We start from the raw sequence: 139,611 nt of genomic DNA on the forward strand, positions 1-139,611 counted from the left end.
ATCCTTTATCTCACTTTGCATCTGTACCCTTTTGAAATTCTCCCAGTTGGAGAGAGGTACTATTATTTCCACAGATGAGGTTTGGAGAAGGAAGTCTTGCCCAAAGTTACACCATTTGGGCCAAATGCCTGAGCAAATAATTTCCCCTTCCTAAGCCTCAGTTTCCTCACCTGTAAAATGAAAATGATAACACCTGAGGTGTTATTCTCAGGTGGAAGGATTAAATAATACTATGCAAGTAAAAGGTTAAGCATGGATCCTGGAGATGCTCCCTAGAAGTCACTTGTTCACTGCTGCTATTGTTGCTATGAAGTTGGTATTAAGAGGAGTAGGAACCTAGAATAATCCGACCACTGACATCTGCCGCCAATGACATTGCCTCTTACAGAGACCCCGTGGGATGCAGTGATCATGGCCCATTTTGGCCACTTCTGCTCATCTGGGATGTATTTCATGACTGCACAGCCCAGTCTGCTCTTCCACCCTGCTCCTAGGCCCCAGAGCAGAGGCCCTTGTCTTCCTCTGCAGATTTCCTGGGACAGAGAAAGTGAACTGATCAGAACAGGCGAACCAGGACCCCTCAGGACAAAGGGAGTATCAGAGCCCAGTGGTTCACTCAGCAGAGAATATCTGCTGAAAGTGTAAGTCACTCGGTCATGTCCGACTCTTTGCAACCCCATGGACTGTCCATGGAATTCTCCAGGCCAGAATACTGGAGTAGGTAGCCTTTCCTTTCTCCAGGGGATTTTCCCAACCCAGTGGTCGAACCCAGGTCTCCCGCATTGAGGGCGGATTCTTTACCAGCTGAGCTCAGCATCTACTATGTATCCGGTCCAGCTCTGGGCACCCAGGACATTGGGGAACATGACTATACCCTAGTCAGAGGCTAAAGGAGGAGACAGAAGAGAATAGTGTGCTGAATATTTTGATAAGGACTGCAGAGAACTGCTCTATATAACAGAAAACCAGACGGGCATAGTTGTAAAAGAGGAGGCTTCCCAGGTGGCCAGAGTGATAAAGAACACGCGTGCCAATGCAGGAGACATAAAAGATGTGGGTTCGATTCCTGGGTTGGGAAAATCCCCTGGAAAAGGGCATGGCAACCCATTCCAGTATTCTTGCCTGGAGAATCCCATTTTCAGATGAGCCTGGCGGGGCTGCAGTACACTGGGTTGCAGAGTTGGACACTGAAGCGAGTTAGCAGTCAGGCCAAAAGGAAGGTGTCTCTGGAGACATGCCCTTTGGGCTGAGCCTTTAAGGCCTGGCAAGCGCTAGAGACTGCTAGGACCATCTGCCCATTTAACAGAAAAGAAGACTGAGCCCAGCGTCTGTCCACGGTGCCCTCCAGGCCTCATTTAACCGGACTAGGCCGAGCGCTGCGCTCCGAGTCCGCAGGTCGAGCGCCAGAGCCCTGCCAACTTGCCCGCCCAGCTCCCGGGGCGGGGCCTCGGCCCAGGTGCTCGGCGGAGGCGCTTCGCGGAGGCAGGAAGTGTGTCCCCAGCGGCGGCCCGTGCAGCGCTCCCGCGAGACGCTCACCTGCGCCCCAGGTGAGCAGCGAGGGGGGGCGGGGGGAGGGGCCGAGCTGGAGGCGGCTCACCTGGCGGGACAGGTAAGCCCAGCGCGGGCCCGAGGGGGCGCGAATCAGGGCGGCACCAGTGTGGGAAGACCCCCTCCCGAGGCTACGGCCGGGCGGGCGAGGGTCCCGGGGCCGGTTCCTCCGGGGCCACCCTCCCACTTCCGGGGTGCGCGGGCCGGGCCTGGCCAGGGAGCGGCCTGAGCGGGCGCCTAGCCTGGGCGGGCAGACTGGGGGGGTGAGGGGGCCGGGTTCGCCCTTAGGGTGGCGCTGGCTTGAGGTGGGAGCCGTGCTTGCTGGGGAGACGGGGGCGGGCGGGGAGCGGGGCCCATGCACACCCCAAGGGGCCGTGTCTACAGGCTGGATCCTCCCGCGGGCGGAGGGCCCCTGCAGCCGGAGAGGGTGGTGCTTGCCCCGAGGGCACCGCTGGTGTAGGGGCTGTGCTAGCCCGAGCGGCAGAGCCGGGATCTGGTTCTCCCTTGCCCCCAGGACTAGGTGCCCGAGGGGTCGGGAGTCGGGGGGCTGAGACTTTGGGGCCGGAGATCAAGGGTGCACGGATGCTCGGGCACGCGAGTCGATGGCTGTTTTGGTGAGCAGGGTTGGGGAGACCCTCTCGGCCGGTCGGGTGTGCCAGACGCAGCTGGGCTGGTGCGGCTGGGCCTCTCCTGGTCACCTTCGGAGGAAGGGGATGGAACAGAGAGAGACCTCCGATGTGTGTGTTCTCAGGGACTAAGGGGGAGTGGGAGAGCCCCAGTTAGAAGTTTGGGGAGGGCTGCCAGGGTCTGGGGGCTTCTGACCCTGAGGACGATCCCTGCAGTGCCTTGGGGTGCCCAGAGACCCAGCCCCTCCCAGGTGCCAGGCACAAGCTCTAAGGCCCCTGAACGCAATATCTCATTTAAACCTGAAGGTGGCCCCTGAAGGTACTCCTCTCTCCCCTTGTTAAAGATGAGAAAACTGAGGCCAGGAGCCTTACCCCAGGCACAGCAGGAGCTCCTGCTGAAGCAAGAGACTGGTGTTCCTAGGATTTTGGAGGTGGGGGCAAAAGCAGCAAGGGGGAGATAGAGCCAGGACGAAATGGCCTGAGATTGACTTCAGGAGGGTTCAGGGTCTAGAAAGAAGCGGGAAACTGAAGCCAGGCACTGTCCTTGCCCCAGGTCTTGTCCCCTTTGCTCCATCCCACCCTCCCTTCTAGATTTGTGGTGTAGAACAAACTACAGGGGCTCCAGAGTCTGGCAGACCACAGTACAAATCCAGCTCCATTCCCTCCCTGGTCTCTGGGCAAGTCACTTCACCTCTCTGAGCTTCAGAGTCCTGATCTGTAAAGTGGAGATATAATACTTACAGGGCAATTATGAGCACTTAAAGAAAGCAAAAATCCTCTTGAGCCGGAGCCTGTTTCTGGCCCATTTAGCACAGCCTTGGGCACATGGTAGGTGCTCAGTAAATATTTGTTGGATGAATTTGATGAATGGTGGTGGTGCTGTTCAGTCGCTCAGTCATGGCCAACTCTTTGCAACCCCATGGACTGCATCACGCCAGACTTCCCTGTCCTTCATGATCGCCTGGAGCTTGCTCAAACCCATGTCCATTGAGTTGGCGATGCCATCCAACCATCTCACCCTCTGTCGTCCCCTTCTCCTGCCCTCAATCTTTCCCAGCATCAGAGTGTTTTCCACTGAGTCGGCTCTTCAAATCAGATGGCCAAAGTATTGGAGCTTCAGTTTCAGCATCAGTCCTTCCAGTGAATATTCAAGGTTGATTTCCCTTAGGACTGATTGGTTTGATCTTGCTGTCCAAGGGATTTTCAAGAGTCTTCTCCAACACCATAACTCAAAAGCATCAATTGTTCAGCAATCAGCATTCTTTATGGTCCAACTCTCACATCCATCCATACATGACTAGTGGAAAAACCATAGCGTTGACTATACGGACCTTTGTTGTCAAAGTGATGTCTCTGCTTTTTAATATGCAGTCTAGGTTTGTTGTAGCTTTCCTTCCAAGGAGCAAGCGTCTTTTAATTTCATGGCTGTGGTCACTGTCCACAGAGATTTTGGAGGCCAAGAAAATAGAGTCTGTCACTGTTTCCATTTTTTCCCCCATCTATTTGCCATGAAGTGATAGGACCAAATGCCATGATCTTAGTTTTGTGAATGTTGAAGTTCTTTTTTGGTCTTTATTGAATTTGTTACAATATTGTTTATGTTTTATGGTTTGGTTTTTTGAGGCATGAGGAATCTTAGCTCCCTGACCAGGGATCGGACCCATACTCCCTGTACTGGAAGATGAAGTCTTAACTACTAGACTGCCAGGGAATTCCTGGGTCTGGAGAATGTTGACTCTTAAGCCAAATTTTTTACTCTCCTCTTTCACCTTCATCAAGAGGCTCTTTAGTTCCTCTGCTTTCTTCCATAACAGTGGTGCCATCTACATATCTGAGATTATTGACATTTCTCTTGGCAGTCTTGATTCCAGCTTGAACTGAATCCAGCCTAGTATTTCACATGATGTACTCTGCATCTAAGTTAAATAAGCAGGGTGACAATATACATCCTTGATGATCTCCTTTCCCAATTTGGAACCAGTTTGTTGTTCCATGTCCAGTTCTAACTGTTGTTTCTTGACCTGCATCCAGATTTCTCAGGAGACAGGTAAGGTGGTCTGGTATTCCCATCTCTTTAAGAATTTTCCACAGTTTGTTGTGATCCACACAGTCAAAGGCTTCACCATAGTCAATGAAGGAGAAGTAGAGGTTTTTCTGGAATTCCCTTGCTTTTTCTATGATCCAGTGCATGTTGGATCTCTTGTTCCTCTGCCTTTTCCAGCTTGTACATCTGGAAGTTCTCTGTTCATATATTGTTGAAGCCTAGCCTAAGGATTTTGAGCTTTACCTTGCTAGCATGTGAAATGAGTGCAATTGTGCGGTAGTTTGAACATTCTTTGGCATTGCCCTTCTTTGGGATTGGAATTAAAACTGACCTTTTCCAGTCCTATGGCCACTGTTGAGTTTTCCAAATTTGTTGCCATATCAAGTGCAGCACTTTCACAGCAGCATCTTTTAGGATTTGAAATAGCTCAGCTGGAATTCCATCACCTCCACTAGCTTTGACAACTCCTAAAACCTTGGAGGTAGAGGAGAAGACAGTAACTGAAACCATGAATAGTAACCTCTTGTTCTTACAAATCCTGGGTACCCCAGAGCTCAGTGTAGTTCAAACAGGGTAGATATGCCTACCCTCTTGATCCAAGGGCTAAGCCCAAGACTCAAGGCTCTCCCTATGCAAGCACTCCTTGGGCACAGGTTCATCCATGGAATTGGCAGCTGATCACTTTGACTGCCCCCTTCCTCTCAAATAATAGATGGGGTGGCATGTAAATCGAAGTGGGCCACTTGCGTTCAAACAGATGTGTGGCTTTGACAATTTATTTAACCTCTCTTTAGCCTCAGTATAACGACAACAATAATACCTACAAATAGGGTTCTGAGAATTAATTGGTTGAGTACATTTAAGCATTGAGAACAATGTAAGCTATCAATAATTAACTCTTTCACTAGAAGCAAACTCCTGAGGTTTAGAGGTTTTGTCTGTTTTACCACTTCATCCACAGAGTTTAGAAGTGTCTGCCATATAGTAGGCTCTCAGTAAATATTTATTAATTGAGTGAATGAATAAATCCATACCCACCCCAGCATGGCTGAAACCAAGGCAGAAGGTTTTTAACCACTTGCCTCTCTGGACTGTGAGGGACTTTCAAGCCACCTATTACAGTTTCAGTTTGGGAACCTTTGGAGGGGGAGTTCACCTTACTCTCACCAGACTGCTGTTTCCCCCACTCCAGTCAGCCTGGAGCCCAAGCCCTTTCTCTTTCTACCTAATGGTCCTGGTTCTACCCAGAGGTCATGCAGAATGTATCAGTCTCCTGAAGTACTTACTGTACCAACCCTGTTCTGGACACTGATGCAGAAAGGAGTCAGGCACAATCCCTGTCCCCTTGGGTCATATAGGCTTATCTTCAAACAATGGGTTCAAGGCCAATTCAGCTGACTCAGAGCCCAGCAGAATGCTGTGGGGGGAGGGGCTCCCATTTGACTTGAGGTTCTGGAGAGTCCTTGGAGAAGGAGCGCTGAGTGAAGCTGGGGGAATGGGTTGAAAAGTTGCAGGAATAAAGAACTCCTGTATCCTCCTCATCTGCATTCATCACACCTAACATTCCCTCCCTTTCTCTTTCTACGCATACCTTTCCTTTTGGGAGGAACCCTTTGAGATTAGGTTGCAGATACCATGCGTCTTTACCCCTAAATGCTTCAGTGTACACTGCCTAAGAATCAGAACATTGTCTTATTTCACAGTGAATTTAACATTGGTGATTTAACATTGACATAATGGTATTAAATAATATGCAGTCTAGTTTTAAATTTTACTGATTATCCAGATTGAATCCAAGATTCAATCCAGGATTGCACATTCCATTCACTTATCATGTCCCTTAATTTGGGCTTGTCTGATGTCTTTTCATGCTTGTGTTCAGGTTACACATTTTGGCAGGAATGCTCCATGAGCGACGCTGTGCCCTTCTCAGTGTGTAGCACCGGGAGACACGCCCTGTCGGTTTGCCCCATTATTAATAATGTTAACTTTGATAACTTGATTAAAGTTGTGTCTGCCTAGTTCCTCCAGATTCGTGATTGTTGTCATTGTTGCTGCTTTTTAAATTGTCACTGGCTGCAGTAAGTAGAAGGGAACAGAGGTGGCCAGAATGGGGGCCTTGATAGTATCTGGGTGAGAGATGATGGCGGCTGTGTGTAGGGAGGTAGCATTGATCTGCCCAAAGCACATCACCTGTTAAAGCCAGAATTGGGACTGGAATACAGATAGCCTGAGGTTCAGTCCCAGGTTCCCTTCACATCACCAGTTCTAAGACACTAGTAAAAGATTAATGTCTCAGAAAATCTAGGCCAAGGATAGTTACTGCCCAGCAAACCCTTCCATGTGATCAGAGAGAAAGAATGTGAAGTCACTCAGTCATGTCCAACTCTTTGCGATCCCGTGGACTGTAGCCTACCAGGCTCCTCCATCCATGGATTTTCCAGGCAAGAGTACTGGAGTAGGTTGCCATTTCTTTCTCCAGGAGATCTTCCTGACCCAGGGATTGAACCTGGGTCTCCCGCATTGTAGGTGGATGCTTTACCATCTGAGCCACCAGGGAAGTCCTCCATGTGATCAGTTCAGTTCAGTTCAGTCACTCAGTCGTGTCCGACTCTTTGCAACCCCATGAATCGCAGCATGCCAGGCCTCCCTGTCCATCGCCAACTCCCTGAGTTCACTCAAACTCATGTCCATCAAATTGGTGATGCCATCCAGCCACCTCATCCTCTGTCGTCCCCTCCTCCTCCTGCCCCCAATCCATCCCAGCATCAGAGTCTTTTCCAAAGAGTCAACTCTTCGCATAAGGTGGCCAAAGTATTGGAGTTTCAGCTTTAGCATCAGTCCTTCCAAAGAACACCCAGGACTGATCTCCTTTAGAATGGACTGGTTGGATCTCCTTGCAGTCCAAGGGACTCTCGAGAGTCTTCTCCAATACCACAGTTCTTTGGCGCTCAGCTTTCTTCACAGTCCAACTCTCACATCCATACATGACTACTGGAAAAACCATAGCCTTGCCTAGATGGACCTTTGTTGGCAAAGTAATGTCTCTGCTTTTCAATATGCTATCTAGATTGGTCATAACTTTCCTTCCAAGGAGTGTCTTTTCATTTCATGGCTGCAATCACCATCTGCACTGATTTTGGAGCCCAAAAAAATAAAGTCTGACACCGTTTCCACTGTTTCCCATCTAATTCCCATGAAGTGATGGGACCAGATGCCATGATCTTAGTTTTCTGAATGTTGAGCTTTAAGGCAACTTTTTCACTTTCCACTTTCACTTTCATCAAGAGGCTTTTTAGTTCCTCTTCACTTTCTGCCATAAGGGTGGTGTCATCTGCATATCTGAGGTTATTGATGTTTCTCCTGGCAATCTTGATTCCAGCCCAGCGTTTCTCATTATGTACTCTGCATATAAGTTATATAAGCAGGGTGACAATATACAGCCTTGAGGTACTCCTTTTCCTATTTGGAACCAGTCTGTTGTTCCATGTCCAGTTCTAACTGTTGCTTCCTGACCTGCATATAGGTTTCTCAAGAGGCAGGTCAGGTGGGCTGGTATTCCCATCTCTTTCAGAATTTTCCACAGTTTATTGTGATCCACACAGTCAAAGGCTTTGGCATAGTCAATAAAGCAGAAATAGATGTTTTTCTGGAACTCTCTTGCTTTTTCGATGATCCAGAGGATGTTGGCAATTTGATCTCTGGTCCCTCTGCCTTTTCTAAAACCAGCTGGAACATCTGGAAGTTCACGGTTCACGTACTGCTGAAGCCTGGCTTGGAGAATTTTGAGCATTACTTTACTAGTGTGTGAGATGAGTGCAATTGTGCGGTAGTTTGAGCATTCTTTGGCATTGCCTTTCTTTGAGATTGGAATGAAAACTGACCTTTTCCAGTCCTGTGGCCACTGCTGAGTTTTCCAAATTTGCTGGCATATTGAGTGCAGCACTTTCACAGTATCATCTTCCAGGATTTGAAATAGCTCAACTGGAATTCCATCACCTCCACTAGCTTTGTTAGTAGTGATGCTTTCTAAGGCCCACTTGGCTTCACATTCCAGGATGTCTGGCTCTAGGTGAATGATCACACCATCGTGATTATCTTGGTTGTGATAATCTTGGTGTGATCATTCACCTAGAGCCAGACATGTGATCAGGGACCTTCCCAAATACATCATGACATAATGTTCCCACAGACAGTTAGTTTCTCCCATAATGCTGCGTATATCCTACATGTTCCAGCTTTTAAGCATCTGTTTTCCCTACAAAACATGTGTGAATTACAGGAATAGCATCTATAGTTCATTCATTTTTGGTTCTACTGTGCCTAACACAGGGCCAGGTTCAGTGAAATTTGAGCTTGCTAGCAACCAAGTCAAAATGGGAAAGAAGATGCATTTTGAGGCTTGCTTTCTTGTCTAATCAAAGGCAGCAAAACAGTGCTTGATGTTAAATGTTGATAGGAGAGCCCGTCTGAGTCATACTGAAACATGGACAGGGGACCTGTTGATTCCCAAGTCTGATCTGAAGGAGGAGGGGAAGAAAGGGAAAGTAGTGAGGATCAGGTTCTGTAGCAAGTCAGATAGAAAGGCATTTGTTGAGCAGCGTCAGGCTCTGTGCTGGTGGGCTTACCAACAGTAGGAAGAAACTCAGGGAGACCGTTACCCCAAAAGTGAGATCCCAGGAGCTTTTTCTTTTTATGTGGTAAAATATATCTAACATAAAATATACCATTTTAATTTTTAAGTGGTGTTGATGTTACAGGCCTGAATGTGACATTAAATACATTCATATTGTTGTGTGACCATCACCACCGTCCATCTCCAGAACGTTTTCATTTTCCCAAACTGAAACTCTGCCCATTATTATATACTAACTTCCCACTCTCCCCCTGCATCCAGCAACTACCAGTATACTTTTTTACTGTTCTAGATATTTCATATAAGTGGGACCATAAAATGTTTGTCCGTTTGTGTCACGCTTATTTCACCTAGCATAATGTCTCAAGGCTCATCTACATTATTTGTTGGTTGGTTGCTAAGTCATGTCTGACTCTTTGTGACCCCATGGACTGCAGTACTCCAGGCTCCCCTGTCCTTCACTGTCTCCCAGAGTTTGCTCAGATTCATGTCCATTGAGTTGGTGATGCTATCTAACCATCTAACTTTCTGCAGCCCCTTTCTCCTTTTGCCTTCAGTCTTTCTCAGCATTAGGGTCTTTTCCAGTGAGTTGGTTCTTCACATCAGGTGGCCAAAATATTGGAGCTTCAGCATCAGTCCTTCCAATGAATATTCAGGACTGATATTCTTTAGGATTGACTGGTTTGATCTCCTTGCCGTCCAAGGGACTCTCAAGAGTCTTCTCCAGCACCACAATTCGAAGGCATCAGTTCTTTGGCCCTCAGCTTTCTTTATGGTCCAACTCTCACATCCATACATGACTATTGCAAAAACCATAACTTTGACTGTACAGACCCTTGTCTGCAAAGTGATGTCTCTGCTTTTTAATATGCTGTCTAGGTTTGTCACAGCTTTCCTTCCAAGGAGCAAGCAACTTTTAATTTCATGGCTGCAGTCACTGTCCACAGTGCTTTTGGAGTCCAAGAAAATGAAATCTGTCACTGCTTCCACTTTTTCCCCTTCTATTTGCCATGACGTGATGGCACTGGATGCTATGCTCTTAGTGTTTTGAGTGTTGAGTTTTAAGCCAGCTTTTTCATTCTCCTCTTTCACCTTCATCAAGAGGCTCTTCAGTCCTTTTTCACTTTCTGCCATTAGAATGGTATCATCTGCATATCTGAGCTTGTTGATATTTCTCCCAGCAGTCTTGATTTCAGCTTGTTATTCATCCAGCTCAGCATTTTGCATGATGTACTCTACTGGTGCAATGGTAAAGAATTAAAAGTAGCAGGTGGCTGCTAATGCAGGATATGCAGGAGACAGTTCAGTCCCTGGGTCGAGAATATCCCCTGGAGGAGGCAATGGCAACCCACTCCAGTACTCTTGCTGGAAAAATTCCATGGACAGAGGAGCCTGGCAGGCTACAGGGGTGGTAAAGAGTCAAACACGACTGAGTGATTGAGCACACACACTCTGCATATAAGTCAAATAAGCAGGGTGACAATATACAGCCTTGTCGTACTCTTTTCTCAATTTTGAAGCGGTTGTTTCTTGTTATAGCATGTATCAGAATTTCATTCCTTTTCAGGGCTGAATAATATTCCATTGTGTGTATACAGCTTCTTTTTTTTTTTTTTTTTATTCATTCATCCATCAATGGACACTGGGTTGTTTCCATCTCTGCCTATTGTGAGTAATGCTGCTAGAACATTGGTATACAAATATCTGTTTGAGTGCCTGTTTTTCCATCCTTTGGGGTGTAATCCAGCTGGATTATATGCTAATTTTATATTTAACTTTCCAAGGAAATATCACGCTGTTTTCCAGAGCAGCTGTGCCGCTCTGCATTCCCACCAGCAATGCACAAAGGTTCCACCCTCTCCATGTCTTCTCCAGGGCTTGTCATTTTCTGTTTTTAATAGTAGCCATCCCAATGGTTGTGAAATCCCAGGAGGTTTTGATATATAGGTTAGAGCCCAGAGAGAATTTCCTCTTAGGGGAAGCAAGGGGACAGGGTTCATGGGTATACTAGGGCCTATCCACATCACAGACCTCAGAAGCCAGAAGTGGGAAGCTCCTTAGGTCTCAGCGCAGGCACGTGCCCCAACCTCTGACCCTGTCTCCCTCCTGGCCTCTCCCTCACAGGCGTCTGGCTACAGCAGACCATGCAGTGAGCCATGCCCCGCCCCGGACACCCCCGCCCATCATCTGGGCCCCCACGCTTGGGACCCTGGGAGCGGCCAGCAGAACTATGCCTGGAGACCTACGATGAGCCAGCCCGGGCTCCACCAAGCCGCCGCACCCGCAGACCAGACCCCAAGGACCCCGGGCACCACGGGCCCGAGAGCCTTACCTTTATCTCCGGCTCTGCCGAGCAGACTCCCGAGCCCCCCGCCTGCTGCCTGCTCTGGCGACCCTGGGTATGGGACTGGTGCCGGGCGGCCTTCTGCTTCCGCCGCTGCCGGGACTGCCTGCAGCGCTGCGGGGCCTGTGCACGGGGCTGCAGCCCCTGCTTGTCCTCGGGGGACTCCCCTGAAGGGGCCGCCGAAGCCAACTGGGTCAAGGAGCACAACGGCGTGCCCCCCAGCCCTGACCGTGCGCCTCCCAGCCGGCGGGATGGCCAGCGGCTCAAGTCAGCCATGGGGAGCAGCTTCAGCTACCCCGACGTCAAGCTCAAAGGCATCCCCGTGTACCCCTACCGCAGCACCACCTCCCCCGCCCCTGACGCGGACTCCTGCTGCAAGGAGCCGCTGGCTGACCCCCCGCCCATGCGGCACAGCCTGCCCAGCACCCTCGCCAGCAGTCCCCGGGGCTCCGAGGAATACTACTCCTTCCACGAGTCGGACCTGGACCTGCCCGAGATAGGCAGTGGCTCCATGTCCAGCCGAGAGATCGACGTGCTCATCTTCAAGAAGCTGACAGAGCTGTTCAGCGTACACCAGATCGATGAGCTGGCCAAGTGCACCTCAGACACTGTGTTCTTGGAGAAGACCAGTAAGATCTCGGACCTTATCAGCAGCATCACCCAGGACTACCACCTGGATGAGCAGGACGCTGAGGGCCGCCTGGTGCGCGGCATCATTCGCATCAGTACCCGCAAGAGCCGCGCCCGCCCGCAGACAGCAGAGGGGCGCTCAAGCCGGGCGGCCGCCCCAGCTGCAGCTGCCCCAGACAGCGGCCACGAGACCATGGTGGGCTCAGGGCTCAGCCAGGATGGTAGGTGGGGTGCCACGGCCCGAGGGGCGGAGTGGAAGAGGCTTTGGCCAGGGAGGGTTACACTGGGCTCTTTGGCCGCTGTGGATCCACCCCTCAGCTGGTCCCAGATCTTTCTCCATCTGGCTCTCCAGCCCTCTACGTTCCCTCACAGGCTCCTTCTGTCCCCCGCTGCTACCTGCCAGAGGGGCTTCCAGGCCTAGCCAGCTAGTCTGGTTAATAGGACCCAGGTACCCATATAAATTTGGACCTCTAACCTGTGCTGGCCTAACTAAAGCCCCCATCCACCATTGTACAGACAGACAGACACACACACCCTCTGTGTCGCTTTTTAAACATCATTTCTCTACACACACACACACACACACACAATATTTCTCTAACCCAGCACGTATGCACACACACACACACAATATTTTTCTAACCCAGTGCACACGCACACACAAAACACACATTCCGTGTCATTTTTTAAACATCGTTTTTCTACACACTCACAGACACAGACACACACATGATGTTTCCCTAACCCAGCACGTGCGCACATGTGCACACACACGCACACAAAATGTTTCTCTAACCCAGCACGCGTGCACACACACACACACACACACATACTCTATGTTGCTTTTTAAACATCATTTCTCTACCTACACACACACACACACGACATACACACACCCTCCATGTCACTTTTTAAACATCATTTCTCTACACACACACATATGATGTTTCTCTAACCCAGCGCACATACACACACACACATGCACGCACACACACGATGTTTCTCTAATCCAGTGCATGTACACAAACACACACACACACTCCGTGTCGTTTTGTAAACTTCGTTTCTCTACACACACACACATGATGTTTCTCTAACCCAGTGCATGTACACACACACACACACACACACACACACACACACACACACGATGTTTCTCTAACCCAGCCCAGGGCTGAGAAGTGGGGAGTGAGATTGAAAGGATGTGATAACGACCACTGCCCCTGGTGTTCCCTCCCTAGAACTCACGGTGCAGATCTCCCAGGAGACGACTGCAGATGCCATTGCCAGGAAGCTGAGACCCTATGGAGCCCCAGGTTTGGTCCTGACGTGATGAGGAGTGCGGAGAGGAGAGGGGACAGCCCTCGCGGCCCCCAACCTGCCCCTCTCCCAGCTTCCTCCTGGGGTGGGTGAGGATGGGTCAGAAAGGGAGGAGAGGCCCAAGCAGCCTCTTACCCTATCCCCGTCCTGCAGGCTGGCTCAAAGATTCCGCTGGGAGAGATTCAGGGGGATGCCCCTGAGTCAGGAGGCGGGCAGGTGCCCAGAGCCTGAATCGAAACCCCAGTCACTGGAGAGGAAAATGGAGGGCGGGGGAGACGGGCACCCACTGGTGCTGAAAAGGCACCCTGTGTGATCTCTACTGCTATCTTCTTGGCTTTCACAAGCCCCTGGAAGCAGGGTCATTCCCCTTTACAGGGAGCAAGACTGGGGTTGAGAGAGGAGAAGAAGCTGAGTGGCTCACCCAGCCAGGACGAACCTGACCCAGGCTCAAGTCCCCCTGTGTTTCTTTTCAGCAGGTTGTTCCCTGCCCGAGTGCTTTGCATGAGCTCCTCCCCATCTCTGAGCCTCTGTTTCCTCCTTCCTTCCCCCCCAGGATACCCTGCCAGCCACGACTCATCCTTCCAGGGCACCGACACAGACTCTTCAGGGGCACCCCTGCTCCAGGTGTACTGCTAACCCTCGCCAGGCCCAGTACTGCCGCCCCGTCTGAGAGAAGTACCGTCTACAGCATGAAGAGAGGGGCCAGAGCCCCACTTTGTGGGAGGCAGGGCCATGAGCCCAGAAGCGTGCCCACTCTGGCTCCTCCCGCCTTGGCTGAATGGTTCCCGAGCCACATGCATTTCACTGGGCTGTGGTGCCCACATTCCCCTGGGGTCCCCCGCTGGCCTGGCCCCTGCCTGGGCCTGTTCCTTCCTGCCCAGTCTTCAGGAGGCCTGGGTCATGGAAAGCAAAAGCTGAGGAGGGGACTTCTGGGATTGAATCCCGACTCCACCCCAATAACATGCCCCCCCTGTAACATACAACCCATAATCTATCGTGCAGTCCTCCCCCTCCCCAGGATAGAGGGGATAACAGCTCAAAGAAGCTTGTCTTAAATGTATTGGGTTTGAGGGCAGGCAGGACCTCTGTCTGGAACTCTGTGGGCAGTGCCCACTCCATGTTATGTTCTGTTGAGCAGTTAGGTTCTTGGCTGGTGTTCTACATACTAACGTGACCATAGTACAAACTTAATAGATATCTGTCTGCTCATCTTGGCTGTCATGCTGTCCTTTCTGTCTCATTTGCCTGACTGCTGCCTGGAGCAGGAGACCACGCAGAGCATCCAGCCTGGCTTAGTGCCATGGGGTTGAGGTCAGAAGGCTGAACTGAGAGCGGTAAGGCCCATCTCTCAGACTCATCACGGTGAGTTCCAGGAGATCGAGACAAGTGCAGTGTCTGTACCTTAGAAGGATTTATCAAGTGGCTTCTGTCATGGTTGAGAGGTCTGTCTAAGCAGGCCTTTTGCCCCAGTTCACTGCCCACATGTGGCCGCTTCTGGCCATCCTTGCAGCTTCCCCAAACCCTAAGCGCGTGTCGGCCCCCGCTCACCCCGCCTCAGGCCTGAGGCTCCCTCCATCTCTCCCTGGAGTCGACAGCACCGAGGATCCCTGGTGTCTTCTTGGGGTGGGGTCATTCTTTTACAGGGGCTGGGGCTCAGGGGCGTTAAGGAGTTGAGAGGTCACATACGAGTAACTGTGGTTCTGCACCCAGAGCTGCCTCTTGGCACCTCTGCCCCCAAGCTGGCAAACGGACCTGCTTGGGGTAGAAGCCAGATCCCCTGTATGGACATCAGAGCCCAGCTGGGTTCAGAAAAGTAAAAGTGAAAGTCTCTCAGTCATGTCCGACTCTTTGGGACCCTTGCCAGGCCAGAATACTGGAGTGGGTAAGCTTTCCCTTCTCCAGGGGAATCTTCCCAGCCCAGGAATCAAACCAGGGTCTCCTGCATTGCAGGCGGATTCTTTACCAACGGAGCTCTGAGGGTTCAGAAGGCTCCTGCCACTCCTCACACACAGGGGTGTGTCTGTCCTCAGTGAGACCAGAGCAGGCCAGCTGGCCAAGTCCCCACAGATAAAGCTAGGTGTCCGGGGCCCCTTTCTGCCCCACTTCACCTGCAGCCGCCCCCACCGCCCTTTCTCCTGTCCTCAGGGGCATCCTTGGAAGCTGACTAGACAAACTGCTTGTCTATTCAGTTTCCTATTGGACACACTGGATGGTCCCTGTGGCCATGACCACAGGCTCAGTACCAGTGATAGAACTGGCCCCCCTCCTTAGGCTCTGCTGTTCCATCCGGGTCGTGGCCCTCGGTGATTGAAAGCAAGCACAGGCCAGGAATTCCCTGGCAGCCCAGTAGTTAGAACTCTGCACTTCCACTGCTTCCCTGGTGGCTGGACCTATCTGCAAAGCGGGAGACTGGGGTTCGATCCCTGAGTCAGGAAGATCCCCTGGAGAAGGGAAAGGCAATCCACTCCAGTATTCTTGCCTGGAGAATTCCATGGACAGAGGAGCCTGGCGGGCTAGTCCATGGGGTCACGAAGAGTCAGACACGACAGAGCAACTTTCACTTTCACAACGGGCACGGGCTAAATCCCTGATTGGGGAGCTAAGATTCCACATGCCACAGTGTGGCCACCAAAAAAATTTTTTTAAATGGTGAGGAAAAATGACCATGGGGCACTGGAGCCCAGGGATATCACTGGACAGAGCAGAGTCATGCGACAGCCCCTCCACCTTAGCCTTGGCCCTTGTCGTTCAGTCACTAAATCGTGTCCGACTGTTTGCAACCCCACAGACTGCAGCATGACAGGCCTCCCCGTCCCTCACCATTTGTTTGCCCAAGTTCATGTCCATTGAATCAGTGATGCCATCCATGTCGTCCCCTTGTCCTCCTGCCCTCAATCTTTCCCAGCATCAGGGTCTTTTCCAATGAGTCAGCTGTTTGCATCAGGTGGCCATAGTATAGGAGCTTCAGCATCAGTCCTTCCAGAGAATATTCAGGGTTGATTTCCCTTAAGATTGACTGTTTTGATCTCCTTGCTTTCCAAGGGACCTCGCAAGAGTTGTTTCCAGTACCAGTTTGGTTCTCTGCTTTTTATGGTCCCACTCTCACATCCCTACATGACTACTGGAAAGAACGTGGCCTTGACTATACGGACCTTTGTCAGCAAAGTGATGTCTCTGCTCCTTAATACACTGTCTAGGTTTGTCACAGCTTTCCTGCCAAGAAGCAATCTGAGCTTAGAAAATGGGCTTCTGGGGCCAAAGATTTTTTTGAGCCCCATTATCCAAGCTTAGCCTTGGGAACCAATACTGGCATTCCCAGAAAAAGGGGTTTGTAAGTTTGATAAACACACAAAGCCAAATACTGCATAGCTGGTCTTTAATAAGCTATTCTGAGATGCCAAAAGGACACACATGCTGTGTCCCAGAAATTCAGGGGTCACCCGTGGCTCACAGGGCACAGCACCCTGGGCGAGTGAACCATCCCTCTTGTTCCCGTAACCTCTGGCACTCTGCGCTGTGACCTGTACTTCCTGCCAAAGTGGGGCAAGGGTCAGCTCTGGTGGTTGGATTGGGGCAAAAGAGAACACCTCTCCAGCCCGAGCATGGCCTCAGTGGCTCACTCTGAGAAGCCCTAAAATCTGCAAGGGTCCAGGTCAAAGACACACAACAGGCTCCATTGGGCTTCCCCCTGCCTTCCCAGCCAGATCCCCACCACACACAAAGCCCATCTGAGGCCTAGGCGGTGCCCCTAGCCTTTGCTGCTTGCTCTCTGCCTCTGGGAAGTAGTGTGTAGTTTTAGAAACATTTGCTCCAGGACTAGAGAACAGACCCAGTGCAGTGGGAAATTGTCTCAGAGATGAAAACGGAAATCAACAGGCTGGTCTTAAATGCTGCAGAGCCATGGGCCCCTTGGAGAATCTGACATGGTTGATGCCTGTAACCAACCCCTTCTGTTCAAAATCATACACAGACTAAAAGCCTTGTCTGAATCCTCTAAGGAATGAGAAACTGAGCCCAGGGAGGGGCAAGGACTTGCCCTAGATCACGTGGCAGAGCCTGGGTGAGCCGTCAAGCCCCCAGGTTGCAGCAGCAGTCCTAAGAGGCCTGAACCCCAGAGAAAGGCCAGAGGGAACAGAAGACACGAGTGGAATTGGGTAAATGGTTTTAATGTGTAACAGCAGGCCAGCTGGGGTGGACAAGACCCCCCAAGGCCCCAGCCCTTCTCCCATGATGGCCTGAGACCTGTGTGTGCCGGCCAGCCCTGTGCCTGCCCTGGCCCTGCGGCCCACCAGTCCCAGGGAGTGTGGGAGAGGAAAGTGGGGAGCCGGGAGTTCAGCCTGGAGAGTTCAGGGGAGCAAACACAGGAGCTAGTTGAATCTGGCCTTGGAAAAGTCCATCTCTGGATGCTGATCCATGAACCTGCAGAGACAAAGCAGGAAGGTGAGACAGGCCATCCGTCTCCCCAGATTTGCCCCTTTCTCTCAGCCTCCAACATGAGGTCTCATCTGTTTACAACTCTCAGCAACCTGGAGCCATGCCAGGCAGGAGTGGGGCCCTCAAGGCCTCCCCAGGGCTGGCTGCTGAGGTGCCAGCACCGCCACTGCTTTTTCTGTTGGTGACTTGACCGCCTGTTACCCTTTCCTATCCTGTGGTGGCCTTGCCCTCAAGATGACCTCAGTAAGTGATTAGGGGAGGCAAGCCAAGGCTATAAAGCCATAAACTTGGCTGGCTCATTCTGGAAGGGGCGGGGCAGCTCCTGTGTTCTGCTCAGTAAACACTCGCCGCTGTCACCCAGGTCCCAGCCGTAGACACCTCCCCCAAACCCCCATCTCTGCATCGCTCACTTCTTCAGAATCTCCTGTTTCTTCTGCTCATCGGAGGTAGGCAGCCCCATGGACTTCTGTCTCTGGTCGTACATCATCTTCTCCACCATGCTACGGGTCTCACTGTCCAGGTCTGACAGCTAGGGGCAGACAGTGAGTGACAGGGTGGGTGAAGCCCTGGGGCCACCCAGGCCCCAAACCTCCCGACCGCAGCTCCTCCAACCAGCCTGGGCTCACCTTGGAGTTCTCAGGGTTGATCTTCTTAGTATTGATCTCAGGGTCACTGGATACCAAGCGGCTCCACCACTCCATCTTGTTGATCTGAGAGGAAGAGGAGGGCCACCCGGGGACGGGTGGTGGCTCACTCTGGACCCTGGTGACCAACCCCCCAGCTCTTCCAGAACCAAACTCTCTCCCAGCCACATCCTGCATCAGGGACTTGCGAGGCCTGAACTGGGACCTAGGGGCAGATGGGCAAGACCTCTGCCCTCCCCGGTGGCTGGGGGAGACAGACACGGAGACAGTCAGCATGATAAGGGAAAGAATAAAGTACAGAGGGAGATACTCACCCAAGTGGAGGGAGAGGTTAGGACGACACACATGGGCTGGGCCTTAAATGACTCGCATGAGCCACGTTAAAAAGCAGGGAAGGACATTCCAGGTGGGAGGAAACGCAAGGGCAAGGGCAGAGGGGTGAGTGAGAGGCAGCCAAGGGGGTCAGGTAGGCTGGGCCAGGCAGTACATGCCATGGGACACTTTCCTTGGACCCTGGCACTTCAGAGATCATGTTCATTTCCTGGGGTCTGTATCCCAGTTCTCTGAGAGGGGAGAACACGGGCTTCCCGAGGGGCACAGTTTTCTACATCTTGTTCACTGTTTTCCCTCCAGCACTTAGAACAGTCTCTGGCACGTAGCAGGTGTTCAAGTATTTGCTGAATTGAATGCTTGTATCCATAGAAACCTAATGGACGGACTTTCCTGGTAGGTCCAATGGTTAAGACTCTGAGCTCCCAAGACAGGGGGCCCAGGTTCGATGCCTGGTCAGGGAACTAGGTCCCATGTGCTGCAACTAAAGATCCCACACGCCACAAGGAAGATGCCGCACATGACAACTAAGACCCATAATAAAAATTCAGACCCAAAATAAAAACTAGGAAAAAACCTAATGGACCTGGAGAAGGAAATGGCAACCCACTCCCGTATTCTTGCCTGGAAAAGTCCATGGACAGAGGAACCTGGCAGGCTGCAATCCATGGGGTTACATGACTGAGCATGCGTGCGTGAGGGTGGAGGGAAATGGCTTGGTAGGAATAAACTGGTAGAACAACAACAAAAAGCTAATGGAAAGGAAAAGGCTTTGGTACTAAAGACAATCCTGATCCTTAACTCCACCCTCTCCTAGAGGCAGAAGTTGGGCAGATCTCTCGGGCTGCCCTTTTTCTGACTCTAAAATGTGACAGACCTACTATAGAAGTCTTATTGTAGGGATGAAATAAGATACGCCCATCAGGCCCCCAAAGTTCAGGAACAGCCAATCAGAACAGAGGGCAGGAGGCGGGGCCTTTCGCACCTTCTCCAGATGCACTGTCACCACTTTGCCGTCTTCGATGAGCCATGAGCTCTCCTCCACCTTCACCTCGTTGTAGAGCTCCCCGTCCACGATCGCTGGCTGTCCCTTGAGCCCCACCCGGAGATGCCGCCGCTGGATGTCCACCACCACGTCCTTCCCCTTCAGCCGGAAGTTCACGCGGAAGGGCACGGCCAGCTGCACGGGGCAGGAGCAGTCAGGCGGCGCCCCAGGCCAGCTGCCTCCCCACCACCCCAGCCCCCGCACTCACGTCCAGCTCCGACAGGGTCTGGGTCCAGCGGTAACTGGGCAGGTCCGCCCCGTTGCCGAGGTTGGGCTTCAGTTTCCCTTTGTCCTTCTCGTCCTCCTCCTCCTCGTCCTCCTCGGCCTCCTGCTCACAATTGGGGTGCTCGGCTACTTCCCTGACAGACCCAGACTGAACCCCACTGGCTGGCACGGCACATACAGCCACAGACAACACAGCAGACCTGGTCCCTGCCCAGTCCAGCCCACTGTGAGTCAGAGCTAAAACCTGTTTGGCGCTCTGCCGGTTCTGCCCGAGAGGAGCTCAGATGGGGAGACCGTGGGACAGCTGGGGGGTGGCGGCACTCACAGACCCAGGGGACCCAGCCAAGGGACTTGGGAAGGAAGCCCAGCCCAGAGCAGGTCAGGAGGTGGCTGCCAGCAGAGTTGTTCTAAAGGAAAACCAGCCTGCCCAACGGTCAGCTTCATTCTTCTCTGTCTGGAGGGTGGGGACCCAGCCCCAGACCAGAACCTCCAAAGAGCTGAAGGAGTACCCCAGGGATTATGTGGGAGCAGGAGGAGCCCTGAGGAGAACATGCCCTAGGAGTGTCAGAAAAACCCACCGCAGACCCGAGCCCACCCGCATGGTGCCCGTGCAGCACTGCCCATCTCTGTCTCTCTGGCTTTCCTGCCAAGGCTTAAATTAAGCCAGTGAGCTTTGGAGGTTTTTTTAACCCCCTTTGGTCCAATGTGGGGTCCTGGAGTATGAGGAGGATTCCCAAAGCTAAGGGAATGGTCGGGTGGGCCTTCCAGAGAAAGGGAGTGGGTGAAGAGCCCCAGAAGCTCCCAAACCCCTCCAGTCCATCTCACCTGCTTCCCTGGGGAGCCAAGGCTGCCATTCTTGAGCTGGGCCTCCTGCTTCTCGGCATCCTTTTTCTGTGGCAAAGGGAAAAACAGGTGGCAAGAGGGGCCCTACTTCTAGTGTCCATGGGGTCAGGGGGCAGGGGAGGGAAGCCCATTCCTACCTGGTCAATTTCCAGCTGTAGCCTCTCAGCCTCCTCATCAGTCAGTTCCTTGATCTGGGGCCCGGAGGCCTCTGACTTGGCCTCCTTGGCCAACCTGGCTGCCCGCTCTGCCTTCTCCCGCCGCTCAGTCTCCTGCCGAGCTCGCTTCTCCCGCCGGGCCTTCTGTGCCAGCTGGTTGTGGTGGTTGAAGGTCTGTGTGATAAGCTGAGGAAGGAAGAGAAGGCTAAGAAGCATTGGAGGAGAAGACACGTTCCAAGACATGAAGCCAGTCCCATCTCTGAGTGCCTGGGCAAGGCACTGCACTTAGAACCTCAGTTTCCACATCTTTAAAATGGGATTTAATACACATCTATCTCATTGAGTTGTAATGAGAGTATCTGCAAAGTATCTGCTTCAATAAATAGCAACCACTTAAAAAAAAAAAAAGGCAGTCCAGGAAATAAGACCCAACACTGAAGTTGGACAACCTGCATTCTAATCCAGGCTTTGTCACACACTAGCTATTTTGTTTTTGGCAAATTACTTAACCTATTAATGGTGTGAATGGGCTTCCCTGGTGGCTCAGTGGTTAAACAATCCACCTGCCAATGTAGGAGATGCAGGTTCGATCCCTGGGTCAGGAAGATCCCCGGGGAGCTTCAGAGTCCTTATCAGCAAGGATAAGTCCCTACCTCACAGGAATGTCGGGCAGACCAAATGATAAGTGCTTTGAAAATCCTTCACAGCAAAGTGAAGCTGTCAGGAGAACTCCAGCCTCAGCCCCTCTGAGAAGCTTTTCCTCAGCTCTCAGGCCAGAAAGAGCATTCTGGAGGGAAAAGGTCAGTGTCTTCCTCCCCTCCGCCTGTAAGCTATCCATTTCAAATCCACCCTCTCCCACGACGCCTTCCTAGGATGCTTCTAACCTGCTTCGTGCTAGCTGCCCCCCTCTGCGGCCCAAAAGCGACCCCAAAACTGTTACCACAGGGTCTGGCTCTGTGGCCTTGGACAAGGAAACAACTTTGACCTTTTTTAGCCTCAGTTTCATCAGCTGTCACGAAGATGCATATGACACTTGTCAAGAGACTGGCACAGTCCTAGCCACAAACCAACTGCCCATGAACTGCTGGCTTCCCAACACCCCCGCCTGGCTGAGGCTAACCCAGGGTCAACTGGTGGAGAAGCACCTTCTCTGCTATGAAGATAACAACAGGAGGAATGGTTACACCTCACGTTTTACATCAGGAGCTCCTGAAGTGTGGTTCCCTGATCCACAGAATATGTTGGCATCACCCAGAATTTGTTAGAAATGCTGACTCTCAGGCTCTACTCCAGGCCTACCGAATCAGAAGTCCCAGGGGTGTGGCCCAGCAATTTGTACTTTTAACAGGCCCTCCTGGCCAATTCTCATGCATACTTGAGTCACACCTGCATCTGAGATCCTGGCCTACTCCTTCTGCCTGTGTGACCCTGAGGTCATCTCTCTGCTTCTATCGTGTTATTTCTAAAAGCAGTCTTACATAGCTGTTCTTTGCCTACAATATCCTTGCCTCTACTTCCAGATCACCTCACAAACAGCTTCTTATCCTCCAGGACCAGCTCAAATGTCTGTTCAATTTCATCTCTTCTCCTTTGGCAGACTCAGGAATTTACCCAACTTAGGAAACCCATCTCTGTGTCAACCCACACACCTGGAGGAGCCCTCACAGGACACCCACCACATGATCAGTGGTCAACAAACCATCTTTCAAGAATCTCTGAGCCAGAGCTAGAGGGAAATGGATCTGCAAGAATTGAGAGGAACCACGTGGGGCTCAGGGTCACCAAAGTCAGCCATGGGCTCCTAGGCCTAGGGTTCTGCCAAATGCCCTGTGGCTTTTCATTCATTGGGTGTCAATTCTTCCTGTTACCCTCAAACCTCCAACTTCATGCCACATTACAGTAGCTCCACACTCTTCGAGGCTAAAGGGTACCAAAAGCACCCCGAAACCAAACGGGCTAACAAAATGAGGTGTATGTAAGAAAGAAATGAGCCACCTGAAGGCCACTGTGCTGTCAACAGAAGGGGCTGGTCATGGCCCAATTACGCCAGCAGAGGCTGTTCCACCCTAATCAGGGAGACCTTGAACTCAGGCCATCTGCTAACCAGTGGCCAAGGGGAGGCAGGAGCGGGGCCGTCCCCTCTCCCAGCTCCAGTGAATCACGTCCCATTCGTCCTGTTCCTTCCCAGCTCCTGGAGGGCAGATGAGGGCAGAGCTGAACCACCAGGCAGAGTCAGGGCCAGTCACAGCAGCCTCTGACCCCTCCTCCCAGTCTCCTCCCACCAGCTTTACCAGGGCCAAGGCCCAGGCCCAGGCAGAGACCCCAGCGAGACTGTAGCCTACTCAGGGTGCCAACTGGCAGGCTGTCAGAGTCAAGCTTCTGTCACTGGACATGTCTTTGGGAACCAGAGCCCAGCAGAGTGAGAAAGGGGTGAGGAGGGCTGGGAGGCCCCCAGAGTGTTCGGTGGGCATACCTGAACACAGCTTTCCTGATTTAGCCTGGGTGATAGGAGAGTAGAGAGTGGGTCCCATCAGACTGGCCAAGGAAGACTCCAGAGAGATATTTAAGCTAAACCCAAAGGCATGAGGTCCTGGACCTGACCATGGAGTGGGGGGACATGTCTGAGGGAGAAGACACACTCCTGTTCTAGAACTTCATATAAATGGACTAATTCAGTATGTGCTCTTGTCTGTCTTCCTTTAGAAGGCTGAATAATATGTATGTATGTGTGTGCTCAGTCGTGCCCGATTCTGCAACTCCATGGACTGTAGCCTGCCAGGCTCCTCTGTCCATGGAATTTTCCAGGCAAGAACACTGGAGTGGGTTGCCACTTCCTCCTCCAGATCTTCCTGACCCAGGGATTGAACCTGCATCTCCTGTGTCTCCTGCAGATTCTTTACCTGCTGAGCCATCGGGGAAGCCCGAATAATATTGTATTACATGGATATATGACATTTTGTTGATTCATCTATCAATGAATGCCTGGATTGCTTCCAGTTTTGGGAAGTTTTTGGCTCTTTTGAACAGTGCTGCTATGGGTGTGCAAATCTCTCTTCAAGATCCTGCTTCCAGGGCTTCCCTGGTGGCTCAGTGGTAAAGAACCCACCGGCCAATGCAGGAGACACACGTTTGATACCTGATCCAAGAAGATCCCATATGCCGCAGGGCAACTAAGCCCATGCACCACAGCCACTGAGCCTGGGCGCTAGAGCCTGGGAACCGCAATTACTGAGCCCACGTGCTGCAACTATGGAAGCCCACTCATCCTAGAGACCACGCTCCGCAACAAGAAAAGCCGCCACCACGAGTAGCCCCCACTCGCCGAAACCAGAGGAAAGTCCATGCGGTAGTTAAGATCCAGCACAGCCAAAAATTAAAAAAAAAAAAAAGATCCTGCTTCCAATTTCAGGGGGTAATGGGATTGCTGGATCATATGGTAGCTCTATTTTTCAATTTTCTGAGGCACTGCCATACCGTTTTGCACAGCAGCTGCACTATTCTAAGTTCCCACTGGTAGTGCACAAGGGTCCCAATTTCTCCACAACCTTATCCAACACTTAGGTTTCTGGGGGTTTCTGACAGAGTCCATCCTAGTGAGTGTGAGGTGACAACTCACTGTGGTTTCTATTTGCCTTTCTCTAATGACTAGTGATATTGAGCATCTTTTATAATAAAAAAGAACTATAATTCACTTTTACCAACAATGTCTGACGAGTACCCTTTTTTTTTCCACATCCCTGTAAGCAATTTAAAAAATATATTTTTGTCAGTTTGACCAGAAAAAAGGGCATCTCACTGTTTAGTTCATCTACATTTCCTTTATTACTACTGAATATAAGCATCTTTTCATATGCTCCTCATGGAATGGCCCATTTTTCCATTTATCTTTTTCTTGTCAACTTATAAGAGTTCCTGCATATTAAACTGGCTCCTAAATTTTATCTGTCCTCTGCATTGCACATTTTTCCCAGATCTATTGTTTTTCAAATGACTCTATGTCATTGCGTCTCTTCTGCCACATTTTCTATATCTGAAGAGACAAGCAGCTATCTTTTATTCTATAGCTTCCAGGTTTCTATCCTTGCTAGGTCTCTTCCACACAAGGTTATACAGTTTCCTAGCTTTCCTTACTAAGCTCTTCTTGATCTGCAATTTATTTTTAGATACGAGTACAACAGGCTTCCCAGGTGGCACTAGTTGGCAATACAGGAGACATAAGACACACAGGTTCTATCCCTGAGCCAGGAAGATCCCTTGGAGGAGGGCATGGCAACCCACTCCTGTATTGGTGCCTGGAGAATCCCATGGACAGAGGGGTCTGGCAGGCTACAGTCCACAGGGTCGCAAAGAGTCAGACACAACTGAAGTGACTTAGCAAGCACGCACATATGAATAAAACAGATGGTTTTACACTTTTGGTACTTTTACAAATAGCCAGTTGTAGCAGCACAACTTATTAAATCATCCTTTGCCTATGAACTGATTTACCTTACTGGACACATCTTAAAGTTAGACTTTTTCTGGGTTCTCTGTTTCACTAGTCTATTTATCTCTTCCTATGTCAATAAAATATTGATTTGATCATTATGGCCTTTATGCAAATCCATAATGCCTAGCTTCAAAAGCTATAAAAACTAAAGTGTTTTTGTGTTTCTCTTAAGTTTGAAGCATGAAGGTATTTACAGTCTTCATATCTTGGCATAAACATGGATATACACTTCTCTGCAGAAATACCAATGTTTCATTACATTATGCTGCTCCTGACCCCTGGACTGGAGTAAAGTATATTATATACAGTATATGCACTGTGAAAGTGTTAGTCGCTAAGTGGTGTCTGACTCTTTGCAACCCCATGGACTGTAACCCGCCAGGTTCCGCTGTCCATGGAATTCTACAGGCAAGAATATTGGAGGTAGTGGGTAGCGATTCCCTTCTCTGAGGGATCTTCCAGACCAGGGATCCAACCCAGGGTCTCCTGCATTGCAGGCAGATTCTTTACCGTCTGAGCCACCAGGGAAGCCCAAGAATTCAAGTTCACAGTCCCTTTTTTGAACCTATTGGGGCCAGATGTGTTTTGGGATTAGAATTCTTTTGGGGAAAAAAAAAAAAAAGAATTCTTTTGGATTTTAGGAGGCAATACAGGGCATATTTAACCCTAAAACCCAAGAACTCTAAATTCCAAAATACATCTGGCCCCAAGAGGTTCAAAAAAGGGACTGTGAACTTGTACTCTCATGTGCCAGCAACACTCTTTTTATCCTCACAACAGCCTTCTGAGAGAAAGATTATCCCCTCTTCTGGGGGCGGCAGAGGGGAATGAGGCTCCGAATGTGATTCATCCAAAGCAGTTGTCAAGCAGGGAGAGGGGCACACCAGGATTCAGCCACATCTGCCCAGCTCCAGAGAACATGCTCTCAACCAATACACTTGGAAAGGATTTATCTGGTAGCCCAGTGCACAGCAGGTCCTTAACACAAAGGCATTACTGGTGTTACAACTGGAGACCAGTTGGCAAGGCTGGACAGGATTCTGCCTGCTTGAGAGTCCAACCAACCTCCTGGCAAAGAGCTGACTAAGGGAACAAAGAGGCAAGGAGCATAACAGAGGAACCAGCAGACGTCCAATACAGAACAGCTACCATCATCCTTGTGATACGCCCGAGACACCACTTCTCAATATTGTTCATCTCTCTCCCTTCTGCCTGCTACCTCACTCAACCTTCATACCTCAGGCATCTCCCTCAGCGTCTTCCCTGAGGGCTCAACCTAGGTTAGTCACCATTTTATGCTCCTAGGACTTCTACCCAAACACCCACCACTTCCTCACAGTCTTATACATATTAATTAAATGAATGAATGCTGATATTTTATGGTGAAGTCTGTCCCACAGAAAAATAGGAGGTGCTAGTGCTAATACAGAAAGCATATTTGAGCCAGAAAGGGCCCTAAAGGTCAGTGAGTCCACCTTCTTCTGCTTGACAGGTGTGAAGATTAAAAGGACCAGAGAATTGGTGGGAAATTAACCAGGCCACACAACTAGACCAAGAACCCAGGACTCCTACTCCAGGACCATGTCCTTACCCCAGAGTAGCCTCAGATCAGGCATATTATCAAGCATTTCTGCTTGTTAGAACTCTGAGGCCGCAGAAAGCAGTTTGTAAAATGTCTCCTTTTGGTTATTATGTCTCCTGTTTAACTGAAAACAACTGTCAGTTTTCACAGTTCAGTGAAATGACATCTTCTTCATTATTTATGAATCTTCAAAAATATAGTTACAACCTAGGCAATCAGAAGACATTCAAACTCTCAGAACCTGTACCATAAAGCACAATTCTCAGGAATCACCTAACAGCAATCAGAATGGCTATCATCAAAAAGTCTAGAAATAATAAATGCTGGAGAGGATGTGGAGAAAAGGGAACCCTCCTACACTGTTGGTGCAAACGTAAATTGGCGCAGCCACTGTGGAGAACAGTCTGCTGCTGCTAAGTCGCTTCAGTCGTGTCCGACTCTGTGCGACCCCATAGACGGCAGCCCACAAGGCTCCCCAGTCCCTGAGATTCTCCAGGCAAGAACACTGGAGTGGGTTGCCATTTCCTTCTCCAATGCATGACAGTGAAAAGTGAAAGGGAAGTCGCTCAGTCGTGTCCGACTCTTAGCGACCCCGTGTACTGCAGCCTACCAGGCTCCTCCGTCCATGGGATTTTCCAGGCAAGAGTACTGGAGGGGGGTGCCATTGCCTTCTCCGGAGAACAGTATGGGCATTCCTTAAAAAACTAAAAATAGAGCTACCATATGATCCGGCCATCCCACTCCTAGGCGTATATCCAGAAAAGACAAAAATTCTAATTTGAAAAGACACGTGCACTCCAATGTTCACAACAGCACTATTTTTAATAGCTAAGACATGAAAGCAGTCTAAATGTCCAATGACAGATGGATGCACAAAGAAGATGTGGTGTACACACACACACACACACACACACACACACACACACACACACACACACACAGAGGAATATTACTCAGCCATTTAAAAAAAAATACCAGTTGCAACAATATGGATGGACCTGGAGATTATCATACCAAGTAAAGTAAATCAGAGAAAGACAAATATCGTATGATATGATTTATATGTGGAATCTAAAAAAAAAATGATACAAGTGAACTTATTTACAAAACAGAACCAGATTCACAAACATAGGAAATAAACTTATGGTTACCAAGGAGCGGGGGTAAATTGGGAATTTGGGATTAACAGATACACACTACTATATACAAAATACAAAAAAAAAAACCAAAAACAAAACCCCAAGGACCTACTGTATAGCACAGGGAACTATATTCAATTTCTTATAATAACCTATAATGGAAAAGAACCTAGAGAAGATACATATATATATAGGAGATAGACAATTAAAAAAATACACCACCACCACTATTCTCAAATCCCTGAACTTTGGGTCACAGCATCCATGAAGACTAGGATTGCTGGCTTTGAGTTTTCCTATACCTCTGTCTTCTAAGCTCAATTTCTAACATTTGCCTACTCTCATTTCTCAGTGAGGTAATTAGATAAAACCTGGGCTTCCCTGGTGGCTCACACAGTAAAGAATCTGCCTGCAGTGCAGGAGATTCGGGTTCGATCCCTGGGTTGGGAAGATCCCCTGAAGAAGGGAATGGCTACCCACTCCAGTATGCTCACCTGGAGAATTTCACGGACAGAGGAGCCTGGAGGGCTACAGTCCATGGGGTCACAAAGAGTCGGACACAACTGAGAGACTAATGCTTTCACTTTCCTCAATGGAGAAAAGGAACCAAGAAGCATTGTGTAAGGGGCAGAATGCAGTTTTACAAGAGACTCTGGTTCCAACCCTGGCTCTCCCATAACTTGGCTCAAGAATCTGGACAACCCTGGCTTTCCTATAACTCACACCAATTTCCTCATTTGTAAATGGGGACAGTAACACCTGCCCCTCAAACAGTTAAAGGACCGTGGGGAATAGGGTAGGTAATGCAGTTGGCGAGGTGAGGGGCTTTAATAAACTATGGCTTGCTTCCCTTCCCCGACTCTTTGCCCCTGGCCTTTTACTTCTGCTAACAGTTATTAGTACGCCAAAGAAGGCCAGGTCAGCTCTTCTGGAGAAACAGAGCTGCCCAAAGGCCACTGGCCCCCAACACTCACCTTTTCTGCCATGCCTTCTTCTCCTCCAACAAAGAAGTCTGTTTTGCGTCGAAGGAAGCTGAAGAAAGTGTTCACCAGCTAAAAGGAGACAAAGACAGAAGCTGGAAAGATGCCATACTGGGAGCCCTTCAACTGCACAGAAGCGAACTCTCTTAGCCTAGGAGGGAACCTGGGACTAGACTGTTTCACCCCCAGCCTCTCAACTGGGGACACATCCTCCCCACAGGCCCGGGCTTTGTCACTTCTGCCAGGAAGCCGAAACTAACTTTACCCGGATCACTTGAAAGGCAGATTTCTCATTTCTTTTTAATTTATTTTTGGCTGCACAGGGTCTTGGTTGTGACACACAGGCTTTCTCCTGGTTATGGTGAGCAGGGGCTGCTCTTCATTGTGGTACCCAGGCTTCTCACTGCAGTGGCTTCTCTTGGGCAGCATGGACTTAGGCATGGACTCAGTAGTTGTGGCACACAGGCTTAGCTGCTCCATGACATGTGGGGCCTTCCCAGACAAGGGATCAAACCCGTGTCCTCTGCATTGGCAGGCCGATTCTTAACCACTGGACCACCAGAAAGTCCCAGATGTCTCATTTTCTTGTGTGCACATGTATGTATATTTCACATTTTTTGTGGTGCTAGAGGCAGCCTGAGGATACGGGCATCTAGGGCTTGAACACTTGGGGCCCACCTTTCCTCTTCACATAGTAAAAAACCCATCCAGAATGGCACTGGCTGAGTTACTACGGCAGAGCTAGAACGAAGGGAACAAATGAAGCATTTGAAAGAAAGTTCAGACCAACTAATTCTGGCTGGGTAGCCAAGTGATTTAAGAACATCAGTCTGGGTATCAAGACTGATAGACATGAGCTCTGTGACCTTAGGAAAGCTTCTTAACTCCACAAAAGAGAAACAGCAGCAGGACCTATTTCCAGGGATATACGTGAGGATCCTTTGTGAGAACCAAAGGAAGTAAAGGAGGTGAGGTGCCTAGCAGTGTCTGGTCCAGAGCAAGAGACCCTCTGCGGGAGAGTGAAGTCCACACAAGCATGCACCATGAACACCCTCAGCGCCCTGCACCAGACCTGACTCAGAGTACATGCTCAATAAACAGTCTGATGAACAAAACGACCTAGTGGTGACCTAAGGTTAGCATCTATAACTAAGCCCTTTTATTTGTCCAAGAGAGTGGTTCTAAATCCGATGCTAGATTTTATCTCAATGGTTTCAATTCCTGCTTCTACACACTTTTTTCAGTTCACTCAAAAATGCTGCCAAGTCGCTTCAGTCGTGTCCGACTCTGTGCGACCCCATGGACTGCAGCCTACCAGGCTTCTCTGTCCATGGGATTCTCCAGGCAAGAACACTGGAGTGGGTTGCCATTTCCTTCTCCAATGCATGAAAGTGGAAAGTGAAAGTGAAGTCGCTCAGTCGTGTCTGACTCTTAGCGACCCCATGGACTGCAGCCCACCAGGCTCCTCCATCCATGGGATTTTCCAGGCAACAGTACTGGAGTGGGGTGCCATTGCCTTCTCCACTCAAAAATGAATACACTTCAAATCCAGTTGTGTCAACAATTTGGGGCGGGGAGGGGAGAGGGAGCCTTTCACATCTTCAAATTAATAGTACTCTTCGGACCTCAAAGGACTTAGGAGTCCTTGGTCACCACAGGTACCTACCTGAATGAGAATGGGAATGGAAAGCTCGAAACTTTTGTCCCGAGAGAGACACAGAACCTGAAATGGTCTGTGGACAGCACACACTGGCCTAAGGATGCTGGTCCCCTCCAGGTCAGGAGCCTGTTGGATGATCTTGGGCAAGTTCCTTCAGTGTCTTTAATAAGAAGACTGATCTTGACAGGCTTTTCAACCTTTTGAACTTTTCCATGGTTCAAAACACCAATTCCAGAGCCCCTTCTAAGTTGGTCCGTATCCTTCATCCACTCTGTTACTGGATCTGGTCACTACGCAGGAAATTATGTTCCTGCACACATCAATCACTCGAACAAATACGTGTTGACTGTCCAAGCCTGGTTACTGAGAATTCCTCACTGTTCCTCCCTTCAAGACACTACTCTCCTACAAATTCGGGAAATATAAGGATTCCTAGCGGTGTCTCAAATAAAGAAACTGAGGCTGGGAGACGTGGAAAGGTCACAAGTTGGTAGGTGCGGTGTAGAACAATCGTGAACATAGGCCTCCTGTTCCCCCATTCAAAGACCACGTGTTAATATCGCCTCCCACTCTCACATTCTTTCGCTCGCTCCAAGTCTCCGTACAGGCAAGTCGTAATGTTTAGAAAGATTCATCCCAAGGGATGCTCTTCGGGGGCTGCCACCAACGGAGAAACGGAGACTTAGGCATGGGGGGGGGGGGGGAGTAGGGGGAAAATGCCCAAACTCTGGGGCTTTTCCGGGGGCGGGTGCAGCGACGCCGGAGCTGCAAAGGCAGAAACTGCTGAGAGGTCTAGGGGCGGGGCGGGGGTGGGGTAGGGGGACGGACCAGGCCTGGTACGAGTGAAAGCCCTGATACGAGTAGGCCAGACCGGAAGCTCGAGTGCAGTAAGAATGTGGAGAGGAATCCCAGAGCCCGCGAGGCCCCGGGGTGTATCTCGGCTTCTCGAAGGCAGAGAAGAACGGAGAGAGCGTGGCTGGGGCCTCCCCCGGGTAGGCCGGGCCCAGCCAACTCCGCGCGGGCCGTTACCTCCTGCACGCCGCCCTCGTGCTGCTGCGCCATGGCCAGCAACATGCCGTCGAACCGATCCTCCTCCTGCTCCCCGCCCATCGTGCCAGCTGCTAGCCACGCTCCGAAACCCGAGCTCCGCACTCGCGTCCCGCGCTCCGCGACCCTTCGGATCGCGTCCGTCCAACGGCTCCAGTCCTCCGCCTTCCGCAGCGGAGCCGGAAACACGCAGGCGCCGTGCCGCCCAGGCCCACCCGCTCACTCTCACGTCCCGCCCCACTTCGAGCCTGCGGCCATTGACCGCGCGGCAGATAGCCCGCTTTTCCGGCCATTGGTCGACCTGCTGAGCCAATCAAAGAGCGCGTTCCTGAAGCGGTGGGCGGAACGGAAGGCCCTAGAGTTTGGTGTGAGTTGCTATGGTTACCAGACGCTTTTTGGAGGCTTCCAGAAACGTCTGGGCACAAATCCGGCATGGTTGGAATAGAAAAAAAAAGGTACAAACTTTGTTCTTACGCCTTGGGCGTGACTTCCCAGCTTGTAGAAGGGTGAAGTGGGAAATGTTCTTAGTTATCCCCTTTAACCCTCCCATGGGTCAATTGAGGCCCAAAAAGGAGAATGGACTCGCCCAGAGAGCAGTCTACCTCCATCATCATCACATGCTCTATATAAATTGTGCAGTCGCAGGCGCCCTGGACTTAGAAGGACTCTGTGCTTGGATTAATCCTTTTCTGCTAAAGTCTGAAATTTTTGAACAAGAGAGCCCACATTGTCGTTTTACACTGCTGCTGCTTGCTAAGTCGCTTCAGTCGTGTCCGACTCTGTGCGACCCCATAGACGGTAGCCCACCAGGCTCCCCCGTCCCTGGGATTCTCCAGGCAAAAACACTGGAGTGGGTTGCCATTTCCTTCTCCTATGCATGAAAGTGAAAAGTGAAAGGGAAGTCGCGTCCGACACTTAGCGACCCCATGGACTGTAGCCCACCAGCCTTCTCCATCCATGGGATTTCCAGGCAAGAGTACTGGAGTGGGGTGCCATTGCCTTCTCCTGGTCCCCGCAAATTATGTAATGAATGATGTATTCAACCTCACTTCTGTTAATGTGTGGGACAGGTCCCAGTCATCGAAGGCCAACCACTTTACTTTTTCATTGAATTTCATCTTCTCAGTCTCTTCAGGGACTCTACTCTTGTTATTATTCTTTTCTAAATCTGCATCACAATTTTCTTTCTTCTGGATTATCCCCTTCAACTTACATTTAACTCCACTTCTTTTGTATGATCCCACTTTCTCTTCCTGCTATCCCAATTTTCAATTCTCTTTCACACCAAAACTTGAAAAGATTGCTTTACGTGTTTCTCCACTTGATCGCTTTCCATGACTTCTTGATTTACTCTAGTCTTTTCTTTTTTATATATAATTGTGTTTAATTTTGGCTGTGCCAGATCTTCTTTGCTGAGTGGGCTTTTCTCTAGTTGTGGAGAGCAGGGGCTACTCTCTAGTGGCGGTGCATGAGCTTCTCCTTGCAGACCACAGACTCTAGGGCGTGTGGGCTTCAGTAGTTGTAGCCTGTGGGCTCAGTAGTTGTAGTTTCCCCACTCTAGAGTTGCAGTTGCCAGGTTCTAGCACACAGGCTCAATAGTCACGGTACCCAGACTTAGTTGCTCCATGGCATGTGGGATCTTCTGGGACCAAGGATGGAACCCGTGTCTTCTGCATTGGCAAGAGGATTCTTTACCCCTGAGCCACCAGGGAAGCCCTAATTAGTCTTTTCTTAATACTCTGAAATGGCAACCCACTCCAGTGTTCTTGCCTGGAGAATCCCAGGGAAGGGGGAGACTGGTGGGCTGCTGTCTATGGGGTTGCACAGAGTCGGACACGACTGAAGCGACTTAGAAGCAAGGTTACAATGACCTACTTATTGCCAAAGCCAGTAGACCACTATTATCTTACTCAGCTTCTCAGCTGCATTTGACACAGTTGACCCCTTCCACCTTCTGGAAGCAATTTTTTTACATAGGCTTCTCTTATGGACAGAATTTTATCCCCCCCCCCCCAAATTTTTATGTTGACACTCTAACTCCCAATGTGACTTTTTTAAAGATAGGGCTATTTAAAGAGGTAATTAAGGTTAAGGGAATTCATAAGGGTGGGGCCCTAATCCAATATGACTAGTGTCCTTAGTGGAAGAGGAAGACACCAAAGAGACTCCTAAGCAAGCTGAGGAAAGGCTGTATGAGACAGCTATCAGCAAGCCAAAGACAGAAGCTTCAGGAGAAAGCAAACCTGACAACACCTTGACCTTGGACTTCTACCCTTCGGAATTATAAGAAAATAAGTTTCTGTTGTTTAAGTCACTCAGTCTGTAATAGCTTATTATAGCAGATGTAAAAAACTAATAGGGCTTCCATGTATCACACATATCTGGTTTTTCTTCTCACCTTACTAACGCTCTTTCTAAGTGTCTTGACCTGCCCACATTTATAAATGTTGGGGGCTCTGTCCTTACCTTCTTTTCTTCTCTCTCTATACTTTCTCTGTAGGTGATCTCATGATGCCTCTGGCCCATATCAATCCTGAGCTCCTGGACAACCCCACTTGGGTTTTACAGTTTTTTCCCTTGTTGTTGTCCAGTTGCTAAATCGAGTCTGACTCTTGCAAACCCGTGGGCTGTAGACCGCTAGACTCCTCTGTCCATGGGATTTCCCAGGCAAGGATACTGGAGTGGGTTGCCATTTCCTTCTCCAGGTGATCTTCCTGACCCAGGGACTGAACCCAAGTCTCCTGCATTGCACTTGGGTTGACTAACAGATATCTCAAAACTCACATGGCTGGTGATGGATGCTGGTGATGGTTGCTTAACAATGTAAATGTACTTAATGCCACTGAACTGTACACTTAAAAATGGCTAAAATGGCAAATGTAATCTTATGTGTATTTTAACACAGTAAGAAATTTTATAACTTTATGAGACAATTTGAAATCTGAACTTTTAATAGATACTCTATTATTATTTTCAATAATTATTATTTTTAAAAACCAACATGGCCAATATTGATGCTCCCAAACACACACAAATTAATTCTTCCCAAAGTCTTCCCCATTAAACTAAATGGCCCCTTCAAGCACCGATTTGCAAAAGCCCAAACTTACTCATCCACCGATTTGGACCACTCAAAATCTGACCTTATCTAATCCATTAGTAAATCCTGTTAGCGCTCCCTCCAAAATACATCCTGATTCTCTTTCTCACCTTGCTGTTTGAAGCAAGATGCTATTACTCGTCTAAACCAGCATTCTCTCTTGCTTGACTTCTAATATATCCAACTTCTCACTGGTCTCCTTACTTCCTTTTTTGTCACTTTGTAGTCCATCCCAGTTTGGAACCAGTTTGGAACTATTTAAAATCCTAAAAGATGTTGCTGTTAAAGTGCTGCATTCAGTATGCCAACAAATTTGGAAAACTCAGCAGTGGCCACAGGACTGGAAAAGGTCAGTTTTTATTCCAATACCAAAGAAGGGAAAAGCCAAAGAATGTTCAAACTACTGCACAATTGCACTCGTCTTACACACTAGCAAGGTAATGCTCAAAATTCTCCAAGCCAGACTTCAACAGTACATGAACCAAGAACTTCCATATGTTCAAGCTGGATTTAGAAAAGCCAGAGGAACCAGAAATCAAATTGCCAACATCCGTTGGATCATTGAAAAAAAGAAAGAGAGTTCCAGAAAAACATCTATTTCTGCTTCATTAACTACACCAAAGCCTTCGACTGTGTGGATCACAACAAACTGGAAAATTCTTAAAGAGATGGGAATAACAGACCACCTTACCTGTCTCCTGAGAAATCTGCATGCAGGTCAAGAAGCAACAGTTAGAACCAGACATGGAACAACAGACTGGTTCTAAATCAGGAAAGGAGTACATCAAGGCTGTATACTGTCACCCTGCTTATTTAACTTATATGCAGAGTACATCATGTGAAATGCCAGGCTGGATGAAGCACAAGCTGGAATCAAGATTGCATGAGAAATATGAATAACCTGATACACAGATGACATTACCCTTATGGCAGAAAGCAAAGAAGAACTAAAGAGCCTCTTGATGAAAGTGAAAAATGAGAGTGAAAGAGTTGGCTTAAAATTCAACATTCAGAAAACTAAGATCTGGCATCCGGTCTCATCAATTCATGGCAAACAGATGGGGAAATGATGGAAACAGAGACTTTATTTTGGGGGGCTCCAAAATCACTGCAGATGGTGATTGCAGCCATGAAATTAAAAGACGCTTGCTCCTTGAAGGAAAGCTATGACCAACCTAGACAGTATATTAAGAAGCAGAGACATTACTTTGCTGACAAAGGTCCGTCTAATCAAAGCTATGGTTTTTCCACTCGTCATGTATGGATGTAGAGTTGGGCCATAAAGAAAGCTGAGAAAGCTGAGTGCTGAAGAATTGATGCTTTTGAACTGTGGTGTTGGAGGCTCTTGAGAGTCCCTTGGACTGCAAGGAGATCAAACCAGTCCATTCTAAAGGAAATCAGTCCTGAATATTCACCGGAAGAACTGATGCTGAACCTGAAACTCCAATACTTTGGCCACCTGATGTGAAGAACTGACTCATTTGAAAAGACCCGGATGCTGGGAAAGATTAAAGACAGGAGGAGAAGGGGAGGACAGAGGATAAGATGGTTAGATGGCATCACTGACTTGATGGACATGAGTTTGGGTGAACTCCGGGAGTTGGTGATGGATAGGGAAGCCTGGCGTGCTGCAGTCCATGGGGTCACAAAGAGTCGGACACGACTGAGGAACTGAACTGAGTTGAGCAGCCAAAGCAATTGCTCTTAAGGATAAGCCAGGTCTTGTTACTCCCTTGCTTTAAAGTAGCCCTTCATGGATCGCCACTGTGTTCAGGATAAATTCCAAGTTCCCAACCATGACCTTTGAGAAGCAGCAACATCAGGGCCCTGCCTATCTCATCAGCCTCATCTTGTCTCACACTCTCCTTCACACACCAGAATCTCTCTTCACTGGCTGCTTTCACTTCCTCAAATGCCCTGTCCTAATTCCAAGGCCTTTGCCAGCAACTCCTTTTTACCTATCAGGTCTCAACCCAAATGCCACTTCCTCTGTGAAACTTTGTGCTTAGTTGCTCAGTTGTGTCTGACTCTTTGAGACCCCATGGACTGTAGTCTGCCAGGCTCCTCTGTCCACTGGGGATACTCCAGGCAAGAATACTGGAGTGGGTTGCCATGCCCTTCTCCAGGGGATCTTCCCAACCCAGAAATCGAACCCAGGTCTCCTGCATTGCAGGCAGATTCTTTACCATCTGAGCTACCAGGAAAGTGACCCTGATAAACAGATTGTCTCCATCTCCATGATTTTCACTGATCCTCTGTAATTACTTGCCACAGTTGAAATACACAATTAAGAAATTTTGGTTCTATATCCATTCCCTCTCCCTGGAATATAAACTTCATGAAAGATAGAACCTGTCTGATTTATCTGAGCATTCAGCACAGAGCCTCAAACATGGTAGAACCTCAATAGATATTTGAGGCATGAATAAATGGTCTTTGCCTGATACTGTTGACTTTCATTATAAAACTTATCAATAAATATTGGTAGTTACTTTACAAATTTTAAAATTTATTGTTAAAATTTATTGAGCACCCAGGACTGTGCCAAATGCTTTATCAACATGATTTGATTTAACATAATGCTCTCTTTAGGGCATCCTTGATAGCTCAGTTGGTAAAGAATCCGCCTACAATGCAGGAGACCTGGGTTCAATCCCTGGATTGGGAAGATCCCATGGAGAAGAGAAAGGCTACCCACTCCAGTATTCTGGCCTGGAGAATTCCATGAACTGTATAGTCCATGAGGTCGCAAAGAGTTGGACATGACCGAGCGACTTTCACCTCACTTCAGTGCTCCATTTAGTGGAGAGAAAACAGGGACAGAGAAGTGAAGTCATGTGCCCAGGACCACACAGCTGAAAGGGAAGAGCCAAGACTCAAACCCATGCAGCCTGACTCCAGAGCTCTTAGTGTTCTACCTCCCTGAATTGGCATTCCGATTTTAGAATTCAGACCCAGGTTCTTATTTGATGTAACTACGCCCTGGGAGACCGAGCCTGATCTTGAATCCTGGTAATTCACGGAAATAATAAACATTGCCCAGGAAAGTCTCTTGGTGATAAGTCAACCTCCCCTATTGCTCTCTGACCCCATCTACATTTGAACACCACCAGCGGCAGGTGAGTGGGTGATGTAAAGTGGGTGATGTAAGGTGATGTAAGTGCTCCATTAGGACTAGATGACCCTGGGGAACTAAGGGAGGAAGCAATTTATTCTTCCAAAGAGGCAGAGAGGGAAAACCCGTGAAGCCTGTGCTAGACCATAAAGGGTGACCCAGGAGCTTACCAAGGAGACAGGGTAATGGAAACACACCCCAGACACAGGGAACAGGTTGGAGGCACAAAGTTGCATGACGCATTCAGAGCATGCAAAGGCACCTAGTCCTCACTCTCTACTTCACAGTTCCAGCCCTTAACCCAGGCCCTCTGCTGCCCCGGGTCACCCAGCTGTACCATCAAGCAGTCTGAGGCCTCTGTACAGAACAAGAGCAAACATGTGCACCCTGGTCATAGGATTGCAAAATGTGTGGTCTCACAGGGTACTCCTTAATTTGCAAATGATGCCCAGCCCAGTGCCTGAACTGGGCAGTGGGTGCTCAGTGTCACTGGTAACAATGATGATGATTGTTGTCCCTGCTTGGATAGTAACATCTTCGTCCTGTTGTCACATGAGGATTAACTGAGATAACTGCTGTAAACCAGACATTGCTGTACAGATGGGAGAGTGCTCTCATGGACTTTTCCTCCCGAAAGCCTTCCAGATTTAAGCTCTTCAGCCCCACTGCTCCACGGTAGCGCTCCCACCCACCCGCCACCTATGCAGGCATCCTAGCTCCCCTCTTAGAGCTACTGGGAGTGGGGCTGTCTCTCTCTCCTCACCATAGGGGCTCCTGGGACTTCCCTGGTGGTCCAGTGGTTAAGACTCCATGCCTCTACTGTAGGGGGCCTGGGTTTGATCCCTGATGAGGGAACTAATATCCCAAATGCCACGCAGCACAATCCAAAAAGGAATGGGGGCTCGTCTAGGCTGGCCTGTGTCTCCCCGTTACACTGAAGGCTCCCCAAACCTAGGCTGATCTCCTCTATCAGACTACATCTCTGAGGCTTGGACTGTGTCACCCCCAATTAGATCTGGGGTTCCTAATGGTGCAGCTGTGTCTCCCTCTTGGGACTAGGGACTCCTGAGGGTTGACTTGTGTCTCTCCCTTCAGATAGAGAGCAGCTGAGAGGACATTCTGGCCCAAGAGACCTCCTATCCCTCCGAGTAAATGATTCCAGTCAGGCTCTGGGCTCTGGAAATCCCAGCTGAGGTCTCACCTCACCTCCAGAGCCTCCAGGGCTGACACCCTGGCCTTCAGGCCAAACACAGGGCTCAGAAAACACAGCTCCTCACAGTGCAAAAAAGTGCAAGACTTAAAACTCAGGGAGCCAGCCTCCAGCTCAGTTTTACCATGATCTCTAGTGAGGGGTCTCCTCCCTCCTCTGGGTCTCCCCCTCCTGAACCTCCTCCTCCAGGCAATGAAGATGAGAACACCACCAATGACTATGACAACCGCCCTCCTTTACAGAGCACTTACTGTGCCAGGCACTTCATGTCCTCATAACACCTAGAAAAGGCATTCTTAGGGGCAGATTTGCTGTGAAACTAACGAGGCTCAAATTCCAGGGCCTTGCATTTGCACGGGCCCTTCCAAGGCAGCACCAGGAGAGGCCCCAGTGTCTTCTTAGGGTCAAATACATAGATTTTTTTTTCCTTTTTAGCTTTTGAAAAATAAAAATTTTAAACAGCACTGTTTCTTCTCACTCTACAGCTCTTCCTAATATGAATTATTCCCAAGACATCTGGAAGTAGGTGGGTGGTGGAAAAACAAGGATTTGTGTGGGGCAAGAAGGAAATCTGTGCACAATTCTTTTACTCATCACTAAATTGTCATTTCATCTTTGACACTAACTCAAAAAGGAAGCTTCCTCCTATAAGGAATAGGCTGCTACTGCTAAGTCGCTTCAGTCGTGTCCGACTCTGTGTGACCCCATAGACGGCAGCCCACCAGGCTCCCCCGTCCCTGGGATTCTCCAGGCAAGAACACTGGAGTGGGTTGCTATTTTCTTCTCCAATGCATGAAAGTGAAAAGTGAAAGTGAAGTCGCTCAGTCCTGTCCACCTTTTCATGACTCCATGGACTGCAGCCCACCAGGCTCCTCTGTCCATGGGATTTTCCAGGCAAGTGTACTGGAGTGGGGTGTCATCACCTTCTCCGAAGGAATAGGCAACATATGCAATTATAAATGCTTTTGTTTTTCAATATGAATTACACAAAGTAGAATTTATCATAATTCTGACTACAAACCTACAAGCAGTACTACAGGTCGCGAATACATCTATGTGTGAAGGGGCATGTTTTATATCTCATTACTATCAAGAACAAAACTTAAAAAAAATTAACCTGAAACTTACATTACCATATGTAAAATAGATAATGAACGGGAATTTGGTGTATGGCTCAGGAAACTCAAACAAGGGCTCTGTATCAACCTAGAGGGGTGGGATGGGGAGGGAAATGGGAGGGAGGTTCAAAAGGGAGGGGATGTATGTATACCTATGGCTGATTTATGTTGAGGTTTGACAGAAAACAGCAAAATTCTGTAAAGATTACCCTTCAATAAAAAATAAATTAATTAAAAAAAATTAACCTTGCAGACTTCCCCAGTGGTCCAGTGATTGAGTCCACCTGGCAATGCAGGGGGAAATGGGTTTAATCCTTGTTCCAGGAAGATTCCACATACCCTGAAACAACTAAGCCCGTGCAAGGAAACTACTTAACTCCACGCCGAGAGCAGGTGCTCCACAACAAGAGAAGCCACTGCAATGAGGAACCCGCTTATCACAAGGAAGAGAAGCCCCCACCTGCCACAACTAGAGAAAGCCCATGCACAGCAACGAAGACCCAGCACATTCAAAAATAAAATAGAATTAAAAAAAAAAATTAACCTTGCAAGAGGAAAGACAGAATCATCTCTCTATTCTCACTGTAGAAAATTTATTTCCAAAAATCACTGACAGCTCTACCTCCTTCTCTTCCTTTCTCTTCCTGAAAATGTCCATCCTAAAACTACTGGGTGGAAGGGGACAAGGTAAAAGCAGGCACCAGAAGAGGAAGAGCACCACACTGGCCTCAACAGGGACAGGAGGGTGTCCGCACAGAGCAGCAACCTGGCTCAGAGGGACAGGTCCAGCGGGGTGAAGGTGACCCTGAACGGGTGGAGGCAACCTGACCCAAGGTATCAGTGCCCAGGTGGGAAGAGGAAGGCATCTCACAGCAGAGATGGTGCTGGCAGAGAAGGGAGATCAGTTACAAACAGAGGCTTGATTCAATGAGTAAATTAAGAATAATGGAAACCAGATTTCTCAATGTCAGAGAAAGTGTGAGTCACTCAGTCGTGTCGGAGTCTTCGTGATTCCCATGGACTATAGCCCACCAGGTTCCTCTGTCCATGGAATTCTCCAGGCAAGAATACTGGAGTGTGTAGCCATTCCCTTCTCCAGGGGATCTTCCTGTCTCAGGGATGAAACCTGGGTTTCCCGCAGGTGGATTCTTTACCATCTGAGCCACCAGGGAAGCCCCTGTGTCAAGAAGGGAGGTATAATATATTTAATAGAAAGGGAGAAAAGTAGATTGAATCCCATTATAGTGGATTAAAATTACAGGTAATAGTATGCACTCATGAGCTCAGTTGGTAAAGAATCCATCTGTAATGCAGGAGACCCCAGTTCAATTCCTGGGTTGGGAAGATCCTCTGGAGAAGGGATAGGCTACCTGCTCCAGTATTCTTGGGCTTTCCTTGTGGCTCAACTGGTAAAGAATCCGCTTGCAATGTGGGAGACCTGGGTTCAATCCCTGGGTTGGGAAGATCCACTGGAGAAGGGAAAGGCTACCCACTCCAGTATTCTGGCCTGGAGAATTCCATGGATTATACAGTCCATGGGGTCGCAAAGAGTTGGACACAACTGAGCAACTTTCACATGTTTTTCAGTATGTATAAGTAAATATAAATATAACTGTGTGTGTGTGGACGCATGCACACTCAAATATTCCCTAGCTCTAGGAGGGCCTGAGAGCAGCAGTGCAGTGAAGTCCCTCGGTCGTGTCCGACTCTTTGCGACCCTGTGGACTGTAGCCTGCCAGGCTCCTCTGTCCATGGGATTCTCCAGGCAAGAATGCTGGAGTGGGCTACCATTTCCTTCTCCAGGGGATCTTCCCAACCCAGGGATCGAACACGGGTCTCTTGCATTGCAGGCAGACGCTTTAGCCTCTGAGCCACCAGGGAAGCTCTAGGAGGGACTAAGAGCAGTGGCACCCTAATAGCAATTAGCAGATCTTGGTTTCTAAATTATTAATTGTTTTATGTAATTAATTTTTTGGCTGTGCTGGGTCTTAGTTGTGGCACTCGTGATCTTTGATCTTCATTGCAGATGTGGGATCCTAGGGCTATGGAATGTGGGATCTAGTTCCCTGACCAGGGATTGAACACAGGCCCCCTGCATAGAGAGTGCAGCAGCCTAGCCACTGAACCACCAGGGAAGTCTCCAGATCTTGGTTTCCAAATATGATTCTGGCACCCAGATCATGGTTTTTAAATACTGCTGCTGCTGCTGCTGCTAAGTCGCATCAGTCGTGTCTGACTCTATGTGACCCCATAGACGGCAGCCCACCAGGCTCCCCCGTCCCTGGGATTCTCCAGGCAAGAACACTGGAGTGGGTTGCCATTTCCTTCTCCAATGCGTGAAAGTGAAGTCGTTCAGTCGTGTCCAACTTAGCAACCCCATGGACTGCAGCCCAACCAGGCTCCTTCCTCCAAGGGATTTTCCAGGCAAGAGTGCTGGAGTGGGGTGCCATTGCCTTCTATTCCCCACTAAAACAGTAAATCAGAGCTTCTTTAGTACTGGTTGACTCCAGGGGCTGGAAAAGTGATATCTTCATATACCAGAAAACAAAAGATGTTTATAGAGTGATGGTGGTTGGTAGTGGTTTAGTTGCTAAGTTGTCTCTGACTCTTGTGACCCCATGGACTGTAGCCCGCAAGGCTCTGCTGTCCATGGGATTCTTCAGGCAAGAGTACTGGAGTGGGTTGTCATTTCCTTCTCCAGGAGATCTTCCCAACCCAGGGATAGAACCCAGGTCTCCTGCATTTCAGGCAAATTCTTTACCAACTGAGCTACAAGGGAAGTCCCAGGCATGCCAAAAAGGCATAGATCCCAGCTGGATGGGATGCCCATTGACAAGTCTGTGACAATCTGAGCATCAGAATAAATAATGAAAGTAACAGATTACAAGCCATTGAATAAAACAGAAGACCATAAATTCTTATTTAAATATACACAAACACACATATTCAATGTATGAGGAGGAATGTTTACATAGTTTCAAAGTTCAGTTCAGTTCAGTTGCTCAGTCCTGTCTGACTCTGCGACCCCATGAACTGCAGCACACCAGGCCTCCCTGTCCATCACCAACTCGCAGAGCCCACCCAAACCCATGTCCATTGAGTCGGTGATGCCATCCAACCATTTCATCCTCTGTCGTACCCTTCTCCTCCTGCCCTCAATCTTTCCCAGCATCAGGGTCGTTTACAATGAGTCAACTCTTCGCATCAGGTGGCCAAAGTATTGGAATTTCAGCTTCAGCATCAGTCCTTCCAATGAACACCCAGGACTTATCTCTCTTAGGATGGACTGGTTGGATCTCCTTGCAGTCTAAGGGACTCTCAAGAGTCTTCTCCAACACCACAGTTCAAAAGCATCAATTCTTCTGCTTTCAGCTTTCTTTATAGCCCAACTCTCACATCCATACATGACCACTGGAAAAACCATAGCCTTGACTAGACGGACCTTTGTTGGCAAAGTAATGTCTCTGCTTTTTAATATGCTTTTTTTAAAAAAAGATCTTCATGACCCAGATAATCACGATGGTGTGATCAGTCACCTAGAGCCAGACATCCTGGAATGTAAAGTCAAGTGGGCCTTAGGAAGCATCACTACAAACAAAGCTAATGGAGGTGATGGAATTCCAGTTGAGCTATTTCAAATCCTGAAAGATGATGCTGTGAAAGTGCTGCACTCAATATGCCAGCAAATTTGGAAAACTCAGCACTGGCCACAGGACTGGACAAGGTCAGTTTTCATTCCAATACCAAAGAAAGGCAATGCCAAAGACTGCTCAAACTACCGCACAATTGCACTCATCTCACACACTAGTAAAGTAATGCTCAAAATTCTCCAAGCCAGGCTTCAGCAATACGTGAACCATAAACTTCCAGATGTTCAAGCTGGTTTTAGAAAAGGCAGAGGAACCAGAGATCAAATTGCCAACATCCACTGGATCATCGAAAAAGCAAGAGAGTTCCAGGAAAAAAAACATCTATTTCTGCTTTATTGACTATACCAAAGCCTTTGACTGTGTGGATCACAATAAACTGTGGAAAATTCTGAAAGAGATGGGAATACCAGCCCACCTGACCTGCCTCTTGAGAAATCTGTATGCAGGTCAGGAAGCAACAGTTAGAACTGGACATGGAACAACAGACTGGTTCCAAATAGGAAAAGGAGTACATCAAGGCTGTATATTGTCACCTTACTTATTTAACTTACATGCAGAGTACATCATGAGAAACGCTGGGCTGGAAGAAGCACAAGCTGGAATCAAGATTGCCGGGAGAAATATCAATAACCTCAGATATGCAGATGACACCACCCTTATCGGAGAAAGTGAAGAAGTACTAAAGAGCCTCTTGATGAAAGTGAAAGAGGAGAGTGAAAAAGTTGGCTTAAAGCTCAACATTCAGAAAACTAAGATCATGGCATCTGGTCCCATCACTTCATGGCAAGTAGATGGGGAAACAGTGGCAACAGTGGCTGACTTTATTTTTCTGGGCTCCAAAATCAGTGTAGATGGTGACTGCAGCCATGAATTTAAAAGACACTTACTCCTTGGAAGGAAAGTTGTGACCAACCTAGTTTCAAAGTACTTCCCCAAGAGATACTGATTCATTACAAAGAGGAAAAGAGTAACTGGTATATGGCAAAGTCTAGCAGAAATCGCCTTAATCAAGTAATCAAAGTGAACCCTGGACAAATGGAAATGGGTCCTCCCTGATATATCAGGGTGTATCAAGAACACAGCATCACTTTCCAGGGACAGTCCTAGTAGGATACTAACCTGAGTCTAATCACAAAAAAGCCACAGACAAAACCTAATTGAAAGCCATGCTACAAAATAACAACTCTTCAAAAGTGTCAAGACTGTGAAAGGGGAGGACAGACAGAGGATAAGTTTTCCTGACCAATAGAGGCTGAAGTGGGGCTTCCTTGGTGGCTCAGCGGTAAAGAATCCACCTGCAATGCAGAAGATGCAGTTTCGATCCCTGGGTAGGGAAGATCCCCTGGAGAAGGGCATGGCAACCCACTCCAGTATTCTTGCCTGGAAATCTAATGGACAGAGGAGCCTGGCAGGCTACAGTCCATGGAGTTGCAAAGAATCAGACAGAACTGAGCAGCTAAACAACAAGAGGCTGAAGTGTCGTGAAGAATCGCAACGTGCGATTCTGGACTGAGTCCTTTTACTACGGTGATTTCACTGGAGCATTTGATGAAACTTAAAAGGTAAAAACTAGAGATTAGGTATTAATTTCCTGATGTTATTCAATGAAATTAGATGTTAATTTCCTGGCTTTATTCAATGTCTGTTTCCTTACGTTGATTGTTACGTAGTATAGGAAAATGCCCTTGTTTGTAGGAATTGCACACTAAAGTATTTGGGGGTGCTGGGGCTCAGGTTGGCAACTTACTTTCAAATTATTCAAGGTAAGAAAAGTTCCCTGTACTATACTTGTAGCCTTTTTGTGTCAGGCAGGATCTTAGTTCCTTGGCAGGAATCAAACTCACGCCCCCTGCGGTGGAAGCAGAGTCTTAACCATTGGACCGACCACCAGGGAAGTCCCAACAACTTTTCTGTGTTTGCATTAGCTTCAAAATAAATATCACTAACATGTGAAGAGATGAGTAAAGAGTGTGCACGTAAAATATGTTGGCTATTATTTCCAGGCAGTTCATCAGTAAAAGTACTTTGGTGTTCTCCTGGGTTTGTGATGTTTGTATTTTTGGTCAGCTTATTTTAGTTTATAAATTGTACTAACTTGTTTTTTCATTTATTAAATGTTCACTTTCACAACTGATTTTTCTACTCTTAAAGAAGGCCCTACAAAATTGTATGAGTTTCAGTCCCCATAAAACCAATATTCACGAGTGGCTTTTCTTTTAAAGGTAAGGAAGCTGAGGCACAGAAGCATCAAGTGATGTGCCCAGGTCGCTCAGCCAAGTGCTGAAGCAGGGTTTAGACCTAGCCCATCTAACTCTAGATTCTCCTTCCAGGGAATGCTGTGAAGACATAGGAAGATATAAGGGCATTAAATGAAGTTTATAAGTGCAAGAATTAAGATTATTATGCGATTTCCAAAAAGGTCCACTTTCACAAATTTTATACAATTGTATGATCATGTGAACACATTGCTAGGGCTTCGCCCAGCATCTTAGAGTGGCTTTTTGAATATGTGTGTGTGGCCATAAAATTGATGTCCTTAGTTTGACATTAAACCTAGGTGATCAACGGCCGGGGTCCAGCCCCGGTGGATCCAGGGAATTCGAAGCGGGGATGGCGTCGGCGAGGATCAGGAAACAAGTGCTTAATTAAACGTTAATTAAGGATATAAAGAGTAATAGAATAAGAATAGCTCAGTGAGGAAATTCAGTGGAGAAAAGAGGCTGAATAATTCAGCCAGAAGGTGAGAGAAAGAACGACATGGGGAGACCAAGTTTCGGTGAACAAGGCCCGCACTTTATTTTCCAAAGTAGTTTTTATACCTTAAGTTATGCATAGAGGATAATGGGGGAAGGGGTGGAGTCATGCAAGGACAGCAGTTCCTGGTTCTAATCGAAGCCAGGCTTTCAAACTTATCATATGCAAAAGTTCAGGTGATTTACATCATCTTCTGGCCAGGAGGCCTGTTAACATTTTAAGAAACTTATTTTTCTCTAAAGGTGATTATTCCAAAGTCAGGCACCAGCCTCCAAAAAAGCACTGGACAAAGCTGCATTCCTATAGGGCAAAGGTGAGGTGGGCTCAATCAAGAAAAGAATTAACTCAAGGGTCCAAGCTTACAAACATTGAGGCTACTACTTACATTTCTATACACCCATTATATCAATCAATACACTGCCAAGGACACAGTAGGTAAGGAGTATGGAGACTTAGCAGCAAACATTGGCCCAATAAGTGAAAAACCCTTCACCAATACAAGTTCTAATCAATCTTTTAACTACTCAAAGGAATCTGTGTTTAGACAGTTTAGAACATCTCCTGCCTCTCACAGTTGGGAGGCTCTGAACAATCACATGTGGCCAGAAAAACCTATTCAGGCAGGCTAGAGGATTTCCAAAGGAGTTTGTAGGTTGAAACACTGTCACACCCAGGAATTATTAACTGGAGCTGTAAGCTAACTCTTTTTTCAGAGAGAGGTAGTGGGGGACAGCCCCCCTGTGAAGTCAGAGGTGTTGGTGAGAGCACAAAGCAGAAAGTAGGCAGACTCTGGTTTGGGGGTAGATGCTCGAGAATTTCCAGGGGGACTCCTGAGGCTCGATGCCGCCTTTGCGTATGCCGAGCCTCCTTCCTCATGACCTTTGCCATGGGCGGAGCTCCTGCTCCCGGCAGTGATAGAATTCTAGTTGAGCTATTCCAGATCCTGAAAGATGATGCTGTGGAAAGTGCTGCACTCAATATGCAATATGCACTCAATATGCAATATGCCGGCTCCCGGCAATCAACCTAATTATAATTTATCAAAATCTACTTGTGCTTTTTTTAAAAAGATTATTATGCGATTTTAATTGCGTGAAAGATGCGTGCCTGTCCGTGGGGCCTGTTTGCCTCAGTTCCTCAGTCAGGAGAAGTGGGGAGCAAAGTCCTCCTCCAGTATGCCAGAAACTGCTTGGAATTTGACACCTAGGGCCTCACTTGGTCCTCACAGCATAGCCTTGCAAGCAGGCACTGTCCTGAGCCACGCTCTGAGGCCCACAGAGATTGGGGGTTCGGCCCACAGTCACACAACTGGGAAGAGAGAGAGCCAGGAGAGGACGTCGGGGGTGGCGATGGTTGCCCAACAGTGTGTCAGCAAAAAGCTTGCCAGGCTGGGCTTGCCAAGGTCCACAGACCTGACACAGCCAAGGACCTTGCCACCAGCATTCACCACCCAGGCCCCAGCATCCGAGACAGCTGCCTGGGGACAGAGGAGCCATGCAGCTGGCTGCAGAGCAATGTTTCTGCCCAGATCATAAGTGGGCAACATCTGCAGCAGTGAGGTGGGGGCCCAGGTCGTCACCAGCTCTAGCTGCACAACTGGGCCAGTGGGTCCAGGGGAACAAGTAAGGATTTTGGAGTCAGACTGATCTGGACTCTGTCTCTTTTTAGTGATGTGAACTTGGGCAAGTCACTTTACCTCTTTGAGTCTCAAAAAGTAAGAATCTTGCCTCAGAAGGAAGCTCTGAAAATTAGAGTGGAAAGTGCCTGGCGCGTAGTAGGTGCTCAGTAAACAGTAGTATTTCATCATCATTCTGCCAGGGCTTCTCAGCAGACAAGGGCCCTTCAAGAGGTCCAGGAATCCAGGCTGGGGAGAAAGCGTTCTTAAGGACCTTATTTTTGCAGGCCTCCCCACCACCCAGAACTTGGGGTCAGAGGAAGGGGGCCTCCTTCTAGACTGCACAGCCAGGCAAAGTCTTCCCAGCGCCCCCAGGATCCTGGCTCCCTTCCCTGCAGCCTGTTCCTTACTGACAACAGGAGCAGGGCCTCAAGGTTAGGCAAACAAGCAAGTGATAAGGCGCTTCCAGGTTGGGCCTTGCGTTCAAGGCTCGTCCGGCTCTGGGGCTGGCTCCCCTGCTGAGCGCAAGTCCTGCAGGCACCAATAGGGACACCTGCCATGGCCACCTGCTGATTGTGCACCTGAGGCCTTGGTGCCCTGGTACAGCCTGGGTTAATGACCCTGTTTATCCACTTGAATCATCTGATAAAGGGCAGCGGGGCCAGCAGGCAGGCGGCCCTGTGCCCTGCACCCGCTGCTTCATTGACTGAAGTGATATCGGGGCCACGTGGAGCTCCCAAGGCTCCCTCCCCCACCACTTCCCCCTGGGTCCTGCCAGGGTCAGCGTGAGTTTCTTTTTTTTTTTTTTTTCAATGAACATGACTTTTGGAGTCAAGGTTGTTGGGCGGTTCCCCCCTCCCTCCCCCATTTGGGGATATAAATAGCACCCACGGCACCAAGCCGAGGGTGGGAGAGCCAGCAGGAAGGGGAAGCAGATCCTCGACCATGAGCTCCAGCCAGCCAGGGCCCTGCCCGTGCCAGGGTGCTGCAGGCCACCCGACCATTCTGTATACACTTCTGAGCCCCAGAGTCAGGGACCGGGCCTCCGTGGCCCCAGCCCGCGGCCGCTGCCTGTGCAGGCAGCACCGGCCTGTCCAGCTGTGTACGCCCCATCGCACCTGCCGGGAGGCCTTGGATGTTCTGGCCAAGACGCTGGCCTTCCTCAGGAACCTGCCGTCTTTCTGCCAGCTGCCCCACCATGATCGGCGGCAGCTGCTGCGGGGCTGCTGGGGGCCCCTCTTCCTGCTGGGGTTGGCCCAAGACACTGTGACCTTCCAGGTGGCCGAGGTCCCGATGCCTAGCATACTCAAGAAGATCCTGCTGGAGAAGCCCAGCAACGGGGCAGGCAGCAGCCAGCGGCCCGATCGGCCCCAGCCCTCGCTAGCTGAGGTGCAGTGGCTACAGTGCTGCCTGGAGTCCTTCTGGAGTCTGGAGCTGGGCCCCAAGGAATATGCCTACCTGAAAGGGACCATCCTCTTCAACCCTGGTGAGATCCCAGACACTCCTGGATGGGGGCCAAGGCTGGAGGGGGGCAGGGCTCAGGCAGGGAAAGACACATTCTAAGGACTTAACAACTGAAATCCCTTTGGGTCCTGATTATCTCCAAATAGCCATTTTGCAAAACAAGCTCAGAGAGGCTCAGTGACTTGCGAAGTCACACAGCCAGGTAGGGGAAGAGAAAGAATGGGGACTCAGGTCTATTGATGTCAGAGTCTAGTCCTTACTGCTCTGCTAAGAAATTTCCCTGACCCTTAGGGCAGAAGAAGGAGAGGGGAGGGTGGGCAGACCTAGCTATGCCTTGGGCACGCCTTCATAAGCAGACTGCATGGAGAAGTTCTGAAGATGAAACTGCAGTTTCAGAAAGACCACGTAGAGAAGAGGAATGAAAATGGAGGTCCGGTGGGGGCGGGCGGGGGAGAGGGGAGGAGTCTTTGTAAATTTCAGCCAGGACAACAAATAGAGGAAGCCTGCTTTGTGATCTGAAAGGCGCCTAGATGAGAATTCCTCATCAAAATGCCCCCAAGGAATGCATGATCAGAGTAATTCATTATAATAATAGCAAACACTTGCATTACATTTACTGTTTGTTAGGTCGAGTTCTAAAGGTTTTATATACACTAGCTTATTTAAACCTCATAACAAGCCTAGGAGATAGGTACTATTATTTGTCCCAATTTTACCAATGAGGAACCCGAGGCACAGAGATTGAGTAAATTTCCCCAAGGGCACACAGCTAATAAGCGACAGTGTGGGATTCAAAGCCAGGCCAGCCAGGGTCTTACCCATGGTTCTATCCTGCCTCTCCGTGAAGGATGGATAAATGGAGTGAAAAATAAATAAATGAAGGAGGTAGTGATGGGGCCTCAAAGGCGCCAAGCTGGTGGCTTCGGGTCTTGGGCCAGTCTTGCCCTGTGGTATTGGAGTAGGCCATTCACCAGCCATCTTTGCCTTCTGTGCCCGCAGACGTGCCAGGTCTCTACGCCTCCTCCCACATTGGGCACCTGCAGCAGGAGGCGCACCAGGCGCTGTGGGAGGTCCTGGAGCCCTGGTGCCCAGCAGGCCAAAGCCGCCTGGCGCGTGTCCTCCTCATGGCTTCCACCCTCAAGTCCATTCCACCCAGCCTGCTTGGAGATCTCTTCCTTCGCCCTGTCATTGGAGACGTTGACATCGCGGACCTCCTTGAAGACATGCTCCTGCTGAGCTGATCTGCTCCAGCCCAAGCAGGGCCTGGGTGGAGGCTGGCAGCACTGATTCGGCCTGGCTGTCCCCTGGGTGACCCAGTGCTCCCAGAGGCTTCCCCAGAGCAGCTGGCCCCAGCCCAGCCAGGTGGGCCCTCACTCAGCCACACCCCACCTTGACCCTCCTCAGTTTGGACACAGTGCTCCAGCTGTCTGGCCAGCCCTTGTTGGTTCCAGAACCTCTGGGCCAAGCCTCCTGTCCCCTCCTGGGGCAGGGTATATGTTTCCGCTGCTCGTTGGGCCAGGAGTTCTACTGACTTTGCACAGAACTGACTTAAGTTATTGGTTTTTGTAATAAAAGGTGTGACACCCCTGGAACCTGACAGTGTAGTTTGTACATGTGGAAGGGACTGGTTCATCTCCAGAGTGGCCCAGCCCATCAGAGGGGCCCAAGAGGAAGGAACTCCAGTGACACAGAAGCCAGAACTCAGGAAACTGGAGTTTTGACTTTTCAGGGTGGGACGGTGATTTCATTTCTGCCGGTGAGATTTATTTTACATGGATCTGATCCAGGAGTTAGTATCAGTTCAGGACCCCACACATCCTTGCCTTTATATCAAGGGGTAGGAGTATCCCTCCCTGTTCCTCAAATCCCCTGCTGATCCCTCCCTCTGCTCCTGCCCCGGCCTCCGTCTCACCTCACTCAGAATCACCAATAAGGAAAATGAAGCAGCCCATTTCCAAATTGAAACAGTTTACAGGAATCTCTGCCATTTGGGATCATTCACTTCCCCTATGGCATCACTAACTCAATGGACATGAGTTTGAATAAACTCTGGGAGTTGATGATTGTCAGGGAGGCCTGGCGTGCTGCAGTCCATGGGGTCACAAAGAGTTGGACACAACTGAGTGACTGAACTGAACTGAACTTCCCCTATTCTTGCAGCAGACAGAGGGGAGTGGTCCCCTGTTCTCCTGATGGGAGGGGGCAAGGCAGTTAGGGCTGACCTGGGGGCTGCTTGGAAGCCACGGCAGACTGAGGTTTAGCTACCACACCAGCTGTTAAAGTCTGAAACGCATCCCCATGGCAGCTGGCTCACAGCCACTGCCTGGAGGCCCCCTGCATTCTCTCCCACTGCCCCTCAGTGCTCGCCCTTCTCCTGGTACCCATCCTCCTGTCCAGCACCTAGAGAGGCAATGCTTGGCACAGCCATGGCTTCCAGGGCTGCTCCATTCAGTGCATGGCTTGTGTCTATTCTGATTGGTCAATGTCTGTGCCTCACTGTTCATTAAATATTTTGAACATCACCCAGTTCAGGGTCAATGACCTGCAGGATGGGCAGGAGGGGATGATAACAACACACACGCCTATAGGACCCCCCTTTCTGGCCTCTCTCTTTCTCCAGCAATGAGGCCTGACCTGACCAGGCCCCACCCCCCTCACCACCACAGTCTGGATTCTTCTCACGGGGGGCCAAGTTAATGATTACTCCACAAGAGGTCATTCACTCAGGGACAACAGTCTAGGAGTCATCACTCAGACCTCTCCCTAAGGCCCCAGGGAAAGAGACCACAACTGAATAGGCCATAGACCCATTATGGGCACCCCGTGCTAGCAGCGAGGGTGCCCCTGTCCCTTACCCAATCACCCACTCACCACTCAGACACCGGAATGAGGCCGAAACTCACAGCTCAGACCCCACAGTGAAGACAGATGTGAAACTTGGACCTACACACACACTAAGTTGAACAACTCAGACATTGCCTACATTGACCCGCAAAACAGACCTTGCATCAGCACACGCACATCACATAAATGCACGGCCCAGATACACTTACCCAGTGACACACGGCAAACACGTTCAGGGAAAGGAGAGACGCTCCCAAGCCAGATGTGCACACCTACGCCAACTCTGCAAATGAATGGGGCATACCAGGGCATGCTCACCATCTTCTGTGTGCCACAGTAAAAAGATCGGTGGCCCCCAGCATAGGGAGACCTGTGCCTGCACACCTCCAGGGTCTACCCAGAGGCTACAAGTCCAGGCCAAACTGCTCTGACCAGCATTAGGGCCTCAGTCACTCCCTTTTCCCATGGTGACCCCAACATCCACTGTCAGAAAGGCCATGTCCTGCTCAACAACCACCCCCAGCCAGGACTAATCATAATCCTTAAATAGAGATATCCTCTAGAGACCAGGAGCAAGCCCTACATCTCTCCACCCTCCTCCCCTCCACCAGAACCCCAGACCCAGACCTCAGCCCCAGGCACCCCTCCCAGCCCTGCCCCCCTGCCACCCCTTGGGCTCATCTCACCTGGAAGATGGATGAGGCAACCCTTTCAAGAGCATATACCTTGGGGGACTTCCCTGGTTTCCCAGTGGTTAAGATTCTGTGCTTTACTGCAGGGGGCATGGATTCGCTCCCAGGTTGGGAAACCAAGAGTTCACGTGCCCCAGCTAAGGCTCCTGCATGCCACAGCTAATGAATAGAGAGGAGAGGCTCGTCTCCCCATGGGAGCCAGTTCCAGCAGTCCAGAGGTCCGGGGCCATTCTATCGTTTACGTCCCTTCACTAAGCGCCCCCAGTAGTTTACTGTGGCACCTCTCTGAACTCTCAGGCTGAGTTCTTCCTGCCTCCCACCAGCCACCGCCCCCCCACCTCCAATGCTGAGCAGCCATTAGACAGCGCTCTTCTCTTCTATCCACCCCAGCCATTTCCCTCAATTTACCTAATGTTTCCATCATCCAAATAGCTTTCCTTTACTAGCCTACCTCATTCCTTTGCAAATTTCTTTCCTACCCCTCCACATGATTGGGGAGCCACACTTCTGTCTATTTCTTGTCTGTGTCTCTTGAGTCACTCCCTGTACCCTAATCAAGCCTCCTACATGAACATAAAGACAAACTGAGCAAAACTAAAGAAGTAAATTATATTACAGTTTGATAAAGGCAGTAATGCTTTCTCCATGAGACTGCAGGGTTTCCGAAGGTGGGGCACTGTGCCTTCATTATCAGTATCTTAAGAGCAGGAATAGTGCCGCATCACTCAGAGAGAGTAGAGAAAGAAACAGGCTTAGACAGGGTCTACAACTCACTCAGGGTCTGCAGTGCTCACCCTCTGTGCTGGGATTTGAACTGTGTGACTGTGGAGGCCAGGCTCCAACCACCAGCACATGTTGGAGTGAGTCATGGCCAAGATCAGACAGTCTAGAGCCAGCTCAGCCACCGTTTACTGTCTCTCAGTCTGATTCCTGTCCTCAGGCCCAGCCAGGGATGACTCAACTAGGAAGCAGGAGAATGGTATGGCTCTGGGTCAGCCTCAGGTGATTTGATTATCATCATTATTTCTACTTTCATTAGCCAAATCATTGACTGCTTATTAAGCAGTCGGGTTGCTGACATGTCCTGTGCCCTGTGCCGGCACTCCCTGGCCTTGAAACAGTCACATAGCCTAGAACCTATGATGCCAGCAAAAAGCCAGTGCCCACTATCCATTCATCCATTCCTGCCATTTTCAACATCTTTCTCTATGTCCACTTGTACCAGACCCAGTGCTAGATGCTGAGGAGCACAGAATAAATAAGATACAGTCCCTGCCTTCACGGAATATCCTATCTACAGCAGAGAAAGACACACGAGTAATTGCAACACAGAGTGATCTGAACTGTGATAGAGGGACATCCAACAGGCAGCAGGGGCTTAGAAATGTGCAGGTAAGTGCTCAGCCACTCAGTCATGTCCAACTCTTTACAACTCCATGGACTGCCAGGATTCTCTGTCCATGGAATATTCCAGGCAAGAATACTGGATCAGGTTGTCATTTCCTACTCCAGGGGATCTTCCTGACCCAAGGATCGAACCCAAGTCTCTTGCATCTTCTGCTCTGGAAGGTGGATTCACTGCGCCAACCTGTCTGGATTTGGGAAAAATTCTTCAGCCAGGTGGTGACCACTATGACCTAAAGAGATTGAATAGGGAGTTGCCAGGCAAGCCAAGGGGTTGGGCATTCTAGACAGATGGAACACAGCTGCAAAGGCACAGAGGTATCAGAGCCTGAGTGTTGCACTCACTGCCAGTGGTGTAGGGCAACCGGATCCCAGGAGACCCAAGAGCACCAGAGGATCCTGGAGAGGTGAAAAGCGAGCATGTCACAGAACAAGGCAGCAGAGAAAAGCTGTCCCAGTGAAACTGGTGGAGGCAATAAGGTTAAGGTGTCAGGAAATCAGAGTTAACAAAGGGAACCCCCCACTCCTGGCAAGTCATTCTGGGGAGCTATTAAACAGTTATGGAGAGCGATGCTGTACACATGTTACATCGATTATGTTATTTAATTCTTACAACTCAATGCTGGAAGTACTATCATTATCTCCATTACATAGATGGAGAAACCGAAGCACCGAGAAGTTAGATAACTTACTCAAGGTTACACAGTTAATAGTAGTAGGGTCAGGATTTGAACTCAGATGGTTATGATTTAGGTCCTGTGCTCCTTTCTTTTTAATTGATTACTTATTTCTGGTTGTGCTGGGTCTTCGTTGCTGTGTGTGGGCTTTCTCTAGTTGTGGAGTGTGGGGGCTACCCTCTAGCTGTGATGCCCCCCGGGCTTCTCATTGCAGTGGCTTCCCTTGTTGCAGAGCACAGCCTCTAGGGTGTGCAGGCTTCAGTAGCTGTGGCACTCAGGCTCAGTGGTTGTGGTACATGGGCTTAGTGGCCCCAAGGCACATGGGATCTTACCGGACCAGGGATCAAACCGGTGTTCCCTGCACTGAAAGGTGGATTCCTAACCACTGGGCCACCAGGGAAACCCAAATTTTATATAAATGGAATTGTACAGCATGTACTCCTTTGTGTTTGTCTTCTTTTACTTGATATTGTATCTGAAAGCCATTCTATGCTCTATGTAGCAGTAATCTATTCATTTTCATTGTTGTAAAGTATTCCATTACACTACAATTTATTTATCCATTATACTACTGAAGAACATTTTGGCCATCAAATAATATTGCTAGCATTATTCTTGCACACGTGTTTTGATACACAGATGTTTGCAGAACTGGTGCTATATAATAAGAATCAGAATTATGGAGTCACAGAATGAGTGCTCAACTTGAGTAGATCATGCTAGTTTTCTAAGAAAGTGAAAGTTGTTCAGTCGTGTCTGACTCTTTGCAACCCCATGGACTATGCAGTCCAAGGAATTCTCCAGGTCAGAATACTGGACTGGGTAGCCCATTCCCTTCTCCAGGTCTCCTGCCTTGCAGGTGGATTCTTTACCAGCTGAGCCACCAGGGAAGCCTAAGAATACTGGGGTGGGTAGCCTATCCCTTCTCCAGTGGATTTTCCCAACCCAGGAATCAAACTGGGGTATCCTGCATTGCAGGCTGATTCTTTACCAGCTGAGCTGCCAGGGAATCCCAGCAATACTGGAGTGGGTTGCCATACCCTCCTTCAGGGGATCTTCCCAACCCAAGGATCAAACCCAGGTATCCCACATTGCAGGATCCCTGGGAGCGATCATTTCTTGATCCCTTCCAAAGGCAGCAAGTCCTCCAACAACCAACCAGCTTTCCCTAAGCATCTACTATGTGAAAGGCGTACAAAGATGAATACTGAAAATAAGAACAGAAAGCCCTCTCATATCAGCAGCTCCCCATTATCATGAAAACAACAGGGAACTTTTAAGGAGGGCTTACTGTATCTAATATTCTTGTCTGGGAACTCCCATGGATAGAGGAGCCTGGTGGGCTACAGTCCATGCTGCTGCCAGAGTAGGACACGATTTAGTGACTAAACCACCACCGCCACTGTATGCTAGGCATTTACTGAGTACTCGTATATGCATGATGACATTACATTCTTATCACAATCCTCCAAGGGGAGGCAGTAACTTTCCTATCCAGTAGATGAGGAAATGTAGGTTCAGAGAAGTTAAATAACTTGCCCAAAGCCACACAGCTAGCTAAGGATTGCATTTTTGGCCATACCATGTGGCCTGCAGCATCTCAGATGGAACTCGGGCCCTGGCAGTGAAAGCCCAGAATCCTAACCTACCAGGCCACCAGGAAACTCCCTTTTCTTCATGATCTTAAAGTATACTTACATGTGTGTCCTTAAAAAATGTTTTTGATTTGTACTTTTTGAACTTTATATAAGTGGAATATTCTGTGCTTTCTGACTTATTTTCATTCAATATCATACACCTGAAATTATTAGTACTAAATGCCAGTTTTTGCTCTTACAAATACTGCAGCTATGAATTCATATATACTGTCAAATAAAAAGAAACCTGGACTAAGGAAGGAGAGATTTTATTTGTAACAGTTATTGCAAGGAAGGAAAAGAACTACTGTAATAGACACAGGGAAGCTATTGCAAAGAGAAGCTCTAACCATAAGATCCACACGTGCCTCAAGGGTCAGGCAAAGAGTTTTTCTTTCATAGGGAGGAGTAAATAAGGCTAGAAAGAACTTAGTGTGATGAAGTGGGATGACCGGGAATGACATATGGGATAGTAGGTCAGAAAATGCTTTACTCTGAACCCAGACTATTCTTCGGGGGCAAGGGAGCTGTTAAGGAGGAGTTGCACGCAGCTCAAGCTGGGGGAGAGGAACACAGGGCAAAGTTCATGGACCTGGAGGAAGGAGAGAAGCTAAACTAAACGTTAGTTAACAAGCATTTTGTTTTTATTGATCTGTGGGGAAAAGCAGTTCATCTAAGCATTTATGAGGCAAAGAATTGAAATTTGGAGTCTGTATCCAGCCTCGCCACAGGTAAACAAGAAGGCACTCATGAGTTTTATCTAAGTCATAAAAGGAAGGTTGTCTCTTTGCAGTAAGTTGGTTCCAGAACACAAAAGGGTGGAGGGGGTTTCTTAACTTTCACTGTTTTCCAGGATCACAGGGCTTGAGCAAGGTTCAACACTGTCAGTACATGTCCTGATAAACACATGCAAGAATTTCTTTAAAATGTATAACTAGAGGACTTCCCTGGTGGTACAGCGGATATGAATCTGCCTGCCAAAGCAGGGGACACAGGTTTAATTCCTGGCCTGGGAAGATTCCACATGCTTCAGCCCAGGCAACTCAACTACTGAAGCCCGTGCACCCAGAGCCTGCGCTCCACAAGAGAAGCCACTGTGATGAGAAGCCCGCACACCACAGCTAGAGAAAGACTGCACACGGCAATGATGACCCAGGGCAACCAAACAAATAATTAAAAACAAACAAACAAACATATTACTAGAAGTGGAATTTCTGGGTCAAAAGATATGTGGAGTTCCATTTTTACAGGGTAATGCCAAACTGTTTTCCAAAGCAGTGGTACCTTTTCTAACAACGTAAGGGAGCTCCAGTTGCTCTACATCTTCAGGATTTAAGAGGATTTGAGGATTTAAAGATGTTTGCCAATCTGCTGGCTATGAAGTGGGTCTCATTATATTTCTTTGATGAAACGAGATTGAGTATCTTTCATTATTAATTAGATGTGTTTCTCTCCTGTGAAAGGTCTTCCGCCCACTTTTCAATTGGATTGCCTTTAGTTGCTTCAGTTGTGTCTGACTCTGTACGACCCTATGGACTGCAGCCCGCCAGGCTTCTCTGGAGATGGGATGGATTCTCTAGGCAAGAGTACTGGAGTGGATTGCCATGCCCTCCTCCAGGTGATCTTCCCGACCCAGGGATTGAACCCAGGTCTCCCGCGTTGCAGGATCCCTGGGAGGGATCATTTCTTGATCCTTTCCAATGGCAGCAAGGCCTCCAACAACCAACCAGCTTTCCCTAAGCATCTACTATGTGAAAGACGTACAAAGATGAATAATGAAAATAAGAACAGAAAGCCCTCTAATATTGCAGCTCCCCGTTATTATGAAAATATCAGGGAACGGAGCCACCAGGGAAGCCCCGGATTCTCTTCTTCTAAATGATTTGTGGGAGTTCACCAATACGTTTTGGAAGAATGAATGGCTTAACGACTGAAAACGCTCTAAACTGATAATTACAATTAGGTTTGGGAAATCGTAAACACTGTCCCTCCCTCCGACTTCTGATTTCATCCTCACTAGTGTAAAAGAGGAGACGGCAATGGCACCCCACTCCAGTGCTCTTGCCTAGAAAATCCCATGGGCAGAGGAGCCTGGTAGGCTGCAGTCCATGGAGTCGCTGAGGGTCGGACATGACTGAGCGACTTCACTTTCACTTTTCACTTTCATGCGTTGGAGAAGGAAATAGCAACCCACTCCAGTGTTCTTGCCTGGAGAATCCTAGGGACGGGGGAGCCTGGTGGGCTGCCGTCTATGGGGTAGCAGAGAGTCGGACACGACTGAAGCGACTTAGCAGCAGCAGTGTAAAAGAACGCTGTAACACCACTTCTCAGGTGACTTTTTTCCATCACCACTTGCCTGTCTGTGGGAAAGGGACAGAACGACTTCATTCGAACCTTCCCACCTCTCGGTTCCATAGCCACAATCCCAGCTGACTCATCACTGAATACGCAATATCGCTACGCCTCAGCGCCAGCTCGCGATGTTCTCGCGAGAGTTGGTTCCAGCCGATCATGTGACAGCTAAGATGGCGGTGTCCAGCGAGGCAGAAGAGGAGGCGGTAGTTTATTTAGTCGTGAGCGGTATCCCCTCGGAGTTGCGGTCAGCACAGCTTCGGAGCTACTTTAGCCAGTTCCGGGAACAACGCGATTGTGGCTTCCTCTGTTTCCATTACCGGCATCGGCCTGAGCGGGTCCCTCCCCAGGCTGCTCCCGACTTTACCCCAACTCCTATCCGCCAGGGTCTTGCCCAGACTTCACTCAACGATGCCAGTGCTCTCTCCACTCAGGACTCTAACCCCACCCAGACCCGCACCTGCTGCTGTGTTGTCTCTGTACGGGGGGCCGCTCAAGCCCAGAGGTTTCTCCGCATGTACTCGGGCCGCCGGTGGCTGGATTCTCAGGGGACTTGGTTACCTGGTCGTTGTTTCATCCGCAGACTTCGGTTACCTACTGAGGCATCAGGTACCCGTGGGAAAGAGACTAGACTTGGCCTACAGGCACTGGAACAGAGGCACCTTTCCTGAAGAGTGATGAGGATAAGTTAGGTCCCTCGTTAGGGCTCTTCAAGAGTTTAGATAATTTGTGGACAAAGTTTCAGGCCTAGTTTGCACGGTAGAAAACTTGGGGAGAGAGGGGAAACAGAGGCCTATTCAGATGATCTTTCCAATTTGTTAAGTCTATTCCCAGATCCTTTCGATTTTGCACTGACATAGAGGGGTGAAAAGGAAGTCAAGTATTGTTTTTGTTGCCCCTTCTTTGTTGTCCCCTGCCCAGTCCTCTCTTGGCAAGATGCAGTTGTTGCTCAGTCTCCAATTCTTTGCAGTCCCATGGATTGCAGCATGCCAGGCTCCTCTGGCAAGATACAAATGAAGAGACAAGGTTTTTTATTTGGACTGTTCGCATTTTCTTGGGAAATCACTTTGATATGGAAACAGGGACCACAGTGCAGGGCTCTCTAATGTATTCATTCAACAAATCTTGCCTGTATTGATAGACTGAGTGTGACTCTAGCTGATATGTAGAAAACAGTCGGACACAGTCTGTGCTTCGACTTCAAAAAGGAACACAGATTTATAAAAAGATAATTGTTACAGAGATGCCATTCTAATTGTTAACATTTATGGAAAGCTTCCTTATTAGGCACTGTTCTAAGCCTTTCATTTTCTTATTTACGCCTGACAACAATCCTATAAGGCAGGAGCTATTGTCACCCGTTTTGTAAGTGAGGAAACTGAATGATGCAGAAGTTATGTTACAAGATGACAGTCACGATATTAATCAGGCATTTTGCTCTGGAGCCTGTGCCCTTTATCTCCCATTGCTGTGAGATGGCAGAGGAGAAACCGATTTCCTAGAAGGATTAGGAGATGTGGCTTTCCATCTGGATCTTGAAATATAAACAGGAGTTTGTGGGAAAGAATGGTATTCAAAGTAAATGGTATTTACAAAGATACAGAGATGGGAAGTCCAAAAACTTTCAGGGCATGTTAAATTGTTTGATGTGATTGGAACACATGATATGAGGGTGTGCGAGGGATGAGGGTTAGTGGCAGTTGAGAATCAAAAGGTCATCAGGAACCAGATCTGAAAGAAACCTGTGAACTTACCGAGGTGATGAGAAATGGCATAAAATTACTAGGTGGTTCTGGTCAGGAAACAGAGTAAAGGACTCTGGAAATGTTTGAAAGGGAGAAACAGTATTAGTGAAAGGATTTAAACCTTGTCCAGTTTCTGGCTTACGTGTGGCTGGAGACTTTCAGGTTTCAAGTGCCATTCTTCTCCCTGCTTTCCAAGGTTTGGGCTCCTTTCCCTTCAAGACCCGGAAGGAACTGCAGAGTCGCCAGGCTAAGAGTGAAACCTTCACACTGGCTGACCTGAGGCAGCTGCCAGAGCTGAATCCACCGGTGCTGATGCCCAATGGGAACGTTGGCACTCCCCTGCGGGTCTTTTTAGAATTGATCCGGGCCTGCCGCCTACCCCCTCGGATCATCACCCAGCTTCAGCTCCAGTTCCCCAAGACAGGTTCCTCTCGGCGCTATGGCAATGTGCCCTTCACTTATGAGGACTCAGAGACTGTGGAGCAAGAAGAGTTTGTGTACACAGCCGAGGGTGAGGAAATACCCCAGGGAAGCTGCTTTGCAGACATACCATCCAACTCCCGTGAAGAGCCAGAGGAAGAAGAGGAAGAGGAAGAAGAGTCACACTCAGATGACGTGAGTATGGAGAGCCATCTTGTCCTTGCTGGCAGCTTAGAGAGGCAAACGCGTTGCTGCTGCCACTCTTCAATTGTGTATTCCAAGAGCTCTAAACCTGGGGTCCTCAGGAGGCTTCTAAAGACTTTGAACTCCTTGACATTGAATATAAAACTGCATTTGCTTGTGCAGGTGTATGTTTCTTTGGGAAAAGGGACCAGAGCTTTTATCCAAAGATTCTCAAAGGCATCTTCTTTTCATTGCTTCAGAAGACATGTGAGGAGGGTCTCTTTCATTGATGAAATCTACTGACTAAGAGATACGATCACCTAAGGAAGTAGAGGCAGAGCTAGGATGTGAACCCAGTCCCCTTCGCTCCTTGTCTGACCTCTGTGTGTTTTCATCATGTTGAGAACTCACCTCTGTTTTCTGACTTTGAATCTGTGGATTGAACGCTAGCCTCCAGTCTAACCTCATCAGTGAAAGACATTTCTTCTACCTCTTTCCCCAAACTTCGTTGTTCACCGATTGAATCAGATTTTGTTATTTATTAGGAAACTTTTTTTAAATGCGTGCCTTGTGTAAAAAGCAATTGATCTATGTCTTCAAAGCTCCCCACTCGGAGTTACTAACACATCTGGACCACATCCTTAGTGTGGTACTGTTATGCCTTTTCTCCAGCACCTTCTCTGCAGCATTGATTCCTGAGGCCTCCTGGAGTTTAAATGGGGCAGGGGGCCCCCAGGATTTTAAGCCAGGAGTCATTCTATCATTCCACAAGTCCAGTCAAGCAGCTGTAAACACAGGGGCTAGCACAGGATTCCAGAGACCCTCTAAGGCTCATTTCCTTCCCTCAAAGAGCCTTCAGTCTCCCTGAAGAGGAAGAACCAGTATCTGAAAAGGGTACATGGTACAGAATGGGTTTGCAGGCTGGTGCTGCCCCTCTCTTGGTGTACCATCTTGGGCAAATCACTTTGCTTCACTAAATCGAAGTTTCCTTATCTGTAGAATGGGAATAATGGTACTTATTCACAGAGTTGTTGGGGTGATTAAAGGAGCTAAGGTATGTGAAGGGCCTGACACAGTAGACGGTAGGTATTAGTTCTTGTCCCTTCTTTCTTTGTGACATAATGTAGAAAAGCATAAACAGTATATATTGATTAACACAGAAGTTCACAGACCAGTGAGAGTGCTGTGGGCCTCAGCGTGGGGGACTTCATGTGCACTAAAGCACTTGAGGATTAAGGAGGTGGTGGTGGAAGAGCAGGGCAGAGAAGCTGGGAGAGCGACGTGACCAAAAGTGCAACGATAAGAGTGAGTCAGGCTTGGGACTTCCTGGAGGTCCAGTGGTTAAGACTGGACGCCAGGGAAGTGCTTCCAGTGCAGAGGACACAGGTTCAGTCCCTGGTCAGGGAACTAAGATCCCTATCGGCTCTGTGGTGCAGCTTTAAAAAAAAAAAAAAAATGACTAGTAGGGGAAGTGGCCAAGTATGTTGAGAAACACTCAGGGCATGGAGAGATGTCAGGTCAGGCCTCAGGGGCCAAAAACGTGCTGCTTCTCTGAGAAATTGGGAGGAATAGAGCTGGGGTCCCATCCCTAGGACCTCCTGTGCAGCGAGCTGCCTACCTGTGGGCCTCAGGTCAGGAAGCTGGACAGGCAGGTCTCCTCTCTCCACCTTCTCCCAGGATGATGACCAAGGTGAGGAGTGGGAGCGGCACGAGGCACTGCATGAGGACGTGACGGGGCAGGAGCGGACCTCTGAACGGCTCTTTGAGGAGGAGATCGAGCTCAAGTGGGAGAAGGGCGGCTCCGGCCTGGTGTTCTACACCGACGCCCAGTTCTGGCAGGAGGAGGAAGGAGGTAATGCTAGCACCGGGCAAGGGCAGGGGTGGTCCCTGCTGCATTCACGCAGGGCACTCTGCTCCATGAGGTGGGTTCCCTGGCAGTGAGCCTGACCAGAGGGCTAGGAAGGAGGCTTACATTGTTGTATTTGAGAGACCAGCCATCCTTTCTAGGGGTTGGGGGTCAGGGGAATGGGGAGAAAATGCCCTCCTCCCAATTCTGAGTGACCCTCCCAGAGGAGAGATTTGAATATACACTCCAAGTTCTAGAATGTCTAGATTTAACTCTTGATAGAACTGAGAGTCCTTGGTTTAGTCTGCTTGATGCTTTTCTCTCTGCAGACTTTGATGAACAGACAGCTGATGACTGGGATGTGGACATGAGCGTGTACTACGACACAGGTACTGGGCCCAGGCTTGCAGTACTTGGAGATGGAATGGTGCCCTGGCCGTGCAGTGACACTTTACCAGACCTGCTTAGCAGAGTCTGAGACAGGGCACCAGTCTCTTAAAAGATCACTAGTTGAGTGCATTAAGTACTGGTTGTGGGCAGCGTTTTTTTTTTTTCTTTCTGTGTGGAGGAAGGACATGTGGGCACAGCCCTCAGGGAGGTCTGGTTCTGATGGGCAGGCCCTAGTAGAGTGGGAGGATCAGGAGTTCAGGCTCTGGTTAAGAATTTAGATTCTGGAGTCAAGAATCACCTAGGGTTGAGACTTCGCAGGTGGTCAAGTGGTTAAGATTCCCAAGTTTCCAGTGCAGAGGGCTTGGGTTCGATACCTGGTTGAAGAACTAAGATCCCACATGCAGTGCAATGTGGCCAAAAAAAAAAATGACCTAGGGATTTACAGAGTGGGAGGTGAAGACCTGGGTCCTAATTCCAGCTCTCATTTTTTGGCTCCGACTTTGCACCAGTTTTTCCTCATCTGTAAGATGGAACACCATGGTTCTTACTCTTGGCGAGCTCCCAGTCTAATGAGAGAAATCCAGTAATGACACACTATAAAGATGAATATGTAAATCTTGTGAGGAGGGCCTAGAAACCTGATTTTCCCTACTTCTGCTGAGAGAAACCCTTCCACAAACTGGGCTCTGCTTCCTCAGATGGTGGAGACAAAGACGCCCGAGACTCTGTCCAAATGCGTCTGGAACGGAGGCTCCGTGATGGCCAGGAGGCCGGCTCTGTGATCAGACACCAGGTGGGCACCTTCGAGCGCCATACCAAGGTGAGCACTGTGCCCAGCCCACTGACCCCTTTCTTTTCCTTCTTTACCCCCATTCCCTCCCCTGCCCCCACAGGAGCCGCATGTCTTGAGTCTTCTCTCTTTCCTCTGCAGGGCATTGGGCGGAAGGTGCTGGAACGGCAGGGCTGGGCTGAGGGCCAGGGCCTGGGCAGCCAGTGCTCAGGCGTTCCCGACGCCCTGGATAATGACGGCCAGCACCCCAGATGCAAGCGTGGATTGGGGTGAGTACAGCTGAGGGACTTCGCTGGGAGCCCAAGTGAGCCTTTCAGCTGTACCCTGGTTCCCCATTTCCCTCTGGTTCTGGGTTGGGCGCTAGAGACCCCCCAGGGACTGAACTTTAAAGCAGAATTAGAAGGAAGAAGTTGATCTGGCACTAGTCTTTTCAAGATTGAGTCCTCAAGCTTGATTAAGGATGATTAATCTCCTGGGGGAGTCATTCCCTCAAGTCTGAGGAATTTGGACTTGATGATTGCTCTTAGGGAGTGACTGTAAGTCACAAAGTGTAACAGTTGTTCTGAATTTTGTGTACTATTTAAAATGAAAGCAGTATGTGAGGCCCCTGGTTGCTGGCACCATCAACATATAAGATGAGGGGGCAGGAGATTTCAATGCTCTGTCTTTGGGACAAACCAGATATGTTGGTGATGGACAGGGAGGCCTGGCATGCTTCAGTCCATGGGGTCACAAAGAGTCGGAAAACAACTGAGTGACTGAACTGAAGATACATAGTAGCTATTACCCTGTTCTTTCCCAACCCTTTTACTGGGGTAGGAGAGCAACCCTCTCACTGAGAGCCCTTTTTTTTGTTTCAGGTACCATGGAGAGAAGCTCCAGCCATTTGGGCAACCGAAGAGGCCCCGTGGAACTGGTTTGGGGCTCATCTCCACCATCTACGATGAGCCCCTACCCCAGGACCAAGGAGAGTCGCTGCTCCGCCGCCAGCCACCCACCAGCATGAAGTTTCGCACAGAGGCTTTTGTGAGGAGTTCCAGCTGTGCCTTGAACAGCCTCTCAGAGCCTGAGTGAAAGGTTCAAGGACTCCCCCTTAATCAGGATCACTCATAACTGCACAGTGGCAGTCCTGTGCCCAGCCTTATCTTCCACTGAAGGCAGAAAGAACTCTAGGAGCAGCAGTCTGCCCAGTTGTTCAGGATGCTTTGTTCAGAACTTGCCTTCTGGTTGTCCACCTCAGGGACATTTTTACAAAAAGCCCCCGTTATATACTTCCCTTTAATGAAAGGAATTAATGACTCCTCCTCCTTGGTCTCCTAACCCTAGTCCCTAATTTTTTGGGCTTGCTTCTGTTGCCTCCCCCAGCCCCTTGAAAAGCTGGACTGGCTGAGGTTATCAGCAAAACCTTACTGGGAGGAGGTTACCATGAAGCCCAGAAAGAGGGGCGTTAAGGACACGGAAGAGGAGAGGGCTCATGTTCCTAAGAGACGGTCTTGGGGCGGGCTCCAGTGCTGGGCCGGGGCAGCGGACAACCCGCCGCAGATGTGACGGGTCTGCGACCTAACGGGAGAATAAAAAGGTTAACTACCGAATTTCTCTTTCTCTTCGGATTTGGGCCAGGAGTACGGTGGGGAAACCCCCGGAGAGGTCCCTGCAGGGCCCCCAAGTCGGCCCCACGCCCCAGCGTCACCACTTGGGGCTCATCTCCACAGCTCTCGGCGCCAAGCTGTGTCGTCACCGTGAGGGCGGGACTTCCTCTCCGGGCCGGGCTTTCCCGACGTCATCCGGAAGTCGGGTGCAGGTCCCGTCGGTACCTGGCCTTCTGATCCCCTCACAGCGCGTGGGTTCCCTCCTCTTCCTCAGGCGAGCCCCCGGCATCGCGGCCAGCCCGGGGCGAAGCGCACGTTGGGGGATCCCGTCGTTGCCCTCAGAGTTCGTCTCTGGTGTGGCTCCCGCCTCCCTCCCCTGCCGCGCTCAGCTGCTCCGCACGGAGCCGTGTGCCGGCCGCCCATGGCGGGAGCCGCTCCGACCACGGCGTTTGGGCAGGCGGTGATCGGCCCGCCGGGCTCGGGGAAGACCACGTATTGTCTGGGCATGAGCGAGTTCCTGCGCGCGCTGGGCCGGCGCGTGGCGGTGGTGAACCTGGACCCAGCCAACGAGGGGCTGCCATACGAGTGCGCCGTGGACGTGGGCGAGCTGGTGGGGCTGGGCGACGTGATGGACGCGCTGCAGCTGGGCCCCAACGGCGGCCTGCTCTACTGCATGGAGTACCTAGAGGCCAACCTGGACTGGCTGCGTGCCAAGCTCGACCCCCTGCGCGGCCACTACTTTCTCTTCGACTGCCCTGGCCAAGTGGAACTCTGCACGCACCACGGAGCCTTGCGCAGCATCTTCTCCCAGATGACGCAGTGGGACCTCAGGGTGCGTCTGGGGTCTGGCGGGCCTATTTTGCAGATGGAAGAACTGAGAAAGGGAGGAGGACAGATGCCACGCCCCCATGTCCCTCAGTGAGGTAGGGGCCCAGACGCTTTGAAGTAAAACAGGTGTGAGTTCGAATTCTGGCTTTGCCACTGACTCCACACCATGTGGTCCTGGACAAGTCACTTTAATCCCTCTGAACCTGTTTTCTCATCTGTAGAATGGATGTGTCACTACCCAGTTTGGGATTATTGGGAGTATAGAAGGGGTTAAGTGGAAAGTGGCATGATGATTGTTGTTGTGACTTGGTAGGCAAAAGAAAGTGAAACAGTGGAGTCAGATGCAGCGCCCACTGGGAGGCTCAGTGCAAGGCATCTTGTAGGAAAAAGTGTTCCACCTCTCCTGGGATAAGGGTTAGCAATGGCTGTTAGAATGAAACAGAAGGAGGAGGAGACTAATGGGAAGACTTGCCATTTGCCCTCATAAGTCCCCAGTCTGATGGGAGGGACAGAGGCCCTAATGTTCCCTGCCTCCCTAGGCCACTCTCACGCCTTTCGCTTCCTCCCTTCCCAGCTGACTGCTGTTCACCTGGTGGATTCTCACTATTGCACAGACCCTGCCAAGTTCATTTCGGTACTGTGTACTTCCTTGGCCACCATGCTGCATGTGGAGCTGCCCCACGTCAACCTTCTCTCCAAGATGGACCTCATTGAACACTATGGGAAGCTGGGTAAGAGATCCTGTTCTGGCAGCCCAGGGCAGCCGGTGGGCTGGAGTGATGCAGAGATCTCTGCTGAAGGAAGCCGCTTCCAGGGACTGTGTATGGCCTGGTGATAGTAGCCATAGGCAGATCTGACCCCTGCTCATTTATTTTGTGCCCCTCCGTGCCAGATACTATTCTGGGTTTTGGAGACAAGAGAGCTACAGATGGTGATATGTATTATGAAGGAATTAGAAGAAAATGATGCATAGTGAGTGAATGAGAAGGAGGGTATGAACTGTACCATTTGAGCTGAGTAGTAAAAAAAAAAAAAAAAAAAAGCCAGTCAAGGCAGAAGTGCCCTAGACCGGGGATCCAGTGGACAGATTAAAGTGGGAACAACAAAGGGAGAAGCAGGCTGGCACGAGGCAGGGGTGTTGCCTAGAGTTCTAACAACCAGCGTTTTTCTCCTGCAAAATTAGTGCTCTGCTGACTGGAGCATCAGTTCTCTAAATACCATCTTCAGCCACAAAGAATGGAGAGAACAGCTGAAAGGAGGTTGTGGGGAGAGTGAAGTGTCGGGGCCTTGTCCAGGGAGGGTGACTGGGTGCCCGTCGGGACACGGAAGGATGTCAGCACCTTGGAGGGGCCGCCTCAGCCCAGAGTCTTGGTCCATCTCTTGGCAAGCCCAGACACCCCATTTTATCTGTGTACAGATTTATGTCCTTCCAAGCCTCTCTCCCCCTTCACAGCCTCCATTCCAATGGCCATGTTTGTCCTCTGCATTTCTAGCTCTGACTCTTGCCAGTCATCCTCACAAGAGATGGAGGCACACACCAGATCAGGCAGTTGAGACCCAGAGAAGTTACATGAATAGCCCAAGCTAGCATGTTAGCTGAGAGGAAATCTAAGTGCCAGTGTACCTGGCTGCAGTTTCTCCATTCTCAGTGAGAAACATACCTGTCAGGCAATCCAAGAAGTTTGTTGGAATGCCCACATTTTCTTCCTTGCAGACACAGGGGTGTCAGTTTCTAATCAAGGCTGGTAAGAATACAGAAAGCAGAGCTCAGGGTGTGAGTCAGTTGGTCCTGACAGCCAGATTCCCTCAACTGACTTTGGGACAGACCTGCTGAGTTCCCAGCTGCCTGAGTCTTCCAGGCAGAAATGGATAATACGGGAAGGCCCACTTTCCTTCTCTTAAGAGGAAGTTTGTATTCATAAAACTGAATTCAGGGACCTCTGAGTCATCTATTCTGATCTTCTCATTTTATGCTAAGAAGGAACTGGCCCAGAAAGGGAAAGTCATTTTCCCAAGAGGCCAGCTTGCTAGATCAATGACTTAGAGTGTGTGTGCCTGGTCCTGGGGGCACTGCCTGCCTGTGAGCCTCGTGAGGCAGGGGCCAAGCAGTGTTATTGGTACATGTTCAGTCTTATTACCGTTGATCAGGCACTTCTCTGAACCAGACACTGAGGTTTATGGCAGTTAATCCTCACAGTAGCCTCATGAGGTGGGTAACTGCCCATGGAGCTAGTAAATGGCAGAACCAACAAGTGAAATCAGTTGTTTTCTTCTTAGTAAGTTAATTTCACTGCCTCAACAAATATTTGTTAATGAATGAATGAGTGAGTGAATGAAGGTAAAGGAAGAAAGAAAAAAATACGTTCCCTGTTCTCAGGTCTTTGCCTGATGCCAACTGCTCCTAATACCAGTTTCTCTTCTCTTTCTTCTTTTTTAATTGAAATATAATGGACTTACAATGTTAATAAAGTGATTCAGTTATATATATATATATATATATATATATATATATTCTTTTTCGTATTCTTTTCCATTGTGGTTTATCTTTATCACAGGATATTGAATAGAGTTCCCTGTGCTAACCAGTTTCTCTTTTTAGCCTTCAACCTGGACTACTACACAGAGGTCCTGGACCTCTCCTACCTGCTGGACCATCTTGCTTCGGATCCTTTCTTCCGCCACTACCGGCAGCTCAACGAGAAACTGGTGCAGCTCATTGAAGACTACAGCCTAGTCTCCTTCATCCCTCTCAATATTCAGGTACAAGCATACTTCTTTTTTTTTCTTTCTCTCTCTCTTTTTTTTGGACATGCTGCGCAACTTGTGGAATCCCCAACCAGGGACTGAACCTGGGCCTTGGACAGTGAAAGCTCAGAGTGCTAACTGCTCAGAGTGCTAACTGCTGGACTGGCAGAGAAGTCCCAAAGGACATCTCAGTTTTTTTGCACTTCACTTTACTGTACTTCACAGCTACTGCCTTTTTTTTTTTTTTTTTTTTAATGAATTGCAGGTTTGTGGCAACCCTGCATTCAACAAGTGTATGTTCCAACAGCATTTGCTCACTTTATGTCTCCATGTCACACTTTGATGATTCTCACAATATTTTAAGCTTTTTCATTATTATTATTATATTTGTTATGATGATATGTGATCAGTGATCTTTAATGTTACTTTCTACAGTAGTTTGGGGCACCATCAACTACACCCATATAAGACAGTGAACTTAATCCACAGATGGCGTGTGGATTTTGACACGTATTTTGACAGCTTCGCTGACTGGCTGTTCCCGCATCTCGCTCCCTCTCCTTGGGCCACCTTATTCCCTAAAATACAGCAATGTGGAAATTAGGCCAGTTAATAACCCTACACTGGTCTCTGTGTTCAAGTGAAAGGAAGAGCTTCACGTCTCTCACTTTAAAAGGTAGAAATACTTAAAATCAGTGAGGAAGCCATGTTGAAAAGCTAAGAAAGGCCGAAAGCTAGGCCTCTGGTGCCAAACTGTTTGCCACGTTGTAAATATAAAGGAAAAATTCATGAAGGAAATCAGAAGTGCTGCTCAGTGAACACAGGAGCAGTAAGAAAGCACAACAGAAGTCTTTCAGCATATCAGAAAGCTGATACGAAGAAGCATATCAGAAAGCTGATATGAAGAAAGTTTTAGAGGTCTGAATAGATCAAACCAGCCATAGCATTTCCTTAAGCCAAAGCCCAATCCAGAGCAAAGCCCTACCTAGCTCCTTCCTGTTCTTTGAAGGCTGAGAGGTGAGGAAGCTACAGAAGAAAAGTTTGAAACTTGCAGAGGTTGGTTCCTGAGGTTTAAGGAAGGAAGCTATCCCAGTAACATGAAAGTGTAGGTAAAGCAGCAAGTGCTAAGGAGAAGCTGCAGCAAATGATCCAGAAGATCTCGCTGAGATAATTAATGAAGGTGACGTCACTAAACAGATTCTCAGTGTAGACAAAACAGCCTTACACTGGAAGGTGTTATCTAGGACTTTGTAGCTAGAGAGGAGTCAGTGCCTGGCTTCAAAGGACAGGCTGACTCTCGTTAGGGACTAATGCATCTCGTGACTTTTAAGTTGAAGCCAGAGCTCATTTACCATTCTGAAAATCCTAGGCCCTTAGGAATTCTGTTAAATCTGCTTTATCTGTGCTTTATAAATGGAACAACAAAGCCTGGATGACAGCGCATCTGTATACATGTTTTACTAAATATTTTAAGCCCACTATTGAGACCTATTACTCAGAGAAAAAGATGCTTTTCATAATATTACTGCTCATTGACAAGACACCTGTTTACCCAGGGGTTGTGATGGAGAAGTTTTCATGCCTGCCAACACAACATCCATTCTGCAGCCCATGGATCAAGGAGTCGTTTTGACTTTCAAGTCTTAGTATTTAAAAAATACATTTCTGAAGGGTATAGCGGCCATAGATGGTGATTCCGCTCATGGTTCTGGGCAAAGTAAATTGAAAATCTTCTGGAAAGGATCCCCATTCTAGATGTCATTAAGAACATCTGTGATTCATGGGAACAGGTCAAAATATCAACATTAAAAGGAGTTTGGAAAACGTTGATTCCAGCCCTTGTGGGTGACTCTGAGGGGTTCAAAACTTCTGTGGAGGAAGTAAGTGCAGATTGGTAGAAATGGCAAGAGAATTAGAAGAGTCTGAAGCTGTGACTGAATTGCTGCAATCTCATGAAAAAAGTTGAATGGATGAGTTCCTTCTCAGGGATGAGCAAAGCAAGTGGTTTCTTGAGATGGGACCTACTGGTGAAGATACTGCGAAGAATGAAATGGCAACAAAGGATTTAGAATATCACATGAGCTCAGTTGATATGGTAGCAGTAGGGTTTCAGAGGACTGACTCCAATTTTGAAAGAAGTTCTACTGTCATGCTATTAAATGCTGTCAAACAGCTTTGCATGCTACAGGGAGATGGTTCATAAAAAGAAGAGTCAATTGCTGCTGCACACTTCACTATTGTCTTATTTTAAGAAATTGCCACAACCATCTCAGCCTTCAGCCACCACCACCCTGATCAGTTAGCAGCCTTCAACTTGGAGGCAAGACCCTCAACCAGCAAAAAGATTATGACGTACTGAAGGCTCAGATGATAGTTAGCATTTTTTAGCAATAAAGTACTTTTTGATTAAGGTTTTTTTTTTTTAGACATAATTGAACACTTAGTAGACTACAGTAGAGCATAAACACGACTTTTATATGCACTGGGAAACCGAAATATTCATGTGACTCACTTGATCATGGGATTTGCTTTATTGAAATACTCTAGAACCCAACCCACAGTATCTTCGAGGTGTGCTTGTACTAGGCACTGGAACGACTCCTCCCTTGGGTATCGGCTCTGACGTGCCTGGGACTGCACTTCCAGACCAAGGATATAGGAAGCGTAGAGGCCTCGAACAGTAGTCTTTGTCCTGGTCTCAGCTCTCATTCAGTCTCATTGGTTTCGAGACCAGTGGGAGGCAGGATTCCAGTAAAGAGGGTGGACCAGACTTTGGCCCTATCTGTTCTGTTTTGCTGGGTTCTCTCCACATATGTTACCTCCTCTGTGTGAAAATGGATGAGTTCAGAAAGTCCCCAGCAAGGGACTTGACCAAGGCTAGAGACAAGTCTTTCAGGCTCTTTCCAGATGGGCAACTGACTGTTGACTTTGCAAAGTAGTACCCAACCCTTGTGCCTCTCACCTTGTACCCTGCAAAGGGAACCTGGGAGAAAAAGGTGCGTGTTAGATTCCTTTCTGCTGTGGTGGACTTAAAGAACTTGTCTCTTCTGTTTAATGCCACACTTTTCTCCTCTACAGTGAGGAGGTGAACCCTATAATATTAATCGTACAATTTACAGCTTGTTGAAGGCTCTGTGTATTAGACATTGTGTGTGTGTGCTGAGGACTGTTACATGTACTGTTTTGATCTCTTTCCCATCATGTGATGTAGGGACCATCCTTACCACTTTTATATGGAGGAACAAATAAGTTACATGCATATTTACTGGGTGCCTGCTGTTAGCTAAATGCTGTGCCAGGCACTGGGGATGCCTGGGCAAACAAGTTCCTGACCTCCAGGGGTGCACAGTCCAGTGGGGGAGTTACTAACTTGTTAATAGTAAGATGGTAGGCTCATAGCCACAGTGGGGATCAACCCAGGGGATGGTGAGTGTGCATGGAGGAGCTTATCTGTTCTAATTTGGATGAGTTGGCAGTCAGGAAAGAAGGGGTGTAGTTGGGCCTCTGGCGACACTGTAGATATATTCCAGGCCAAGGAAGCTGCATGGACTAGAGGCTTCTCGAGGCAAGATGGAGGGGGCATATTTGGAGAATGCAGTTGGTTTGGTACAATCTCAGTTCCACATACCTCTGTTTCTCTCCTCCCTGCTCAGGACAAGGAGAGTATCCAGCAGGTGCTGCAGGCTGTGGATAAAGCCAATGGCTACTGCTTTGGGGTCCAGGAACAGCGGAGCCTGGAGGCCATGATGTCTGCCGCCATGGGAGCTGACTTCCACTTCTCCTCGTATCCTTCCTCACCAGCCTCCACCATGGCCAAGAGCAGAAGGCCAGAGGCTGAGGAATGGCCACGTCTGCCCTTACAGATGACTGGTTTCCTGTTGGCCAGTGGGCTCCCTGGTGGCTGGTCCCTTGGAAGGCTTCAGGGTTGTTTGTACCTGAGGATAAAGTAGGACTCTGATCAGAAGGAGCAACAAATACAGAGGCCCAGCCATGAAGGGGCACTGGTTACTTGGGAGAGACACGAGGGCTTCAGTTTGCCTGGTGTCTTGAACCTGAAGGAGAAGGGGAGATGCAGTGGTCAAGGGAGGTGGGCAGTGGAGGAGTGTGGACTTCGGTCTGTGGGTGGCTGGTGGGAACCAGCATCCTCCCGATGAGCTGAGCGTGATGCGGTCAGATGTTCATTTTTGAAAAGCACCTCCAAGTACAGAAAGTGCACTTAAGGGATGTGATTGGGAGCAGGAGCGTTTTTAGTCTCCAGGTGAGAACGGATGAAATGTTAGTATGAGAATAGAAAAAAGGGTGTGGCCTGGGAAATACTAAGGAGATAGACAACCAGAGCTGGTGACCAGGTGGTTATAGGATAGAAGGAGGTGGAGCAGAAGTTAGACTCCCAGGTGGTTGGGGTGGTTGTAGGGCTTCCCTGGTGGCTTGGATGGTAAAGGATGTGCCTGCAACGCAGGTTTGATCCCTGGATGGGGAAAACCTCTGACTCCTGGAGGGGCATGGCTACCCACTCCAGTATCCTTGCCTGGAGAATTCCATGGACACAGAAGCCTGATGGTCTGTGGTCCATGGGTTCGCAGTCAGACACGACTAAGCAACTAACACTTTGACTTTTCGGGGTGGTTGTGCTCACTGAGGCCAAAAAAGGAAGAGGAGAGGGCAGGTTTGTCAGGTGGGTAGCAGGGATGGGAGCTGAAGGCTGTGCCATGTTTGAGGGGCATGGCTCCAGAGCATGTGCCACAACTCAGAGCTGGAAGGTTGGCATGCTCCAGTTCTCTGCTGCTCAGCATTGTGGGGAAAAGGCACAAAGAGGAGCGTGTGGGTCTGGATGCTTCAAGGGACTTCTCAGACCAGTTGGTCCCCATGGCCTGAAGCTATAATTATGAGGAAGGGAACAGCCAGACACAGTTGGGAGGCAGGCATCACAGAGATCAGATCCTGCCCAGACCAGTTCCCCATCCTTGCCTGTGCTGTCAGCCTTGACAAGCCCCCCATTAGCACCCTGGGCCTCCAGGAGAAGTACCTGGCGCCCTCAGAGCAGTCGGTGGAGCAGGAGGCCATGCAGCTGTAGCAGCAAGCTGGGCTCCGGAGGACGAGACACACGACCCAGCACTGGGGGGAGTGGCGGCTCCCAGTGACCAGCTGGACAGCTCAGCGGCAGCAGATCCAAGAGCAGCCCTCCGGGCCAGAGCTGGGAGACAGGCATGGGGATACTCAGGCCTGCAGAGGACTTCTGGCCTGAAACCAGACGTGTCGCCAAGCAGAGCACCAGTCACACCCTTGTGAGCTCTGGACGCTGCCACCGGGCATTCAACACTGACCCACTTGGGCTGTAATGGGATGTGCTGCAATACAAGAGCTTATTTTCTACTTCTTGTGGCTTCCAAACTTTCTTCCCGCTACCCTGGCCAAGGGAGGTGGGAACGTGGGAAGGCCACCTTTCCCCAGAAGAGGCCTGTTTCTTGGTATTCCAGGGCAGGCTCGCCCCCAAGCCCAGGATCATGCTGGGGGGATGACTCAGTCTCCAGTGGTGCTCCTTTGTTCATCTTCAGCACTAACAGTGAACTCAAGCCTGAGCTTTCACAAGCACCATTTCCTAGCAGATCTTGCAATGTTTTATTTTCATTGTATTTATTTCACAGTTTTATTCTTTTGAGGGGCAAGTGTTAATTAGTTTTCCATTTATAGTAATGATTAAAGTTTATTTTAAAATGAAGTTATTTATACAAAATATGTTGTTGAAAGAAAAATATTAGTATATAATATGGTATCATGAAGGCTGTGGCAAAAATTACGATGACTTGAGGTTGAAAGTTCTGGTACTTGCTTCTGGTTGGGTGTTGCAGCTAGCTGGGTATGATTTGTATTTTTAACCAGTAGGTGGCGCCCCAGGCTTTCTTTCTTTTTTCTTTTTTTTTTAATTTTAATTTTCTTTCAGTTGTAGCCTGGAGGCAGAAGGGGACAGATGGCAGTTGTGCCAGTATTCTTATTTGCAGACACTCAGGCCTGTTAACACATGGGATGGGCTTCACATTTCACAAAGAGCTTCCACACAGACAGTCCTCATATGACTCTCACAGGAACGCCTAGGGCTACAGATGAGGTGGGGAATAGTGCTAAACCCCACTTTACATGAGGAAACAAAACTGAGGAGTTTGAACCTCGGTCAGCCTGGCTCTCTCACACTCGCTTTGCTGACTTCTTAAATGGTGAATCCTTAGTGGTGAAAAGTCACGGCCCCTTCTCCCACGGGATTTGTAGCCAATCATGAGAAAGAATTTAGACACCTGTAGAGTATTCCTGGGAGAAGGCAATGGCACCGCACTCCAGTACTCTTGCCTGGAAAATCCCATGGACAGAGGAGCCTGGTAGGCTGCAGTCCATGGGGTCGCTAAGAGTCGGACACGACTAAGCGACTTCACTTTCACTTTTCACTTTCATGCATTGGAGAATGAAATGGCAACCCACTCCAGTGTTCTTGCCTGGAGAATCCCAGGGACGAGGGAGCCTGCTGGGCTGCCCTCTATGGGGTCGCACAGAGTTGGACACGACTGAAGCGACTTAGCAGCAGCAGCAGAGTATTGCTGAGTCGTAAATCAGGGAGAACTGTTCTGAAGTGGCCTTGAGATGGTGACTGAACTCTGCTTTCTTAGTTTTGGCTATCAGAGCACAAGGCAGAGAGGAAGGGGCCATAAGGAGGCTCTTCGGACTGGAACAGTGTGAAAGCAGTCGACCTGGACTCCCACGCCTGGCAGGATACAGGATAATAACTGGGTGCTACTTCCCCCACCTCTTTCATCTGAGGAGTTCAAAGCACCTCACCCCTTTTAACACTGTACACAGTAGGTGGGGAGTATCAACAGGGCAAGCCAGGGAAACTGAGGCCAGGAGGCACTGCCTGGGGCTGTCTGTGAGTCACCTGTGAGGCTTGGAGCCCGGGATCATGACGCCCAGGCTCTTGGACAAATCCCTCATCAGTTAAAGCGTGAGGGTGGGTGCTGTGTGTTTGAAGCTGGTACCAATAGTTGTAGTCAGGGGTTTTGATGCTTACCCCGAACTAGAGGCCCCAGCCACCACCAAAGCACACCAGATGGAAGAAAGGCGTCATGTAGAACTTTATGGCCTCATATGCAAGCACCCTCAGCATCAGCGAGTGGGGAAGGATGGAAACACTCCAGGCTTTATTTTCAGGCCTTGGTGTGACAACAAGGGTGTGTCTCCTCCAGTGGATGGAGCTCTGACCACGTCCCACTGATAGCAACATGATTTTCTGTTCCCCTGTTAGGACGGGGTAGACAGCACAATGCAGAAAAGCAGAGGCATCTGGGTTCCAGGTGAGGTCTGCTCAGCGTGATATAGGCAGGGTCAGAGAAAGACTGGGCTTTCCTTGTGGTAAATCTGTCTGCAATGCGGGAGACCTGGGTTCGATCCCTGGGTTGGGAAGATCCCCTGGAGAAGGGCAAGACTACCCACTCCAGTATTCTGGCCTAGAGAATTCATGGACTGTATAGTCCGTGGGGTCGCAAAGAGTCGGACACGACTGAATGACTTTCACTTTAGGGCTTCTCTTGTAGCTCAGTTGGTAAAGAATCTGCCTGTAATACAGGAGACCTGGGTTCGATTCCTGGGTTGGGAAGATTCCCTGGAGAAGGAAATGGCAACCCACTCCAGTATTCTTGCCTGGAGAATCCCATGGACAGAGGAGCCTGGCAGGCTACAGTTCATGGGGTTACAAGAGTCAGACACAACTTAAAAGACTAAACCACCAGAGAAAGACTACCCTCGATTTGGCAGCAAGTGACAACTGTCCTTAAGATTTCTTTTTTTTTCCCCCTGATAGAAAAAGAAAACACTTGGAAAATGAAAATAATAAATTTTCTATTCAAATGTATAAATATATATTTTTTTCTTTCAGTCTATTTTTCTGTACATTCAGAGGGATAGCTATAGCATTTATATATGTGGGATATATTGTTATTGCTTTATAACCTTTTTTCAGTTAATATTTTTTCAGGTAATTAGAACTAGAAAAATCTTAGAATTTTTTTTAACTTTTATATTAGAATATAACTGATTAACAATGTTGTGATAGTTTCAGGTGGACAGCAAAGGGATTCAGCCACACACATGTATCTATTTTCCCCCAAACTCCCCTCCTGTCCAGGCCTGCCACATGGTGTTGAGCAGAGCTCCCTGTGTGTACAGAAGGTCCTTGTTGAAAACTAGAAAAACCTTTTTTAATGTCTACATGATAATATTCTATAGTATGGTTAAAACAGTGTTTATCCAGACTCCCATGGTTAGCCTTTAAGTTGTTGCCAGTTTTTTGCTATTATAAATAATGTTGTGATTAACATCTTTGTCTGAGTCTCTGACTTTTAACTTATGATACATAAGTCCTAGAAATAAAATTACCAACATTTTCTAGGTTCTGTGTTCATGTTCCCAAAATGCCTCCCAGAAAAGCGCCACCTTACATCTCACAGGCCCTGTCTGGAAGTGCTCTTCTCAGCCCCGACCTCACCTGGCAGTCGTGACTTCTGAAGGGAGGAAACCATCCCTTAGTGTCTTCCAAGGGACCTTCTTGGTCATCTCTGCTAACCACTGACATTCAGCTATCCTGTGCATTTCCTGGCTCTGAATTGGGAACCTCCAACAATCGGAAGATAGCATTTGGAACCTATTGGAGACCACAGCTCACTGGAAAGCCTTCCAGCCCGGACAAAGAGGCTGAGGAGTGAGGATGACACCCTAAAGCCCACAGAGCTGAAGCACAACCAGTATGCCCTCTGCTGTTGCTGAAGTAGCAAAACGCTCACCCACACACAGTTGGCTGAGAATAGGAAGCCTGACCCCATTAGGGTCTGTGGGAAGATGAGGCTCCCATCAGTGTCTGAGAGATTCTCAAGGCTTCTGACAGAGATGGGAGTGACTTCCCAGCACCACTCAGGCCCACCCTGTTTTTGAAAGAAGCGGGGAGGCCTACCCACCTCAGAATCCTGGTGGGAAATTCCCTATCAAGCTGAGTAGCTCTCCTCTCCTTTTTCTTCTCTTGCCCCTGATTGTTGAACCTTTTACTCAGTCAGGTCTGGGCTGCTCACCTCTTCTTCCAGTCCCCTTTGAGTCCCAGATGACACAGACGTCAGTGGCATCAGGCTTGATGAGGGTAGGAGAGAGCCATGTACCTCACTTCCAACCCACTGTGTCCATGTCTGGCAAGCTGCACACAGTCCCAGAAGCCCAAGTTCCAAGTGACCTAAGACTGAGGGACTGTGAGGGATAGGCTGGGGGTTTGGAACCCAAATGAGGTGAAAAATACGAGTACTGGTAAAATGCTCTGGACTAGAACACAGCAAAGTCGAAATTTTTTTCTCCCCATCCCAAACCCTGAAGCAGTTACAGAGGAGGGAGATGAGAGGGCCCTTCAAAGTCATCCCAAATAAGCAAATCTAAAGTGGTGTGCTCACTGTCCAAATACGGCTTCAAGAAATGTTCCCTAGCGCTCCCTTCACTCTGGATTGTCACTTCTGCCTGTACGTTAATCCTGGAGCCTCCACAGTGCTCTGTGGGGTCACAGAAACAGCAAAGGAGGCATATTGGGACAGCTCGTAAGTCACACCCGTGGTCACATCATCGATTCTGAGCTAAAAACCAGTCCCTTTACAGTCAGACAAGGAAATTTCAGGTTAACTTTAGTCTGAGGAAGAAAAATGGGGAAATGTATCTTCCTCTTGCCTTCTCTTTTAGCAAATATTTATTGAATACCATAATCTGATGTATTTTTAAACACTGTGCCTAGCCACAGATTGAAGACTCTGTGTTCTCAGAGTCTGGGGTTTCTTCTATCCCTAGACAAAAATCTCTATATTTCTCGGGAATTCCTGGGTAATCCAGTGGTTAGGACTCAGAGCTTTCACTGCCAGCAGACCCAGGTTCAATCCCCAGTGGAGGAAAACTAAGATCTTGCAAGCTGTGGCCAAAAAAAGGAATTAAAAATTTTCAGAGAGCGGTAAGGGGAAGATTGGGTGGAGATGAGAGATGAATTAGCCCTCTGACAACCCCAGGGCGATATACCTGTCTGCTGCCCCACAGACATTCCTGGATCCTGACTCAGTGGGTAGGTGGGGCTAGGGGGGGTTGTGAGAGGAGGGGGACTTAGCCCTGCAGAATCCTGCCTTCCTCAACCCCTCTCCTCCAACACACAGCAGGGCTGGGGGTGAAGACCCTAGGAACAGGGTGAAGAATTGAAAAGAAACAGAAGGTGTAACCAGGTTAAGGAAACCTTAACTTGAGAACAAGCCAGGAAATTGGTCAACTACACATTTTTTTCTCATTTAACACAACTCCTTTCTGCTGGGCCCTGGGGTGGCTTTAGATTAAGTAGAGGAAGAAGCCTCTCTTGATTCTTAGAAAGTCCAAGATAGGAGCAGGACAGCATAGCATAAGATGTTTCTTTTCAAATTTATTTTTAACTCATGAAACTCCCAATATACAAAAAAGGCATATGTGTGGCTATTTTAGCCAAAGTGTGGGGAAACTGGGGAACCCCTGACCACTGAGCCCGTGCCCTGTGGCAGCTGCTAGGGAAACCTCTGAGCAAAGTTTGAAAACAGCCATTGTGGTTTAAAAATGATGAGCCTTGGAGCTGGACCTGTTCTACTCCCCGAGCACATAAGTCATGTGTAACCTTGATTATTAGGTTATTTAGCTGCTCTGAGCTTCAGTCTCTTCATAAGCAAAACCAAGGAGATAATATGTGAGGATTAAGGTATGAAACCGCCTGGCATATAGCAGTCACACTGTGTGCTCTTACAACTGTGTTCTGTTCTCTAGGAAGAAGCAAGACTAGGGACTTTTGGTCAGAAGAGCAATCTTGGTGCAAGCATCTGAAATTAAGTTCTTCCAAAAAGGCACTGGACACTTGGGCAGTATATAAGTTTGTGTGTGAGTCTCTTGCCTTTCTGCCTTTTTGGAAGAAACCACAGTAGCTTGCCTGACCCCAATGCCTTGTCCTTCCTAGGGTGCCTATTTAGTCCTGATAAAGTACCTTAACCCCTTCACCTTGCTTCCCATCACCTACTCCTGTGGATTGACAGAGCCAATTTGAACTTTGCTCTCTGAAGTAACTACATGTAAGAGAGAGAAGAGTAGATACCTTCTCGAGAAATCTTAGGTTGTAAATTTTCCCCATACAAGGCAAATTCTTGGAAGAGGAAGATCTTTGTAAGCCCTGGGTCTCTGTTTCCTGGGGGATTATCCAGCAATGCAGAAAGGATAGGACTCTGTTTACTTGACTCTTGGTGAGCCCAATCTCTGTCTAGACAGCCTTGCTTTATCCCAGAACTAGTCATATTTCCATTTCCACAGTAGAGGACCTGGTACTAACCTGGTTTCCAGGCATTTGGAAGGATGATTTTAAAACTAAGTTTTGAGCTCCTTCCGGTACATGAAACCTTGCTGGAGACTCGGAAGAAAGAAGTAATGGGACAACGTTACCATTTTAAGGGAGCTCTCTGGGGAGTTAAAAAAATAAACCCAGGACATAATTGCAAAGCTAGAGGTAGAACCAAATAGATATGAAACCATGGCTGAATAAATATACCTAAGAGGTGAAAAGAGTTGATAGACTAGGCAGCATATCCAAAGCTCAGTATGTGTTAAAGGGAAAGGAATGGTAGCTAGTCATTTTTGACCTGAAGATGGCTTTGAAATTTGGAAAAGTTTAGAAGAAAGTGATCAAGTGGAGAGGATGATGAGAAAAGAAGAGTGGCCATCATGAAATTTCCATCGGTACTTTGCATTCTTACCGACTTTGCCCTCTGGGGCTTATTTTTTTTTAATTGAGCATAATTCACAGATCATAAAATTCACTATAAAGTTCACAGTTCAGTGTTTTTTTTTCCCCCCATATATTCACAAAATTGTGTGACCATCATGTTGCATGCTCAGTCGCTCAGTCTTTTCTGACTCCTTGCTACCCCATGGACTGCAGCCCGCCAAACTCCTCTGTCCATAGAATTTCCCAGGCAAGAATAGTGGAATGTGTTGCCATTTCCTACTCCATCATCACTATTTAAATCCAAGAAGATTTTATCACCCTAAGAGAAATTTCATACCCAATAGCAGCAGGACTGAAAAAAAATATTTTTTATTTTATTGAAGTACAGTTGATATACAGTGTTGGGTTGTATAGAACTGAAAATTTTTAAATGTCAAATTTAGGCCAGGAAAAGATGACCAGAAATGCTCACTGAGGGCCCACCCTGGGTAACCTTAAGAAAGCTTTAGATAGAAAGGTCTGGGACTCAATTCGGAAGCTGGTGCCTAAGGCAGCTCACAGCTAGCTGTCTGGTAATATTCCAAACCATAGCATCTGCTTTTAAAATCTGTCAACACCAACACGCTACCTTAGAGTAGCTTGTTTCTTTCCCCATAGAGGGCAACCATGGGTGGTATAAAGGGAGTAGGCAAAAGTCAAATGCAGAGAGAAAAGAAAAGAATTTGCTTTCCCAGGACCTACCTCATTAAGAGAAAGTCACCAGACCTGTCTGGTAAGAGAAACCAGGTCACTTCCAAAGCTAAGGGGAAGTCACCTGCTCTTTCTCAGAGTCTTTGACCGGTTTGAAAGCTTAACACTTAATACCCTTCTGAAAAGAGGAGACAAAGGACCCAGACAGCATCTGAGTGGTCCTGCCAGCTTCCCCTGAAGAATTAGAAATTCTATTAAGAGCCTTTTAGTCCATGAGTGTGACCAAACTTGGACTCTGGGGAACCTGATGAGGCTGGACTCAGTTCCCCCAATATTATCAGGTGAAGGACTGACCACTTGTGTCAGGCCAGTATTCTCAGGTGATCCAGTGATCAGGCAGGTTGGCCTTGGCAGTAAAGCTGTTCCTCAGGACTGGGCCTGATTATTCTGCTTTTGGCACAGAAATGCTAGATAAATCCTGGACTACCGATGCTGGAAGGATTAATAATAGGTAACATGTATAAATATGTATTATGGGCTACTTTACATACATTTATTTTTCTCAAATTTCACAGCAACTTTTAAGAGGAAGGTACTATTTTTTAATCCTCACTTCACAAATAAGGACAAAAGGTAAGCATGGTTAAGAACCTTGGCCAAAGCAGGCTTGGAGTCAAACTAAAAAGCCATTAGTTCAAGCCCCTTATGATACAGAAGAGGAAACTGAGGCCCAGGGGGGTTAATGACTTTTCCAAGGTTGGTGGCTCAGTCGGTAAAGAATCCGCCTGCAAATGCGGGAGACCTGGGTTACATCCCCGGGTTGGGAAAATCCTCTGGAGGAGGGCATGGCCAGAGGAGCCTGGCAGGCTGCAGCCCATGGGGTCGCAAAGAGTCGGGCACAACTGAGAGACTAAGCACAAAGCTGCTGCTGCTGCTGCTAAGTCACTTCAGTCGTGTCCGACTCTGTGTGACCCCATAGACGGCAGCCCACCAGGCTCCCCCGTCCCTGGGATTCTCCAGGCAAGAACACTGGAGTGGGTTGCCATTTCCTTCTCCAATGCATGAAAGTGAAAAGCGAAAGTGAAGTCACTCAGTCATGTCTGACTCTTAGCGACCCCATGGACTGCAGCCTACCAGGCTCCTCCATCCATGGGATTTTCCAGGCAAGAGTACTGGAGTGGGGTGCCATCGCCTTCTCCGAAGCACAAAGCACAGGGCTGCAAAGCCAATGAGAGTCACATCCAAGCCTCCTGGGTCAGGTCAGGGCTGCTTGGGCTCTAGAGTGCGATGGAGACACCTTGGTGGCCTTTTTCCAGCCCATATTGCCAGCCAGGCCAGGCCCAGGCACCGCCGGTTGAGCGGATGACTCAGAGGGCGGGGACTGCTTTTCCGCACGACCCCGCCCCGTCCCGCTGCACTGAGGATGTAGAGCTCTCGGGTCGGGCGGGTGGCAACTCGTCCGAGTGAAACCAGGAAAGCTCCGCCCCTGGCACTCGGCGGGTGGCGGGGGCCTCTTCTCCCGGCTGCGCGTCCCAGCGCCTGCAGGGCCCGGCGGGCGATGGGAACACGCTCCCAGCGAGTTCCGCCTCTCCTTCTCCTATTGGTCAGTCTGGTCCCGGGGGCGGTACCCTGAGCAGCTCCTTCCCGCGATTGGATGACATCAGCCTCGGGCCCGCCTCTGGCCTCAGGCTGTGAAGGTGGGGTTTCACTAGGCGGCCGCAGGCCAAGGAGCGTTGCTGCTGGGAGCTGAGGTGCGGAGGCGGTGGGCTTGGCCCGCCACGGCCGAACCCGCTCTCGGTGGCCCTTCGCACTCAAGTTGCGCCTCTTCGTCAACGGCCCGTTTTATTTTGTCCCCATCTCCGAACGTTGGAAGGCGGTCTTCTCCTCAGACCTGTGCTTTTAATGGCGGCGTCATACCCGGCCCCTGGTGATAACTTCCCTCCGCTCAGATCTGATGGGACTGTTCCCCGCTTTCAGGTCTGAGGTGCTCAGTGCTGCTCACTGCAGCGTCCCCTCCGACCTCACCCCGGAGACTGTCCCCTCACACCTGAGCGCTTCAGCCTCCCACCCCGCGTTCCTGGCAGAGGAGTCTTCAAGCCGCCTTTGCGCTGCTCACCCGACCCTCCAGGGATAGGACCAGTTTGAGGGGACGTGACCAGACCCTGATGGAGAGAGCTGGATCCCCAGCCTCTCTCCTGGCTCCAGAGTCTTGCCTGCGGGTCACTGAGCCAGCCCCAAAGAGGTCAGGGTCTCTATAACTTACACACCAATCCCTGTCCCACCCTTCCGCAATAACTGAAAAAGACAGGAGGAGTGTCACAGGGCAATTTTATTGAGAGGAAACATGGTCACACCCAGCAGACATGCTTTCCCTCTCATCCTGGGTCTTGGTTGCTGCACACACACACACACACACACACACACTTTCATCACCAACCTCTGCCACACAGTTCGGTTTTCAGCTCCAAGGATGGGACACTCCTCAATTCCTAAGAACCATAGGTAACAGGGGCGGGAGGGGGTTGGAGTGGGGAGGAAGTGGTCAGGTTCGGGGTGGGGGCGGGGTCTGGAGTGGGGGTCGGGGGTGGAGACAGAGAGCAGGGCTGGATGATGACCAGTGGCCAGGAGCGCCTGACAGCTGGAAGCGTGGAATCCTCTGGCTCCAGGGGGGCCTCGGCTCTGCTGGTTCCTCTCTATGGAGCCTTTCTGAGCTGGGCCAGAGCATTTGGGGAGAAGGGTCGGGCCTCCCACCCCATACAAGTCCTCTCTGCCGGGAGTGGGGGACTGGAGCGGGCAGGGCAGGGCAGGGCGTGCAGCGGGTGCGGCTCAGCTCTGGGGCTCCTCGGGAGCCTCGCCCCCTTCTTCCCCGGCGTTGTCGGCCGTCCACAGCGTCAGGTTGTCTCGCAACAGCTGCATGATGAGGGTGCTGTCTTTGTAGGAGTCCTCGCTGAGGGTGTGCAGGTCGGCCATGGCCTCGTCGAAGGTGGTCTTGGCCAGAGAAATGGCTTCCTCGGGGCTGTTGGCGATCTCATAGTGGAAGACGGAAAAGTTCAGGGCCAGGCCCAGGCGGATGGGGTTGGTGGGCGGCATCTCCTTCTTGCTGATGTCCATGGCCTCCTGGTAGGCCGACCGGGCTGAGTCGATGATGCGCTTCTTGTCGTCACCAGTGGCCACTTCGGCCAGGTAGCGGTAGTAGTCGCCCTTCATTTTCAGGTAGAAGACCCGACTTTCGGCGTCACCGGCCTCCTTGATGAGGTGGGTGTCCAGCAAGCCCAGCACCGTGTCACACACGCCCCGGAGCTCCGTCTCCACCTTCTGCCGGTACTCTTGCACCTCCGGGCCCTTCTCTTCCGAGCTTTCTTCATTGCTCTTTTGCTCGATACTGGACAGGACCCTCCACGCCGCCCGCTGGCCACCCACCACGTTCTTGTAGGCCACTGAGAGCAGGTTGCGCTCTTCGCAGGATAGCTCTTCACCTTTTTCCACGGCGCTCTTCATGAAAGCTGCCATGTCTTCATAGCGTTCGGCCTGCTCGGCCAACTTGGCCTTCTGGATCAGACTGGCTCTCTCCATGGCTCTGGGGTCAGGCAGACAGGCAAGCGGCGGGCTAACTGGCTGCCTCGGAACCAAGGCCGGGTTCTGTGCCTCTCCCGCTCTCTGCCCGCCTTTTGGCTGGAAGGCCAGGCCCAGAGAAGGGTGGGAGGGGTGGAGGGCGGGGCTAGGGCCCTGGACCTGCCTCCCTCTCCTCTTCGCCCCCACACCCTTTCCGGCTCTTCCTTAAAGGCAAAAGGGCTGGGATGGGGGGTAGGGAGGCGGGGGCCGGGGGTGAGTCATCCGGACTGTCAGCGGGAGAGATCTGGGCGTTGGCCTCACCTGCACCGACACCTTTCCAGGCCCCAGGCTGCCCCCTCTGGTTCAGGGCTTCTATTACATGCCTACCGTAGGTAGCTGTCCCAGTTTCTCAAATCAGATCCTCCTTCACCGTGTTCTTTCAGGGGTTGAGGATGGCTTCAGCTACCTGGCCTCTATGGGCCTAGGCAGAGCCCATAAGCCAGGTGCAAGAGGCTGGGGTTCCCAGTCCTGCCAGGTATGTTTCCCCCATTGGTTCAGGAGAGATAACTCTTTGTTTAGGTGGGGCGGTAGCTTCCCAAGCGCCTTCATACCCATGATCTAACTTAATCTAACGTGCTATGTCTGTGTGAAATGGGCAGGTCTATGACACTACTCCCACTGTAGAGATGGGAACACCAAGGCTCAGAGAAAGATGAGAGTTGCTCAGAGTCACACAGCTACTAAATTTGGCTTTGCTCCCATCAAGTCTTTTGACTTGTGAGCTCCAGACTATTTAAAAGTGACATGCAGGCTTCTTCCGGAGTCTACCTGAACTGGTTCTACCCTGCACCCCTCACTCCTCCTCAGGGTCCTGTCCCCTCTGAGCTGCCAGAATGCACAAGTGGCAGCTTTCAGAGTGCCTCTTAATGAGGTGTTTAACAAGCGGCCTCTGACGCTCTGGCCCAGCCTTTGTAATTAGTCACCCAGTAGGTTTTTTGGATACCTTACCCATCACAGCACAATTTTCCCTTTCAAGTTGGTGGCCTGTTGCCACTTGTCTGAGGACTTACCCTCTGGCTGTCCACACCAGGTCACCTGCCCCCTCTGTCTGCCATCATGTGTCAGGGGGCGCACAGAGGGTGGGGACCCAGCTCACTGGCTTCCACTTTCCTGCCTAATTCAGCTCTGCCCTCTGTCAGAGGCAGGGATGCAGGCCACCTGGGTACCCTGCCCAGCTGGGTACCAGGAGGTGGGGGGAAGGCTAGCAACTGGGGAGAAAAGACAGGACCGAGGAGATGGAGGTGGCTGTGACGCATGTCATTTCATTTTATGGGGCAGCAGTCCCAGCTGAGTGCTGCCTTCCCCTCCCCCTTTCAGCTGAGTGAGCCTGCATCTCAGAAGTTTCCCTGCCCCTTCCCTCTGACCACGGCCCCACTGCTGATTCCTGGCAGAAGCCTCAGAGATGGAGACTTCTCTGTTGCCAATCTTTTGTCCCTGTTCACTGAGACCCTGTCTCCGTGTCAGTTGAAATTTTCACCCAAAGGTGTTGGCATTGCACCTAGGAGGGTGGGTTCCTGCTTGTCTGCTCTACCTCTAGCCAAAGCTCAGATGGGGCTCAGGGCGGGGCTCCTCTCTCTGGGAGCCAGCCAGTTTAATGCTTGAACCAGAACTATTTCACAAGCCTGTCCCTCTCCAGTTCCTCTTGGTGTCTGAACACCCACTCTCTCCTCCTGGAGGGAGGCTTAGGCCAAAACTCTGAGGCCCAGAGGTGAGATCTGCCTCTTTGAAGGAAAAGTAGGGACATGTCTGAGCTGATGCCTGTTTTCCAAGGAAGCAAGCAGAAGGGATTTTAGGCTTGCCATCCTGAAGGCTTTGCCTAAATCAGATCACTGACACAGAAAACAATGAAACATACTGGAATACCAATTTACAGTGTATGTCTAGGTAATAGGATTCTAAGTGGGTTTTTCTTTTTCCTTTGACTTTCCTAGTATCTTCAGGTTATCAATGGTGAATGTATATTATTTTTCTATGACAGAACAGCCTACAATCTTGGAAATAAACTGCCTGGGTTCAGTTCTTACAAGCTACTGTGGCTTTGGGTAAGTGACTTGGCCTCTATGAGCCTCAGTTTTCCTGAATAAAAATGGGGCTTGTTGTGAGCATTAAATGAGTTGATGGAAAGCATAGCAGAGTGGAGGGTAACTATTAATATCATGTGAGAAGAAAACCGAGCCTTATTATTATAAACATACACACTTAAAGCACTAGTATGGAGCTGATTTCTATGCAATAAGGAAGGGCCCCAAACCAAGTCTCAACCAAAGGCCAGACCCTGCCCAACTGGAGAGACGATGAACGAATGGTCAGAGGCACTCACTCAGCACTACCTCCGCCCTCTCCAGCTCACACATTCCTCTGGCCTCCACAGGCCTTGGGCCCTTGAGGACCTTCCTTGGTACTAGTCATCCAGCCTGGGCTCTCCCAGGTCCTGGGGAAAGCTGGAGATTCCAGAACATTAGAAACCTGGAGGGCAGGGCCTGGGAGACCTAGGGATTTTGCAGATGTTTCTGTCTCAAGGCAGGAAGACTTCTCTTCCTGCCACTCTCGCCAGAGACCTGGTGGCGGCTCACACCACGAGCTCCAGGCCCTCAGTACAGTGTTGGGCAGGGAAAAGGGAGTCTCCTCACTCCTTCCCCTCCCCTGCTGAAGCTCAGGGGTGAATTTGGGAGCCAGGCTACCTAACACCTCCTGCCCGCTCTGGCCTGTCAGTCCTGACTCAGTTCCTGTCTCAGGCACCTCCCTTTGCCTCCAGGCCTCCCTTTCCCAAGTCCAGGAGCCCAGGCAGGCAGGAAGCAGCAGGCCCTGACAGGGCATGGGGTTCCACTGTCAGCCGCCTGAGTCAGCAGGGCAGGAGTGGGGTCTGCAGCACAAAGGGGCTTTCCTCATCCCACCTGCTACCTCCCCACCCTCCCATAGAGCATCCTTCCTACCCGCAGGATCAAAGCCTCTCGTCCCACAGACAACCACTCCTTCTTAACTGGTAATAACAGGCTTTGAAGGGTTGTGGCATAGAGAAGGCACCAACCAGTTGCTATCTACCTCCACTGAGAACAAGGACAGGACTCTGATTGCAGCAGGAGAGATGCTGGTTAGACTTCAGAATGAACTTCCTTGGAAATTTTTTTCAGTCTTGGAATGATCAAATTAATCAGGTAACTAGAGGAAACTAAAGTCAAAGAAAGTGAAAGTGAAGTTGCTCGGTCGTGTCCGACTCTTTGCGACCCCATGGACTGTAGCCCACCAGGCTCCTCCATCCTTGGGATTTTCCAGCCAAGAATACTGGAGTGGGTTGCCATTTTCTTCTCCAGGGGATCTTCCCGACCCAGGGATTGAACCCGGGTCTCATGCACTATAGGCAGACACTTTAGAGGAAACTAAGGGCTTCCCTCATAGCTCAGTCAGTAAAGAATCTGCTTGCAGTGCAGGAGACCTGGGTTCAATTCCTGGGTCAGGAAGATCCCCTGGAGAAGGAAATGGCAACCCAGTCAAGTATTCTTGCCTGGAGAATCCCATGGACAGAGGAGCCTGACAGGCTACAGTACATTGGGTCTCAGGTCGGACACAACTTTTCGACTAGAGAGAGGTGGGGGGAAACTATGGTGCCTTCTCCCATGGTTAGTTGTGAACAAGAGTTCAGTTATTCAGCTAAGAGCTCACTCCACTAGTTGGCTGTCTTTGGGAGAGATATTAGATCACTTTTAAATGACTCAGCTATCTGAGTCTTTTTTCCTCAAGGCACTGCTGTTTAGAGTACCCTACGTCTCCTTGGCCATTCCAGGACACACTGTGGAATTACTGGAAAGAGAATGGAATGAGGTCTGGGTGTGGAACTGCATCCCAGCTTCATCATAAGGCCTTGAGCAGGTCCATTCCTGTCTTTTGGCCTCAGTTTCCCCATCAGTTCAAGGAGGCCAACACAGATCATCACTCAGCCCCTGCTAGCTCTGAATGACATTCTCTGATATTAAGATTTCTTCTCTAAGATCCCCTCCTTCCACAGCAGCCAGCTTCATTCCTTAGGTGGTGCAGAAAAGTCAGAGATTGGGAGAGACATGGGGCAGGTGCAGATTGTGGATTTATCAGCTGCGAGACCCTGGGCAATTCCTAAAAAGGCTGTCATCACCTTCTTCATAGGTTTAGGTAAGAGAATGGGCCTGTACGTGTATTCTGATGTGGGGTGTCAGCTGGGCAAAGGCAAGATTCCATTATTACCCTGAGCTGGGCTCAGTTCAGGGTGTGACAGCCCCAGACTGGAGTTAAACCCGCTGCCCCGGCCTGGATTGGGACCTCTCCAAGTTCAGAGGTCAGCTAAGACTAAGGGGCAGAGTGACGACAACCCTAGCCACTCTGCCTCTCCCCTCTGGCTTCATTGTGCCTCTTTTTAAAAATCTCTAGAATGGCTCTGACCAGCTGACTAGGCCGGCATTGAGGATAAGCCAGATGTTCTCCTGCAGATTCATCATAGGCCCCAGCCCTGGACCCCAAATAAAGGTGGTACTAGACACTCAAAGGTATGGCAAGAAGAGGGAGATCTTTATTTTGGTTAAAAAAAGGTACAGGACAGTAGACAAGCAGCCCCCCACCCCCATCCCGCCATGGGCTCAGCAGATTCCCTAGGCCCGCCTGGTTGCCTTCAGTTCCTCTGAAGAGCTCGGGGATGTCAGCGCTAGCCCAACCCTCGGTGCCTGAAGCAAAGAGGGACAGCGTCCTCCTTGCGTCCTACCTGCTGGGTGGGGGGCGGGGGGGGGGGTGCCGTGGGAACAGTGTCAAACCAGCTATGCTCAGAACAGTCACCAAACTTGTTCAACAGCGTCATCAACACCCCAGAAGGCTCCTGAAGAAACCTGCTCAGCTAGACTAGAGCTCTGCCTGATCCTGGGGGTGGGCAAGCTGTAAGGCAAGATTCCTAGAGTCTTGACTCTGGACGGATCTGGGGAAGGGGAAGGAAGGTGGAGGAGGGGAGGGCGAGTTTCAGCAGAGTCTGACATCATTGTGCTGACAGGTGCTTTCTGGCCTTCTACACTCTGGCCGTGCGCGTGGAGTAGGAGCAGGGGCAGAGAGGCCAACCCCTGCCTCCTCTGGGGGGCCCTAGAGAGAATACGTGTGGGGCAGGCTTGGGGGCAGACCCTGTAGGCACAGACGGTGGCAGACGGGCCACGGGTTAGGCAGGTGGAGGTGCCGAGGGCCTGGCGCCCCCCAGGCCGCTCCTGGACAGGCAGAGAGCAGTGGTCCTCAGGAGGTCCTTAAGCCCCCGCACACACTGGAGATCCAGGGCAGGACAGCAAAGGAGGAGAAGAGAGAGGGTTAGCGCGACGGGGAGGAGAGAGGAGGCCGGCGGGGAGAGGGGGTGGCCACAGCACCTGCGTCTTCCCCACAGAAGGGCCGAGGCTCGGGCAGCAGGCAACCAAGCAGGAGAGAAAACGAGCAGGTGAGAGAAAAAGCTCAGCAGGACAGAAAGCCAGGACACAAGTTAGTGACCGAGGGCCCCTGCGCACCAGGACCTGCCAGAGCAGGCTCTAGCGCCCCAGGGCAGGTGTGCCATCCTCTCCCGACCTCGCCCTTCACCTCCTGCTCCAGCTGGAGAGCTGCTCTGTGTGAAGCCACTTCCTCCGTCCAGGGTGGGGCGGCTCCTAGCCCTGAGCCCACGCCCCGGCCCTTCCGCTGATGGGGGGGTAGTCCTGAGGGCCCTACCACCGCCAGCACACACACTGCACCACACACCAGACAGATGAATGGGCCCCGTGGGGGCGGCGAGGCATGCGATGAAGATGGTATGGTGTGTGAGGGGAGCGGGCAGTGCTGCTGGCCGACGGGGGAGATACAGTCTTACCAGCTAACCCTCTGCAAAGAGGCCTGTTAGCTCCCCTCAGGCTGTGCAGGAGATGGCAAAATCCTGACAGGTGTCCTCCTGGGGGAGATACCAGAGAGGTGGGCCAGGGTTACGAGCTGTCTGGTGGGGCCTTGCTGCCCAGGCGGGGGTGGGGGCCAGGGAGGCTCTGGCTCTCAAACTGCAATCTACTTCTTTACAAACATTTTCTTAGCTAAGCAGTCACTGGAGGTCAGAGTGGAAAGACAGAAAAGAAAGAAGAACTTAGGGGTTGCAAGCCCCCAGGGCCAGAGAAAGTAGAGGGGATGGAGAGAGGACCAGATGGCCTTTTCTGCCCTGCCTGCGGGGGCCTAGCTACAGCCCTCTGTGCTCGGCCTCCAGCAAACAGACTCCAGCCAGGAGAGAGCTTCAGCTGGAGCACTGGGCTGCCTGCCCTCTTTCTGTCTACCCAGGCATCACCGACTCGATGTACAAGAGTCTGAGCAGGCTCCAGGAGTTGGTGATGGACAGGGAAGCCTGGCATGCTGCAGTCCCTGGGGTCGCAAAGAGTCGGACACGACTGAGCGACTGAACTGAACTGAAGAGGAAAGACCAAGTTTGGCTAAAAGAACAGAGGGCTGCCAGTTGGGGCCTCAGCAAAGAAAGAGCAAACAAAAACCAAACCAAAGCAAATCAATTCTTAAAAACAAAAATTTTATTACAAGCAGGAACAAAGAATACTGGCTTAAATAAGAGGCAGGTCGGAGTCCCCTCCTCTAGCCAGCTTCCTCCCCACCCCTCACTCCCACTGCAGCAGGGCCCAGGGCCCTGAGGCTGGGGCGAAGTGGTTTCTCCCAGAGGGGACTCCTGGTGGCTGTGACTCCTCAGCTGCCTGTGACCCACCAGCCTCTGGAGCAAGGAAGGACAAGGTGCGGGGACTTCCTATGTCCTTTTCCAAGGGCTTTGACCCTCTTAGAGGGCCAAGGAGGGGGACAGAGGGACAATTTCCTATTGTGACAAGAAACTGGCGCTCCCAGGAAAGGAGGGCCATCGTCTAAGTTTCTGGCCCAGATTTAGGCCAACCTTCACTCGTTTCAGCCCACCCTGGTCCTTCCTGGAGGGAGGCCCTCAGTTGGCCATGCTCTAGCCACTGGTGCTGGGTCCCATACTCAGATCCTGGAGGAGGGGCTGTGGCAAGGCAGCCACTCCCCACAGCCATTACCCCATCCAGCTGACCAGGCCCCAGCCTGTCTGGGCAGGTCCCAGCTGGAAGCCTGACCTGGGGGCTGGGTGGCCGAGTCCAGGCCACTGTTTGAGGTCCTTGGAGGGGGGCAAGGAGGATGGGCCGGACTGCAGCAGGAGCCCAGGGGTCTCCTGTGACCAATGCACGCACTCCCCGTCCCCATGGCTCAGGCTGCTCCTGCTGCTGCCACCATCGGCTGGCACCCAAGGGCGATGGCAGAGAGTGAGGCAACCCAGGGGGTGTGGGAGCCAGCCACATTCGTACAAGAGCACACACACGTGCACACACACACACTTGCTCACTCACAGCCAGAAGGCCTCTTGTAATAAACTTATTAAAACCAAGGTGCCTTCTGATAACCCTTCACCTGGCACTACAAAGATAGCAATGTGGCTGACTTTTTCTTTTTTCTTCCATTAAAAAAAATGCTATGTAGAAAAAAGGTCTATAAAATTGTGCAAAATACCCAGCGTTAATAAACCCGTTTCAAGTATTGCCAGCATGAGTAAAACCTGCCCATCCCCAGACCTGACCTGGGAGGGAGGTGGAGGGGGGGTGCAGGTTGGGCCCTTGGAGAACCCTCCATGGGCAGAGGGGGGCGAGCCTCCCCCTTCCTAGTGTGCTGCTCAGGAATCATGCAGGAGCTGAGGTCTCGGGTGTCTGGCTGGCTGATTTGGCTTCCTCTGATGCAGGCTGCTCCCCCAACCCACCCCCAACTCCGCCCTCTCTACCTGGAGCCCCAGCTCTAGTCTACTGGCCGACTCCATACAAAAACAAAAACAGAACGAAGAACGACGGCTCTCCCAGAAGGAAGGAAGGGCCCAGACGCCCAAGCAGCCCCCAGAGGCATCCTCTCCGACAGCCTGCTGTCCGGAGCCGATTTCTCCTCAGTCCGGCTTCACCCCCTCGGACCCCGGCTCAGCAGGGCCCAGCAGCTCCCCCACCCAGGAGGCGGCACACTCAGTCCGCAGCCTCACTCACACAGGGCACGGCTGGGCAGAGGCTTGGCGTGGTCCGCTGGGCAGCTTCAGGGGCCCTGGCCTCTCTCTCCTGGCACTCCTGCCACTGACCAGCTGGGGGAACTTAGGGCCCCCGGCCGTGCGAGCCTGGTCTGGGGAGCAGAGGGTACAGCCATGGCACAGTGTGGGGAAAGCCACGCAGGGTGGGAAATAAATACGAAAAGACTCAAGCAGTCTTGGGCGGCTCTGCTTCCCTTTGGGTGGAATGGGGAGGAGGTCCTGGCAGGTGTGGAGGGTGGCAGGTGAGTGCGGAGGGGCAGACAGGCCAGCAGGTGGCAAGTACTGAGCCCAGTTCATGGGTGGCTTCCTACCATGCTGGCATCGGGCTTGGCTCCGCAGGCTGGCTCGTCGCTTCTGACGGGCGAGGGTAACACGGTGTCGGACTGCACAAATCCCCTCCGGTCAATCAGGCTTTCAAAAGACAAGAGGGGGACACATGAGGGCCCTGCCTGACACCACAGCTCCAGGCCGGGGCCTGAACAGCTAGGTCCATCTCCCAGACGAGGCAAGACCCAGCCCTAGAAAGGCTGCTCTAGTTGGTGGCTCAAGACCCTTCCTTTCTGGAAGGGCCCTCTCTGTACTCTGGACACCTGGCTTTGGGCCACAGAATTTATCCACTATTAATTCAAACTGCCTGGCTTTCTGTAGGGCTCCCAAGCTGCAGGCGAGAAGAGCAAGGACAAAAGGGCATTGGGAGATCCTGCAGTTCGTACTGTCCTTTCCCCAGGGGCGGGATGGGTGACAGGCATATGGGATATTGGGCGGGAGGAGGGGGGGAAGGTGTGAGGAAATCTTACCCCACCCCCAACCCGCCCCCACGGCTTCCAATTGAACTCCCGATCTGGACATCTGGCGCCCCCTAGTGTCCGGATAGATGGGGCGTTTCCCCGCAGAGCTGAGCCACCAGGAGGGAGATGAGGCTCCACCCAGTCCAGCCATCAGCACCGGACAGCAGAGTGCCTTAAGGTAGACAGAGCATTCATTGTGGTGACCCTGGGGAGTAAGATTACATGTGATATCTAATACTCTTTGTGATATTTTGTACTTAATTTTTTCTACAATGAGCACACAGGATTACAAATTACAACTCTACTGAATTCCTTTCTGGGACAAGTGCCACACAGCAGGGGATGATGGACGGAGGGCATCTTTGGTGTGGAGAGGTCAGTGATTCCAGAACCTCTTTGAGAGGAGACTCACAGAGCTACCCCACCCCACTCCACACGCACACACTAGCCAGGCCAGGCCCTGTGACCTCCCACACACACCCCCTGGCTTACCTGGGAGGTAGGGGGCCACAGAGCACAGCACAGCAGTTGGTGATAACACTTTTATGGCTGTAGGGGTTGACAGAAGCCTCGCCGCCCCTCTTGTTGGACCACGAGCCTTTGATCTGCAAACAGGAAGGAGCTCTGAGTCAGGTACCTCCCTTCATTTCCCCTGTTCTAGAGGCTGGGGAAGACCAGCAAATTCTGAAACCAATTCTGGCTAGCCTATTGGAGAGAATGTGCCTTTACCCTTTAGTCGTTCTGTGAGAATGTGGGGGTCTGCTGGGTGTCGGGGAGGCACCCAGAAGAGGAGGCTCTGACCAAGACAGAAGTCAGAGCAGAGCCAAAGAGATGCCTCCAGAGGAAGCTTTCGGGGTGCATCCTTCCTTCTCTTGCCAGCCACCCAGGAAGGAGGCTAGTGCAAGGGCCCAGGGCTCAGGCTGACCTGGCTGTGAACTCTGGTTCTTCCAGACTTGCTCATGACCCTGGACAGAGCACCGTTTCTGAGTCTCAGTTCTCATTTGAAAACCAGGGAACTCTAGCAACAATGTCGGAGCATGAGATGAAACCCTGCCCCTCTCTAGCTCCACGGAGCTGGCTGTCAAAGGCACTGAGGAGACCAGCAGTGAAGGAGACCGGTTTGACTGCACCGTGGAGTCTTCCAAATGTATCTGGCCATGACGCCCTTTTTTGCTTAACCCCTAGTGATATCCTGCAGAAACAGCCCCCAGGAAATCACCTTGGGAGAAGCTGGCTGATGTCATTTCTGCTCTGTACCAATCACCCAGCATGTGATACCCTGTCATGCCTGTTAAGTTCCTTTCTCCAAATGACAGGCTGAGGTCAAGGAACATATTTTCCGTTGGTCCATGGGCCTCTGAGCAATATTAGATGCCAGCCCTGGGACAGATGCTCTCATTTATTGTTGCTTGGAAGGATGGGAGGGGAGGGGTCAGGTCTGGCCCAGGGCTCAGCACATAGTGGGTGCTCCAACAGACAAGGTTTGTTGGTAGAGATCTACAAGGCAGCAGGGGGCGTGGGGAGGCTGATAGAGCTTCAGGCTTCTCTCTTGACCGCCCCCCCTCACTAAGGATGCCTCAGAGAGCCCCAGGACTCCCTGAGAACAGTGGAATCGCTGCTGTCTACGAGGACAGCGTGATGGGCCTGAGCTTCCGAGTGCAACCCTGGCTCTGTCCCTTTCCAGCTGGTGACCTGGGGCAAGTCACTCAGCTCGGAGGCAAAAGGACCCAAAGAGATGATGGAAACTGCAAGAACTCTGGAAATGGTAATGAGCCGGCCAAGTGTACAGCAATGGGGTCAGTGCTGCTCTGGTGGGTTAGGGAGAAAGCAACCTCGGGGCCTGCCCAGGGTCTCCCAGAGCCCAGCCCTGAGCCCTGGAAGGAGATGCTGGGCTACCTCGCCTCTCTGCCCGCATTTGCCCAGAAGTTTGGGGGTCAGGGCTGCACTGTGGCTGCCCAGGCTCCTTCAGCCCTGCCCCCATCCCAGGATCTGGCCCAGGGATGAGCTGCTGCTCGAGCCTTTACTCACGTCTTCATTAGTTGTCAGGTTGGAGGCGACGAGGTAAGTGTGAAACCCTGAGAGGCCCAGGATGGACCAGATGGAGAAGAAGCAGATCACCAACTCCAGCACGGTGAGCGGCGCAGTCAAGGACCCACACGGGGACCGGGGCTGGGAGCCTCCCTCACCAGCCTCTCTCACCCATCCCTCTGTGCAGCTACTCCTCCGGAAGGGAGGTAAGTTTGTAACCGTCTATAATCTCAGCAGATCCTCTCCTGGGCCACAAGGAGGGTTCAAGAGCCCCCAGAGGGCAGGACAAGCCCAGGGTCATGGACAGAAGAGGGAACTGAGGGTTTCAAATACCAGAGCCACAGACAGGGCACAGTCCAGAGAGCTAGGTATCTCAGGGGGCTGTGCTCCTGGGAGTTCTTGTCAATTCTGGCCCCACAACAGCCCATTCAGAATGGGCTCTAGCCTGGGGGTGAACAGGAGCAGCTGGCACGCTGGATTCCAGAGAACAAACATCAGCTCTATCCCATTGCCCTCTGTTTACAGGATGTGGTGTGGGGACCCGCCTCAGGGAAGGGGCCTCGGGTCCCACCAGAGCTCCCCCTTGCCGACAAAGGATATCTCGCTGGTGTCTCCTTCAGAGTGGAGAGGAAGTTGCTTCCCTGAGAGCCTGGGGAGGAAGAGACAGGAGAGGGCACAGCTCAAGGGACAGTGACCACGGTCCCTTGAGCTGGCTGAGCTTGCCCCCGGCCCTCCCGCTTAGCCCTGACCCACCCCCCTCCGTCACCCCTAACTCACGCAGCGTCAGGTGGGTGACCACACAGGCGAAGATGAAGGCCGTCAGGAATGAGAGGGAGAGAATGAATGCATAGAAGAAGCGGTAGTTCCGTTTCCCCACACAGTTGCCCACCCAGGGGCAGTGATGGTCAAACCGTTCTGGAAGGGCCAGGGAGGCAGGTCAGCGCCGGGGGTTTAAGGCCTCCCGCCACAGCTGGGTGACCCTACCCCCTCACCCTGTCCACATGCAACTCTCAGTTCCTCGACACTCCTGGCCTCTGGTCCTTCACCCGCCGGTTCCTCTGTGTCTTGGCTGCAAGGCCACATCCTTGAGAAAGTTCTCCTTCAACCTCAGAGGAGAGTGAGGCCCCTGTTATTTGCCCCACTGCCCTGGCACTTGTCCTTTGCAGCACTTTGCCTACATGGGTTTATATGTTTATTTACAATTAGCAGGTTGGCTTGTAACCCCTTCCCAAGTGCTGTAGTGGTAAAGAATCGCCTGCCAATGCAAGAGATGCAGGTTCGATCTCTGGGTCAGGAAGATCCCCTGGAGTAGGAACTGGCAACCCACAGTATTCTTGCCTGGAAAATTCCATGGACAGAGGAGCCTGGTGGGCTACAGTGTGTGGGGTCGCAAGGAGTCGGACGTGACTGAACACAATAAGCACAACTGTAACCCCTGCTCCACTGTGAGCTCCATGAGAGGGCCTGGGCTGAACCCCAGGGCCTGGCAGAATCTGGCATGAAGAAGACCCACAGAAAGGACTTGCTGCCTACGATCCTGGCCCCTTGGCAACAACCAATGACCCCTGCTCCCTAGCTCTAGAACAGAGGACTGGGGAGGGGCGGGCCCGCTATAACTTGTGGAGAAGCGGCATTGGAGGCCTAGTCAGAGGGCTGAGCTCACACCAGCACTGTGTCCCAGAGGTGGGGTCACGCCCAGGCAAGTGAAGAAAGTCCCCTGTGGGAATGTGGGTCACAAGCCTGACGCAGGCCTACACCGGGCCAGCGCCCTTCACAGAGGGTGGGTGGGGCAGATTCTCAGGGAGGAACGACACCCACTGAGTCACCCACTTCGTGGCCTGCTGTCCGGGTGCTCCCCCGGCTCCCCTGCTCAGGGAGTGCTGAGCTAGCGTCATGAGCTCACCGCCCTGGGGACTGTGCACAGTCACCATGGCTCAGCTCGCCTGGGTCCTCTCGCAGAGCCTCTCCCTTACAACACCCTCCCAGAGGCACACTCTGGGTCCCTGTCTGAGCTGCTGGGCCTCCAGAGAGTGGCGAGAGGGGACGAGACAGTCTCTGGCTCCCCAACAACCACGGCAGTCGTGGGTCAGGAGCTTAGCTTCCAATCCCAGCTCCACCCTCTCCACCTCACTGGCATGAACTCCTTGGTTCCCAGATTCTTGTCAGTCCAAAACCCAGGACTTTCAGCAGAGCTGGCCCTGGGCCACATGTCTAGAATGTCATGCTCCAGACTCTGGATCCTGGACCTGCTGAGGACCAAACCAAGGCGTCTCTATGTCCATTTCAGAGCTGGGGGAGGAATCCAACCATCCCGGGCCGAAGCCGCGATACCACTGGTCACATTCAGGGCCCCTCCCTGCAGCCCCTCCTCAGTCAGAGCAAATCTGAGGGAACCAGACTTCCTGCCCAGACGCCCCCGCCCCCCCACAAGCGACTCCCGGTCTCCAGGGCTCCATCCCTCTCAGGACTGCCCGTGCTCCCCTCTGCTGCATCCCACTTACCCACACAGTTGTCGCAGACGCTGCAGTGTGAGGTCCGGGGCGGCCGAAACATCTTACAGGTGAAGCAGTACTTCAGCTTCACCACCTGCCCGTTGATCATCACCTCCCGGGTCCGAGGGGGTGGCCGGTACGTGGAACTGCCTGTGTTGTCTGAGAAGGGGAGGAGAGACAGATGGGGAATGGCCAAGCCCTGTCCGGGGGAGGGGGGAGCCAGTACTGCCCGGCCAGGACGAGAGAAGCTTCAGGGAAGCTGCTTTGGGGGGACAAACATTAGGGCAAGATGGCTGCCGAGGGCATGGAGAGCTGTGACCACCCACCAAGACTTGCTGTCAAGCGCTGTGGAGAAGCTTCACACACCTGCTCACGTGCCACTTCAGGAAGGGTTTTCAGGGAGGGAGACCTGGGAAGGCTTAGTGAGCCTTATCTGCATCTAAACATCCCAGCGAGCTTTATTTGCATCCTTATAGTCTGACCCACCAGGGACTGTAAAGAATCCACCTGCAATGCAGGAGACCCGGGTTCGATCCCTGGGTCAGGAAGATGCCCTGGAGAAGGGAATGGCAACCCGCTCCAGTATTCTTGCCTGGAGAATCCCATGGACAGAGGAGCCGGCAGGCTACAGTCCACGGGGTCGCAAAGAGTCGGACACGACTGAGCAACTAACACTTTCACTTTCTTTCAAACAAGCCTAGATCTAAGTTCTGGTTTCCAGGAGGGACAGAGGACACAGTGAGAGCAAGCTATGAGGAAGCAATCAGATGCAGGATGTGTGGCGTCTCCAAGCCACTGCCCTGCTCTCTGACGAACGCCAGTATCACACTGTATTTCAACTCTGCTTCAGTTAAAAAAGAATTTTTTAAAAGTCAGTGTCACTTACAAAAGGAGAAGGGAGATGCTTCTAAATTTAAAGATTTAAGAGATAGAAACCAGTGCAATGCTTGATCCTAGAACAGATCCTGTTTTCAAAAACAAAACAAAACAGGGGGCTTCCCTTGGTGGCTCAGTGGTAAAGAATCCGCCTGCCAGTGCCGGAGACGCAAGCTCGACCCCGATCCAGGGAGATCCCACATGCCTCGGAGCAACGAAGCCCGTGAGCCACGACTACTGAGCCTGTGCTCCAGGGCCTGGGAGCCGTAACCACTGAAGCCCGTGGGCCCGAGAGCCTGTGCTCAGCAACGAGGGAAACCACTGCAATGGGACGCACCCCAACTAGAGAGCAGCCCCTGCTCTCTGGAACTGGAGGAAAGCCCGCGCAGCAATGAAGACCCAGCATAGCCAAAACATAAATAAATAAAATTATTAAAAAACAAGACAAAACACAGCAACAGAAGAAATTTGGGGAGCAAGGGGGAACAAGTGACTATAGATTAAAAATCTAGGAACCATGAATTCTCCTAGACGGGATAATGGAATTGTCATTATGGAGCAGGGTATCCTTAAACCTTGGAGATACATGTTGACGTATTTATGGGGTAAGTATATATTTTACTATGCGTATAATTTACTATGAAATGGTTTAACATGACATATATGTTTGTGTGACACATATGACACACTAGTAACAACTATTTAATCTAGATGGTGAATTTACACAAATGTGTTACACTAATTCTTCCCACTTTTCTGAACGTTTGAAATTTTTCATAAAAAAAATTTTAAGAGAAAAAGAAATGCAAAGATACATGATATTCATGGATTGGCAGATTCAGTATTAGAAAACAATTTATTCTCTCCAAATTAATTTTTAGATTCAATATAATCCCAGTTGGGGTTTTTGTGTGTGTGTGTGGAAATCAACAAACTCATTCTAAAATTCATATAGAAATCAAAGGGCCAGGAATAGCCAAGCACTCTTGAAGAACAAAGCCAGGTCTTATACAGCAAGACATTAACACTTATGATAAAGCCTTAGTACTTAAGACAGCTGGGTCTGGGTAAAAGGGGAGAAATGCTGACCAGTGGAACAGAACAGACTCCAGAAACAGGCCTAACATGTATATGATCACATGATTCAGGACAAAGGCAACATCACAGGGCCAAGGAGGAAGATGGTCTCTTCCTGATAAAACAGTGCTGGATCCACTGGATACACAAATGGGGGGGAAATGTGACTGTCACAAGGGCTTCCCAGTAGGTGCAGTGGTAAAGAATCTGCCTGCAATGTGGGAGACGCAGGTTTGATCCCTGGATCAGGAAGATCCCCTGAAGAAGGGAATGGCTACCCACTCCGGTATTCTTGCCTGGAAGATTCCACAGGCAGAGGAGCCTAGCAGGCTACAGTCCATGGTCACAAAGAGTTGGACGTGACTGAGCACACATATTACTGTAAGCCTGCCTCCCACTTAATACAAACTCAATTCCAGATGGACTACGGTGCCAATACAAAACGTTTTGGATTAAAACAAAGAAAAAGAAAAACAGAACAGCTTCATGACTCTGGAATAGACAAAGACTTCTTAAATTAGACACGAAGGAACTGATAATAAAAGAACAATTTGATAAACAGCATTTTATCACAATTAATAACTCCTGTCCATCTAAAGAGATTATTGAGAATGAAAATATGACCTTCAGAGTAGTAGAAGATATGTGCAGTATGTTTATCTGACAAAGGACAAAGGATGTGTATCCAGAGTCTATAAAGAAGTCCTATGAGTCAGTAAGAAAAAAATCAGACAGCTCAATCTGAACACGGACAAAAGATTCAAACAGGCATTTCATAAAAGAAGCTGTTCAAATGGCTAATAGACACATGAAAAAGTGCTCATACTCATTAGTCATCAGAGAAATGCAAATTAAAACCACAATATGCTACCAGTACATATGCACCAGAATGGCAAACATGAAAAAAAAAAAAAAAAATATATATATATATATCTCAAGTGTTGGCAAAAATGTACAGCAACTCAAAATCTCATCTGACCACTTTAGACAACAGTTCTGCACTAACTACCAAAGCTCAGCATGTGCAGCCCAGCAGTCCCACTCAGAGGTGTTTTCCCAGCAGAAATGCACATGAGTTGACATGCACCAAAGCCAAGTGCAAGACTGTTCTTAGCAACAATTCTCAAAATAGCCAAAATCTGGAACGACCTGAACTCCCATCAGTAGTAGAATGGAGAAAAAAACTGTAGTATATTCACACAACAGCATTCTATACAGCAGTGAGAACGAATGATCCTTAATTATACACAACAATATGAATGAATCTCACAAATGCGTAAGTGCACAAAATGTTCACAAACAGGTAAACGTAATCTATGGTGTTAAAAGCCAGGATCATGGATATCCTTGCGTGGCGGGGTGAGGGGGGGGGGTGACAGAGATTGGAAAGGGGAACAAGGGGGGCTCCACCACTGCTTCTTGGTCTAGGTGTGCTAATTACATGTGTATGTTCCGACTGTGAACCCTCAACAAACAGAGCACTTATGAGTTGTACACTTTTGGCAAGCCCGTTATACTTCAGTAAAAGCCTAAGAAAAAGGAAAAAGAAAACAGAAAGTAACTTGTCCAAAGTCACATGTTGGGTCTGCTGGCAGAACAGAGTGCTGAACCTAGATCAAAACCCATAGAGCTACCCAGGGAGCCTCTTGGTGCCCCAGGCCAAGAGGACCAGTGCTCCCCAGAGCAGCGGCTCCTCCCCAGATGGAATTCTGAGTCCCAGGGGCGCCTGGGATCCCCAGCCCTTGGCTATGTTTCCAGCTATCAGTTCCACAGGATTGACTCCCCGATAATATCTCTACTTTGGCCACTTGCTCCAGTGACTCCTTACTGAGTGCCTACCATGTGCCAGGCACTATTCTAGGCGCTTGGCATGTATCAATGAACCAGATTCGTCTCACATTCTTAGCTACCAGAGACTTTTGCTAGGCTGTCTCTCCACCACCTCAACTGTGGCATGTTTAAAGTGGAGCTAAGCGTCTAAGCATCTCTTCCTTAGTAACGGCAGTATGGTCAAAGCAGGGGGTTTGAGGCGAACAAACATACTCTGAAACTCAGTTTTGCCACAGGCTGTGTGTGAGGCTGCAGTCAAATGAATTTTTCTCAGTTTTCTCATCTGTAAAATGGGAATAACAGGGAGGATGAGACATGAATTCTAGCTGCACCTCTTACTAGCTGGGTTTCTTCTGATGATGCCATTTGCGAGATGTGTGACAAGGCAGATCATTTAACCTCTCTGCCTCTGTTTCCTTGATCACTGAATGGGAGTAAGGGTACTTACCCCATAGGGCTACTGTGAGGATTAAATGAGTTAATGCACGTGAAGCAGCACAAAGCAAATGCTTAAGAAGTGTACCCTGGGGGACATTCTTGGTGGTCCAGTGGTTAAGAATCCACCCTGCAATGCAGGGGACACAGGTGCATCCCTGGTCGGGGAACTGGATCCCACATGCCACAGAGCAACTGAGCCTGCGCGCCACAACTGCTGAGCCTGCGCGCCACAGACGAGAGAGTCCGTGCACCACAATGAAAGATCTCACACGACAGAACAATCCCACATACTGCAACTAAGACCCCATCCAGCCAAATAAAAATGAATTAAAAAAAAAGTGTGCACTGTTATTATCAGCTCACAGAACTACGGAGAGAAAGAAGGGAATGAGAACAGGTCACTGAGTGCTACTGTGCGCTAAGCGCTTTGCATATATTCTCCTCTTCAACATCTCAGGAGGGGAAGTTACCATCTTAATCTCCGGGCTACCGTTTAGGAGCCTTTCCAGTGAGGCGAGTGACTTGCCTAAGGCCACACAGTGGCAGAATCACGATGTGAATCCAAGTTCCCGAAGCTTGGGCTTGAGGTCTTTTTGTAAATTTGCAATTGCCACAATGAGTGTTATTCTTCCCTGCCCGGTTCCTTATTTCTCCTGATGGCACAATCCAAGGGCCGCGAGGTACCTCAAAGAGCACGTAACACGGTCCCTGGTCCCCAGCAGATACCCGATGCCGCTGCTCTCACTCTTTCAGTTCACAGATGAGGAAAGAGGCCCAGGGAGGTTACGGGATTTGTCCGAGGTCCCACAGCCAGTAAGTGACTGAGCCAGGGGAACCCAGTCTGGAGTTCCCCGGGCAGACCCTTCCTTCTCCTTCATCCGGGCCTGGCCAGTCACTAGGTCTGGTCAAGTTCTTTCTCCATCACCCATCCCTCTCCACTCCCAACCCCCATCCCAGCCCAGGCCCGTATTACCGAACAGCACCCCCAAAAGACTCTTGCTCCCAATCCCGCTGCCTTTTAACCTGCCCTGCACACACCATCACATTCCCCTAAATAACCCCTTTCAAGTCACTTCCCAGCTCAGAAACCGTTCACTGGCCTCCCCTAAAAAAAACAGGATAAAGGTAAACTTCTCGTCCTGATATCAGGGCCCTCCACAGTTGGGTTCAACCACCGTTTCCAGCTTTGTTCCCGCCACTCTGCCCTGGCTTCCTGCCCTGCGTGACCCAGCCGGGCCTCCCTTCTCTCTGCTCACCAGGACTCACCGGGCCTCAGCAGCAGCCTCTCTGACCACAGGAGCCTCACACACAGCACAGAACATGCCCTCGACCCCGTGCTGAGTTGTGACAGAACTGCTGTGTGTGTACACTGTCTCCCCAGCTGGACACTACGTTGCTTGAGAGCAGAGACAGTGGGACCAACAGGCAGCCCTGGGGCCTAGGACGTGTGAGGCAGCAGGCAAGGGGCAGAGACACAGGCGGGCCCGCAGTTTACGCCCTGACCCTCCCACCTGGAGCTGGTGCCCTCTGGGAAGCTGATTAATCTCTGTGAACCTGCATATGTCCAAGCAGACAAATAATGACGACCACCTTGAAGAGTGGAAAGGATCAGCAATGGTACAGGTCAAGGAACTGGCACTCAGTGAATACGTACGTGTGCGCTCAGTCACTCAGTCGTGTCTGACCCTTTGCAACCCCATGGACTGTAGCCTGCCAGGCTCCTCTGTCCATGGGATTTCCCAGGCAAGAATATCGGAGTGGGTTGCCCTTTCCTACTCCAGGGGATCTTCCCGACCCAGGGATCGAACCTGCGTCTCCTGCATTGGCAAGCAGATTCTTTACCACTGCACCACCTGGGAAGCCCTGGTGAGTACTTACAACTAGCTGTTTTCATGAGGGGAAGCAAGAATGTTCAACCTACCACACAACTGCACTCATTTCACATGCTAGCAAGGTCATGAACAAAATCCTCTAAGCTAGGCTTCAACAGTATGTGAACTGAGAACTTCCAGATGTACAAGCCAGATTTAGAAAAGGCAGAGGAACCAGATATCAAATTGCCAACATCCGTTGGATCACAGAAGAAGCAAGAGAATTTCAGAAAAACACCTACTTCTGCTTCAATGACTACACTAAAGCTTTTGATTGTGTAGATGACAGTCAAACAAACTGGAAAATTCTTAAAGAGATGGGAATACCAGACCACCTTACCTACCTCCTGAGAAATCTGTGTGCCTGTCAAGAAGCAACAGTTAGACATGGTACAACAGACTGGTTCAAAATTGGGAATGGATTGCGTCAAGGCTATATATTGTCACCCTGTTTATTTAACTTATATGCAGAGTACATCATGCGAAATGCTGGGCTGGATGAAGCACAGGCTGGAATCAAGACTGCCAGGAGAAATATCAATTATCTCAGATATGCAGATGACACTACCCTCATGGCAGAAAGCAAAGAGGAACTGAAGAGCTTCTTGATGAAAGTGAAAGAGGAGAATGAAAAAGCTGGTTTAAAACTCAACATTCAAAAAACGAAGATCATGGCATCCGGTCCCATCGCTTCATGGCAAACAGATGGGGAAACAATGGAAACAGTGACAGACTATTTTCTTGGGCTCCAAAATCACTGCAAACAGTGATTGTAGCCATGAATTTAAAAGACACTTGGTCCTTGGAAGAAAAGCTGTGACAAACCTAGACGTGTATTAAAAAGCAGAGATATTACTTTGCCAACAAAGGTCCATATAGTCAAAGCTATGGTTTTTCCAGTGGTCATCTATGGATGTGAGAGCTGGACCATAAAGAAGGCTGAAAGCTGAAGAACTGATGCTTTTGAACTGTGGTGTTGGAGAAGACTCTTGAGAGTCCCTTGGACTGCAAGCAGATCCAACCAGTCAATCCTAAAGGAAATCAACTCTTGACTATTGCAAGGACTTATGCTGAAGCTGAAGCTCCAATACTTTGGCCATCTGATGCGAAGAGCTGACTTATTTGGAAAAGACCCTAATGCTGGGAAAGACTGAAGGCAAAAGGAGAAGAGGGCAGGCAGAGGATGAGATGGTTGGATGGCATCATTGACTCAATGGACATGAGTTTGAGCAAACTCTGGGAGATGATGAAGGACAGGGAAGCCTGGCGTGCTGCAGTCCATGGGATCGCAGAGTCAGATACGACTGAGCGACTGAACAATAATAACAAGCAAGGCACAGGACCTGGAGTCTGAAACGTTGGGTTTGAACCTTGGTTTTGCTAGTCACTTGCTACTTTAGGAAGTCCCTTCACCTCTCTGAGCCTCAGTTTCCTCATCCATAAAATGGAGACAAGACTCTCTCACTCTCACAGAGCCATGGTGAGGGCTGAGTGAGAGGCTAGGAGGGCAGCCCTGAGCACAGCACGGGGTTCACAGGAGCCTCAGTCCTGACAAACAGCTCAGGCTGTGACACGTAGGGTACAGAACCCCCCAGCTCCTCCCAAAGCTGTTGATGCTGCTGCAAACTCAACCATATTCCTGTTCCTCAGGCCCTAGGTCCCAGCACCTGCCCCTGCCCACTGGTGTCTCCCAGACTTGGATACAGGCTTTGGAGCCAGACAGGCATGTGGATACGAATCCTGGCCCAGACGCTTACTAGCTGTGTGAGGTGTGTCAAGTCGCTTAACCTCTCTGTGCCCTCATCTGCTGCAAAAGAAAATGGGCCATAATCGAATCCACCTCCTAGTGCTGTTAGGAGATCAGGCGAGAATTCATCAAGTGGGTTTAGCAAAGTGTCAAGCAGCTGGCAAGAGCTTAATAAACACTAGCCATTACTATTACTGGTGGTGTTTCTACGGAACACTATATTCCAAACAACTGATTTATGAAGAGACTTGACAACACAACCCAGCTGTGAGTGAAGAACAGCCACAGACCCTCTTCAGGTACCAAGAGAAAGGTTACTGGACCCCTCACTGGATTCCCAGAGGCCCTCCCAGGGCACAGGGGTGCCCACACCTCTCCCCAGGGCAGGAAGAGAACTCCTGCCTGTATGCTCTGGCCTCCAGCAGCCAGGCCTCCTCCTCTCTAGAACTCTGAGAAAGAGGAAGTGAGGCTCTGCGCACCCAGCGTCTTCAGGCTGCTGGGAGCTGAAGGTGGAGAAGAGGAAAAAGGGACACACTGGTACAAGGGTGCCACCCAGATGCTGAGTAAGGTCACCAACTGCAGGGTCCTAGACAGGGCAAAGGAGGCCTTGTGGGCATGCTGCTACACAGGGGAGCCCCACGTGGAGTAGGGGAAGACAAGCAACTGTTTGCTTTGTCTCAGGTCAGACAGTGCTGACCAATAACCGCCCTGGAGTTGGCCTCAGAATCTTCCTCAACCCCATTCCTCCTGGCACCCATCACCAGTGGTAACTTGTTAGTGCCCGAGCCAAGGCCTCTACCCACGCCGGCCACAAGGCTCAAGCCTCTTCACTTTCAGCAGAGGAAAACCACTTTCAAAGCGAGGGCACATTCCCTGTTTCACTTGTACCCAAACACCTGGCTGGGATGTGTGCCCGACTTTTATCCACTTCACTCCAACAGTACAAGGTGGGGCTGAAATTAGAACCCTTGTCCTCCAGGGCATTCATCTGTCCCTTCTTCCAGACACAAGCATCTGTGATGTCAAGTTACTGTACAAGGCCCAGGGTGGCGGGTAAGGGAAATAGGGCTAAGTACACAGAGGTGAGTCAAATGTGGTTGCTTTGTTACTCAGTGCAGAAAACAGTTGTTGCAGAAATGAATGAAGAAGCAGTAATGAGAGAGGCTATCCCTGCCCTGCAGGAATCTAAGATCTCCTCCGGGGCTCTGTCTGGTGCAGGCTCTGCCCCAAGAAGTAAAAAAGGCACCCCCAGGTGGGAAACTAAAGCCCCCCCGGACATGGTAATGAGTGGGAGGCTCCTTCTCGCTAAAGGGCTGGGAGAAGGAAATGGATCTCCTACACCTTTCTCTCGACCAGGGGCCTGCTCTGGGTCTCTTCACCCCAACCCCAGCCCCAGAGACACGCAGCCCCAGCTCTGCGGAGTGAGCCTGAATGGCTGGGGCTGAACCAAAACCCTGTGGCTGGCAGGGAGGCCCCTGGGGCTGGCCACGAGCTACTGAGGTGTTAGGAGGGGAGACCAAGCACCTCTACTTGCCCTGCTAGGCCCCGACGCTGCCCTCCCATTGCCCCACCTGCAGAGGAAACAGCTGTGGGTGCCCAGGCCCCAGGCTTGATGTCAGCCAGGGCGGCCAGGCTGTGAGCACTGAGGTCACTGCAATCTCTGCCTGGCCAGTTCTGTTCCTGCTAGAGGTTTATGGAGCCCCCGCCACAGGCAGGCTTCCTGCCAGGCCTGGGGATACAGGAAGAGCTTGGCCTGGGGGCAGAGTGAGCAGGAGCAGTGGATAATTACAGAGTCAGCGCAGGAGGCACTGAGTCAAGTACGGTGACTCTGGGACCAGTGTGACCTTATTGTGAAACCTGGCCTGGTCCCTCGTTAGCCTGTGATTTGGAGGAAGTTGCTCAACCTCCCTGAGCCTCAGCCTCCTCGCTGGGTGATGGCAGTTTCGACCTTGTCAGATGATGATGCCAATGAGAGATGGAAAGATGTAACCCAGGGATGGTCACTCAACGCTGTTACCAGTGTCTGTACTCAACACCATGAGAAGACGGAGTGGAATACGTGGGGTGGCGGTCAAGAGGCAACATTCAAGAAAGCAATGAGAGGGACTTCCCTGGAGGTCCAGTGGCTGAGAATCCACCTTGCAATGCAGGGGATGCAGGTTCGATCCCTGGGTGGGGAACTAAGATCCCCCATGTTGCAACTACGAGCTCGTACGCCTCAGTGAAAAGATCCCAATAGGGGCAACAGAGATCCTGCATGCCACAACCTAGACCTGGCGCAAATACACAAATAAATTTAAAAATAAAGATTTAAAAGAAAAGAGAGCAAGAAGGGATAAAGAAGCTACACTGGAAGGGAAAACGGGAAAGAGTGAGACCTCAGGCTCATGCGGTTGGGGGCAGAACACGGCAGCAGAGGGGACCCCGGGAGCCAAGGCAAGAGTGTGCGGTGTGGCTGGGGAGCCAGGGAGTGGAAGGAGGCGAGGAAGGAAGGGTGGCCCCGAGCCCACCTTGGTTCTGAAGGCCAGTGTGCCTCAGGGGGTGAGCTTTCAGGAAGGTGGGGGACGGTGTGTCTCCGGGTCATGACACTAAGCAGCCTTGAATCACCTGATGAGAAAAGGCATTCCCAGTTTCAATTCTCTTTCACGCCTTGACTCCATCAGGGCAAGGTCTCAGCTCACAGGCCTGATCATCACAGGCCTCAAAGTAACTGCTTTCCACAGGCAACTGTAACCACCAAGGATTCTGTAACACTGTTATGCTTTTGTCCTTATGGTAATCTTCTACTTGGAACAAGTGGCTTCTGCTAACAGGGGTGATACACATTTTCCCATGGAAAAATACATTTAAAAGCAAGCCATTTACAGGAAAACTCTAAAGAAAGGAGGGTACCAAGGTGAGATGCCGAAAGGGCAAAACCACTCAGGTTGTACGTCAATGGCCGACCTTCCGGAAACGGGGCTGAGGGCACTGGGGGCGGCCCACGTTCTGAGCTGGGGGCGGGGGGCCGGGTCTAACGTGGATCTTGGAGAGAAGACTGTGACCGAAGGGAAAGCAGCCGGTGGAGCACTGAGCCAGCGGGGTGGACAATGAGCTGTCCTCCCCGGGGCAGTGGGCTTCAGAAGGACCCCCACGGGAGACATCCTGGAGACAGACAGGATGTGGTTTGTAACCTGCCGTGTGGCGACGGAGGGAGAGGCGGCTTGTTTCTGTCGTGTGAGCTGTAACCGTGGCTAGAGGAGTATCTATCACCCGGATTCGGGTGTTTCCATGACCTCCCATCACACCAGGGGCTTTCAGGGGCAATGCTGCCGCCTCCTACCCCTTCTCCAGCTGCCCAGAGCCTGCAGGCGGTCCAGATGCCAGTCTCACCGGCTGTCAACTCAGGGGCTCAGACCAGGGTGGCCCACCACCGCCGTCGGCCTGAGCCTCTGGGGTTTCCCCAGACATCTACCGCTAAAACAGGGACCGTCCCGGGCAAACTGTGAGGCGCTGGCCACCCCACCCCAGACGGTCCTTAGAGGGTGGGAACCCTCGAACCAGATCCTGTGCGGCTGGAATTGCTGTCTATGGGGCCAAAGCGAGAGGATCACGCTGTCTGCATGGGTGCAGCTCCCCAGTGACCAGCTCATGTTTATATAAACAATATCACCTGCCTCAGAGTCAGCCCCCAACCTTCTCGAAAAGGCTCAGGGACACCACAGGCCATGACTTGCTCCACAGCTCTGGGTGCTGCTGCGGCCACCACCCTCTCCACGACCACCGCTAAAGGGACAGCTCGTGGGAATTTGCCGTATGACTCAGGGAGCTCAAACTGGGCTCTGTAATAACCTAGAGAGGAGGGAGGAAGACTCCAGAGGGAGGGGACAGAGGTTCACCCGTGGTTAATTCATGTTGATGTATGAGAGAAATCAAACCCATGTTGCAAGGCAATCATCAATCGATAAAAAGTAAATAAACATTTTGTAAAAAGGCTCAGTGACATTAGTCCTTTTTAAGAAAATATGTTTCACCTTGAGGAGAAGCCTCCAGCTCAAGTTCAGAATTCAGGGGCCCCAAAGATGCCACCTTCCAGGCTAGGGAACTGTTCTCAAAGGGATGTTTCCAACCCTGACGCTCAGGGGTCCACAAAACTGTCTCCACCCCATGCTCCAAATTATCTGAAGCACCCGTGTCCAGCTAACACCGCCTGCTCAGCATCCACACCGGCCCCTTTGTCTCACTGTCCTCTCCTCAGGCCCCATTGACGGAGGGGGGGGGGAGGGGGGGCTCCCCTCACACACCTTCCTGTGCTTGAAGTCCACTCACACCTCAGGGTTTGGCTCAGGGCACCTCTCCAGGAAGCCTCCCTGAAAGCTCTCAGCAGAAGACACTCCTGGTTCCTTCTATCCTCTTCCAACGCCCGATCTCACCTGTGGCGGCCAGATGGGGCTCCCCCAGGGACTGAGCAAGCCTGGAGACCCCCAGAGGGAGGGTTCACATCAGCTTCGCACCCCACCCCCACCGCAGTGCCTCCTCTCCCGGCAGTCAGGAGTCAGCATACAGAACTGACTCATGAATGGCCAAACCGATGACATCTAATTGGGAGACATTCCAACCGTCTTTCCACTGGTCACTGAAGGAAGCGAGGAGGGCCTCAAGAGGCTGGTGCATTCAGCCCCCACGTGCAGACAAAGTGAACAACACACTCACCACCCAGGAAAGACTGCTGGGCCTGCCTGACGATTCTGTAACGACCCAGGGCCAAGCCGGAAGGACGAGGCGCTCTGGGAAGCTACTACAAAGGTATGGCCCCACTGGGGTCACACAGGGTTCCCAGACACTTGAACTGAGACCTAAGAACAAACAGCATGTGGCCGTGGAAGACCAGGACGTGTCCCGGCCGCGATCCCAGAGGAGAAAAAACACAGGGTTTGGGAGCCGAGGCTCCGGGGCCATGGGACCCCCTGCCTCGGTTTCTGCAGCAGCACAGCCAGCCTCATAGCTGCGAGGTTCTACGGGAATAAAGGATGCAACGTGCTCAGCACAGTCAGGCTCTCCCCGAACCTGGGGATTATTCTGGTCAGGACGGCCCAAACAGCTCACGGCGAGGCCGGAGGGTGCCAGGCAGCCAGGCCTCTGCGGCCCAGACTGAGTCGGACATTAATCCAGCCTCATTAGCCCCAACCTGGAGGGAGGAGAAACGGGGCTGCCCGCAACCAGCTGCCGGGTCAGACCTGTGACACTGGAACGGCGGACACCGGGAGGCTGAGTGACAAGCGGCCCAGGGGTGCAAGAAGGAAGGAAGGAAGCTGGATGCAGGCTGGGGAAAAAGGCAACCGAGGGTGTGGCCGAGGACAGGTCAGGGCAGTGGAAGGAGACAAAGAACAGACAGGCGTGGGTGAGCATGCCCCCCCAAGCCACTCCAGAGCATCAGTGGACTGACTTCCAGGACAGATGCCGCAGGGCTCTGCCCCTCGCAGGGTTGCCATGGCTCTTCAGAGGCAGCTGGGCGTTTATTCAAAAGTTTGTCTGAGAGTCACCCTGTTAGGGGAAGGAGCCAACCACGGACCGGAAACCCCCGAGGTGTGCAACCATCCACGTCACTGCTCAGCAGGAAGGAGCCAGGGTGGAGCAGGCTGAGATTAAGGCCCTGGCTGCGGCGGTGCCCAGCCACCTGTGGGGGCAACCTGTGCAGCGGCTCTGGGAGGCCAAGGGCCACCTGGATGCTGGCGGCACAGGTCATCTGTGGCCATGCCGGCCTTCCTGCCGTCCCTCAAACACACCAGTCTGCTCACCGCTCCCAGCTTTTGCTTTTACTGTGTCCAGGCCACACGTGACTGGCTCATCTCAAGGCCACCTCCTCCCGAGGGCCGGCCTGACCATCTCATCTAGACCAGCCCACTCCCCACCCCAGCGAGCTCTCCCCAGACAGCGGCAGCGGCTCAACCCCTCATCTCTGCGGGTCCTTGTGTCTTGGCTCGGGTATCAGCTGCTTCACAAGGCCTTCCACCACCCTATACAATTGTACACCCTCCCCCAGCTCTCCCCCTGCCTCCCTGAGCTTCCTTCTTCTCTGCGTCGTAGCCTAGATATTTGCTAACTGTCTTTCTCCTCCCACTGGAATGTCAGCTCCAAGAAGACAGGGATTATCATCGGATTTGTTTGCTACTGTATCTAGAAATGGTGTCTGGCATGTAGTAGGGGCTCAGTAAATGTTTGATGACTGAATGAATAAGTGCGTATGAATTTTTAAAAGCAGGGGTTCTGGTTAGAGTGCCTAGGGTCCTATTTGGGCTCTTCCACTTACTGTGTGACTTGTGACCATTTACTTAACTTCCGAGAGACCCAAGGTAATCAATCAGTAAAAGGAGAATAACAACAGCACCTGTCTCACGGGATTACTGCGGGATTACATGAGATCATGCATATAAAGAGGTGAACACAGAGCCCGGCCTCCTGTAAGTACTCAGGACTGTCCGGCTGTCAACACCGGCCCTCCCATGCAGGTATTTCTTGCTTATCCGCTCACTTGCTTATCCTCTGCTGCTTGCACTCTAGCATCAGCTCCAGCTGGCCCTGCTCGCCCCTGGACCCCCAGTGCCTAGCACACTGTGGGAAGAGAAAATCAGGCTTCCTCTCAAATCAAGGAAGGCGCAGTTTGCAGACACAGCCGCAGCTGGAGCAGGAGCCTCACCGATCTGTTTCTCCAGGGCAGCTGCCTCACAGACCGTGGCCCGGGGCAGGATTCCGGGGTCGGTGAAACTTGTCTGCAGCAGGCAGCTCATGACGAAGAAAAACAGGATGGCAGCAATGATGGGGATGGCGAGGGTCAGGTGGCGGGCCAAAAAAGGACAGCTGGAAAAAGAGAGGGAGAGAGACGTGAGCAGATACCCCGGGGGCTGCCTGGGGCACAGGGTTGCAGCTCCAGGCAGGCACTGTCATCCCAGCAAACACCCCATGGTCCTGAACGGATGCAGAGGTACGGCCCCTGGGTGAGTGCGGCCACACGCCTTTATGTCCTTCCGGTCTGCCCTTCCGTGCCTAGAGCAGACATCACTAATTGATCCTTGCACTTTCTCCCTGAGCACCTGGCAGACGTGACCAATAGGTCCTGGCACTCAACCCCTGCACTTGGCTGCAACCTCCGAATCCTTCTACACACAGAGTTTCAGGCAGGCACCACCAATGAACTGGACTGTCACTTGAGATGACTCATCCATGACGATGTTCACGCATTTATTCGGTCACTCCACATGTGTTTACTGAGGTCTTTTCAGTCTTCCTGGTGGCTCAGGTGGTAAAGAATCCACATGCAATGTGGGAGACCGGGGTTCAATTCCTGGGTCAGGAAGATCCCCTGGAGAAGGAAATGGCAACCCACTCCAGTATTCTTGCCTGGGAAATTCCATGGACAGAGGAGCCTGGTGGGCTACAGTCCATGCGGTCTCAAAGAGTTAGACACGACTGAGTGACTAACATAATTCCAGTCTTAAAGGCAATACCTTTAACAAGCAGCAGGGATAATGGCTGCTTGTGAGGAAGAAAGAGTCCCCCTGCTCTTTCAATGAGGCTTAGTCTAGTGGGGAAAACAGATACGTAAACAAAGAATTGCCACACAGGGCGTAGCCTGTATAATGGGGAAGACAGAAGTAGCAAAACAGTTAGGAAAGACTGGCTGGAGGAGAGAAAGCCTGAGCTAGAACCTGAATAAGTCGGGTCCACCAGGTAAAGGGGGGCTGAGGGGAGAGCCTGGCCCAGCCACTGTCACCCAGAGACCGGCATCCCCGCTCGGTTCTATCAGGCCCCCTGGCCCTGGTGAGCCCCAACAAACAGCCTGCGCACGGGTCTAATGCTGAGGCCCACCTATACTATTAACTACCGTCCTGCGTGGCCTTCCCTCCCAGGGCCAGGGTGGACCCCAGCAGGCTGAGAAACTACTATCTGGGGATGACTGGCCACTGGGAGGCCTGAGTCAGCCCAGGTTCCAGGAGCTGGTGAAGCAGCAGGAACAAACCTGTGGGTTATCTACATACTGTTTCTGGAGCCTCTGCTGTCGGAGGGTCTGGCCTCCAGAGAGACCCTTCCCTTGAGGAGCAGAGACTGCCAAAACCAAGGGCTCCCAGGGGGCCATGTGCTGCACCAAACACATCAGCGGTCCCCAGGCCTGAGCCTCAAACAGAGCTGGGCCCTCCGTGTCACCCACGTGACAACTCAGAAAAGTTCATGTACAACTAGACTTCTTGGGAGACGGAGAAGACCTGAAGTCTGAGACTTGCAGAGCCCTCAGAGACAGCAAGTTCTGGCCGCCTGGTTTTACTGAGGGAGGACCCCAAAGCCCATGGGCAGATCCCAAGTCATCCAGCCGGGCAACAGCTGGACGGGGGTCTCCAAGCTCCCAGCAAATGCTCTGTCCATTTCATTCAACAAATACATGTATTTTCTATTGTACTGTAAAACAGTTACTGTATCGAGTGGCTACTACATACCAAGCCCTGTTCTTAGCACTGTGGGTACAACAGTGAGAATAAATTCCTGTTCTCATAGGGAAAGGCAAGAAGCTAACAAAAGCATAAGTACTATATGTCAGATGGAGGTAAGTGTTTTGGAGAATAAGTCAGGGCAGAGGTGACAGGAGGCTGGGGTGCAGCTGCCTCTATTATAGGGATGGTCAGGGAAGGACAGGAGAAAGTGTGGGAGGGAGCCAGGTGGCTCTCTAAAGGAAGAACATCCCAAACCATGCAAAGGCCCTGAGGTCGGAGCGCACATGGAGGCCACTGTGCCTGGGAGGGAGGGCACAGGGGACAGTGGGAGGAGACGGGGACAGGGAGGAAGCCATCACCAGGGCTCCAGCTCTTATCTAGAGAGCCACAGGATATTCAGATCTGACGTGGAATTAAAGGAGCCCTCTGGCTGCTGCGTGGGGCAGGAAGCAGGGCAGAAGCTGGGATGCCTGTGCAATAACGCACCAAACCCAACAGAAGAGAACACCATTCACAGCAGGAAAGGTCCCTGCTGAGAGCCCTGGGAGAGTCCTCTTACCCTCCAGGCCCTCACCGACAGCGTTCCCCTACCCGGGGCCCCCACCGAGCCCCCACCCCAGTCTAGGCCCAGGTGAGCTCTGGGCCTGAACCCAAACCTTCTTGCCAACGCCACCAGCCCAGGTGAGGAAGAGCAGAGACAAAGAGGAGATGCTCTACCAGCCCTCCTGGAACCCAGAAGTCCTCGCTGCCCCTCCCTCTCTGGGGACAAGCCTGGCACCCATGAAGACATCCCCTCAGTCCAGAGGAAGTCCTGCTTCTGAACGGACCAGATCCCACACTACAGGGTCACAGGGGCCAGCCTGAGCAAGCACCACTTCCTCCTGCCTCAGCTAGGGCCCTGGCTGGGAGGGCCTGGTGGAGCCCGAGGGAGGCTGGAAAACGCACTTTCAAAAGACCCACGTGGGCCGGCCCAAGGAGGTGGATCTGAAACTCAGCCCAGGGGCTGTGCTGGGGACCGGGGGAGCTTCCCCAGAGCTTCTGCTTGCTTGTTATTGCAGAACTTTTTAACCCACCCTGAGTCAGAAAGGCAAGCTGAAAGGGAGAATCTAATTTGTAGAAAGTCTTCACCTTGCTTCAAGGGGAAGCCCAAGGTTGCAGAAACAGGGCCTGGCAGCTGCAAAGGGTACCTGGGGGCCCCTGTCTTTGTGGCAGCCCAGCCAGGGCCCTTGGGAAGGGTTTGCTGGTGATGACAAGTAATAGCAGCAGCCAGCTCTAAACGCCTATCACCAGCTGAAAGCTTACGTGCCTAGATTCATGTCATCTCGTGACACCCTGAGGGGATGGGTAATGTCATAAATCCTGCTTTACAGATACGGAAACTGGGGTCTGAGAAGCAAAGTGACGCCCCAAAGTCACTCACTTAATGCCTGGTGGAGCTGAGATCTGAACCCGCTCTGCGGGCTGCAGAGATGGCATTCCCGACCACCTGGGTAACTGAGTAAGACCACAAAGAAGGGTGGGCAGCAGAAGAGGGAGAGGTGGGACTCACGCAGCCCGAGTGTGTGTGCATGCAAGGAAATCAGGGAGCAGGTGGCTCAAGCTGGAGATCAAGGGTACAGTGGAAAACTTCTGATACAAAGATGTGACCTGGTAAAGGGACACGCGTCCCTTCCTCCATCCCTAAAACGGAGAATCTGTGTGGGCCAGTCCTGGGTCACTGGCGACATGAAGAGGTCAAACGCCCACAGAGACAAATATGACCTGTCACACAGAAATACTTCGGACTCGTGAAAAATAACAAGGCGCTACAGCTGTTCCTGCCATGGAACCAGCCAGAAGGTGCTCTGGAGTGTTGGGAAGAGAAAGCAAGCCAGGAAGTCAGGAGGCGGGGGCAGGGGCCTGGGAGATGTCTGGGGGACCACAGGAGGAGAGGGAAGAACAGAAAGCTCTGGAGAAAATGAGGAAGGTGCTGAAGGGGAAAGGGGAGGTCTGAGAGGCCCTAAGATGAGGGTCTAGGGTGAGAACCACTGAGGGGAAAGTTAGGGGGTCGGGTCTGAGAGTAGAGAGATGACCAGGGGATCCTGGAGGGTTTAGGGAAGATGGCTGGGGAAACTGGAGGTGAGAGTATATAGCCAGAGGCCAAGGAAGACATTCAGAAGTTGTCTGGAAGGGATACAGAGATAAGATGTCTGGAGGGGTCAGAAAGAAGCTGGTGGCAAGAGACAGTCCAGAGGCTAGGATAGGAGCTGCAGAGGCCTGGGGCAGCTTCCAAGAAGGCAGAAAGGATGGGCGTCCTGGAGAGACACAGGGAAGGCGGTGTTCCTGGCCAGAAGCTGGCAAAGGCAGAGTGCCAGGGAAGGAGGGGGTACTAAGGGAGGGGCAGGGATGAGGCGGCTGGCAGGGACGGAGGGGACCAGCTTAGATGATGATCCACATGGGCAAGGGGGAGATGCCGAGTCTGGGAGGGTTGGAGGGGACCAGGAAGGACAGATGGGGGATAAGCAAGGAGACGGGAGGCCCGAGGGCAGACTCTGAGAGGCACAGGGAAGATGCCGGCCAAGGAGGGGCTGGGAAAGGAGGGTGCCTGGCAGGTGCTGCAAAGGGTGGAGAGTCGGGGAGGTGGAAGAGGAGACGGGGTGCCCGGCAGGCGACCAGAGGAGCTGGAGTGTCCATCAAGGCCTGGGGAAGGTGAGGTGAGCGGCAGGGGGCAACGGGGACCGGAGGGGACGGGGCACCTCAGGGGGCGGGGACGGGGAGGGTTGAGGGGCGCCGCGGAACTCACTCGAAGACGAAGAAGAGGACGGTGGTGGTGAGGATGAGCAGCAGCGTGAGTGCGAAGACGCCGCCGTGGCCGGCCAGCATGAGGCGGCCGCCGCAGTAGAAGCGGTTGCGGCCCGGGAACACCTCCCACTTGCGCCGCGGGCGGCGGCCGAGGCTCCCGCTGCCGCTGCCGCTGCTGCTCCAGCGCGGCGCGGCGGCGGGCGGCGGGGGCCCGGGGCCCGGGCCGGGGGGCGCGGCGGGGCCGGGGCGGCGCGCCCCGGGGGAGGCGGGCGGCGGGGCGGCCCCGGGGCTGATCTGCTGGTACTCGCAGTCCTTCATGCGGCCGGCCGCGGACCTCGGCTCCGCGCCCCGCGGGCCGGCCGGGCCGCACGGGGACCGGGGCCGAGCGGAGGAGGTGGTAGCGCCGGCGGCGGCAGCAGCGGCGGCGGCGCGCGCGGCGCTCGCTCGCAGGGGACGGCCCCATGGCCGGCCCGCCCCGCCCCGCCCCACACGGCCTCCCGCCGCAGCGCCCCCTCCGCCCGGGCCCGGGATGGCGCTGCGGCCGCGCGGCGGCCCGGTCCTGACCCGCCGCAGGGCCCGGACCCCATCCCCCGCCGCTCCGATCGCTGCCGCACGAGGACGCGGCCGCGGAGGCGCGCTCCAGGACGCTTTCTGCTCTTTTGCAGTCAGACCATTTGTTGGGCGTCCCCTGGGTGCCGGGCACCGTGCCAAGCCCCGAGATTTGAGAGGTGATCTACTCACATCTCTGCCCCTTCACCCAGCTCTGCAATCAGGACCCAGACCCAGTTTTCCTATCCCCTGATGGGGGTGGATGCCACAGGGCCCCAGTGTTTTTCAAGAGTTCAGGGTATATTCGTTTTTTAATTGCTGTGTAACAAATTACTACACATGTAGCGGCTTAAAACAACATCTTATATCTCACAGGTTCCAGGTCAGGGGCCCAGGACAGCTTAGCTGAGTCCCTTGCTTAATCTCAGAAGGCTGCAGACAAGGTGTCAGCAAGGCTGCATGCTCATCTGGGAACTCAACTGGGGAGGAAAACACCTGCAAACTCACTCAGACTTTGTGGGCAGAACTTACGACTGTCTGACTGAGGGCCTGGCTGTCACCTAGAGGCCTCTCTGGGGTTCCAGAGGCCATCTGCAGTCAGTGCCTTGAGGTCACCCCAGTTCCTTGCCTCGTGGGCCTCTCCAACACGGCTGCTTACTTCCTCAGGCTCACAAGGAGAGTCTCTAGCTCCAGGCTGCTAACGCAGAGTTTAAATAACATAGCTTACACATGTAACTGGAGTGACAGCCTGACACCTTCACCATGTTCTATAGGTGAGAAGCAAGTCACAGGTCCCACTTGAAGTTCAGAGAATCACACAAAAGCGTGAATACCAGGAGGCAATCACTGAGGCTCACCTTAGGGTCTGTCCACCACACTGGGATTACTGGAAAGCTTAAGGAAAAGTATAGGAAAAAGAGAACTGGAGACTAGGATAAGAGAAAGGAAGTCAGAATACAGGATGCAGAGGGGTAAATACAGCAACTGTGACCTTCAGATCAGATCAGATCAGTTCAGTCGCTCAGTCATGTCCAACTCTTTGTGACCCCATGAATCGCAGCACGCCAGGCCTCCCTGTCCATCACCAACTCCCAGAGTTCACTGAGACTCATATCCATCGAGTCAGTGATGCCATCCAGCCATCTCATCCTCTGTCGTCCCCTTCTCCTCCTGCCCCCAATCCCTCCCAGCATCAGAGTCTTTTCCAATGAGTCAACTCTTTGCATGAGGTGGCCAAAGTACTGGAGTTTCAGCTTTAGCATCATTCCTTCCAAAGAAATCCCAGGGCTGATCTCCTTCAGAATGGACTGGTTGGATCTCCTTGCAGTCCAAGGGACTCTCAAGAGTCTTCTCCAACACCACAGTTCAAAAGCATCAATTCTTCAGCGCTCAGCCTTCTTCACAGTCCAACTCTCACATCCATACGTGACCACAGGAAAAACCATAGCCTTGACTAGACGAACCTTTGTTGGCAAAGTAATGTCTCTGCTTTTGAATGTGCTATCTAGGTTGGTCATAACTTTCCTTCCAAGGAGTAAGCGTCTTTTAATTTCATGGCTGCAGTCACCATCTGCAGTGATTTTGGAGCCCAGAAAAATAAAGTCTGACACTGTTTCCACTGTTTCTCCATCTATTTCCCATGAAGTGATGGGACCGGATGCCATGATCTTAGTTTTCTGAATGTTGAGCTTTAAGCCAACTTTTTCACTCTCCTCTTTCACTTTCATCAAGAGGCTTTTTAGTTCCTCTTCACTTTCTGCCATAAGGGTGGTGTCATCTGCATATCTGAGGTTATTGATATTTCTCCTGGCAATCTTGATTCCAGCTTGTGTTTTTTCCAGTCCAGCATTTCTCATGATGCACTCTGCATATAAATTAAATAAACAGGGTGACAATATACAGCCTTGACGTACTCCTTTTCCTATTTGGAACCAGTCTGTTGTTCCATGTCCAGTTCTAACTGTTGCTTCCTGACCTGTATACAAATTTCTCAAGAGGCAGATCAGGTGGTCTGGTATTCCCATCTCTTTCAGAATTTTCCACAGTTTATTGTGATCCACACAGTCAAAGGCTTTGGCATAGTCAATAAAGCAGAAATAGATGTTTTTCTGGAACTCTCTTGCTTTTTCGATGATCCAGCGGATGTTGGCAATTTGATCTCTGGTTCCTCTTCCTTTTCTAAAACCAGCTTGAACATCAACTGTGACCTTAAGGACCCTTAATTGTTACACATGCCAAAAGCCACTGATGCATGCCCTTGGTGCCGAAGATTCTGGATTTGATGAGCCTCCCCTCTTGCTCCTTGGCTGTGGAACAAAGTCACAAAGCTGGACTCACAGGTTCAAGGACAGATTCCTGTTCCATCTCAACTGGATCTTCTTGCAACCCTAATTCTGGCTCTTTGTCACTTTATAGAAACCAAAACAATCTGGTTTCATTGTCAGCTACCCTCCTGTCTACTTCACATTTCTCTATTTGTTTCTATCCTTTCCTCTCATCTTAAAGGTGCAGGCCTCATTCTGTCCATGGCCAACCCTCCATGAATGTCCTATCTCTCTTCCTGTTCATTGAGACTACAAATTCATGCTCAGTTCTCCTCTATCAATTAAAAAGCAAAACTAAACTAAAGAACCAACCACAGAAACAACTTTCTATGTTTGGCTACCTCCTTACTAGCTTCAGATTTATCTTTTCTCCTCTCATTTGTTGTTTTTCAGTAGTTCAGTCATGTCCGAATCTTTGCTACTCCATGGACTACAGCACGCCAGGCTTCCCTGTCCTTCACTGTCTCCCAGTTTGCTCAAACCCATGACCATTGAGTTGGTGATGCCATCCAACCAGCTCATCCTCTGTAGCCCCCTTTTCCTCCTGCCCTCAGTCTTTCCCAACATCAGGGTCTTCTCAAATGAGTTGGCTCTTCGCATCAGGTGGCCAAAGTATTGGAGCATCCACTTCAGCATCAGTCTTTCCAGTGAATATTGAGGACTGATTTCCTTTAGGATTGACTGGTTTGATCTTGCAGTACAAAGGACTCTCAAGAGTCTTCTCCAGCAACAGAGTTCCAAAGCATCAATTCTTTGGTGCTCAGCTTTCTTTATGATCCAGCTCTCACATCCATACATGACTGGTGGAAAACCTGTAGCTTTGACTATATGGACCTTTGTCCCAGGGTAATGTTTCTGCTTTTTAACATGATGTTTAGGTTTGTCATAGTTTTTCTTCCAGGGAGCAAGTTTGTCATAGCTTTCTTCTTTTAATTTCATGGCTGCAGTCACTGTCCCCAGTGATTTTGGAGCCCAGGAAAATAAAATTTGCTATGAAGTGATGGGACCAGACACCATTATCTTAGTCTTTTGAATGTTGAGTTTTAAGCCAGCTTTTTCACTCTCCTCTTTCACCCTTATCAAGAGGCTCTTCAGTTCCTCTTTGCTTTCTGCCATTCTTGTCTCTCATTCAGTTCAGTTCAGTTCAGTCACTCAGTCATGTCCGACTCTTTGCGACCCTATGAATTGCAGCATACCAGGCCTCCCAGTCCATCACCAACTCCCGGAGTTCACCCAAACTCATGTCCATCAAGTCGGTGGTGCCATCCAGCCATGTCATCCTCTGTCGTCCCCTTCTCCTCCTGCCCCCAATCCCTCCCAGCATCAGACTCTTTTCCAATGAGTCAACTCTTCACATGAGGTGACCAAAGTATTGGAGTTTCAGCTTTAGCATCAGTCCTTCCAAAGAATACCCAGGACTGATCTCCTTTAGGGTGGACTGATTGGATCTCCTTGCAGTCCAAGGGACTCTCAAGAGTCTTCTCCAACACCACAGTTCAAAAACATCAATTCTTCGGCGTTCAGCTTTCTTCACAGTCCAACTCTCACATCCATACATGACCACTGGAAAAACCATAGCCTTGACTAGATGGACCTTTGTTGGCAAAGTAATGTCTCTGCTTTTGAATGTGCTATCTAGGTTGGTCATAACTTTCCTTCCAAGGAGTAAGCGTCTTTTAATTTCATGGCTGCAGTCACCATCTGCAGTGATTTTGGAGCCCAAAAAAATAAAGTCTGACACTGTTTCCACTGTTTCCCATCTAATTCCCATGAATTAGAGGAACTGAATTCCCATGAATTGGGACCAGATGCCATGATCTTCGTTTTCTGAATGTTGAGCTTTAAGCCAACTTTTTCCACTCTCCACTTTCACTTTCATCAAGAGGCTTTTTAGTTCCTCTTCAATTTCTGCCATAAGGGTGGTGTCATCTGCATATCTGAGGTTATTGATATTTCTCCCGGCAATCTTGATTCTAGCTTGTGTTTCTTCCAGTCCAACATTTCTCATGATGTACTCTGCATAGAAGTTAAATAAGCAGGGTGACAATATACAGCCGTGACATACTCCTTTTCCTATTTGGAACCAGTCTGTTGTTCCATGTCCAGTTCTAACTGTTGCTTCCTGACCTGCATACAGGCTTCTCAAGAGGCAGATCAGGTGGTCTGGTATTCCCATCTCTTTCAGAATTTTCCACAGTTTATTGTGATCCACACAGTCAAAGGCTTTGGCATAGTCATTAAAGCAGAAATAGATGTTTTTCTGGAACTCTCTTGCTTTTTCGATGATCCAGCGGATGTTTGCAATTTGATCTCTGGTTCCTCTGCCTTTTCTAAAACCAGCTTGAATACCTGGAAGTTCATGGTTCACGTATTGCTGAAGCCTGGCTTGGAGAATTTTAAGCATTAGTTACTCTTATTAAATAAGAGTAGCTATTACTTCTTTAGTAAGAATAGCTACTACTTCCTTGTCACTTAATCATTTCTTAGCTTTTTGCAGCTTGGCTTCTATGTTACTCCCCCAAGAATTCTATCTCCAGTGGGTCACTAGTGGCCCATTTAGTGTGGTATAAACTGCCCATTCTCATCAACGCCCACAGTTCCCAGCCTCTGCTACAGAGAGACACCGGCTCCTGGCTAATGGGATGTGAGCAGAAGTGGCAGTTGTAATTGTTCAGTCGTTCAGTCATGTCCAACTCTTTTGTGATCCCTGGACTGTAACTCACCAGGCTCCTCTGTCCATGGGATTTCCCCCGTGAGAACACTGGAGTGGGTTGCCATTTCCTTCTCTAGAGGATCTTCCCAACCCAGGGATCGAACCCGTGTCTCCTGCATTGACAGGCAGATTCTTTACCACTGAATCACCAGGGAAGCCAGAAGTGATAGGCTGTCTCATAAAACTCGCAAGTGCTGATCGCTGCTCTTCGTCCCATCCACTTGTGGAATGGAGACTCTGAGAACCTAGGAGAATATCAAACCAGATGTGTCCATTCCAAGTTTCAAGGTCCCATTCCTTCTCAGTCACAGAAAAGGCTTAGTAAGACTGAATTCAACTGATAACATTCAATAACATGCACTATATTTTTGTTCTATTTGTAGCTAATAAGTCTGGTGACTACAAGAAATAAGAGATCCTTCATGGGCTATCATGGAAGCTCTGTGACTCTCTGACCATGATTTGAGCTGAGAGTTTAAAGGCCCCAGCTTGTCGTTTTCTTTCTGCGAGGACCCTGATGCTCTCAGAATTCCTTCTGCGGTCATCCTACAGTCCCTGTAGTCATCCTCACTGCCATACAGTAAGTACAACAACCACTTGGGCCCCCAAGGCATTTGCTTTAGTTATCACGCATCACAAATAACCACAGGTGATAATTTGATTAATCATGTTGCCACAGGATGCCATGAATTAGCAGCATCACATTTCTCATTGGCAAGAAGCTCAACACATTCAAACCCCATGACACAACCAAAACAGTTCCCTAATCCCATCTTCTGAGTCGATTCCCTGGGACCCCTCCTAGAGACAATTTCTGTATCCCTCAGGGTCCTACCAATGAGAAAGAAACCACACAAGTCACTGGAGAAAATGTAATAAACAGAATGGTTAGCCATTCTAGGTATAACATTGTTATTAGTTATCTGAAAGGGTGAAAAGAAAACAGATTCTATGAAGGCAGCAATAGTAAGAAGCATCTAAACTCCTAGGACTAGGAGAACAAAAGGAAGAGTTTGGAATTACTAAAACTTGGAAACTTAGAAGAGGGGTCCTACAGAGTTGAAACTCAGACCTCTAAGTCTAGTGTTGGTGGAGGAGAGACCAACACTTCTGAGAAAGAGGTGCTACACAGATGCTGGTGGTGTCTCTGATTGGTACGCCATGAAGCGGGGTCTGCAATTTTTGGAAAAAACTGCAAGTGGATTCAGCTGCTGCTACAGGATGACACCGCTGCTGCTGGGGTGAAGGAGCATAGTTAGGATGATCTCACAGGAACAGGAAGCAAACTGAAGAAAGCAGTCTTTTCTTCCTCCTCTGACCTCACTATCTCCCTCTAGTGGCCCTTATTGGCAGAGTCAAACATAGAGCCCGCAGTCAATAGCAATGTGATTTGCCAAGTCCCAGGTCCAATATCTCATAGTAGAAAGTAGAAGGGTGGATTTGGAGCTGAAACAATAACTTAATAACTAGCACAGGTACCTTCATAAAGTATTGGGAGAAAGAGGTGAATTTAGGTGAGGATTAGCTTATTTTTCAGGTGGAGGAAGTCCAAAAACGATGGGCCTCCCAGGGTCACTAAAAGTGACTGTTTCTGGACTAGAAATTGTATAAGATTGAAAAAGTTCTCAGACAACATGAGTTGAAAGATGTGGTCATCTCTAAGGCAAATATCAGGTGAAGACTGTGGCCTTCCCACTTATTATTTCAGATGACCTCAATGTAGGCATCATTACATTGGAAGTGAGGCAAGGGGATACTAGGAGGAGATAAATATATCAGCTTGAAAATTCTATCTAGAAAAGAACTGGAGTGTGGTTGTGTCACATGGATCTGACTAGAAGCAAAGAGAGCAGAAATCTATTGTGCTAATTTTGTGTCAACTTAGCTAGGCCACAGCATACGTATATTTGGTCAAATATTCTGGACATTTCTGTGAAGGTACTTTTCAGGTGAGGGTAACATTTAAGTCAGAAGGAGTAAAGCAGATTATCCTCCATAAATTGACTGGGTCTCATCTAATCAGCTGAAGGCCTTAACAGAAAAAAGACTGACTTTCCCTGAGAAAGAAGGAATTCTGCCAGTAGACCTGCCTTCAGACTTTTATTACATCAATTGTTCTATTGGGTCTCCAGCTGCTGGCCTACCCAGCAGATTGTGGACTTGCCAGCTTCCACAATCATATGAGCCAATTCATTAAAACCTCTCTATAGACAGATAAACAGATAGGTATAGATATACACACACACACAATCCTATAGGCTATGTTCCTCTGGAGAATTCTGACTTACACACCAAAAATATTTTGAGGTAATGGTATTGTCAAAGAAACCATGAGCCTAAATTGAAAAAAGAAAGGAAAAAAAAAAAACACGTTGACAACTTAAATATAACAGGAAATCTCAAAGGACCCTGAATAGCCAGAACAATTTTGAACAAGAAGAGTAGAGTTGGAGGTCTCACCCTTCCTGATTTCAGAACTTACTACAAAGCTACAGTAATCAAAACAGTGTGGTACCAGCATAAAGAGAGGCATAAAACAGACAGCTTAGGAACCCTTGCATATATAGTCAAATGATTTAATAAGGATTCCAAGACCTTTCAATGGGGAAAGCACAGTCTTTTCAATAAATAGTGCTGGGAAAACTGGATATTCACATGTATAAGAAAGTAAGAACTTTACCTTATTCCACATACAAAATTGAACCCAAAATGGATAAAAGCTAAAACTATAAAACCCTAAACATAAAAGCTAAAACTATAAAACTCTTAGAAGAAAACATAAGGCAAAATCTTCATGATACTGAATTTGGTGATGATTTTTCTGCATATGATACCAAAAGCATAGGCAATAAGAGAAAAATAGATGAATTGGACTTCATCAAAACTAAAAATTTTGTGCATTGAAGGGCACTATCAATAGAGTGAAAAGGCAACACATGAAATGGGAAAAAATATCTGTTAGAGTGAAAAGGCAACACATGAAATGGGAAAAAATATCTGTTAATCACATATCTGATTAAAATCCAAAATATATAAAGAACTTCAACAATTCAACAACAAAGAAACAACCCAATTTAAAAATGAGCAGGGCTTCCTTGGTGACTCAGTGGTAAAGAATCTGCATGCCAATGCAGGAGACATGGGTTCGATCCCTGGTCCAGGAAGAACCCACATGCCATGGAGCAACGAAGGCTGTGCACCACACAAGTTGAGCCTGGGCTCTAGAGCCCAGGAGCCATAACTACAGAAGCCCATGCACCTGGAGCCTGTGCTCTGCAACAAGACAAGCCACCGCAATGAGAAGTATGATCACTGCAACTGGAGAGTAGCCCTGCTCACTGCAGCTTGAGAGAAGCTTGTAGAGCAATGAAGACCTAGGACAGCCAAACATAAATAAATAAAATTATAAAAAATGGGCAAAGGATCTGAATAGACACTTTCCCAAAAGTATACAAATGGTCAAAAGCACATAAAAAAGATGCTCAACATCACTAGTGATGAGGGAAATGCAAATCAAAACCACAGTGAGATACCACTTCATACCCATTAGGATGGCAAGTATTAAAAAAAAAAAAAAAAATAGAAGAAGGGACGAAAAAGGAAAGTAAGTGTTGGTGAGGTTGTGGAGAAATCTGGATCCTTGTGCATTGCTACTGGGAATACAAAATGGTGCAACTGCTATGAAAAACAGCATAGCAGTTCCTAAAACAACAACAACAACAGCGTAGAATTAACACATGATCCAGCACTATATACTTCTCAGTATATACCTCAAAGAATTGAAAACAGGCAACTGTAATGTTCATATGGCTTCCCTGATAGCTCAGCTGGTGAAGAATCTGCCTGCAATGCAGGAGATCCTGGATCAATTCCTGAGTCAGGAAGATCCACTGGAGAAGGGATAGGCTGCCCACTCCAGTACTCCTGGGCTTCCCTGGTGGCTCAGCTGGTAAAGAATCCACCTGCAACATGGGAGACTTGGGATCGATCCCTGGATTGGGAAGATCCCCTAGAGAAGGGAACAGCTACGAACTCCAATATTCTGGCCTGGAGAATTCCATGGACTGTATAGTCCATGGGGTTGCAAAGAATTGAACAGGACTGAGTGACTTTCACTTTCACTTTTCAATGGGCTTCCCTTATAGTTCAGTCAGTAAAGAATCTGCCTGCAGTGTAGGAGACCTGCGTTCGAACCCTTCGTTGGGAAGATCCCCTGGAGAAGGAAATGGCAACCCACTCCAGTATCCTTGCCTGGAAAATCTCATGGACAGTGGAGCCTGGCGGGCTGCAGTCCATGGCGTCCCAAAGACTGAGTGACTAATACTTAATTACTTTTCAATGTTCATTAGTAGCATTATTTTAAATAGCCAAAAGGTGGCGCTATCCAAATATATGCATCAACAGACAAATAAACAAACTGTGGTGTATACATACAATGACGTTTCATTGTCGTATCTTTTTGCCCTTTCATACTCTGAGGAGAAAAGGAAAGATACAACCATCTGAATGCACAGTTCCAAAGAATAGCAAGAAGAGATAAGAAAGCCTTCCTAAGTGAACAATGCAAAGAAATAGAGGAAAACAATGCAAAGAAATAGAATGGGAAAAACTAGAGATCTCTTCAAGAAAATTAGAGATACCAAAGGAACATGACCCAGATAACCACGATGGTGTGATCACTCACCTAGAGCCAGACATCCTGGCTCAGGTCAAGTGGGCCTTAGGAAGCATCACTACGAAGAAAGTTAGTGGAGGTGATGGAATTCCAGTTGAGCTATTTCAAATCCTAAAAGATGATGCTGTGAAAGTGCTGCACTCAATATGTCAGCAAATTTGGAAAACTCAGCAGAGGCCACGGGACTGGAAAATGTCAGTTTTCATTCCAATCCCAAAGAACGGCAATGCCAAAGAATGTTCAAACTACTGCACAATTGCACTCATCTCAGTTCAGTTCAGGTATGTCCGACTCTTTGCAACCCCATGGACTGCAGCACACCAGGATTCCCTTTCCTTCACCAACTCCTGAAGCTTGCTCAAACTCAAGTCCATTGAGTCGGTGATGCCATCCAACCATCTCATCCTCTGTTGTCCCCTTCTCCTACTGCCTTCAATCTTGCCCAGCATCAGAGGCTTTTCCAGTGAGTCAGTTCTTCGCATTAGGTGGCCAAAGTATTGGAGTTTCAGCTTCAGCATCAGTCCTTCCAAGAGTATTGAGGACTGATTTCCTTTAGGATTGAATGGTTTGATCTCCTTGCTATCCAAGGGACTCTCAAGAGTCTTATCCAACACCACAGTTCAAAAACATCAATTCTTCGGCGCTCAGCTTTCCTTATAGTCCAACTCTCAAATCCATACATGACTACTGGAAAAACCATAGCTTTGACAAGACGGGCGCTCATCTCACTGCTAGCTAAAATTCTGCAAGCCAGGTTCAACAGTACTTGAACCGTGAACTTCCAGATGTTCAAGCTGGATTTAGAAAAGTCAGAGGAACCAGAGATCAAATTGCCAACATCCACTGGATCATCAAAAAAGAGAGTTCCAGAAAAACATCTACTTCTGCTTACTTGACTACACCAAGCCCTTTGACTCTGTGGATCACAACAAACTGTGGAAAATTCTTAAAGAGATGGGAATAACAGACCACCTCACCTGCCTCCTGAGAAATCTGTATGCAGGTCAAGAAGCAAGTTAGAACCAGACAAGGAACAACAGACTGGTTCCAAATTGGGAAAGGAGTACATCAAGGCTGTATATTGTCACCCTGCTTGTTTAACTTATATGCAGAGTACATCATGTGAAATGCCAGGCTGGATAAAGCACAAGCTGGAATCAAGATTTACGGGAGAAATATCAATAACCTTAGATATGCAGATGACATCACCCTTATGGCAGAAAGTAAAGAGGAACTAAAGAGACTCTTGAGGAAAGTGAAAAAGGACAGTGAAAAAGTTGGCTTAAAACTCAACATTCAAAAAACTAAAATCATAGCATCCATTTCCATCACTTCATGGCAAATAGAGGGGGAAACAATGGAAGCAGTGACAGACTTTATTTTCTTGGGCTCCAAAATCACTGCAGATGGTGACTGTAGCCATGAAATTAAGATGCTTGCTCCTTGGAAGAAAAGCTATGACCAACCTAGACAACATATTAAAAAGCAGAGACATTACTTTGCCAACAAAGGTCCATCTAGTCAAAGCTATGGCTTTTCCAGTAGTCATGTATGGATTTGAGAGTTGGACTATAAAGAAAGCTGAGTGCCAAAGAATTGATGTTTTTGAACTGTGGTGTTGGGGAAGACTCTTGAGAGTCCCTTGGACTGCAAGGAGATCCAACCAATCCATCCTAAAGGAAATCAGTCCTGAATATTCATTGGAAGGACTGATGTTGAAGCTGAAACTTCAATACTTTGGCCACCTGATGAGAAGAACTGACTCACTGGAAAAGCCCCTGCTGCTGGGAAAGATTGAAGGCAGGAGGAAAAGGGGACGACAGAGGATGAGATGGTTAGATGGCATCACTAACTCAATGGACATGAGTTTGAGAGAACTCTGGGAGTTGGTGAAGGACAGGGAAGCCTGGCATGCTGTAGTCCATGGGGTTGCAAAGAGTCAGACATGACTGAGCAACTGAACAATAACAACACACCTACAATGGAATGTTATTTAGCCTTAAAAAGAATGGAAGTATTTTTAAATTTATTTTTTATTGAAGCATAATTGATTTTCAAAGTTAATTTCTGCTGTACAGCAAAGTGACTCAGTTATACACATATATACATTCTTTTTTTTTCTCTTTTTCTGGCAGCACTGCAGAGCTTGTAGGATCTCAGTTCCCAGATTAACGACTGAACCTGGATCATGGCAATGAAAGCCTGGAATCCTAACCACTAGACCACCAGGGAACTCCCTATACATTCTTTTTTATATTCATTTCCATTATGGTTTATCCTAGGATATGAATATAGTTCCCTGTGCTATACAGTAGGAACTTGTTGTTTATCCATTCTATATAAAAGAGGAAAATTTCACACCTTCTATAATATGAATGAACCTTGAAGTGGTGATGGTTGCACAACAATGCAAATATACTTAATGCCACTGAAATTTATACTTAAAAAGGGTTAAAATGATGAACTTTATGTTATGTATATCTTACCCCCTCCCCACACACATACATAGGCTTTTGGCTGGCCAAGATTTAAAGTAACTTTTAGGCCCTTCATGCTTGTACCAGCAAGAAGTGGCTGAACATTCACCAAGGAGGTCATACTTCTCAAAGCCCATTTCCTGTGTGGTCATGAACGATAAATAAGCCAGGAGCTGTGAGAAGAGTGGAGAACGACGGACAAAGGAGTCTTTCCGAGAGCTAGTCAGGGTTAATCAAGGAACTCTCCCCAGGCCCAGGGAAGAGAGCTTTGACAAGTCTGACCATTAGAGATTCAGAACTGCTTTGGAAGTGACAGTTTTACATCTTCCATTCTCTTCTTTTCTGAATAGGAGCTTACACTGAGGTTACCCTATTCTTGCTCTATTATTGTATACTTTCTTGTCGGGTATGGATAAAAACTCCCAACAAAGGAGCAGATGGATTCACAAGAGAATTCCACCAAACTTTTTCTTATGGGTGTGTATACTTTTTTTTTTTTTTTTTGGAGTATAGCTGATTTGGGGCTTCCCAGATAGTTTAGTGGTAAAGAATCTGCCTGCCAAGCAGATGTGGGTTTGATCCCTGGGTTGGGCAGATCCCCTGGAGAAGGAATTGGTAACCAACTCCAGTATTCTCGCCTGGGAAATCCCATGGACAGAGGAGCCTGGTGGTCTACAGTCCATGGGCTCGCAAAGAGTTGAACCAAACTTAGTGACTAAATAACAACAACATAGTTGATTTACAGTATTAATTTCAGGTGTACAGCAAACTGAATCAGGTATACATATACATATATTCACTCTTTTTAAGAGTCTTTTCCCATGGATAACTTGGTTTTTTAGTTCATAATCACCTTAAGGAACCATATTAGAAGGTGGCTGAGCGACCTGGAGCTGAATAGGGTAACTAGATGGGATTTGGGAGAGTCTCCCTTGGGAAGGGTAACTGTTCTTTCTGTGGGAAGGGCAGAAACAGGCATTTGATTCAGAAACACAGATTGAGGCACACTGTGACACACAAATATCTGTGTTCTCTTTGTCCTAAACTCATAGCCAGACTTCACTTCCCACTAGGGTTGCCAATTTAGCAAATAAAAATACAGTATATCCAATTAAATTAAATTTGAATTTCAGATAAACAATGAAGAACTTCTTACATGTCTCCTACAATATTTGGAACATAATTATACTGAAAAAATATATGTCATTTACCTGAAATTTAAATTTAACTGAGCATCCTGTATTTTATCTGGCAACTCTACTTCCCAACCTCCCTTGGGAGTTAGATGTGGCCATATGACCGAGTTCCAGTCAATGGAATGACAGTGAAAGTGACGTACAACTCTCCCAGCTCTGGCCCCTGAAAACCTCTCTGCAAGCAGAGGACTCTGAGCATCTATCTGAAGGACAGCAGGGTCAGGAAACGGAAGCAGCCTGGGTCCCATATGACCTGGTGAGGCAGGCATCCCTCCCCAACTCTCTAGAAGACTATGATGTGAGCAAAAAAAATCTTTTATTATTAAACCACTGAGTTTGGGGAGTTGTTTGTTACCGCAGTTAGCCTACCCTGATTAACATCCCTAATCCCTAAATTCAATAGCTTTTCTCATCCTTTCCTTAACAGCATATGAGCCTGGTAACCGTTTCTTTTTTCTTCTTTTTCTGGCCATGCAGCACAGCATGTGGGATCTTAGTTCCCTGACCAGTGATCAAACAAGCCTTAACTGGACCTCCAGGGAAATCCCCATTTCTTTCTTCTTGAAACTCTCTTTTCCACCTCATACTATTTGTTCCTGGTCTTTCAGTCACAATGACGATGACGATGATGATAATGATAATAAAAAATAGCTACCATTCATGAAGTTCTTCCTATGCGCTAGGTGCTAAGCTAGTGCTTTATCAGGTTTCTCATTGAATCTTCATAACTACTCTGTACGGTAAGTGATATCACCCCCATTTTAGGGATGCCTCATCCAATACGGTGGCTGCTGGAATTATCCTGTCAGTGTGGACAGCTCCCTGACCACCCCCCTTTGTCTCTAGTTCCACCTTTCCTGGCATATGAATGTGCTGATGGCACTGTAAACTCAACATGTCCAAAATGCAGCTATTCTTTTGTTAGTCCTTTTCATTTAATTTGCACAACAACCCTATGAGACAGACAATGTTATTATTCATATCTACGAGGTAGATCGCGTTATCCACGTTTTACAGATGAGTAAACAGAGGCCTAGAGATTCAGTACCTTGCTCACCTTTACACAGCCATTACGCAGTGGAGCTGAGCTTGTGGGTTTCAAGGCTTAGATCTCAACAATGACACACCTCAAGTTCCACTCAAACTGAGCTCTCCTCGTTCTGTTCTGTTTCCTGCTTCTTACACTCATTCTCTGGCCTTAACTTTCAAATCCTATCAAAGTCTATCCCTTGTGAAGTCTTTTCAAGTATTTCAAGATGGGCAGGACCTCCATCTTGTGTGAATTTACAGTGTACTAACTCTGTAATGTCGGAGAAGGCAATGGCACCCTACTCCAGTACTCTTGCCTGGAAAATCCCATGGACAGAGGAGCCTGGTAGGCTGCAGTCCATGGGGTCACTAGGAGTCGGACACGACTGAGCGACTTCACTTTCACTTTTTGATTTCATGCATTGGAGAAGGAAATGCCAACCCACTCCAGTGTTCTTGCCTGGAGAATCCCAAGGACGGGGGAGCCTGGTGGGCTGCCGTCTCTGGGGTCTCATAGAGTCGGACATGACTAAAGCAACTTAGTAGCAGCAGCAGCAGCAACTCTGTAATGTGGGGTCTTCCCTGGTGGCTCAGCAGTAAAGAATCTGCCTGCAATGCAGGAGACGTGGGTTCGATCCCTGGGTTGCGAAGATCCCCTGGAGAAGGGAATGGCTACCCACTCCAGTATTCTTGCCTGGAGAATCCCATGGACAGAGGAGCCTGGCAGGCTACAGTCCATGGCGTCACAACAGACACAACTGACTGATTAAAACACCACCACCAATTCTTGTACCACACTTACCCTTTCCTAAGTAAAATTCATCCTCATCACAAATAAGTTCAAGTGGAGAAATATAGAGCAAAAAGTTTTTAAGTCTCTCTCCATTCCCCAGAATTTATCAGTCTTTCCCTTGATTAATGGTCCTGTGTTTCTGCTAGAAACTATCAAACAGCTATTTGAGGACAAGAGGCACGCCAGTCTTATTCCCCTAAAATAGGCATTACTAAACAATTGCTCAAAGAATCAGTTTCAAATCCCCTAAGCCTGCACACACTACATGTTTTAGATGAAGGTGAGAGGGTCAGGTCAAGAAAAGTGATTATTTTTTTCCAGGGAGGCTGGTAAAGACATGTCAAACACTCCCTTCTCCTCCCACTTTCATTAAAGAACAAAAAAGCATCTACTTCTAGGTACACGAAGGGTCTGGTTTCTGTTTTAGCTGGGTCTCAGAAGGAAATGACTTTTCTCTGAAATTGTAGACGCCCAACCCAGCTGCAGCATTGTTAGACCTCAGGGTAAACAGGAAGCTTCCTGCCTTGGGTCCTTCATGTCCCTCTCCCAGACTATTAAAGACTGTTAATAGGATAGTAAAAAGACAGCTGCTGGCCATAAAATCAGCCCATTCCTTAGTTCCTTAGAGAACAGCAACTAGATCCCTCCAAGGTCAGAGAGAAAACGGTGTCCGTCCCAGGTCACACCAGGTGTGTCCACCTAGCTGGGGTTCTCAGTTATCTCCTCTATGATCAACTGTACCTAGAATGGTCTTTGCAAAATACCAGAGTGATTTAATTCCTTGACATTAGTTGAGAAGGAGAGGTTCCAATTTATAAGGGTTTCTGGTCCTTGAAATCATTTGTTTCCGGGGTGATGAGATCCAGTGTGAAGGTTAAGCTGAGGCTGCCAAAGCAGTGAAATCACACCCTAACCTGTGGAATCTGAGTCACCTCTTCCAGTAGGGGAATAATCGGTCCTGATTACCCGCCAAAAGCGGCAGCGAGGTGCATCCGTGAGGGCAAACTACCTAGTACTTCTCCCTCTGCAGTGAAGAGCTGACTCAGGACCTCAACTCTTCCGCACACAGGGTGGAAGGCCCCAGACTTGCAGCTGTTGCTGAGGAGAGAGGGAGCAGTTTCTGCCAACTGGAGGGACACTAGGGCAGGGGTGATCATTTTTGCCAAGAAGGGCACTCGGGTGTCTTGGCAGAAGGCAGAGGGCTGTCCTGATCTGTGTGTACATTTTCAGAAGCACTTGACTCTGGACCAAATTCTCTCAGCTGTGCTAAAGCTGGGGCGATGGATGGGAAATGCTTATTGGACAGGCTGACTAGGAGCTCCAACAGAGGGTGCTGGGGCTCAGCCAGGAGCGTCCCTTCAGCTGGCAAGTTGAGCTTTCAGTCATGGTCAGAGGGAGTGTGTCATAATTCTAATTCTCACAGGGCTCTCCAGAAGCTGCTTATCCATCTATTTTGAAGTTTCTGCTTGCTGGAATTTTTGGTTCAAATGGGGAACAAGTGGTGATGATGCAGAACCTCTTACCTGGCTCAAAGAAGGAGAAAAAGTAGCTCAGCAGGGATCAAGGTTTTTACTACAGTTACACAGACAGGCCCATAACCAAACGGGGGCCAGAAGATACCATTTCATTCAACCCTGGACTTACCTACCATTGATCAATTCCTGCTGCTGTGACGGTTCCTCTGATCCTTGTCTGCTAATAAAGCACAAGCACTCGGGAAGCAGGAAAACCAGTCACCGCTCACCGAGCTGAACATCTAGTCGCCTTGGGCAGGTTTACTAACACACGACAGGAGCCTTAGTTGCCAATGTCAGTGCTTTTCCTCATTCAAAGGAAAGGTCACTGAAGTTACTCCTCAGAGTTGCACCTGAGAACAGGGCGAGTTTCTTCTAAGTCCTGAGAACAGGAGAACGGGGTATTTTTCTCCAGTAAGCTAATAGTTTCCCCTTAGTTTCAGAAGAGGTAACTGAGGCTCAGGAAACTCTTCCTGGCACGCAGCTGGTGAGTGGGGTTTCCTGAGGGACCAGGACTAGGCCTTCTGCCTCCTCATGCAGTGCTCTTACCATGACTTCCCCCGCAAATAACTTGATGCAGAGCATGTGGCAGGGTCTCAGCCCTTAATTTGTGTTATTATTTTTAAAATCTTTATTTTTAAAATTATTTCTGGCTGCACTGGGTCTTCGGTGCTATCTGTGGGCTTGCTCTAGTTGCAGTGAGCAGGGGCTACTCTTCATGGCAGTGCACAGGCTTCTCACTGCGGTGGCTGCTCAGGCTGCACACGGCCTTCAGTAGTTGCTGCACGTGGGCTCAGCAGTTGTGGTTCACAGGCTCAGCTGACCCATGGCATGTGGGAATCTTCCCGGACCAGGGATCGAACCTGTGCCCCCCTACATTGGCAGGCGAATTCTTAATCATTGCACCAAAGGGAAGTCCTGTATTGTTTTTTGAAAGATAATTTATGGGATTTCCCTGGCAGTCCAGGTTAGTGCTTTCACTGCAGTAGCCCGGGTTTAATCCCTGCTAGGGGAACTAAGGTCCTGCAAGCCTATATAAGTAATAAAAATAAAAAGGTAATTCATTACAGATATAAACAAAAGTTTAATTTGCATATCTTTGTAAGATTTTTCATATAAATAAGTGAACAAATCATGAAAAAACTCATCAGAAACAACATCCCATTTAGAAAAGATGGTCCCATTTTACTTACTATCGCTGCTACACTGTTCGGGCCTCCATCATCACTCTGTGGACTATGACCAGCTTGTCAGCTAGAGCCTTTTATGAAACTGATATTTAAATTTACATGTGGGTAGGTGGTAAGTTTAAGACTATCTCTGCTAAGGTTGACTGACAACATAGATCTGGAATAAGACTTCTTCCTTTATAGAGAAAACAGTTACTACTCTAAAATTTGCCAAGCAAGGACCAGAAAGGGCTCTCTAGAGGCTTTCACTTTTTCCATTCCTAACCAACGTTCAGCTAGAGAGAGAGGTTCTAATGGACAGAGTAGGGATTCCAGGGAGCACAGGCAGCCCCAGAGTGTATTTGTACTTTCAGATCCTGGTTATGTCTGCTTCAGGCCTGTCCCCTAGGTCTCCAGGTTATGTCCAAGGCAGCCAGTTGCAATGCAGGAGTAGTCCCAAGAGCCAGTAAGTCACGAAGTAGCCTAGAATGCATCGTGTGACCAGAGAACAAGTTTTCCAGTTGTACAAGAGTCCCATGATAGAGTTTCTGGGGCCCTTTTGTCCTGGTGGAGGGTCCCCAGCAGGAGGCTTCCCAGGCACAGCCTCTAGGGATCTCAGCAGCGGTTCTTGATCCAGAAGCAAGTGAGCTGAAAACCAGTACACAATAGGAGTGGAGGAGCATAAAAACCTGGTGAGAACCTGGAATCATAAGAGGGGGAAAATCCACACATTTACTGGAATGTCACTGTCTCAAATGGGATAAGCCTGGGACCTCCCTGCTTCTGGGTAAACTATAGCTCCCAGACTAGGAATGTATTATACTGGAAAAGATATTCATTCAGCAGAGCTTAGGATCTGCCTTATAAAGCTGTGTATAACACCAGCCAGGTGACTGCAATGTTACAAGTAAACATAGCTACAGACTAATTACCACAATAATGGGCCAATCAATACTAAAAACTCCATGGGGTCCACTTTTAGCCCAGGACCAGGACTCTAAACTCTAGGCTGGGGACCTCCCTGGGGCTTCAAATGCAGGGGGCCTGGGTTCGATCCCTGGTCAGGGAACTAGATCCCACATGCCACAACTAAAGATCCCGAGTGCTGCAACTCACACCTGATGCAGCCAAATAAATAAATAAATATTAAGCTCTAGGCTGCCCCTGGGGCTCTGGGAACCTGAAGCGGTTCTCTCATGCCCTGGGGATGGTAAAGCAGAAGGAAAAGGGCAGGGGATCCTGTGGTTCAACACGGCCCCTCTGGGGGAGTCCAAAGCCAGGTCTCCAAATGGTCTCCCTCATCTCTGGAAACTCTAAGCTTTGCTGGCATTCACTCCAGTAGCTAACCTGGCTACAAACACAGAATGCTACTTTCTATTTCCCCTGTGCCTCTTATTCATATAGCTTGGAGAAATTTAAAGACAGCCAATGTGCACCTCCAAGAGGCAGAAACTGCTGAAGAATGACCAGTATGGAGACCAAAAGACTGCCCCGGAGTCATGCTGACCTGAGGTCACAACCAGGAACAAAAACAATCGGACATACAATCAAACCCTTCCCATCTCTCTCCATCCTCACCACTGACCGAATACCGCACAAGACGTCCCCTCCGAAAACAGAGCCCCTGCCAGAGCTCAGAGTACCTCAGAAAGTTGGCATTCAAGGAGACATTCCAGGTACAGTTGTATGTTAGAGGAAGGTCCCAGAGGCATCCTCTGTGCTCATCCCTATAACTCAGTCAGATCAGGTCCTTTTAGGACTCTCACCCATGCCCTTCCATCTGCCAGAGCGCTCATCCTCTGCTTCTTAAACGGAATTCCTTCTTACTCTTCAGGACCCAGCCTACACATGACGCCCTCCTCACCTCCTTGGACAGCTGACTACTGTTTCTTCTGTGCTTCCACAATGCTTTATCTCAAAAGGATCTCCTCTTCCATTCCGCTATACTGTGGTTTTACTTGTTAAATGTCTGCCTCTCCATTTTGACCACAAGACCCACTAGGGCAGCAATCTTATCTTATTCATGTTCTATCCTTAGTGGTCTGACCCAGGGACTCACAATAAAAATACCCCCAAATAGTAGTTGAATGAATAAATTAGGTACAGGTCACTCAAATGGAAGAAGTCAGCTGTCTTGCCTGTTCCTGACCAGCGGGTTTGGCCTGTGTTCACACCTGTTCCCAGCCAGGAGTCCCCTCACCTGAACATGCATGCACAGACTGCCAAACAGCAGCAGCGCTGCAGCGTGGACCAGGTACACAAACACCCGAGGACTGAGGAATCCAGGTTCAGGCTTCTCCAGGGTCTTTTTGTTCTTGCTCCTTTGCATCCCAAGTGTAAGGAAGAGCCAAGGGTGGGTGGTCACGTATGTCCAAGTTGCCCAGGCAACCAATATAGCCATCGGTGCAGCCAGTAGAAAATTGGGCACCTGCTTGAGTTCATAGTATCTCAAAAAGCCAACATTCCAATAGACATCCTGGATGTAGCTGTATATTAGGGGAAGTCCCCAGGAGCACCAAGGTGGCTTATTTCCCTCTGCAGTTCGGTAGCCCTGGTCTACAGCTAATTGCAGCAAGGGCTGAGGAATGGGGTGGGCTGAGCCTGGCAGACAGAACTGGGTATAGGCATAATACTGAAAGAGGGCAAAGGGAAAGCCGAGTGTGAACACTGACAGGAACACAGAGCCCATCAGCTTCAAGAGCTGTCTCAGAGCATTCTGCACCATGAGAGATGAGAAA

At 49.7% G+C, this 139,611-nt stretch overlaps 8 protein-coding genes across 19 annotated transcripts in view; 4 read left to right on the plus strand and 4 right to left on the minus strand.

The window, feature by feature from the left end:
* Nucleotides 1–907: 907 nt before the first annotated feature.
* Nucleotides 908–13,898, plus strand: KDF1 (keratinocyte differentiation factor 1). 3 transcript variants are annotated; one of them, XM_055574014.1, is made up of 4 exons: nt 908–1,547; nt 10,979–12,049; nt 13,070–13,144; nt 13,702–13,898. In XM_055574014.1, exons 2-4 carry the CDS (start codon nt 11,011–11,013, stop codon nt 13,782–13,784), a joined length of 1,197 nt encoding a protein of 398 aa, XP_055429989.1. In that variant the 5' UTR covers nt 908–1,547; nt 10,979–11,010; the 3' UTR covers nt 13,785–13,898. The 3 variants fall into 3 exon arrangements, with proteins under 3 accessions (XP_055429989.1, XP_055429991.1, XP_055429990.1); XM_055574016.1 differs by having other exon boundaries at nt 1,544–1,609; XM_055574015.1 differs by lacking the exon at nt 908–1,547 and adding an exon at nt 1,633–1,742.
* A 3,400-nt stretch (nt 13,899–17,298) lies between these two features.
* Nucleotides 17,299–31,933, minus strand: NUDC (nuclear distribution C, dynein complex regulator). Its single transcript, XM_055574017.1, has 9 exons — nt 31,704–31,933; nt 29,009–29,086; nt 20,807–21,010; nt 20,652–20,717; nt 19,810–19,929; nt 19,542–19,736; nt 18,209–18,292; nt 17,993–18,111; nt 17,299–17,567 (listed from the first exon to the last, which is right to left on the minus strand). The coding sequence occupies exons 1-9, from the start codon at nt 31,782–31,784 to the stop codon at nt 17,516–17,518; spliced, it is 999 nt and encodes a 332-aa protein (XP_055429992.1). The 5' UTR covers nt 31,785–31,933; the 3' UTR covers nt 17,299–17,515.
* A 17,169-nt stretch (nt 31,934–49,102) lies between these two features.
* Nucleotides 49,103–51,344, plus strand: NR0B2 (nuclear receptor subfamily 0 group B member 2). The gene is made up of 2 exons (XM_055574845.1): nt 49,103–49,769; nt 50,747–51,344. The coding sequence occupies exons 1-2, from the start codon at nt 49,229–49,231 to the stop codon at nt 50,986–50,988; spliced, it is 783 nt and encodes a 260-aa protein (XP_055430820.1). The 5' UTR covers nt 49,103–49,228; the 3' UTR covers nt 50,989–51,344.
* An 8,118-nt stretch (nt 51,345–59,462) lies between these two features.
* On the plus strand, nt 59,463–66,319 carry GPATCH3 (G-patch domain containing 3). The gene is made up of 7 exons (XM_055574018.1): nt 59,463–59,962; nt 61,295–61,713; nt 63,379–63,553; nt 63,877–63,936; nt 64,636–64,757; nt 64,869–64,996; nt 65,588–66,319. The coding sequence occupies exons 1-7, from the start codon at nt 59,482–59,484 to the stop codon at nt 65,799–65,801; spliced, it is 1,599 nt and encodes a 532-aa protein (XP_055429993.1). The 5' UTR covers nt 59,463–59,481; the 3' UTR covers nt 65,802–66,319.
* Nucleotides 66,320–66,484: 165 nt separating this feature from the next.
* Nucleotides 66,485–78,246, plus strand: GPN2 (GPN-loop GTPase 2). The gene is made up of 5 exons (XM_055574019.1): nt 66,485–67,148; nt 67,719–67,875; nt 69,744–69,904; nt 73,543–73,673; nt 74,891–78,246. Exons 1-5 carry the CDS (start codon nt 66,738–66,740, stop codon nt 74,961–74,963), a joined length of 933 nt encoding a protein of 310 aa, XP_055429994.1. The 5' UTR covers nt 66,485–66,737; the 3' UTR covers nt 74,964–78,246.
* A 6,426-nt stretch (nt 78,247–84,672) lies between these two features.
* SFN (stratifin) lies at nt 84,673–86,087 on the minus strand. The gene has a single exon (XM_055574846.1). The coding sequence runs from the start codon at nt 85,932–85,934 to the stop codon at nt 85,188–85,190; it is 747 nt and encodes a 248-aa protein (XP_055430821.1). The 5' UTR covers nt 85,935–86,087; the 3' UTR covers nt 84,673–85,187.
* Nucleotides 86,088–90,497: 4,410 nt separating this feature from the next.
* Nucleotides 90,498–118,851, minus strand: ZDHHC18 (zinc finger DHHC-type palmitoyltransferase 18). 4 transcript variants are annotated; one of them, XM_055574030.1, is made up of 10 exons: nt 118,436–118,851; nt 113,868–114,028; nt 99,362–99,511; nt 97,638–97,775; nt 97,461–97,509; nt 96,861–96,963; nt 95,325–95,437; nt 94,356–94,455; nt 91,807–91,884; nt 90,498–91,236 (listed from the first exon to the last, which is right to left on the minus strand). In XM_055574030.1, the coding sequence occupies exons 1-9, from the start codon at nt 118,750–118,752 to the stop codon at nt 91,843–91,845; spliced, it is 1,173 nt and encodes a 390-aa protein (XP_055430005.1). In that variant the 5' UTR covers nt 118,753–118,851; the 3' UTR covers nt 90,498–91,236; nt 91,807–91,842. The 4 variants fall into 4 exon arrangements, with proteins under 4 accessions (XP_055430005.1, XP_055430003.1, XP_055430004.1 ...); XM_055574028.1 differs by lacking the exon at nt 91,807–91,884; XM_055574029.1 differs by lacking the exons at nt 90,498–91,236; nt 91,807–91,884 and adding an exon at nt 92,480–94,136.
* Nucleotides 118,852–136,768: 17,917 nt separating this feature from the next.
* PIGV (phosphatidylinositol glycan anchor biosynthesis class V) overlaps nt 136,769–139,611 on the minus strand; it is a 9,480-nt gene continuing 6,637 nt past the window's right edge. For 5 of the 7 annotated variants that reach the window (XM_055574022.1, XM_055574025.1, XM_055574024.1 and 2 more), the window contains exons 4-5: nt 139,074–139,611; nt 136,769–137,573 (exon numbers count right to left, since the gene is read on the minus strand). The exon at nt 139,074–139,611 is cut by the window's right edge and continues 584 nt beyond it. In XM_055574022.1, the coding sequence (XP_055429997.1) occupies nt 137,292–137,573; nt 139,074–139,611 (820 nt within the window). In that variant the 3' untranslated portion in view covers nt 136,769–137,291. The remainder of the gene's footprint in view (nt 137,574–139,073) is intronic. The other 2 variants (XM_055574026.1, XM_055574027.1) reach the window with 2 other exon arrangements.

This window comes from Bubalus kerabau, chromosome 3 (assembly GCF_029407905.1).
Source record: "Bubalus kerabau isolate K-KA32 ecotype Philippines breed swamp buffalo chromosome 3, PCC_UOA_SB_1v2, whole genome shotgun sequence".
Lineage (NCBI taxonomy): Eukaryota > Metazoa > Chordata > Mammalia > Artiodactyla > Bovidae > Bubalus > Bubalus kerabau.

Coding starts and splice junctions, on each gene's coding strand:
- KDF1 (XM_055574014.1), top strand. CDS start 11,011: ATGCCCCGCCCCGGACACCCCCGCCCATCATCTGGGCCCCCACGCTTG. Junction 12,050..13,069: donor CTCAGGGCTCAGCCAGGATG/GTAGGTGGGGTG, acceptor TTCCCTCCCTAG/AACTCACGGTGCAGATCTCC. Junction 13,145..13,701: donor GAGACCCTATGGAGCCCCAG/GTTTGGTCCTGA, acceptor CTTCCCCCCCAG/GATACCCTGCCAGCCACGAC.
- NUDC (XM_055574017.1), bottom strand. CDS start 31,784: ATGGGCGGGGAGCAGGAGGAGGATCGGTTCGACGGCATGTTGCTGGCC. Junction 20,718..20,806: donor TACAGCTGGAAATTGACCAG/GTAGGAATGGGC, acceptor CCTTTGCCACAG/AAAAAGGATGCCGAGAAGCA. Junction 19,930..20,651: donor TTGGCTCCCCAGGGAAGCAG/GTGAGATGGACT, acceptor AATTGTGAGCAG/GAGGCCGAGGAGGACGAGGA.
- NR0B2 (XM_055574845.1), top strand. CDS start 49,229: ATGAGCTCCAGCCAGCCAGGGCCCTGCCCGTGCCAGGGTGCTGCAGGC. Junction 49,770..50,746: donor GACCATCCTCTTCAACCCTG/GTGAGATCCCAG, acceptor CTGTGCCCGCAG/ACGTGCCAGGTCTCTACGCC.
- GPATCH3 (XM_055574018.1), top strand. CDS start 59,482: ATGTTCTCGCGAGAGTTGGTTCCAGCCGATCATGTGACAGCTAAGATG. Junction 59,963..61,294: donor GTTACCTACTGAGGCATCAG/GTACCCGTGGGA, acceptor CTGCTTTCCAAG/GTTTGGGCTCCTTTCCCTTC. Junction 61,714..63,378: donor AAGAGTCACACTCAGATGAC/GTGAGTATGGAG, acceptor ACCTTCTCCCAG/GATGATGACCAAGGTGAGGA.
- GPN2 (XM_055574019.1), top strand. CDS start 66,738: ATGGCGGGAGCCGCTCCGACCACGGCGTTTGGGCAGGCGGTGATCGGC. Junction 67,149..67,718: donor TGACGCAGTGGGACCTCAGG/GTGCGTCTGGGG, acceptor CTCCCTTCCCAG/CTGACTGCTGTTCACCTGGT. Junction 73,674..74,890: donor GCTGACTTCCACTTCTCCTC/GTATCCTTCCTC, acceptor GCCCCCCATTAG/CACCCTGGGCCTCCAGGAGA.
- SFN (XM_055574846.1), bottom strand. CDS start 85,934: ATGGAGAGAGCCAGTCTGATCCAGAAGGCCAAGTTGGCCGAGCAGGCC.
- ZDHHC18 (XM_055574028.1), bottom strand. CDS start 118,752: ATGAAGGACTGCGAGTACCAGCAGATCAGCCCCGGGGCCGCCCCGCCG. Junction 96,964..97,460: donor CTGAAGGAGACACCAGCGAG/ATATCCTTTGTC, acceptor TGCGCCGCTCAC/CGTGCTGGAGTTGGTGATCT. Junction 95,438..96,860: donor ACCTGACAACTAATGAAGAC/GTGAGTAAAGGC, acceptor TCCTGTTTGCAG/ATCAAAGGCTCGTGGTCCAA.